This window comes from Hylobates moloch, unplaced genomic scaffold (genome assembly GCF_009828535.3).
Source record: "Hylobates moloch isolate HMO894 unplaced genomic scaffold, HMol_V3 SCAFFOLD_3, whole genome shotgun sequence".
In the NCBI taxonomy this organism is placed as follows: Eukaryota; Metazoa; Chordata; class Mammalia; order Primates; family Hylobatidae; genus Hylobates; species Hylobates moloch.
In genome coordinates this window covers 154,237,263-154,381,441 of record NW_026652278.1, presented here as the reverse complement: position 1 = coordinate 154,381,441, position 144,179 = coordinate 154,237,263, and the positions used below count along the sequence as shown (strand labels likewise).

The 144,179-nt window shown below is 36.9% G+C and overlaps 2 long non-coding RNA genes and 1 pseudogene across 3 annotated transcripts; 1 reads left to right on the top strand and 2 right to left on the bottom strand.

The window, feature by feature from the left end:
• Nucleotides 1-27,791: 27,791 nt before the first annotated feature.
• Nucleotides 27,792-105,897, bottom strand: LOC116465992 (uncharacterized). The gene is made up of 6 exons (XR_004247312.1): nt 105,785-105,897; nt 104,685-104,768; nt 98,216-98,385; nt 57,552-57,637; nt 35,582-35,767; nt 27,792-29,311 (listed from the first exon to the last, which is right to left on the bottom strand). It is a non-coding gene; the product is annotated as an uncharacterized LOC116465992 (long non-coding RNA).
• LOC116465986 (uncharacterized) lies at nt 32,899-54,426 on the top strand. 2 transcript variants are annotated; one of them, XR_009212942.1, is made up of 5 exons: nt 32,899-32,988; nt 37,949-38,078; nt 38,772-38,983; nt 47,604-47,740; nt 52,049-54,426. It is a non-coding gene; the product is annotated as an uncharacterized LOC116465986 (long non-coding RNA). The 2 variants fall into 2 exon arrangements; XR_004247308.2 differs by lacking the exon at nt 52,049-54,426 and having other exon boundaries at nt 47,604-50,274.
• A 19,093-nt stretch (nt 105,898-124,990) lies between the features above and the next one.
• LOC116481384 (E3 ubiquitin-protein ligase TRIM38-like) lies at nt 124,991-126,456 on the bottom strand (annotated as a pseudogene).
• Nucleotides 126,457-144,179: the final 17,723 nt, after the last annotated feature.

The window sequence follows — 144,179 nt, the reverse complement described above, 5'->3', positions numbered from 1 at the left end:
TATAGATTATTACTCTTGGAGGGGCCCGGTGGCTCAGGCCTGTAATCCCACACTTTGGGAGGCCAAGGCAGGAGGATTGCTTGAGCCCAGGATTTCAAGACCAGCCTGGGCAACACAGTGAGACCTCATCTCTATAAAAAAACATAAAAATTAGCTGGGCCCATGTAGTTATAAATTAGTGGTAACATCCTAGTTGTTAAATTGAGTGATAGGCCCCCATATAGTCATTATAGAATCTTAAACTTGTTAAGTAAAAGATGGATTCCTACATGGACCAATGATTATAATGTGCTGTTAACTGAGGATTTGCCTAAATTTTATAAAGTTATAAAAGGAGTAGTTTGTTTAGTTAAAAATGTTCTCATAATTTTGAAATAAACATATGGAAGACTTCTTTCCCTATTATGAGAGATGCCAAACCATAAAAAGATATTCATCGATATTACTTAGAACATGACCTTTGATGCCACTAAATTCTGTAGTGAGGAGGCAAGGGGTAGAGAAACAGTTTAAAGCTTGGGCTCAGAAATTGGGCTTCCCGCATTTCAATTTCTGATGTCTGTCTCTACATGCTGTATGACTTTAGACACGTTATTCAGTTCTCTGTGAGATAAGAATGACAATGATCATGGGGTTGTGTTAGGGCTTAAAATGTGTAAAGTGCACCAAAAAATGTTAATCACCAATATTAGCAGTGAAAGTTACTTGGAAGGGCCTAGCTGCCTGGCCAACAGCTGAATGCTGTCACCTCCTCCTTGCCACTCTTGGACTGGACAGTCAGGACCCCCATCCTGCTTTCCTGGTATCCAAATTAAGCATGTTAGGGAGTGTCTTGATGGCGTTTTGGGGGTTCCTAGATGAGGGTGGTGTCTGAGGCCGCTGATCTAAGACTTCTGCTTATTAAGGGGAACAAAATGGCCTCCCCTTAAAAGGTATGCTCTTCTCCAAAACTGAAGTCTCTTCATCTGTGGAAGGCAGCTTGGAATACCACTCTTCTCTTTTCAATCGTTAGTGTCAGAACACAAAAGGCTAAGCATCAACAAATACCCACAAATTATCATAGCACTTTATCAATGTAGGAATAAAAATAACCTGTTTGGGGCAAGAGGTACCAGGATGCAATGGCAACACATGGCAACTAGGTCATGCCTCAGTCAGTCTGAGACTTGACTTGTTGGGGTTCCTAGATGAGGGTTGTGTCTGACAAGTCAAGTTTTGACTCTTCTGAGACTCAGTGCCTTTTGCTGCAAGAAATTCTCCAAGAAGTCAGAATTGTTTTTCCAAGGTCCTTCTGAGCTCCAGAATTTTGAGTCTTTACAAGCAGTAGAAGGTCTTCCCCAGTGGGTATATTTTCACCATAGACATAATCAATTAGCCTTGCACATTTGCCATTGTCCTCACCGAAAGCTCTGGAAGAGTAATAGCTGGTGACAGAGAGAGGGAGTTGAGTGGGTTTCACAGATAGCCAACTGGAGAATATCTTCATTGCACCAGGCTATAGCTGGGTTACCCGACAAGATTAGCTGTCCGAGTGTCCAGATTAAATTATTTCTTTTTCCGTTAGTTATCTGAATACAACTTGTTTCTGTGAGTGAATAAAATCACACATTAGTGAAGATATGACATTTTAAAAGAAGCTTAGGTACTTCCTTAATAAGCACCCTAAAAATAAACAGAAGAACAGAATGAAGGAAGTCACCCTAATACATTTATAAATGTGTGGTATTTCTCATCGTGAGAGTGAAGAGTAAATTCTGTATCTACTTTGCACACAGCCAAATGTGCTATGAAATATTATTGATGTACTTGACAAATTCCCAAGTATAGCATCAGCCTTGCTAAAATACTTGCTGGAACGACATTGCACTTCCAAATTTAGCATTATGGCTGACAGCATTTTTCTTGGTCTCTCAAAAATGACCAGCCAAAATTGTACTGCATACATTTCCAAAGGATCTGATACTTAATTCTCTCTTTTTAGAAACTAAATTCCCTGAGTGTAAAACACGTAAACCTTCAGATACAACTGTTAACCTTTTCAGGTTTAGGAGAGGAAAAATATGGCTATGGGAGTATTATCCAGTAAGGTATTAAAATAATTATGCCACTTGGAGGGATTAAGCTGAGATGAAGTTTAACTTCAGAAAAATCAAATATGGATATCAAGACTGTAACAGCAAATTAGAAATTAAAATATTTTCTTGAATTTTATGTAATAACAGCTACCATCCTCTTATCCAATAAAAGGTTTTACAATCTCTCCTGTTCTTAAGTGTTTTATGAAGAGGAAAGATGAGTGGAGCTAAGTACTTGAACAGCATAAAATAAAAGATACTTTCAAGAATAAAATCATTAGGAGGCAACTGAAATTAAAATAAAAGCACTTGTTAATATTCGCTGTGATAGAAATTAAATTGATATTGCTTAATGTGATAGCAACCCAGACTTTAAAGTAAATCTTAAAATGCAAATAAATAAATAAACAAGCACATGAAAGATGAGTTAGGGGATTCCATTGACATTTGAATGTCAACCTCTTGGTTCTTCCAGTTGAATCCAAACTTTGTTTTGCCTCTACGTTTCCATTTCAGTATCTACACTGTCATGCTCATCTTTAAAAATAGTAACATACTGCTGTGCCAAGAAGCAAAGGCCATGCCAAACCTAGAAAAATCTATAAAATCAGGTTTAGGAAAGAACTGAATTGCTTATAAATGTCAAAAGCTCTGTAAAGAGTAGTAATTTAAAAAATAATCACAACAAAATCTTTTACTGCTTTGCTCATAAGGCCCAAAATACACTGAAGACAGTGTGGCCAAGAAATGGAAGGTTTATATCTGAAAACGAAACTTACATCTTCACTCATATTTACAAGCAAATACTGTTTTGTGGTTTGAGGTAGTATTTTCGACCTAAGAATGATACTCATGCCCCTGGTGTATAACCAAGATGATATAAGGTATCATAATCAAAGACCCATCAAAATCACTTGCTCTGTGGTAAGTACTGACTAGTACTTTTTTCTCAAGAAGACACCTGGGACTATGTGGGGAATGTGCCCTTTGCCTGTCTCTGTGCCTGAGGCAAGTTACTAAGCTCTTTGAGAGCTTTGGTTATCACCAGAGAGAAAAACATTGACATTGAATTATAACCCCAATGCAGACCAGGAAAATTTCTACTTGGAAGTATGAAGAACACAAAACACTTAATGTACCATAGAATTCTGACAAATGTCCGCTTGCTAATGAAGTTAGTTCAATTTTGATATTTACATTGGCATAATAGAAATGATAATTCATGATAATAATTTCCATTTACTGAGTGTATAATGTATGTCAGGCACTGAACACTTAATATAAAGTACTTTATTTCAATCCTTAACTAACCCATAAAGAAGATCTGGGGTTCAAAATGGTTAAGCTATTTGCCCAAGTCCTTATAGCTAATGAGTGGCAGAACTGGGATTTCAGACTAATCTATCTGGCTCTAAAAAAATACTGTAAAGTGTCTCCTGTTTTATTTGCCTATGGCATAAAATGAGATGTTTTCTGCTAAGTTTCAATTGGCTTATTTTATTAATTCAGTTAATCTACACAATTATTAGCTAGTATTAGTAATTTAATTGGACAATATGAGTGCCTTGTGCATATACCTGATTAATAATTACTAATCAATATTTATCATTTGCTTTGGGTTGAATTGTGTCCCCCCAAAATCCATATTTTGAAGCTCTAACCTTCAGTGAAACTATTTGGAAATAGGGCCTTTTAAAACTTTCATTTTGCTTTTGAGATGGGGTCTTGCTTATTGCCCAGGCCAGTCTCAAATTCCTAGGCTTAAGCAATTTTTCTGCCTCAGCCTCTGGGATTATAGGTGTGCACTACCACAGCCAGGTTAGAGATAAGAACTTTGAAGAGATCATCAAGAGTAAATTAAGTCATAAGAATGGGACTCTGATCCAACAGGATTGATGTCCTTCTAAGAAAAAGAAGAGACACCAGATATCTCTCTTTCAGAGACCACAGAGACAAGAAGGCAGCCATCTGCAAGCCAAGAAGAGAGAGCTTACAAGAACCCCGTCGTACTGACACCTTCATCTTGGACTTTTAGCTTCCTGAACTTCGAGAAGGTAAATTTCTGTCATTAAAGCCACCCAGTTTGGGTGGCTTTTATTTTGTTATGGCAACCCCAGCTGATTACTACATCCCCATCAAGCTAATGGGGACTTGATGACTTCTGAGGACAATGATGTTACATGTGCAGAACCGGGAAAACAAAGCATTGTGTTCATAGGGCAGAGCTTAGAGCCCTCTCAGATGACCTACATCTACCATGCAAATCCCTGATATATGACTGGAAAAGGCTAGTTTCTCTTTGGGATCAGTTCAGACCTATTTCTTTCTGGCTTATTCCTCATTTGCCTTGCCTGAGAGTGTCAATAAGATATTTCTGATAAGAAAATATTTCTGGTAGACTCATTCTTAGAATGGGGAACTGAGTCATAGAAAAACCAGCTGCTGAAAGACTCCGGCCAACAGTATATGCTCATGTTTTGTGCTTCTAGCTGTATGTTGCCTTCTATCTTCAACTCTAGCTCTTCGCTTCCTTGAGGGCTTGAAAAATTAGGATCCTACGGCAGCAGTTGGGCCGAGAGGAATGCACTATGGGTGAATGTCACTGGCCAGAGCTGTCTTAGCAGGACTCGGAGGACTCAGGCACAGGATTAACTTGGCTTCTTAGAGTAACTGTTTTCACGAGTGGAGTTTTTATGAGAGTCTGAGTATGTTTCGTTGGGACTGTAATTCTGCTTGTTTCTCTATCTTGTACCCTACAGTAATGCGAAGGTTCTTAAAAAGAGATGAAGCTGGGTGATTTGCGTTTTGAAATATCAGGAGGTTTTTGTTATCTTCTGCACTTCTAAAACATTTGGGATCTCTAAAGTGACCACTTTATTGTTTCCAATGCGTCACAAAGTGTGAGAGAAACATTTCTCTTTCCCCATCTTCCATTTCTGGACGTCCATCCCTTCAACATCTCTACTTTCTGAAATATTTTTTTCCCTCTGTCTGCCAACTGTAGAAGTCAAAGATAGTACAAAAACATTCAGATTGGGAAGCTGCCAGTGGATTCTGCTGCTAGGGATGTTCTGCCACTAGGGCTGTTTATGGAGTATCACTGTGCCCAGGAGCTGTCACCCCCTTCAGAGGGTGGGGAGAATATTTTGTTATTGTTCACCCGCATGATTCTAGTTGCACAAACATAGGGTTCCAAGGTCAGGGACCTTTTTTTCCCTCTGTTCTAATAGCAACAATAAAAAAGAATTTGTATGTTAGCATCCTGATTCTTTGTAGGGGAAAAAAATTGTGCTCTATTTTGTCACTGATGTTTATCTTTAAAATTAATTTTGTATGCTATAGACCACACCTAATAATCAACAGCTACAGGGCTAATTCAATTTATAGAAATCTTAGATAGATCGATGAATTTACATAAATTCTTCCTCAGAAATCCCATGCTTTACAAAGCAGTGTACACAGCAGTCTTTCTAAAAAGAAATTGGTTTTTAGAAGCACATAATGTAAATCCAGGTATAGCGTAGCCCTTTGACTCATTTATTAATGCATGTTAATAGAAGATATTCAATAAATATTTGTTGATTACAAGGCTAATTTTGAATGAGTCCTGTGGCAAAGAAATCCCAGTGAAGTGTGGATATTTCCCAAGACACTACCCATCTGGCTTCAGTTTGAAATAAGCAGTGGTTAGCTTTATTGAAGGGACTAGACAGAGGTCACTAGAGGAGTCAGCCAGAATTTGGAAGTGGAATACTGCTGGCTCCCAGCCCTGTTTCTAGTAACTACTCCACCCTACTGTTCCCAAGAGAACAAATGTGCACTTGATAGCTGAGCAGGTGGCATGGACTGCACTAATAAACAGCTCCTTTCCTGTAAGGGAGCACTGGACTAGGTTTATGGATCCATGAACTTTCCTGTGGGGAAGCCATTATGTCTACTTAAAATTGTAACTGAAAACATCCGTCTCTATCAACTTCTCAGTAATTCTACTCTGGATTAGTCTAAAGCCCCTCAACACTGCTCCCCTCATCGATTCAGTTGAGGGTATGTACAACCTGCTCCCAGGCTCAAAGATAGCATGAGAGACAACTGGAAATTATTCAGTTCATCTGTTTGTCATGAGGAGCAACTGTGGATTTAGTCCACCTGCAAATTAATGCTGGGAAAAGGAAACCACTTGGGGTTCAACAGGTCTCTTTCCCTGTTTTTTTTTTTAATATGTGTACTTCCTCTGCTTCCCTCACAAACTCTATAGCTTAGGAATTCCAAGCCATTAAATGAAATTAAGACACAGGCTTATTATTTATTTAGAGCCAAAAGGTTACAATCAACTCCCCTCCAACAATCAACCAATATCCTTTTGTTTACTGGAAATATAACAGGAAAACACTACCTTATATCTAAATGACTTGGGTGGGGGGGGTGGTATTTTCATAAACGCTTGTTGAATTTTCCTAATTAATCAGAAGTCTTTGGCACAAATCGTCAAACTGTTGAGTCTTGAGACCCAGGGCTGGCAGAAAACTTGTCAGCAGAAACTGTCTTTTGCGCAATCTATGTGCTACCTGGCACAAAAAGTACTTAGTAAATCTTGATTATGATTACATTACAATGGTTAATTAGCAGAGCTTTTCTTTGTCCTTACAAACTTCTTTAGACTCTTTGTCATTAATGAATTGAGGAATGAGAGTTTCCCTGGGTTTGTAGGCAAAAGAAAAAAAAAGTGAGAGAGTAGTTTTTGTTATTTTCCAAAGGATATCCCTTGTGCTGACAGTATTGCATGGCGTGAGCCCCACAGTCCCAAAGCCAACCACCCAAGCTGGCCAAAGAAAACGCTGACCCTACTGGACTTGAGTAGGTCAAGGAGTTTTATGGTGAATGGAGAGTGACTGTAAAGTTAATCTCTTATTTATGTTACACTGTGATAATCCTGCCTAAGAGTAACAACAGCCACAAAAGTCAGGAAGTTAAAAAGAATTAACAGCACAAAAAGAGTCTTAGGCCATCTTTTTGTTTTGACAGTTATTGGTGTAAACTTGACAGGAGGTTCAGTTGTTAAAAAAGCATTTTTCAAGTCTAATTAAATGCTTATAGTAGTGTATATTCTATTTAAAACAATATTGAATACTCTGAACTACAAAACGGTAAAAAGAAAAATAAATTTGTATAATGCAAAATTTTTTTAATTTTATTATTATTATATTTTAAGTTTTAGGGTACATGTGCATAACGTGCAGGTTTGTTACAAAATTTTTAAAATTAAAGATAAAATGGGCACCTTATTTGGAAAGCATTCAGAGTATCTCAGAAATGATTTAAGACTTTTTTTCTTCAAGACTTGAGTTGGATTAAAGAAAGTGGGCAAGGAGTAATTTTTTAAATGGGTTTCCAGTTTACATTTATTTTATAGACATTTTCAGCAAGGACATAGTAAAAGGAAACATTTAAGCATATTGTGAAATATTGAGGTTAGATGAAAAATAATTTCCTGAAGGGATTTAGTCATTGGAATAAGTCACCAAAAATAAGCTCTGAAATCTTTTTCTCTAGAGGTCTTTAAAAGCATGATACATTTCATCTCTCAAGGACAGAGTTGTATGTGAAGATGGATAATCACAATAAATAATTTCAATGAGAATATGAATTCTTCTGACTGTAAGTAAAGACGTTATTTCTTCAAAAATGCTTAAAATGGAAAAAACCATTAATTAGGTTCCAATAGAGTAACTGGGAAAAGGCAGTTTTATAGGAGCTTTCATTGCTTCACTCAAAAGAAATATCTCTCAGCATATGTGTTGTTGTTGTGGCCCCTATAAAATCATTAGCTTCAATTTTGGCTCTCTTTCTACGTGGATATAACAGTCCATGAATTGATATTTGGAATCCCAAGCAGTTACATAACTTATTATATCTTGCCAAGATCGGTAATGTTTCTTATTTTTGAGTAATTTGTTTATAAGAAATAGCAATTGTATATCATAGGTGAAAAGAACCCAGAAAATAAGATTAGATATTAAAACTGTCATGGGATCATTTTTAGAATAATTTCACCCATGAGAAGATTGTTCGCTAGTGAATGAAGACTGATTTAATTCCAGTGGTGTAATGTTATACTAATCTTAGAGATGCAATACAGCCTTCTGAGGGATTTATGTACCAATAGCTATGCCACTGTTTCCCAGTAAAATAGATGAAAGCAACTCACAAATACATGGCTCATTCCTCTATACATCTCTGAAATGAATGGATAAGTGTGGCAAAGAAGCTATTGTCAGAAAAAGAAAAGAAAAGAAGGAGAAAGAAAAAAGCTAAAAGCACACATGAGTGTAAGGGAAGCGAAAATAAGGAAATGCCAAGTGAACAGACAAAGAAGTGTGGTCCCAGCAACATAGGAAGAGACAAAATATCATGGTGCCACATGGACCCAGTGAGGAAAATTTCAGTAAAAACAGGGTGCACACCTGACTCAAGGGCTAAAAGAAGCCAAAGAGATGAGGACTAAGTATGACCGTTTGACCTGACAGGTCATTATCAAAAACCTTTGATGGTTAGACACTAAAGTGGGTAGAAGAGGAGAAGGAGGGATGCCAATTGAGGAAGTAAATATAGAAGTTATCTAAGTACTTTGCTGGATTCTCTATAATTGATTGTGGACAGTGGAAGCATTCACAAGGAAGAGCGGAACCAGATGAATCAAGGACGCTAATCCCAAAAAGAAAACTCCAGCACTGCACAGTAAAAGTGTGCAAAGGGGCTTAGAACAAGTCCTCTTCCTTTTTCTCTACCTGAGCTCCAGAGGGCACCGCATATTCATGTTCCTCTTCCTGAAAATGTTTATGATGTGATTTTTAAATAAAATTGATTTGCATGGTGTGATATTTATATTATTTATTATTTTTCTGAATTGAACACAAAAGTTTATAAATTTCCTTATTACGCAACTCTTGCTAGGTTATGCAGAGGTAAGAAATAGCCAATGGCTTCTAACAACCATGGTTTATTTCTTGTCTACATTGCATGTGATCTCCATGTGTGTTGTTAATTCAGGGGTCCATAGTCATGAATGACCCCTTTCTGGACACACTGAGTTCATAGCAGTTAGAAGAGAAGCAAGAACAGAGCCTCAGGGTGGTACTTGAGCTCTTACTCAGACATGGCAGAAATCACTTCACTCACAGTTGAGCAAAGCAAGTCACCTACCTCAGGGATAGAGTGCAAAAGTACAATTATGTGACATGGAGGGCAGAGAACACATGGTAACAATATAATCTATCACAACTGTTAAAATTTTAGAAGCCATACCATGCATAGAGAAAAAAATTAAAATTTTTTGCATCTTTCTAATTAGTTTACTGATGAGATCATAATATGAGTTTTCTTTTGATCCTGCTTTTTAATTAATACTACATTGTACATTTTCCTCTATGCCATTTGGTATTCTTTAAAATGTGATTTTAAAGGCTGTACTTTATTGCATTGTCTGGAAGTATATAGGTAATGTGTTTGTATATATACACATACATTATTCCATTATCTGGATATATATATTTACTTTCCCTTGACTTTTCTGCTTTCCTGTTGTTGTTGTTGTTGTTAATATATTGTCATCCAGAAGATTAGGACACATTTTCTAAACTATTTTCTAATGCAAGCTTTGAAGAATGTTAATGACCTGAAATAACTGTGGCCACACCTTTAATAATGGCTGCCTTATCTCTCCTTCTGAAGCATTAATACTCTATTTACAAAATAAGGTTTTTAGTTTCGGTTGAACACTTGCCTGGAAAGTGAAAGCAATGCTCAGAAGTGCTAATATATTTTTGGTGTTTCACTCCCATGATTTGATTTATTGTGAAATTCTTTGTGTGACCAATAATGCTTTCTTTAAGTCCTAAAACTCCTTTCCAATCATATAACAAGAAAGTTAGCAGTTCAGGTACTGTCCATCTCAAAATATGTATTAAGAATATACATTAGAAGTTTTAATTTTGAGATTATATGTGTTCCCTATAACAATCTGGTGTCTAAAGAAATAAATCAAATATTTTAATGATGTAGTTGACACTTGTTTGCCTACCCATTATCAATTCCTCCCTTTCTTTACCTAATAGAATCTTCCCACAGTCATCTGCGTGCTTCCGTGGAGACCGACCACACTCCCTGCTCTAAGAGCAGGACTGACTGTTCTAAGAATGACCCCGACCTCATTGCCAATGATTGATTCAGGAGTAGGCAGTTTGCTCCATTCTGCCAATGAGACAAGAAGAATATCTGACTCCTGAGAAACATTCTTTCTCTGTTAGAAGAGAGTCATATTAAAAGTCATTCCTTTCCTTCCTGCTGACATTTTCATGTGCATAAGTGATACCTGGAACAGATACAGACAGCTTCCCGGCACGTTAGGAGGAGCTAAAAGTGAGGGTGTCACACACAAGCAGTGGAAAGAACTTGGGTCTTTAATGACCTTGGGGAGCACTGAATCAACCTGGAAAGGTGCCTGGCCTTTTGAAGTCCTGTTATATAAAAGTTAGTGCATTTCCTTATTGTTTAGCCAGTTTAAGTGGACTTCAGGATACTTCTAGGAGAAAGTATTCTAGCTGATGCAAGGCAGGCAGAGATGCGAGAATATGCTCAAAACAATCAATGAATCAAAAGCAACACTGGATATCTAAAACATAATTCCATCTGATACACTGATACTGACATGTACACACAACACAAATCTATATATATATTTTGTCTCCGACTTAGTTACTGAAAGGTCTGTCATGTTTGCATGTACTGTGATGAATAAAATAGGAGACAAGTTAAATTGTATATGTAATCTTAAAATGAAGGAAGATGGACAGGATGATTTAATTCCAAAACTGTAAATTCATGTACTTTAAAACAAATAACATAAATTCTAGCCCAAACTCTTGCAAATGATATCCCAGAGGTGCCCACGATTTGCGTTCTCCACAGATCATAGCCTAAATAACAAGGATGGTGCAGAGAACTTTAATGTATTTCCCACAGGGCAATTAAATAGAGCTACACATAACAGCCATACAATCAGTTGATATGACATATAAATAATTCCGCTGTGGCTCACGCCTGTAATCCCAACACTTTGAGAGGCTGAGGCGGGCAGATCACTTGAGGCTGGGAGTTTGAGACCCACCTGGCCAATATGGCAAAACCCCGTCTCTACTAAAAATACAAAAATTAGCCGGGTGTAGTGGCACATGTCTGTAGTCCCGGCTACCTGGGAGGCTGAGGCAGGAGAATCGCTTGAACCTGGGAGGCGAAGGTTGCAGAGAGCACTCCAGCCTGGGCAACAGAGTGAGACTCTGTCTGAAAAAAAAAAAAAAGAAAGAAAGAAATACAAAGAATTCTACATTGTTTGTGAAGAAAAAGATGTATGTTGGACTTGGATTGGTGAAAGATACAAGTAATATAAAATCAGATTTCCATCACTGGCTTTCAAGTCTTACCTTCCAAGTCTTTCACCCAAGTTTATGATGGCAAAACTTACTGAATCGTATTCAGTTTCATGTTTTTGCTTTCCATTCTGTAAATCCCATGGAGGTACAAATAAAAAGAACTGGCAAAATTTAAATAAACAGATGTCTATAATTTAGATAACCAAATCCTATAGAATTAAGCCCTGACTAGAAAGATTTATAAGCAAATATGAGCTCCCTCAATCAGTTATACAAACAGTCAAAATTTTCTGCTTTCTAACTCATTCAAGCTTTTGTTTTGGCATATGAAACACAAAGAATGCAATCCAGAATCTCATTTGCATGCACATTTCAATTTAAAAATATAAAGGTTTTTATTGTAGTTTTTACCTCTGAACATTACAATGTGGAAATCAGGAGCAGGAATTGAAGAATAAAAAGTATTTTTCCCCAAATTACGTAACTGTATTATTTTTCCTTTAAATTAAAAAAGATAGCTGTATCTGCATATAAAAGTAAATTATTCAGAGAATTAGATCCATTTTCAGGGTTTTATTGCTCCTGTGGCCTAAGAGGAAAACATCCTCAATAAAGTCTTACAAAAGTCCTACAAGTTAAGATCAAGAAAAATATAAGTTCAAAATGTTATCACTTATCTGTGGAAGAAAAAAAAAAGATGATATCATAGAAATACAAAGTAAAATAGAGGATACCAGAGGCTGGGAAGGGAATGAGGTAGGGGGATAGGGCAAGATTTGTTAAAGTATACAAAATTATAGCTAGATAGAAGGAATGCATTCTGGTGCTCTGTAGCACTGTAGGATGACCATAGTAAGCAGTAATATACAGTTTTAAAAAGCATGAAGGAGGTTGTTGAATACTCTGAACACGAGGAAATGATGTTTGAGATGAGAGATATGCTAATTACCCTGATCTGATCACTATATATGTATTCCAATATCATTATGCCTTGTATACACCACATCTATAATTACTATGTGTCAATTAAAAACTTTTTAAAATAGTATTACCAAGCATAAGTAAGTCATAAGAGCAATAGCCAGAAGACCCTTAAAGACTGCAGATATTAACATAGTCAGATACAAAATATATAGTATCTATGCATTCATTTTTATTGCCGCTGTAACTAATTACCACAAACCTAGTGGTTTGAAACAACACAAATTTATTATCTTAGAGTTATTGGGGTCACATATCTTAAAATCAGGGCCATGTTCCTTTCTAGAACTTAAGGAATGGGTCTGTTTCCTTGCCTTTTCCAGCTTTTTGAGGACACATGTTCCTTGGATCTGACCCCCTTTACTGGTCTTCAAATCTAGCAGTGCTGTATCTCCCTGACCATGCCTTTTTGTTTTTTGGTCATATCTCTTTCTCTAACCCACTTCTTCTGTCTCCCTTTCGCACTTTTAATGATTCCTGTGATCATATTGGGGCCCACATGGAAAATCTAGAATAATCTTCTTATCTGCTGATTAAAATCATAATTCCATCTGCAAGCCTAATGCCCCTTTGCCATGTATGCCAACATATGCACAAGTTGTGGGAATTAGGACAGAGATGCCTTTGTGGAGAGCATTATTCTGCCTACTACAAGCTGTATCCTAAATGCTTAAGAAAATAAAATACGGAACCACAAATATGAATAAGTAATACACAACCATTGGTAATGATCAGAAAGACTTTAAAATAAACAGGATGGAATTTCTTGAAATAAAATATACAACTTTTGAAATAAAAGGTCTCCATAAATGAGGTAGATTTTTAGATATAGTTGAAGAAATAATTAGTGAACTGAATATGCATCTGATGAAATTGTCTAGAATGTAATGCAGAGGGACAAAAAGAAATAAGTAGAAAATATAGAACAGAAGTTAAAACATGTAGAAGATAATGAGTAGCTCTAGGATATGTGTAGTTGAAAGCCAAAAGGAGAAAATAGAGATAATGGAAGGAAGAAAATACGTGAAAAGACAGTGGCTGAAAAGTTTAACTTGAATTCACAGATCCAGGAAGCATAATGAATCTTATGCAGTATAATTTTTTTAAAATAAAGTCCACACTTGGATGTGTTTTGGTAAAATTGGAGAACACCAAAATCAAAGAGAAACTATTAAAAGCACCAAAAAAACCCCACAAAAAACCATCATCTGATGAATAAGACCAATTGAAGAATTATCAACAGCAAGTGCTGGGCCGATATAACTATAATTGAACTTTTTTTAACCTGGAAAAATTATTTTTCAAAAATCAGAGTGAAATGGAGTCATTTTCGGATAAACAAAAATGGAGTTTACCACCAACAATTCTTTACTTCAGGAACTTCTAAAAGATGTATTTCAACAAGCTGGAAAATAATCACAGAGGTATAAACTGAGATACAAAATATAGTGAAAAACAAAATGGTAAATGTACATTTTAATCTAAACAAATATGTGCCTGCATAAAAAATTGTCTATAGTTTTATTTTAAAAGGCAACTCTAAAATACTGTACAAAATAGGATGTAAGTCAGAAAGAGAGTTCTGTATTCTAATATTTAGGATACAGATATCTTTAGACATTATAAAGACCAGATTATGATATAATAACCACTGAATGAAAAGTAATATAGTATAAATGTTAACATCATAGAAGGAAAAAATGAAATAAACACACAAACCAATTAAATAAAATGGCAAAAAAGAGAAAAGGAGCATCAAAAATAGACCAATTTTAAAAATAAGATGGTAGAGATAAATCAAAATATATCAATAATTTCAGTAAACCAATAAAGTCCCCAATTAATAGATGGATTATTGGATTACATACTTACCTTAAAATAAGATCTATATCTATTTATTGCTGGGTAACAGATTAGTTCAAAACTTTGTCTTAAAACGAACATGCATTATGTTTATGAATTGACATAATGTGAATTGAAAATTTCATTTTCTGTGAATCAGGAATTAGGAAGAGGCTTAATTGAATGATTCTGACTCAGGGTCTCCCAAGAGATGCCCATGATCTCAAGGCTTGACTGAAGAATCTGTCTACAACCTTGGTATCCTCAGAACATGGCATCTGCCTTTCCTCAAAGTCAAAAAGCCGAGTTGTCTTATTACCTGAGCCCAAACATCCGTGCTGCCATTTGTGCAATGTTCTATTGATTAGGCAGTCAGCCCTATTCATTGTGGAAGAGGACTATGTAAGGATATGATCACCAGAAGTTGGGGATCACTGCGGGCCATCTTGAAGACTGGCTATGACAAAATACACCAAGGTAATACTATCAAAAGAAAGTTGGGGTAGCTAGGTTAATACCAGGCAAAATTTATTTTAAGACAAAATAATTGTTAAAGATTAGAAAAAAATCATTAAATAATGATAATAGCTTGAATTCATTAAAAAACTAACAAATCTAAACTCAGATCTCTGTGGAAAAAATTAGTCTTAAAATATAAGAACCAAAAGTATATTGAACACGAAAGGGAAAAATCGACAATCCATCATCCATGGGATAAATTTAAACATATTTTACTCAATTACTGGCATGTCAAACAACAAAAATTAATAAAGATAAAGAAGATTTGAACAAGAGGATTAGTAAGTTTGGTTTCCATGTGCAACAATTAGAGAATATACAATGTCTAATGGATACATGGGCGTTTAAAAGAATTAACCAAATGTCAGACCAACATCAGGTCTCAGGCAGTATAAAAATCATTTTCTGAGGCCATGTTCTCCAAGTACTGTGCAATTAAAATGCAACAACTAAAACAACAACAATACATTTCGTAATCTTAAAACACAGTTTTAAATAATTTATGGATTAAAAAGACAATAATGAGAATTTTAAAATGCTTAGAACTGAATAATTATACAAATACTACAAATTAAATCCTGTGAATTGCTGTGAAAGCAGTACTTTGGAGTATATCTGTATATAGCTGAAAAGGTCATATTCAGAAGAAAATAAAATTAATGAGTTAATTATCTAACATAATAACAGAAGAACAACAGAATAAAACCAAAGAATGTAAAAGTTAGGAGATAATTTTTTTTAATGACAGAAATAAGTTACCTACAGAGGATCAACCAAGCCAGAAGACAAACCTCTGAAGAGAGTAGAGAAGAAAAGGCACAACCAGCTATCAAATCATAGACATTAAAGACAACACAAAAATATAACTATAATAAAAAGAAATTTTAAAAATAACAAGAAGGTCTTTATGTTATTCACAATATATATAAAATCAGCAAATTCTTAGAAAAATCAGCACTTACAAAACTGATCCAAAAGAGAAGAAATACACTAAATATAAACTAGTAAGGGAATCAGTAGTTAAAATATGCATATAATAAACATTAGGCCAAACTAGTTTCACAGACAAATTGGACAAAATTTTCAAAGTACCAATTATTTTGGTCTTGTACACCTGTTTAAAGATAGTTGAAAAGGAGAAAATACTCCCCAACTTTTTCTTTGAAGTTAAGAAAACCTCGATACTAGAAGCAGACAAGGATTATACAAAAAAAAGGAAAATTATAATCCTGTCTCAGTCCTGAATAAATGCAATAGGCCCCAAATGAAAACATCAGGGAATTAAAAGCAAAATTAATGAATGACCAAGAGTTTATCCCAGGAATGCAAGAGTAGTTTAACATTTAAACAACTATAAATGTCATTCACCACATTAAAAGATTAAGTACATGCAAAACAAGAATTTGATAAAATTCAGCACTGTCAATGATAAAATTTTTTAGCAAAAAAGTAATAAAAGGAAACTCTTTTAACCTGATAAGGTTTTCACCAAAATTCTAAAGAAAACATCATTGTTAATAATAAAATATTAGAAAAATTCATTTTTAAATCATGAGCACATTGACACATCATATAACTTCTCCATTAAACATGGTACTGGAAGTCCTAGCCAGCATAGTAAAGCCAGAAGAAGACATAAAAGTCACATAAACTGAGAAGAAAAAAACAAAATTGTCATTAGTCTCAAATGTTATAATTTGTTTACACACGCACACACACAAAAATTCCCATACAAATTGACAGACTATTATAAGAATTTAGTGAAGTGGCTAGTGATGTGATTAGCAATAAAATACTCTTTATTTTCTCTATGTTAATATCAGATATCTAATTTTTTAAAAACAGATTTTTAAAATGTTACCATTTATAATAAAAACAAAATATATTGTTTCCTAAGACTTATTCTAGCAAACATTGTGGAAATCTTTCATGGAGAAAATTATAAAACTTTTTTGAGAGGTTTTAAAGTTGATCTACACAAGTGCGGGAGATAAATTTTATTTTATGGGAACATGGTATCACAGTTTTAATTCTCACTCAAATTTATCTATCCATTTAATGTAATTCTCATCAAAGTCCCCAGAGCTTTTTGTAGACTATAACAAGTGATTCTATAATTTATGTGAAAAGCAAATAGCCAAGAAAACAAAAAAACATTCCTGAAAGAAGAATAAGGTGGGAGGACCTGCGTTTAACTATTCTGTTTTACTTAAAGCTCTAGTAAGTTGGAAGCTGTGGGGTGGCACAGTGATAGATAAATTGGTCAGTGAAACAATAGATGACCCAGAATCAGATCCATGATGATTTGGACATGTATTATATGGGATAAGGATACTAATTAATAACTGTGGAAAGAGAGGCTATTCAATAAACAGGGGCAGTTGAGTGTCCATGTGGAAAAAATAAAATTGGATCCCAATCTCACCACACATGTGCAAATCATTTCCTGATAGATTAAGAATTTGTGAAAATCAAACTTACAACTTTTAGAGAAAAAAAAAGGAAGGGAAACATGGTCGTGGGAAAATCCAGTCTTCTCAGAGTAGTGAAGAATTTCTCAAGAACACAAAAAACCTTACTACAAAAGTAAAGACTGATAATCTACACTATGTTAAAACTTTGTATTCACTGAAAGCTTAAGTAAAATGAAAAAACAAGCCACAATCCATAAGAATTTATTTACAACACACTACCAATAAACAGTATACAGAATATACGAGTAATATATAAATGTACTGATTTTCTATAAATCAGTAAAATGCAGATAGTGCCATAGAAAAAAAAGGAAGAAAATAACTACAGGCATTTCTCCAAAGAGGAAACAAGAATAGTGAAAAGGTATCTAACATCATTAATAATCAGGAAAATGCAAATTAATAGCAGAATGATATTTTATTTTATTTCCCTAGACAGACAAAAATCAGTAAGTTTAATAATACCAAGTATTGGTGAAGATGTAAAAGCAACAGATTTAGGAAAAAAAGAAGATTTCCCACTAAAATTGAAAGTGTTCAGGCCTGGCACGGTGGCTCATGCCGGTAATCCAGCACTTTGGGAGGCCGAGGTGGGTGGATTACTTGAGGTCAGCAGTTCAAGACCAGTCTGGACAACAAGCTGGGCATGGTGGCACAGGCCCGTACTCCCAGCTACTCGGGAGGCTGAGGCAGGAGAATCGCTTGAACCCTGGTGGCAGAGGCTGCAGTGAGCTGAGACCACGCCACTGCGCTCCAGCCTGGGTGACGGAGCCAGAAGCCATCTCAAAAGAAAAAAAAGTGTTGATAAACTATAACTCCACGATTCTTCCAGGGACTGACTTTAGAGAAAGTTTTCTATATGTGTATCAGAAATAAAAGAATATTCACATAATCAGTTCAAGTGTCAAAAACCTGGGTGATCTCAAATATCTATCAGTAGCAGAATGGATAAATAAATTGTAGTATATGCATACAACAAATCATTGTAAGTCAGTTACATACAACAACAATGACTCTCAAAGATATGATGTTGAGTGAAAAAAGTAAATTCCAGAAGGCTGTGTAATAACATTTTTAAAGAATGGAAGAATACACAATATGGTATTCAGGAGTGTACACATATGTAATACAACTAAAATTGGTAGGAAGGATGTCAAACATTCAGAATAGTGGCTATACCTAGAAGGTGGGGCAGGGAAAATGGATAGGAACAGAGTGTAGAGTATTGGATATGTGCTCGTTCATTTTGTCAATATGCCTTGTAAATCAAATCTATTTCACATGTACTTTTCGTACTACAAAATATTGTGAAACAAATGAAAAAGAAGAAGGCTGAGCATGGTAGGTAGCTCATGCCTATAATCCCAGTACTTTGGGAGGCCTAGGCTAGAAGATTGCTTGAGACTAGGAGTTGGAGACCAGCCTGGGCAACAGAGAGAGATCCTATTTCTCCATTAAAAAATTTAAAAATTAGCCAGGTATGATGGGGCACACCTGTAGTCCTGGCTACTCTGGAGGCTGAGGTGAGGGGATTGCTCAAGGCTATGGGTTTGAGTCTAGTGAGCCGTGATCACACCACTGCACTCCAGCTTGGGAAACAGGGCAAGACCCTATTTCAAAAAAGAAAGAAAAAAGTTAAAAGACAAAAGTGGCAAGAGCTGATTAAATGGAGCCTAAAGAAGAATTTTAAACTGAGGGAATAAAAATAATGTTGAGTCCCTATTTCTCTTTTTTGGGTTTCATGAATACTTTGTGGAATGATAGGGAAGGCAAATCAGATGTCATTATTTCTCCACATTACAACCCAGAATTCCAAAGATTAGATACTTTAAAGTTAAGTTACATACAAATTGTATTTGTTGTTCATACTGATAACCATTTTTCTTTACTTTATTTATTTATAAACATTAGAAGAAGGCTTTTTTTGTGAAAAAATGCAAATAAAGAGTACCTGCAAATTAAAAATCTACAAATGTGCATACACACACACACAAATTATAAAATATTTATACAAAATATTTTAGAAAACTTACCTCTTAAAATAATATGATTTTTTCTAAAGAGCTTACGTTTTTAAAGGTGATTTTAGCGTGGAAGATTTGAGGTTTAATTATTAGATAACTTAGTCTGGGAGTTGATTCTACAGCTGCAGAATCAGTGAATCTTAGTGATCGCTTGTGCAGGGCCAATTCTCATACCACGCCTCTCCTTCATCAGAAAATTGTTTGGGTTTCTGGAGTCTGATAGCTGACTTATTTCTGTAGATGGATACAAATACCACCAAATCCTTTCCCCATTCTTGCTTTCCTTATTACCCATCCACCCTGTTGCTTTCCTTATGACCCATCCACCCTGTTCCTATATATACACAAAACCACCCAGTGAAGATCCTGAGAAGTATTTGCAAGCAATTTGCAGGATTTTTGGTGTTTTGTTGTTGTTGTCCCTGTACATTGTGACTCCTGTGAAAAAAAATTTTTTCCAGTTTTATTGAAGTATAGTTGACAAATAAAAATGTGTATTTCAAATGTACAGGGCCAGGTGTGGTGGCTCACGCCTGTAATCCCAGCACTTTGGGAGGCCAAGGCAGGTGAATCACTTGAGGTCAGGCGTTCTAGACCAGCCTGGCCAACATGGTGAAATCTCATCTCCACAAAAAATACAAAAATTAGCCGAGTGTGGTGGTTCACGCCTGTAACCCCAGCTACTCTGGAGGCTGAAGCAAGAGAATCTCTTGAATCCAGGAGACAGAGGTTGCTGCGAGCCAAGATCGTGCCACTGCACTCCAGCCTGGGAGACAGAGTGACACTCTGTCTCAAAAATGAATAAATAAATAAATGTGTACAATGTAATGATTTGATCTCCATATACATATATATAGACAGAAATGATTACCACAATAAGTTTTATCACATCCATCACCTCACAGTTACCTTTTGCGTGTGTGAGAATGCTTAAGATCTACTCTCTTAGAAATTTCAAATACTCAAGATAATAAGTGTAGTTACCATGCTGTAAATAAGATTCCCAGAACTTGTATTTCTTATAACTGAAAGCTTAAGACAACCGTATCACCTGCCCAATACTTCCTAAGTATTTGTTCTGAGGGTCTGGGGCAGGTTATCATTGCAGGATGCTTGCAATATTGCCCCCCCCTAAATTCCATGATGAACAGTCATTTATACTGAATTTTCAAGGATATGGTTTATAAATTTTGTGGTACAAAATGATACTAAGGATGATACAATTTAAGTTACCAGCCACCATCTTTTCCATGCCACTTAAGAACCAGCTCAGAGAATGAGGCCTTTTGGCTTGACATAGACCTAGAGGACCAGGGCCAGATGGAAGGGACAAGTCTAGGAATGGCAGCAAGGTCAAGTTTCACCTATGTGGCAATTCTGTGAAAGTTCTCAGTGTTTTTATTCCAAGATGAATTATTTCATCTCCTACTGTTATAACTGGAAAACAGAAAGGAGTGTATTCAAAAACTACCTCCAAAAGTTAGATTTGTAGATTTGGATGAAAAGTATAAGGTTTCTGAAAGAAAAATTCCAAGAATTTCATAGGAGGGTCTAGGAGTCTTAGAGGGAAAAGTACTAGAATCAGAATAATAGTACCTTGTTGAGAACTTCCCAAATCAATTAATTGGTTCTAATTACTTCTAAAAATTAGGGGGAACTCCTGCACTACCTTATCTTAACTACTGTGAAGAAAAACAATATAAATGTTTTAAAGGGCACAGTTATTTAAAACGTTATCTTTCTGGTAACAAAAAATAATTGTGATAAGAGACCTAAGTTGCAAACTCAGAGGTTAAGGCCATTTATTTTTTAATGCATCAATATTCATTATTTTTATTTGTATTCTCTAAATGAATTCCTAAATATATTTCTAAGTATATGAGGTGATCATAGTCAGACTAAGGTTTTTTTCTTTTTCACTTTTATCTCCAGGAAAAGTCAAATTGTAATTTGAAATAACCATTCAACAGCTTGCTTTTTTTTTTTTTTAAACTTTCTAGCTACAGTACTTGCTTCCAAGTACTGTTGGTAGAGAGAGGAAAAGTTGAAAAAATAAAAAAATCCAAACAAGGGGTCTACGTAAAATGTCCTCTCTCTATATTTTGTTCTGATTTTAATGAGGCAGTCACGAATCTGGGAACTTGAGGGGAATGCTGGGAACTTTCTGTAACAAACCAAGGTTAAGAAAATTCTGAGTAGACAAATCAACATTATGATATAGGCAATTAGAATTTCTCAGCATGAAGTCTTAAAATACAATACATGAACATGAATCAGAGGAGAAATGCATATTTTCAGAAAAACAGCAACTCCTCTGAAGGGGTAAGGAAATTATGGTAATAGTAAGAGAAAATAAAATGACCATTCATTCATTCACACATTTAATAAATACTAACGAACACATGTTGTCCCAGACAGGAGATATAAAAATGTCTAAGGCATGACACCTGATTTTGATCTCTAATCTAATATGTGTGGAAATAGGATCACTTGAAATATATGTGGAAATAGAACTAACAAATTGTGGGTGAAATCTATGTGCCTTGTGTATGAATCTAAGTCCTTATGTATTCATGATCGGTAAATATCCTTGCAAAGAATGTTACAGAGACAGGGTACTTTTTTCTTCATGCCGAAAGTGTAAAATGATCAAAATTGCACATTTTAAATTTCATAAAGGACAATATTACTTGACCAGAAAATATAAGCGGATCCTCCTAACCAAAACAAAGGGAGATGTTTACCCCAAGTCCGTCCTTTGATGAAATAATTGGTAATTGGGAATGGGGCAGTGAGTGGTGGCATACATCCCAGCTCTGAGGATTTAGAAACATAGCTTGATTTCATGCAAGCTTCCTGGATCTGCCCTTATTTTTTGTCATAGGCCAATAAGGTAGAGAAAACCAACGGTGAAAAGATGACCCTCATGTGATCCAGGAACAGGAAATGTCCCTCCTCCGCTCTTCTTTCTCCTCACCGCAACCTCAACCTCAGTTGAAAATAAAACTTACAATTTGAAAACGTTATTTATTCATCTATTAGACGAATATTCATGAAGCACTTAGCAATGGACTTGCCCTCGTGAAGATTACAGTCCAGTGTTGAATGTAATTTATCAAATATTTATTTAATTCTCTTGTGCTTTTTGTTATTTGGAGGTTCTGAAAGAAGCATGACACTGTCTCTGTCTTCCAGGAGTTGACAGTTTGCAGAGACATATACATCAAATTTTAAAATATAAGGCAAATTAAAAAATATAAGTGATTAAAGGCAAAACTAAATAAAATTAGGTGCCTGAATGTACAATTATATAACAACTGAGCCTTTCTCAGTGATGGCTGCTCTACTCAGCATGACACTCAGAGCACCAGCCAGGTAATGTCTTTTGTCAGACAGGTGGTGTCTTCCTCTGCCATCTGTCCCTGGAGTGCATGTAACAGAGAGTCAGGGACCCTGGAACTTCCAAAGAGAAAGAAAAATCACACTAGTGTGGACAATTGCAAGAGAATCAGAAATTTCCATCTAGAAGCCAAAAATAGTTTGACTGGCATTCAATCAGTGAAGAAATAGAATGACTTGCTCCGCTTAAAACATCAGCCAACCAAACATTAAATAAACAAAAAAGACAAAATAATCATATTAAAACTAATTTGAGGACAACAGTTCAACTGATCAATTTTCTCTCCTATCTTAGGCCTGCTCAGGGGCTTATTCTGAACTCAAACGGAAAGTAGGAGATGTTTTCTTCAGACCTCCACTGAGTGTGAGTTGTTCTCTTTTCTTTTTATATTATAGTACAGTTTCCCTGGGTTAGGCTTGTTCAGAGACCCCAGCCCAGGCACTCACTTTCTGTGGAGAGCCCTTTCTTGCACCTGTCAAAATTATGTTAACCTACCTGTGTTCAAATCCAGTACTGTGATTTTGCCTATTGCCAATTAATTTGGAGCTGTTGATTAAGGATATTCTTTACTATGTGACTGCATAAAATGACTGGATCCTTTTTCTAGATTTTGTTTTTTTAATTTTTTGCTGCTATCAGTTGATTTCCTTGCTCATGAGAACAGTTTTCTCCTAATGGAGCAGGAAACATGGTCTGGAGCTTACTTAAGTGGTAGCAATGACAACACCACAACAACAAAGCTTTTCAGAAATAAGCGGTTACTTATTTCTGCTACTGCCTACTTCATCCCATTTCCCCCCATGTCTAAGAAGCTTCTACTTCCTTCTGTCATTCCAATCAAAACAGGTTGTATACTGCTAATTACTGAGAGCTGGTTATCCTAATCCTTCACACCTTGGCCATTATAATTCTAATAATGTGATGAGCCTGAAGGGTGAGGACGATCATCACACTTCCAAGCAGCTGTGCTAACTGTTCTCTTCCCGACCTGGGACAGTTAATGTCTTCCTTTCTTGATATTTATGTCTTGGGATTTGTTTACCTTCTTTTATTTATTGATATGCTTATTTTCTCCCAATGTGCTCAAAATAATGACTCCGTTATGTAGTCAAAAATAAAAGACAAATAAGAAAGAAAAAAAAACTTGTGAACACGAAGTCTAAAAGATATTGCATTATAGTTCTAATAAATACACTTTGGACTTAAAAAAATTAGTCAGTTTCCATTAACTAATCATCACACATAAATTAGTAGCTTTTCATGAGTTATCATATTACGAGGCTCACATTCAAATTTTAGTTGCCCCTACTCTGTGCAGCTTCAAAGACTGTGTGCTGCACAGAGCATGCAAATTCTTGAATAAGGCATAAAGTGCACAGTAAGAAGTTAATTTTTTTATTGGTAAATCTTTAGACAATGCTATATACTGCTTAAAATGTACCTTGCTGATTTTTAACAAGAAACAAATCACAGAAAAATCTAATGTTGGGTTTTAAAAAAAAGAAAAAATAATATTTTGAAACAAAACAAAATAAAAATGACTTTATCTTCCAAAGCCAGAGTGGAGCGTTAGCGGCTGAGTGGCTGACCCTAGTTTTCAGTATATTCTCTGTTCTAAGGACATTGACAGGAAACGGTCAGCCTGGAGATACAATGAAAGGAAACCCAGCAGTGAAGGTTTCACTGATAACATGTGATTTGAAGTCAGTGAACAGACCTAGCGGTCATTCACTCGCTTAGGCCAAAGTGTATAATAATCCAAAGGCTCCATTAAGATCTTGTCACAAAAGCGCACGGAAGATGGCATTTGACTCAGGGGGCAGGGCAGAACATTTTCCTACTAATAAGTGTGTTGCAATAGCTGCTATCAATATGCAGGCATTATTTTACAGCACTGTGTTAATCTAACATATGGTTGTCCTAAAAATGCATATGTTGTACAATAAAAGAGGCCTAATTTTTCAAGGGAGCTCCTTTAGTAATAAAGCCTTGACTAACCAGAGCAAAACCCTCTTCTTATCTGCTGTTACCTCTCTCCATCTATCCCTATTTTCCCCTTTACCTTGGGAGAATAAGCTACTCTTAGTAAACAAAATTACTGAATTGCAATATTTTATGTTCACCACTTTGGATAGAACTCTTCCTATGATATAATGTCACTATCCTGTTTTTTTAAATGGAGTATGTCCTATGATCAATCACTTAACTCTTTCTAACATCAATGACTATTCTGAACTACATTCGAAAACCCTCTTGTTCCTGAACCATGCACACCACACAGCCCCCAACAGCTTAGATTTGTTGTTCTATCTTTCCATAGTATTTGTATTACCTTGTTATCAAGGTAGCCATCTAATAAGATGTGAAGGATTAAGAGTCTGAATCCTCAGATAGATGTGTACAAGCTATTGGTCACCTTTCTCAACATTTCTCGTTTCTTTCTTTGACCTTAGAAAGTTAATAAATGAATGTGTTAAATTATGGGTAGAAATAAGAGAAAATGAATGCTGGGGAGACTTGAGGACTTTCATTGAGTAAGTTTTCATACTCAGATTCTTGTAAACAGATTGTTGTTACTCAAATATCTCTTTGGCAGCTTTCCCAGCTTTCAATAGGTGAGTGTGGTGTAAAACAAATTGTAACAAAGTAGAGGGTTTTCCGTCTGAGTTAGACCAAAGAGCTGCATTACCCAATGGAAATATAATGTGAGTCAAATATTAACTGTAAATTTTCTCCCAGAAACAATAAAAAGGTCAAAAGAAACAGGTGGAATTAATCTTAATGATATACTTTATTTAACTCAATAAATCCAAAATAGGGCCGGGCGTGGTGGCTCACACCTGTAATCCCAGCACTTTGGGAGGCTGAGGCGGGCAGATCAGGGGGTCAGGAGATTGAGACCATCCTGGCTAACACAGTGAAACCCCATCTCTACTAAAAATACAAAAAAATTAGCGTGGTGTGGTGGCGGGTGCCTGTAGTCCCAGCTACTTGGGAGGCTGAGGCAGGAGAATGGCATGAACCAGGGAGGCAGAGCTTACAGCGAGCCGAGATGGCACCACTGCACTCCAGCTGGGGTGATAGAGCGAGACTCTGTCTCCAAAACAAAAAATAAATCCAAAATAGTATTATTTAAATATATATATTTTAAAATATTGAGAAATTATTCTTTTTTTCATAATCTTTGAAATCTGGTGTATAAGTACAGCATATCTCAGTTTGGACTAACAACTTTTCAACTGCCCAATAGTCACAGTTGCTAGTGGCTATTGTATTGGACTGCACAGGTACACAGGATTTTTTCTTTTAATCTTTATGTCCCTATGGATCAAACCAATGGCATTTTAAAAAGTTACATAATGAGGGATTTAATGGAAAGGTCTATTTAAACCAACCTTGTTTGCAGAGAATTTTAGGTGGAAAAATGTATTCTGTTCACTTGGGGCAATAGAGTGTTTATTTTGCTGTTAAATTATGATCTCCTGAGTTTAGATTTTTCTGTGTAATAGTATCTGAAGTGACTCTTTAAATTAGCACTTCATGATAAGGTCAAAAGTATTCATGTAGAATGACTGAACTCACTCTTTTTGGATATTAATTATAATTAAAGTGCATTTTCACATACAATTTATCTAACGAATCTTTGTCATTCATTTCCTTTGTGGCAGGCTGAGAGAGGAAGAGTTGCAAAAACAGACAGTTTCTGCCCTCAGGGAGAATCCATTCAAATAAATGAGAGCGGTATGAATCAAAGAATCAGGTAAATAAATGTAAAATCACAACGGTGAGAAGTACTGCAAAAAAACTACACTGTCTCAGAAACATAAAAAGGAGGTTTGACCTAGTAGGCAAGATCAGGAAAACTTCCTTGAGGAAATGGTGCTTGAGCTGAGATCTAAGGGATGAATAAGCCTAACCAGGCAGAGAGGAACTGGGAAGGATACACTGTGAAGTTTGATATTAATCTTTAGTTTTGTTTCATGAAGAAACTATGGTTAGGAGAAAACTTTTCACTGTGCCCAAGAGAATAGTTCTCGCCCAGATTGAATTCTTGGCATTTCTTCCTGAGAGTCTCTCATGAGCCCAGCACTGTCTTTTCCTGTAACGTTGGTGCCAAGTTACCCTTGTCTCTGCTTAGACATTGAGTCCACTCCAGCACTGGATATGTCTTTGATTTCTCCTTTAAAATGTAATGCGTGGAATAAACATGAATAGGAATTTCAATATAATTAATTCATCAGCTGGTGTGAAAGCTTTTGAAACATATTAAAAATATTTGAAGATAAAGAACTCTTACAAATCAGGGTTTTTTTGTTTTTGTTTTTGTTTTGAGACTGAGTCTCACTCTGTCACCAGGCTGGAGTGCAGTGGCGTGATCTCAGCTCACTGCAACATCTGCCTCCCTGGTTCAAGTGATTCTCCTTCCTCAGCCTCCTGAGTAGCTGGGACTACAGGTGTGCATCACCACACCCAGCTAATTTTTGTATTTTTAGTAGAGACGGGATTTCACCACGCTGGCCAGAATGGTCTCGATCTCTTGACCTCGTGATCCATCCACCTTGGAGCCCCAAAGTGCTGGGATTACAGGCGTGAACAGATCAGTTTTTTAAAAAGCAATTCAATAAATAAAATGGGCAAAAGACAAAAACAGGCAATTCACAGAAGACGCACAAATGATAAGTGCACATGAAGCGGTTATCAAAGAAATAAACAATAAAGCTTAAATATTTGTTTAGCTTGACTTACCGACAAAGACAATAAAGAACACTGCATGTCTCTAAGAAAACAGTAACTCTAAGACACTGCTGGTAGAAGAATAATTTGCAGCAACTTTACTGGAGGACAATTAGTCAATACACATTTAAAAACTTTGTGACCTAGAAATTCCACTCTTGGAATTTACCCTGAGAGACTAATAAGAGAAGTGAGAAACAAATGTATAAATTTAGAGCTATGATAGCTGTCAAGTGGAACCCACCTAAATATCCAATAAGAAGGGAATGGTTAAAAATTATAATATGTTAATAACAGTAAATATATTGCAAAATGTAACATACATGTGCATTTATTCATAGTGAAGTATATTCACAGTATTCTTGTAAGTGAAAAGCACAACAGAATAGAAAGCAACATGAAGAATATGATTCCATCTTTTATACAGACTCACACAATTTATGAGTATCCTTACATTATACAAATTTAGAAAATATAGCAGATTTTTAACATGCAATGGTGTAATTAATTGTGTATAATTGATTTTATTTTTACTTATCTAAAGTTTCTACTTTTTGTAGAAATGTTTTCTTATACTTAAGAAATACATTGTTTTTATAACAATTCTTCCTCTTAAGAAAAATTTTGAATAAAAGACTTTTAAAAAAGAAAAAGAAAAAATATTACCTATTATGTTACCATCCAACGACAACTGCATTAATGGGAAGTATTTCCCTTCAGTATTTTTATGGATAACCAATTTTTTAAAACATACTTAACTGGGCTTCTGAGACCAGTATTAAGCCTTGCCTGAGGGACAAGCTTTTACAGAGAATTTTCTAGTATCCAATTACAGGGTTTTTCCATAATAGGAGAATAACAGTTTATAATTAGATTGACACTTTAAGCTCTGTCCAGATACCCTTGTGAAAGGAGACACCATCTCTCCTCATTCTTGGCGTGCTCAATTCAATCAGATGTGGTTTTTCTAAGTCAATGATTCTCCTTAGGAATTTTGGCTGAATTGGGTAAAGTGCCTATTAATAATTACACAAGACAGTCCTGTAAATACCCAGGAGACTTATAGAATAGTTAGCAATAAGAATACAGTTATTAGTAGTCCTATTAAAGAATCACTGTACCAGTGGCTAAGACTCTGGAGCCAGATTGCTTGGGTTCAAACCCTAGCTCTGACACTTTCTAGCTATGTAATATAAGGTTTTTTTTTCTTTTAACTTTCTCTGCCTTAATTTGCTCTTTGGTAAAATTGGAAAAATAAAAGCATTTACCTCATAAATTCTTGGGAGAATTAATTGACTTAATATGGGTAAAGCACTTACAGTGGTGCTTGGCACAAAATAGAAATACCCAAGAAGTGTTAGTTTCTATTATGGTTCAGAAATCATACCTACTTGGAAATGATGTTGGATGCACAGTGGTTGAAGGGTGAGGAAATGTGATTTGTGATCTCAACAGTACAATTCATTGAACAAATGTGTGCCCTCCATGAATATAAGATATTCTGTACATATTATCACACTAATCTTTACAATCACGCTCTAAAGTAAATGCTATTTTCAGCCGAACGCAGTGGCTCACGCCTGAAATCCCAGCACTTTAGGAGGCCAAGGTGGGTGGATCACCTGAGGTCAGGAGTTTGAGACCAGCCCGGCCAACATGGAGAAACCCCGTCTCTACTAAAAATACAAAAATTAGCCAGGCATGGTGGCAGCTGCCTGTAGTTCCAGCTTCTCAGGAGGCTGAGACAGGAGGATTGCTTGAACCTGGGCGGCGGAGGTTGCAGTGAGCTGAGATCACGCCACTCCACTCCAGCCTGGGCGACATAGTGAGACTCCATCTCAAAAGAGAAAAAAAAAAAAGTAAATGCTATTTCTATCTTCAGGACTATAAAACCGGGATTCCTACAGTTAAGTAACTTGTTAAAGTCACACATAGTTAAGAAAAAGTAGAACAGGAAAGAGGGGAGGCGTTCTCTTGGTTTGCACCTTTCATTTGTTAGAGGAATTTCTGAATTAGGAAAACTCCAAAGGCAGAAATAAAGATGCCATAACTTTTTTTCACAATTTACCCCTTCCTTCAATAACAGAGAGTTTCTTTTCATTAATTCAACAATACCTACAGAGCACCTGGCATGGGCCAGGCACTGCTCTAAGAACTGGAGCTACTGTATCCCTAAAGAGTCAATTTTCTAGCTAGAGACAGGCAATAAGTAAGGCTGTGCCAGTGAAGTTATTGTCTCTCACCTATAAAACAAGCCTTCTATACTCAGTTTTGCTGTGGTGGCTCTGGGACTCTGCAGACCACTGGATCCAGCACAGTTAAAAGTGAGAAAGCCCATTGTTGATGGTGACGATGAGCAGGAGGCTCCCATGGTGGGCAGTGTCTTGTCCAGCCTGCAGCAGGCAGTGGCACATGTGGGCAAAGCCCCATAGGCCCTGTGGAGGGCTAGAAACATTCTCCCCCATCCCTACCAGTCCTGGGTACCTGTTCTGTAGGGCACCTTAGCCAAGGTGGCCCTTGCCCACTGAGCAAAGCATAGGCTGCTATTCAGCCCTGCAGAAGCAGGGAGCTCCCCGTCACCCCTAACCCGCTCTTGATTTTCCAGAAGCCCTAGGAGCTGCCGAAGGAGAAGGCACCCAGATGGGCCAAGCACAGCCTGAAAAGACCTGCTGTTAAGAGTGCAGGGAGGGGCCAGGAGTTTCTGCTGTGATAGCTGGTTCCCTGTTAGGCTCTGCCTAGAGGGGATGCTTCAGGGATAGTGGAGCTCTACAGGAAAAGGGAGTGACTGAACTCCTTCCTTTGTGCTTTCTATCTGCTTTTTATGTAGCATCCAGAGATGCTTCTTTCACCCTACAAATGGCAGCGCCCTGCCAGAGCAGTGGGTGGATGCAGTTTGCAGTTGTTCCCACGCTTAACAGAACCAGCTTCAGCACAAAACACCTCAGAAACATCAGCCTCAGCCAGGGGGCTGACTTTTCAGAGGTCTGGGCTACGGGTCCACAGGGATCCTCCACGACGACGAAGGTGCTAAGTTTCAACTTCAATCTCTTCCTTTTTCTCCCCCAGCCCCAGGAGCTCCCTGCAGTCGGTACCTCTGTGATACCTTAGAGTTCTCTTGTGACCTTTTCTTACCTGTTCAGTTACTTGATTAACAATACTATTTTCAGTAAGTGAACATATTACCAGTTACCTAAGTTATTATCCTGTTGTTGAACAGCTAGCTATTTTAAATTTTTTACTTCTAAATCCTGCTGCTGTAAAGATTGTGCATCAAACCTTTTTTTCAGGATTTAGGATCCATCTTTTTCAAAAAGAGATTCCCAGAAGTAGAATTACCAGGTTAGAGAATGTGGCTGCTCTATTACTTTTTCTGTATATTTATATACCACACACATATGCCTAAAATGCATTATTTAGCTTTTCTAAATGTTTTTGCCACTCATTTTCTCCAAGTAGTGTGAGGGAATGTTTATATGAGTTTTCACAATCAGTCGATTCTTAATAAAATTGTATTTTAAATCCTATCTTGCTTTTGTTTAATTTACTAGCACTGAATTGCTAACGTGCTCTAGCACATTTTTATGTTTATAATGTAAATTTTGAGATTAGGAGTTAATTTTATTTTCAAAAATTCACTGTTATTCTAATGTTCGATGTCAATAGTATAATGATTTTAGACTTTAAGTCATGTTCATGATGGGGATGTGTAAGGCTCTGGATGTTTTCATTCCTTCTAGCTCTCAGAACCCCATACAGCAATAGTCATAATTTAAGCATGCTTCCTTAACAGTCTCAAGATACTTAGAGGAAGTGATTCCTATAGAGGAATAACATAGATTTTTACTAAATTCTAGTTCATTTTTCACTGCCATTATATGGTCTCTGATCTGGGGTGGATACTTTTCGATTTTCAACTGACACCTTCACTTTATCTTAATTTTGTTTTCTCTGATTACATTTTTATTCAACCAAGGATACTCTTTAAACCATTAGTGGGACTTTTTTAAAAAAATATGTGGGGTAATAGTTTGGAGGATTCAATAGATTCTGTTCTTAAAAGTAGAGAAACCCTTTAAGGATGAGTGACAAAAACAGCAAGTTGTGTTGCCCAATCCATTCGTCCTTTCTTCTTTAATAACAAATCCCCAGTCTCAGCCCTGCAATGATGAGCCATCCCGGAGTCTACTGTTGCCCTGTCCCCTGGAACTAGGATGTCCAGTGAAATGTAGATAGAACAATTATTGGGTGGGACTTCTGAAAAAATCTTTTTTTGCTTTTGTTTCCCTTTCTTCTGCATCCTAATAGAAAATGACGTCACGATGGCTGGAGCTCTGAAAACCACCCTGGGCCCTGAAAATGGAAACCATGTGTGTGCTGGGAATGGCAGAACAGAAAGGAATGTGTAGTTCCCTAAGAAATAGTATGTACACAATATCTGTAATACACATAGCGTGGTTTCCTCAACCTGAGCTGCCTGCTTTCAGATTTCTTTAACATGAGGCAAAGCTACATGTCTCTTGTTTAGGCTATAACTACTGGTAGCCAAATATAATTCTTAATAACATCTCTTCAATGATGAAAGAGTATTGTCACATGTTTAGGCATAAACTAGATTTATTATCATTTTGTCACTTCACTTTAATTGGTTTACAAAAATACAGTGGAATAAATTTACCATAAACAAATGTCTGACACTTCATAAAAGAGACCAATTAGATAGACTAAGCTTTTTGAATTTTTAGAGTTTGCCGTAACATCTTTGGGTAACATCTGCAAAAGCAATCACCAAATGTTTGTGAAATGGGGATAAGAGAAATACCTACTTTGCCAGATAATATTTATGTAAGCACTCAGTAAACCTGAGAGGAACATATAAGTATTGGCTCTTATCCAACCAGATGGATCACATGAAGCCAAAGTTAAATCGTAAGGGCTAAAAATAATTACATTAAAGATAAACCAGTGAAAGTCATTCTGAGATTAAAGAGTAAGTATATTCTTACATGTCTCGGCAGCATGGTATTTCAAACAAGTTGCCTTGTGCTGTATTTTTTTTTACAACCCTGCTATTAGAAGTGGAGGATTTATTTTCTTCATGAGAGTCATATTTTGTAAAGATTACACTATCAATACTGACCCATGTTAAGAAAAGTTTGTGTGAAAATAAAGCATATTCAGCCTCATAGGGCTGCATGCTGTGCTGTGAGAACAGCAGGGAAGTTTTATAAAAAGTAACTTCACTCACATTTCTGAATATATTTTTAAAAAAGGTTTGGTTTCACTAACGTCAACCTGTACTCCAGCTGTTTGTGCATATTTTTGTGTGTCTCTACATTTTCCTTGGAGATTAAGATGGCTTCAAAAGGAAATCACCCTTTCCAAAACAGGCAATTTGCTTTTCAATACGTTGCATAACAGATGCTCCAAAGGAAGAAAGGTAGAGAAGCCTGAGCTGGAGGAAAACACAGTCGTGCAATGTTTTCGGACCCCAGACCTGCAAGGGAGAAGCTGAAGGTAGGAAATGAACATGCATGCATTTATATCCAAATGTATTATTTGAAGCAAGACAGTAATTTCTATGTTGTAAAAAAAAAAAAAAAAATCCAGCCTTGTTTTAAGAATTATCAAAACCCTTCCCTTCAACTTAGCTTGAAACATTACACACATACACACACTCAAATGTCTATGACTATCAGCCCAATTCATTGTATAGAACACCAAATTTGACATAATTGATAAATCTGGCTGTTCTGGGTGTTCATTCTTTGCATTGAATCTGAAGACTTGCATTTAGCTTTAAAATTTCCATTGATGTGTTAAGGAGTTGCTTCATATACTTTTTTCTGTGTCCAATTTTTAAGCTAATTATAACAAATAATTTCAGTACCTACCCCGTGCAAAGCCTTCTGTGGGGCACAAAGTAAGTAAAACCTTGACCTCCAGCCTGTTACAATTCACTAAGAGAAGGCACACACATCCAACCACTAGCTTGGCATAAGCAAAGCTCAAGCGATACGGTAGTTCAGAGTAAAGAAAAACAACCAGGCAGGCAGGCTCAATTGTTGCCCGGATTCCTGCTGCATCTTATTGTTCCATCAGACTAGATCAATCTGTTCATTTCTACAAGTATACAGCTTTTACAGGGAGCAAAGAAATAGGCTTTGGACAGACAAAAAAGGGGACATATTATTCTATTTTGGAGGTGAGACAAGGGTTGATGGAAATTTTGTTAAACAATGATCCCCTTTAGGCTTTTAATCTACTGTGCAAAATATAAAATATACATCTATATTTTACAATTTAAGCAACTTTTGTTTTCACAAATGCTTAAGTGAGATTTTATTATGTCTTATTCCTAAAGAATTTTCCAAAAGAATGAATATTCAATTTATTATAAACTTTGAAATAAAAACTTAGACTTTAACATATATATCGATTCACAGGCAACATTTTAAAAGCATAACTTTTGTGTTAAGATAGGCATATTTTCATCTTGTGTCTACATACAAAAGATCAGATTTTAAATGATCCACTTGATTTTTATAGTATCAAAGCCAAATTAGGTAAAAGAGAGACTTTGCAAAGATTTCTTTGAAAGATCACTAAAAACACAAGTCAAATGAAAGACTGTTGAAAAACTGTCATAGGTAGAAATCCTCACTATTAAATGATCAAGGAAACCCTGAATGAATAGAGTTTACTTAAATAAGTCAATATTAGCTATAGAGCCATGACCGAGGTGAAGAGGCAGGGATAGAATGTAGTCTAATGTATAATTATTTTATTTAAATCACTATAGCAGCAGCATTGAAAATGGATAGGCAGAGACAAGAATGAATGAAGGGAGAGCAGTTAGTAGACTCCTGGATGTGCCCAGGTGAGAGTTGTCTAGGATGAGGGTTATGTTAGTATATTCACTAATTCAAAAAATATTTGTTGAATTTCAAATATTTGCCAGGCACTGTTCTGTCACTGGAATTCCGCCATGAGCAAAACAAATAAAAGTTTCTATCTTGTGGACCTCACATTCTACTGGAGAAGACATACAATAAGATCAATATATAAAATATATAGTATATTGGAGCAGTGCGATGGCTCATGCCTGTAATCACAGAACTTTGGTAGGCCGAGGTGGGCAGATCACCTGAGGCCAGGAGTTCGAGACCAGCCTGGCCAACATGGCGAAACCCCGTCTCTACTAAAAATACAAAAATTAGGGCAAGCACGGTGGCTCACGCCTGTAATCCCAGCACTTTGGGAAGCCGAGGCGGGCAGATTACCTGAGGTCAGGAGTTCAAGACAAACCTGATCAATATGGTGAAATTCCATCTCTACTAAAAATACAAAAATTAGCTGGCCATGGTGGCAGGCACCTGTAGTCCCAGCTGCTCGGGAGGCTGAGACAGGAGAATCGCTTGAAACCAGGAGGTGGAGGTTGCAGTGAGCCGAGATCACACCATCGCACTCCCGCCTGGGCAACAGAGCAAGACTCTGTCTTAAAAAAAGAAAAAAATATATATATATAAAAAATAAAAATAATAAAATAAAATAAATATAAATATAAATATATGCATATATATAGTATATTATAGGGTGATAAGTACATATGGAAAAAAGAAAGCAGGGAAAAGGGAAATAAAATGCCACTGTTGAGGTGAAATTGTAGGAGGAAAATCGAAGGAAGGCCTCACTGAGAAAGTAATGTTTGAATGGAAGGAAATGAGGGAATGAGCCATGAAGATCTCAGGGAAGAACGTTTCAGGCAGAATGAACAGTGAGTGTGAAGGGTGTGAGATGAGAACATGCGTAGTGTGTTCAAGAAGAATCAAGGCAAGATTCTCTATGGCAAGAGCAGGAGGAGTGAGATGAAATTGAGAGGGACAAGGGACTGGGTTATGTAGCAACTATAGATCACTGTAGGATTTTAGCTTTTATTCTGGGTGAGATGGGGAGTCTGTGCCAGCTACTGACCTATTAGCTCTTGGTTCCAAAGCACCCTTCAGTACTCTTCTTTATGATGACTCTGTAAAGTACATTTTCCTGTTAGTCAAATGGTTTCCTGTTAAGTTTTGCCGATAGAAGGCAAAGAAAAGAGAAAGGGACTTACGCATTTCTGTTTTTCCTGTATTGGTCAGTAGCAGCTAAAAGCTTCAACCTTCCTTGAGAGCTTCCAGAACCAGTTCTCTGGTGAGATGCCAGGTAGCAGCAGTAGCCGTTTAGGATCTGTTCTCAGAGGTCTGTATACCAACTCCATGGTGCTTCTTTGTCAGCCCTCTGGGTTCTGTCCTTGGTCCTAAAGATGTAGAGATGCCAGCTTCTTTAGTTTTTAATATCCAGGTTACTGAAATATTCCATTTTTGTCCTTTAGCCCTCAAACACCTATGTTACCAATTCTCTGCTTAAATGCCCACTGTTCCAAATCCTTAAGGTGGTTTCTATTTTCCAGATGGTTACAGTGTCAGGTACTGGAAATGATGCCAGAAAACCCTCAAAGATGGGATTATGGAAATGTTTAAGATATGTCCTTGACCTTGAACTTAATGCTAAGTTCTTTATCAGTAGAAAATGAGGATGCTGACATGGCATGCAATATTTAATTAAATTATCACCTGGGATGGCTTGGGATAAAATGCTTACGTAAATGAGTATCTTGGGGGATAAAATGACTGCTGCAGGTGATGGATATGGTGGTAATAATGACTGTGATGACTTTGGGGTAGAATGGTTATTTCTGACAGTGCTGGAGATGATATAAAAGGAAAATGACTCAAGAATTTAATAATCTCAAAGCTTCTCTTGTGATCCTAGAAGAATCTTTTATTTTGTACAAGTGTATTTATTTTAGTTTGTATATAGCAGGGCAAATATGTCTGAAAACCAAATGGAACATTTAACTATTTAGGTCAGTTATGGAATTACAATGAAAGGGGCATTCACAGACTTTGCAAGTGTCTTAAGTGAAAATTAAGACGGATTGGAAAGAAATAGGGATATCTGATGGAACATAAAGTTGAAAACCTTTAATCCACTCTGAGCATTCCTTTCAATGAGATGCTTATTCTCCTCAAGACTTACCACCTCTACTGTGTCTAGGCCTATAGGGCTAAAGCAATCTAAGTAACAGGGCCAAGTGAGAAATCCAGTGTAAGAAGAAATAAGTTATACTCCAAAAGAATTGCTGTATTTTTCTAAGTTATATTGACATGAACCTAGGGGATATATGTGATTATAGCATATGTATAATAATATCATGTTAGACCAAGGAGGATGGAATGTGACATTGTATCCCATAAAATTTCTCAACATAGGTATACTTCTTTCAGATTTAATATGATAGGTTGAGCAGACTAAAATTGTTCTAACAATTGTTTAATTTATTGGATTCAATGGTGGCCTTCTTGCAGGAAGGTTGGATGAGAATTTTCCTGGCCTGGTGTCAAAAATGGCTTAGGGATGTAGGAATGTTAGAGTGGACTTTACTTGTGAAACTTGCACACCCACCACCCCTCTCTATTTGTTTAGAGGGCCCAGAAGACATCCCGTTTTCTAGGGCGTGTGCCAGTATCTTTGTAAAGCTCAATGGCAGTCATCCTCTGAAGGGTAAAGATGGCAAGGGCAGATGCTATTATTGAAAAAGGATCCCTAATTTCAATGTATATCATGGGATCGCGGAGTAGTGAAGTCAAGAAGCAATACTCACTTCAAGAAGTAAGAGTTATGTAATTTCTATGAAGACAGCTAGGAAGAATTAGAAATCAGAATTGACCTGCAGAGACCTTTGTCTATGCTTACTTAATTCCTTAGGAATGAAATGACTTAGGAGGAAAATAGATAAGCAGATTTCTAAAGTGTTACTTAATCAGCATAATAGGAGAACTCTGTGTTTGATGGGCAGAAATCCGACTTGAGTATTCACAATTTCTCATCTACTTCCCGAACCTAAAGGCGTTCACAGACTTGGAGTTCTTTGATCAAAAGGAAGACTGGGTCCTTTTGAGAAAGTACTCTTCAACACTGCCACAACTGAACACAGTAAAAGTTTTCTAGATCTTCCTGAGACATGCCTGCCTGCATTTGATAGGTGACTGTACACTAGATGAAATCAATGCTTCTTGGGACTCAAAAATCATTTTGGATCACTGCTCAAAAAGTGGGTACCTATAGAATGAAGTAAAAATCCATCACAGTGGTCAATTGAAGGGTAAAATGTAGTGGAAAAAGGAAAGCTATGTATGTCTTCTTTCTTGCTTATATATACATGTAGCATATTGCAAAATAGCAATCTTTGCAGTGCCTCCCTTCAAGAGGTGTAATCTATTTTTCAGTGTCTTGAATTTGGATGCCTTTGTGATTTGTGATTTGCTTTAGCCAGTAGAATATAAGTGACATCGTGTGAGTTCTAAGCTTGCTTCTCAAAAGACTTTGTATCCTCCTTCTCTCTCTCTTGGAACCCTGCAACTTCCATGGAGAAAAGCCTGTGCCCACCATCTGGAGAAGGAAAAACCATGTGGAATAGAGACAAGCTGTTACAGCCAAGGCTCTAGACACGTGAGAGGACCCAAAGACCAGCACAGTCAGCCCAGCAGCTGACCATGGACTCACCAGTGAGTCTAAGTGAAACCGTGGGAATCACAGATTTTTTTTCATCCTTTATTTCATCCCTATTACTTCATGTAAGGATTGTTGGTGTGATTGCAACTGAATAAGAGGATTTATCACCACTCCCAGACAGGGCATAGTAAATGTTAGGACTTTGAGTCTCTTATATATGGAATAAAGTACGAATGACTTCATTTATTTAAAAGAGAGTTGGATCCTGCTAGGTGGAAGCATGAAGTTGTTAACTGTTGTTGCATGGAAGTTAAAATACATGGAGAGGAGTGATTAGGAGTGCTGAGAAACCAAAGAAGGTGACTCTGATGCTGGAAGGACTCTGAAAATTACATTTTCCAGTTACCCTTGCCAGCAGGCTTCCTTTTAGGTTCCATCTGCAGGATGCATAGAGAGAAGAGCAGAAGGAACTTCCTTCCTGTTTTTCCTGTCTTTGACGGCATTGCTAGATCCAGCCTCCCATGAGTTGTGGCATTTCCAGCACAGTGCTGTGGCACACTCTTGGAGGAATCAGCAGCTCTGGGGCAGTGGCTATTTTCCTAGAAGTATAGAACCAGCTCTGCAGAGCCCCTCTTCTAAGCTCCTAGATTCTGGTAACCCCACCCCTTCCCTTTTGTTTCAACAACTAGCAGTATCAGCTGTTGCCTGGGTTTTAAAATCTCTGTGTTACCCTTTTTCTCTTTCAGGCACCCAACATCTATGGAAAATGCCTCTTAGATTGAGATATCCAGTGTGGCTCCCATTTTCCCGGCTAGACTCTAACTGATACGAAGTCATGGAGGGTTTTGAGATCTCAAAAGATTTGTCTTCCATTCTGATAGCATCACCCTGGCTGTCGTGTTGGAATTGACTGAGGGACCGACCAGCTAGGAGGCTATTTCAATCAAAATAGATGGGGGTAAAGAAGTGGTTACGTTCTGTATATATTTTGAAGGTATTAATGATGGGATTTGTAGACATTCAGGTGTGAGTTTCAAGGAAAGAGTAAAAAGTATGAACTATTATCTAGGAGAGTAGGAGACTGATTAGAAGACTCTAGTGTTCATGCTGGGAAACAATTAAGATCAGTGATTATGAATTTAAAAGTTAGACCAACTAGCAGCTGAGTGTGCATAGCTCTACAGCGGTTTTGTTAAGGTAATGCTAGCTGCTGTGACAGATAAATCCTGAAATCTTAGTAACCTAATACAACAGAAATTTCTATTCTAGTAACATAAAGCCTAATAGGTAATGGGACATAGTGAGGATGAACTCCTTGATTATACAACTGAGTCTTTCAGTGGTCTTGGCCAATAGAAACTCAACACGTGTTTTTCAAGTTTGTCCTGAGAATTGACACCTAGCTGGAAAATTGAGGATGGGAGAAAATGCAAGATTTCCATAAATTTTATTTATGCCAGTCCTAGAAGTAGTATGCATCATTTCTACTCACATTGTCTTGGCTAAAATTCAATGTCATGGCTGCACCTTAGGTGAACAGAAGCCAGGAAACATCATTTAGCCTTGTACCAAAAAGGAAAGGAAAATAGGTTTGGTGAACTGTTTTAGCCAATCTCTGTGAAAAGGAGAGATAATCTGTGTTGATGCAAGCAGAGACTAGGCAAATAATTTAAAAAGGTTGTTGCTTTGCCAAAAGTACCACAAAAGTGAGAGAAAGGCAAAGGGGTTCAGCGCAGGTTCAAAGAATAATTAGAAGGACTGGCCATGAATTTAAGCTGGGTAAGGAGAAAGGAGAGGACACGACGAGAGAAAAGAGTTATTAGGATTGATGTGCTGGGGCGCCAGATTGGTGAAATAATTGTTAGAGTTCCATTCTAGTAAGCATTGGCAGGCAAAGGAGGAGGTGTTAATTGGAGAATGTGATGCTTGAAATTGAAAATTTGGAGGAACTTCAGGGCTGCCATTGACAAAGATGACAGCATGACCCTGAATGCTAGCATCTGGGATAGGGTACAAGAAAGATCACTGGGAGACAGACTGCCAAGGAATTTAGAGTCCAAGATATCGACAGATAATCTACACAGATATCACATGTTGAAAAGAGTGATAGTGTTTCAGGTGCTGAAATCTTTGAGGAATGAGGAAATGTGAAAATAAGAACAGTGAATGACTTAGAAAGCTGTTAGTGGGTAAAACAGCAAGACTTGGTGATTGGTTATTGGCAGTGAAGATGAAGGAAGTGACAAGAGTCAATCCCAGTTTTCTCACTTACGTGAATGGGTGGACAGTCTAGGCATTTGTAGGAGAGGAGCACTCTAGGGTGTCCATCTTTAGGAGAGGAATGATGAGTTTATTTTTGGATATATGGATTTTAAAATTTCTCTCTCTCAAATATCCAAATGGAGATTTTGAGAAGATTCTTTGAAATCTAAAGGTCTGGGACCCAGAGAAAAAAACAGCAGTGGGATATATATATTTGAGGTTATCGGAAAATAAATAGTATATAAAACCAAGTATTGGTAATATTGTCTAGGGTGCTAATAGGAAGCAGGGCTGGACCTTAAGACATATAGAAAGAAAGAAGTCACAAAGAGAACACTCTTATCTGTCCAACCTACCATATTAAATCTGGAATAAGTGCACCTGCGTTGATTAATTTGGCCTGATCCAATGTTGTGTTTTATGCTCCTTGGTTTAACACCTTACTAATTTATTCCGATGTAGCTCCCCTAGGTTTATGCCAGTATAATTTAGAATAATATTGCTAGATTATTCACTTGTCTCTCTTGAAATGGACTCAGATTTCTCTAGCTATAGGTCTAGACACAATAAGGGTGACAGGAATAGGCCTTAAAGAAAATAAGCAGCCCATTGAAAGAATGCTTAAAGTAGGTTCACAATTTTCACTTTTATGCATGTGTACCTAAATATTTCTATCTCTTCATAATCAATGCCCTAATTTTCCACTTCGGAAACTTGGAAAGTCTGTGAATACCTCTTACACGGTAATTCTATACTAACCCAGATACTTAAGTGTTCAGTTTAATTTTTAGCCATATCTACCCTGGTACATACAAACAAAAATAAATTCATATGTACAAAAGCAAGAGATTTTTTAGGATCATGGAGAGGCTTTCTATTTCAGTTGACATTGTTAAACCCCTGAGCATATCATTTTCCTTTTGTATGGTCTCCAGTGCAGTCATAAATAGTCATTCTACCAAAACGAACAGAGTGTGAAGTTTGGGAAACTAAGAATAGAGTTATTCAAGAAAGAGGGAGTGTCAATAAAATTAAAGTGACATTATTGAGAACGTAGTAGGTATCAGGCTATGTTCAAAGAACTTCACAAATATTTATTGTATTCTTATGCCTGTCCTAGGAAAAGGTACTATTATTACAGATATTTCTCTTTTACATGGAAGAAAACAGAGGAACAAAGAAATTTTAATTAATTGCTTGAGATCTCAGCTAGTACTTGGCAGATCCAGCAAGCCATCCCAGGCCATCTGACTCCAGAGTCCAGTTTTAACTACTACTTTATATTAACTTCTAACCTAAAGGGATCAGCACTACTCTGAGAAAACCAGGCCAAGGAATAGAAAACTGCTCTTTGGATTGAGTGGCAGGGAGGTCATTGTTGATGGTAGTAAGAGATTTGTCAGTGGAGCATGTAAGTACATAGTACTTAAGTTCATAAGGCAGATTAGAGTCTGATGAGGAGAGAATGCGGAGTTAAAAAGAGGACAGATGTACTTTGGATACTCAAGAAATTTGACTGTCACAGTCAAGAAACAGAAGATGATGGGGTAAAATTGGGTTCAAGGAAAGTTGTATTATTGTTTTGTTTTAAAAATGAAACGAAGTTTTTAAATGTTCACAGAAAGGAACCATTTGAAAAAGAAGGGGATTAATTACACAGGAGAGAAAAGGGACAATTGACTTTGCATGCTCCCTGGGAGGGTGGGAGGGTATTGAATTTAGGACAGTTGTGAAAGGACTGATCTTAAACAGGAGAGAGGACAATGTTTCTCCTCTTTGAACAAGAGAATAATAGGATGAGTGCAAATGCTATCCAATTAAGGGAATTAAGAGTATATCCATATGATACCTTCTATTTCTCTCTTTTAGAAAGTGAATTCATCTGGGTCTGAAAAATGACGGGTCTGGCATGGTGTAAATTGAGGGTGAGAAAAAGTTGAGAAAAGTGTGAATAATTGAGGCTAGTGAGTGAGAAATATACTGGGCTATGCAGGCACTGCTAATGACCTAGACGATAATGATAAATTTATAGTGTTACTTTGTCCTACTATTACTTCCTTAAGTGTCTTTCTAAAATACAGAAAATTGATTCCTTTAGGGTTTAGTTTTGCTAAATAAAGGCAATGAAAAGGCAGAGGAAATTGGAGTTCAGAAGAAAGAAAAGAGTAATTGAAAAAACAGACCGTGGAATCCAAGCTGAAGAGGAGGGCATAAAGATAAGCGTTATGGTTATGGTCATGGTTATGGTCATGGTTATGGTTATGGTTATGGTTATGGTTATGGTCATGGTTATGGTCATGGTTAAGGTTATGGTCATGGTTATCGTATTGGTTATGATCATGGTTATGGTTATGGTTATGGTCATGGTTAAGGTTATGGTCATGGTCATGGTTATGGTTATGGTTATGGTCATGGTCATGGTCATGGTCGTGGTTATGGTTATGGTTATCGTCATGGTTAAGGTTATGGTCATGGTTATCGTATTGGTTATGATCATGGTTATGGTTATGGTTTTGGTTATAGTCAATCATAGTTATGGTCTTGATTATGGTCATGGTCATGTAGGTTTATTGCAGCACTATTTACAATAGCAAAGACTTGGAACCAAACCAAATGCCCATCAATGATAGGCTGGATAAAGAAAATGTGGCACATAGATTATACTAATACTGTTTTTTTAAAAAGGAGGTCACTGAGACTTTGGATATTGGCTGGATTAAACAGGAATTACAGGCCTGAGAATTCAGGAATTTAGTCCAACCAGTAGTCTCTTTGAAGGAGGCGGGACTGAAGGACTGGAATGGTAGACGGCTTTTGGCTGACCCAACTTAAGATGATTTGATTTAGTCACAGAAGTTGCAGAGCAGAACACAAGGCTTTGAGTAGCGTAATGGCCCGGTCTCTGCAGGCCAGCCTGTTTATTATTTGTCTAAATGTTTATTACTTTGGCTACAGTCTGTTATTACACGTATTGTTCTGTGCTATATTTGTGTATTTATATATCTCCCCTACTAGACTCTGGGTTCCCAAAGGCAAAGCCTGGGTATCATTTTTTTAACCTTGGCACTTGTTTTAGTGCTTGCCCAATAAATATTTGATCTAATGACTTTAAACACACTATTTCTATTCCATTGCACTGTCTACTATTTAACATAGCTTATCAATGCTGTGCATTGCTTTGTTAGTTCATGATTTCTTCCAAAAAATGTTAACGTCTAGATATATAGAAAGGTTGGATACAAACAGGAGGAAGAATGTGGAAGCATTACTTACTGTGTACGGATCAGTGATAAGAGAGAGAGGAAACCAATTAGCATTCTTTTCATTATCAGTTGTTTTCAATTGTGTTATGATGACCTGGATAGAATTTCCCATAAGAACTAAGTAGTAAAAAAACAAATAAATAAAAGAAGAATAAGTTGATTGCTTTATTGCATTTGATACTTAAGTAATCAGTCTGAAAGAATGATTTCAAGAATAAACAGCTTAATGGATTCTGGTTGATTGTTTACAGTTAATGTTTTTGCAATAAAACACCTTCTTCCCTGGTTTGCCTCATCAGATAATATAGCCAAGCTTTCATAAAATGAGTCTAATTTCATTCACTTTGTCAAAATTGAATCAGAGCTTCAATTTTCGAGTGTCACTGGTTACAGTTTACATCTTTCCTATTGAATGAATTTTTTTCTCCTGTAATTTTTTTCTTCTATAATTCTGAGCTTTCTTTACACTAGTTGGATTGTGATTCCTGACCATGGGTTTTGTAAGGGATGTTGTAAGTCAGTTGGTCATGTGTGGTTTCATCAAACACTATCAAACATATCTCTTGCCAAATTCCAGTGGTGGAAATTTGTAATAGTTTTATAGGTAGAAGTGAGTAACATTTTCATAAGATTAAGTTCAAGCCAGTCTCTAACACAATTATATACTTCTCTTTTTAACCATAGATTTCTCTGTTAAAGTTTATTAATACTAAAATAAACTCACTATAATTACCACTTATTAAGTGCCTACTCTGCATTGAATGCTTGACAGTATCTTAGGAAATCTTAAAAACAATTCTAAAAAGTTTCATTTACAGGTCGCAATTATAGTTGATAAAACTTAGGTTCAGAACAGCTGAATTATTTGCAGTCATAGGTTTTTAAGAGAGAACTTAGAATCTGAGACTAACCCCCATCTTTATGCTCTTTGTACTGTATCACATTACCTCCATTTTATACCATGTCTATCGGAGTTTCCTTAGGACATGGAGGCAGATGTCCATACACACACCTGTGCCTATAAGCACGGCCAGAACATAGAAGTTATCAGGCCCGGTTGAATAAGAACTAAGCAATGATTCAAGTGAAACATGTAATATTTAAGACTAAAATTTAGTCTTCAGTTCCATGTTAAACTTTATGATTTTTCATTTTAATGGGAAAACTGTATTTTGTATAGAGATCCATCATTTCTTATAGTTTTGTGTTATGGGCATACATTTTAAAATGAAAATAAAAGTAAGAGGATGTTTCATTCAAGTAAAAGAAATGTTACTTTATCCTCATTGTAAGTCCACTGAAACCAAAAACTCTGTCTTTGTCTGGGATTAAATTTCCCCACTCAAAGAATAATGCCATGAATTTAGTATGAGCCAAGATTCCTATACTTGACAACAGTTCCTGTTCATCACAACCATGTATATAACCTTGGAACATGGCAAGCATGTTCTCTATGGAGCTGTTTTAATAATCAATGATAAATTGATTATTTAAAACAGGTCCACAGTTCCTTACTTGCAATTCCCAAATCCAAACTGAAGATTTGGGTAACTGTGCAATTAGAACTTATTTGGCTGAAAAACATGCTCTGAACTAACATGAGGCTATAAATAGTCTTAATTTAAGTTACCTTGTATGAATTTCCAAGTGTTTCACAACAAAAATATTAATATATTAATTAAGGGTTGCTACAGATGGGGTATAATACGTGCACCACATTATTATTCTAAAATCCAAACAATTCTGAATACCAGAGCACATCTAGCCCCAAGAATTTTGGGAAATGAATTTTAGAATGTCTCTCTTTCATTTTCTGCTGTGTTGCAATTAAAGAAAAGCTACCATGAGTGAATTTTCAGTATGATTCACTTTGAAACGATTGTGATAGTTCACTAAGTCGATATATTTCAATTAGTTTGAAATAATAGTATATATTCCATAGTTAATCTATTACTGTAAAAATAAGTAGCCTTCCAGGGAAGGGGGACATTCACCCTTTGTAGAGGTAAATACAATCTTTTCTCTTTTACACTGTGCAGTCATAAGAGTTGAATGATCAGGATACAGCACACCCCCATCACACCAAAAGCTTCTTGAAGCCTTTTTGCAGATAATCCCCTTTCCATCCTCAACATGGGAACCATTTCTGCCACTATGGAATGGAATTGTGCACTGTGGATTTCTTTCAGCCTGGCTTCTTTCACTCAGTACAATTTGGAGATTCATTCATCCTGTTGCACGTATAGTAGTAATTTGTTTTTATTGTTGAGTAGTACTTTGCTATTTGGTATTTCACAATTTATCATTTACCTAAGAGCATTTCAGCTGTTTCCAGGTCGAGTTAGTTTGCTATAAGCATTCATGTATGAATCTTTTTGTAAGTATATGTTTTCATATTTTCTTGGGTAAATACCTAGAAGTGAGCTACTGGGTCCATTTTTAAAAGTACATATTTAACTATAAGAAATTGCCTAACCTGTTTTCCAAAGTGGCTTACTATTTTACACCCCACTAATAGTGTATAAGAGCCCTATTTGCTCTGTGTATTCAATACAGATGATGCTGTCAAGTTGTTACAAGTTTAGCTAGTCTAGTGGATATGTAGTAGTATCTTATGGTGGTTTTAATTTGCATTTCCCTGATGACTAATGAAGTTCAGCATCTGTTTCTAATCTTATTAGCTATTTGTATGTCTTTTTGTGGGGTATTTGTTCAAATATTTTTCTTTTTTTTGCCTTTTTATTGTTGAATTATGAGATTTCTTTCTATATTCTAGATTCAATGCCTTTATCAAATATACATATTGTGAATTATTTTTTATATGACTTGACTTTTCATTTTCTTAGTAGTGCCTTTCGTAGAGCCAAACTTTTTACTTTTAATTAAGTCCAACTAAAAAAAAATTTTTATGTGGTTTGTGCTTTTATTGTCCTAAGAAATCTTGGCTTATTCTAATGCATCAAAGATTTTCTTCAATTATAATTGTTTAAAAATGAAACCTACTCTCTCATAAAATATTGAGCTCTTTTTGTTTCTTTCTTTATTGAGTGACAAGTTAGGCCAAGAAAATGTTAAATTCCTTCTTAACTAGCATTTTAAAAATTAGTTCCTGAGATTTTCTATTAGAAAGCTGTACTGCTATTTTTCTAAATTTTATGGTTTATCTGAGGTTGATATTCCTAGTTCTCAATGAACATACACTATACTAGAAAAAAAATAGAAGTATAGTTAAGGGGCAAATGTGTTAAGTGCCTACAAACCAATATAGCCTTATTTCCAAAGCTGTTCTGGGCATGGGAAGATTACTCCTGATTGGGCAAGAAAGGCTTTATGACAAAGGCAGCCCTCAAGCTGGGCTATGGATGATGGTAGAATTTTGATAGACAAGAATGAAGAGAAGGCATACCACATGTCACAAACAGGAGAACAGAGGCAAATTTTTAAAAAATGGTGTGTCAGGCAATAGTGGGCTGTGCTGTTTGGCTGGAGATCACTTCCATTTTAGGTGGCTAATGAGACCTAACCCTAGGAAAAGATTTGGAGGAAGGGTGGAAGGAGAGCTCATATTGTATTAAGTGCTGACTAGATTTTTTTTCTGATATGGCCACCCATTGATGATTTCAAGTAGGAAAAGAGTAGAGTCAAAGAGGTGTTCTAGAAAGGTTATTCATGAAGCCTTGATCAAAGTGGTTCAAGGGGCAAAGATATTAGCTCAAGAGACTCCTATTAGGACTCCGCTGCATGGCACCAGACTTCACTGTCAAGTATTGAATTTCTCCTTTTCTTTTATTTTATGTGTGCATGTCTTATCTCTCCTTCATGATTGTGAGTCTTTTTTAAAATTTTTATTTATTTTTATTTTTATTTTTATTTTTATGTTTTTTTTGAGATGGAGTCTCACCCTGCTGCGCAGGTTGGAGTGCAGTGGCGCGATCTCAGCTCACTGCAAGCTCCGCCTCCCTGGTTCACGCCATTCTCGTGTGTCAGCCTCCAGAGTAGCTGGGACTACAGGCTCCTGCCACCACGCCTGGCTAATTTTTTTTGTATTTTTAGTAGAGACAGGGTTTCACCGTGTTAGCCAGGATGGTCCCGATCTCCTGACCTCGTGATCCGCCAGCCTCAGCCTCCCAAAGTGCTGGGATTACAGGCGTGAGCCACTGCGCCCGGCCGATTGTAAGTCTTTTATAAAGGTAGGTGTTGGGTCTTATTCCTCTTCTCACAGTCTCCAGCCTCTAGTGTAAACCACACAGCAATGTTGATTGGTACACATGCCATCCAAAGAGAATGTATGAGGAGACAGAGGGAGAGAGCAGAAATTGCAAATTCCAGGGACTTTAATTAATCCAAGGCTCATGATTAGAATTGGCTTTCAGAACATAAAACATGTTCTATCAGATTCTCGTTGATTAGAGACCAGTTTTATTTTTGACTCTGTGGATGTAGGCAAGTCGCATTGGCCCCAAGTTCTCTCAAGTTCACTTTCATTGGCTCTAAAATCAGAAGTTTAAATGAAATAATTCTAAGGTCCTTCTCATTTTGAATTGCTATACCTTGTTACAGGATCAATATATTATTTCTTTCTTACATATCTTTTAATGTGAGATTGTTTATGTGGGAGTTTTATAAGTGCTCCTAAGGCTAGGCTGTAATCCCAGCATTTTGGGAGGCCTAGACCGGAGGATCACCTGAGGTCAGGACTTTGAGACCAGCCTAACCAACAGGGAGAAACCCCGCCTAGTAAAAATACAAAAAAAATAGCTGGGCATGGTGGCACATGTCTGTAATCCCAGCTACTCAGGAGGCTGAGGCAGGAGAATTGCTTGAACCCAGGATGGGGAGGTTGCAGTTAGTAGAGATCGTGCCACTGCACTCCAGCCTGGGGGACAAGGGAGAAATTCTGCCTCAAAAAATAAATTAATTAAAATTAAAATGAAATTTTTAAAAAAGTGCTCCTAAAAAATGTTATCCCAAGATTAGCATTTAGAATAAGCAACATAAGTCATGAAATGTAGCATTTATAGGGTACTGATTCTGTCTTTGGTGGTGCAGTCCTCAGCTTTTGATTCCTGCAAGTGTTTCTCAGGCTCAATTATATGTTTGCTTCTATGATATTATTTATTGATGTAATATAATATGGTGATATTGTGACATGGTTTCAAATTCTTTATTTTTCTTTTCCTTTAAGTGCTTAAATCCATGCATCTTGCTTGTGGGTTTAGAAGACAGGGCTTATCACCTATTACTTTTCCTCTGCAATCTCTTACCCACAGACATGAAGGAAGGAAGGGAAAAAGGGACAGAAGAAGGAAAGAGAATAGACCACTGGTTCATAGGGTGTTTTGGGGTTAGAAGGAGAAATGACGAAAGAGAAGAAAACTTGAATGGGCCCTATGAAAATTAAAAGTGAACTATGATTTCATTCACTGTCCTCAGTTTGGTTAATAAAATTCGTTTTCTAGAAATTTACATTTCATTTATGATATACATATATGGTGAGATAATTGAAATATATTATCTCATTTGCAAGTTTTTGAATACCATTTCTCAAGGAATTATATTGAAATGTATTAATTTAATGAAAAATCGATAATACATTATATAAAATAATAGGCAAACTAGTTGTTTAATGACTTTAAAAATTAACTTTTATCTTAAACTTGAAAAAATCCTAAACTTTCAATATTTCAAGCAATTTACTTTGCATTTTAGGTAGCAATAGAAGTTAGAGGTTCTTCAGAAAAAATTTTTGTGTAAGCAAAAATGTGTTCCAAAAAGGCTGTGAAACTCAATTGATATTGTTATCTGCTAAGACAGTAAATGGAATTATCATTTCATAAAGCCCAGAGAAAATCTGATGGTCCCAGGTAAAATGAGTGATCTTCGCAAAGGAAAAGTACTTCACAGAAGCCGGAAGCTGGGATACCAAAGAGAGGAAACTGGTACTAGAATATTTCACTTAATGACTGCATGACAAGTCCATCAGAGGTCATTATTTATAGGTCATTTTCCTGTCAATTGTAGGAATCCTGGCCTTAATCATTTGTGTCAACACACACTTCCGTATAAAAACTTCCAACATGATACAGATAATTCTGAGAAACACGATATGCGTTCTGACAATTTTGTGCTTTCCTTTTGACTCTGAATTTGCCAAGATATTTCCTGTTAACTCCTTGGCATGAGTATTTTTAAGCGTCTGATATTGATGCCAGCACTGGGTGTCATGCTGGGAAAATCCAGTTTTCGTAAGGAAAATTACAAAGCATTGTGGTCAGCATTAAATTTAAAGGAACAATGTTACTTTTAAAAACATTTCTACAGTTAGATATTTCATTATTTAACATAGGTTTTCTCCTTGCTTTTTTTTTCCTTTGTTAGGATGCCTTTTCCCACTCTGCAATTATTTTATGAGTGAAAGTAATAAAATTATTGGACTGTTATGTGCCATGCACTTTCACTATAGGAAGAATAGAGATTTCTCTTTCTCAGTGCAAAAAAAAAAATAATTCTGTATCATCAAAATAGTTAATATTCTAAAAAGTAAATGCATTCTCAGAAATTATTAGCTGTGATCAATATTCAAAAATACTCTTTAGCTGGTAATAAAGGAAATCCCTTTTTTCAAGGCATTGATTTGCCCTACCTCAAAGTTACCTACTTTCAGACAAAACTTAGTCTATAAAGAATGCACAAAATTTAATTTTTTAAAATTATGACCACTTGAATTAAAAATCCAATGGGGTAGTAACCTTTACCAATGAAGCTTTTGATTTTTATTTTTGATATATATAAGGAAGAAATTAAGAGCTCTTTCTGGGCCAGGCACGGTGGCTCACACCTGTAATCCCAGCACTTTGGGAGGCCAAGGCAGGCAGATCACAAGGTTAGGAGATCGAGACCATCCTGGCTAACATGGTGAAACCCCGTCTCTACTAAAAATACTAAAAATTAGCCAGGCATGGTGGCGGGTGCCTGTAGTCCCAGCTACTCGGGAGACTGAGGCAGGAGAATGGCATGAACCCAGGAGGCAGAGCTTGCAGTGAGCCAAGATCACGCCACTGCACTCCAGCCTGGGTGACAGAGAGAGACTCTGTCTCAAAAAAAAAATAAGAACTCTTTCTGGCCCCTGTTCTAGCTGAACAGGGACATTGAGGGATAGGAGTTGTGGTAGCTAAAGTTAGTAACTCAGAGAAATTTACAATTCCAGGATGAATTAGAGTGAAACTCTCAGATCAAAATAATATTTTCTGAAGGAGATATTGGTAACACTGTAAGTGATTATGTCGCTTAAAAGATTCTAGGCTTCAGATTAACATAATAGTTTACAGATATAATAAGACATAAGTACATTATAGAAAAGAGCCAGCTACAAATCAAGATGGCGGGAGAATCCCCACTTGGATGAGGCAAAAGAAAAAAATAGGGAGCAAAGATGTGAAAGAATAAGGGAAGAAATAGTTTCATAATTTAATTTGTTGACTTCTGAAGGCCAGAATGGAAAAAAGCCCTGAGAGGTCAACCAACAAAATAAAACTTAATCTTATGTAACTTAACTATTTCAAAAGGCTCTGTCATTAACATTCTAGAAAAAATAATTTTTAAATAAAACAATCAATGAAGATTTATTAAATAATTGGGAGATAAAAATTGGACACAGGATACAAGTGTGTAGTTTTTAATAGAGCCAAACAATTATTTATTGATCGGCAGTACCAAATGCTTTCATTGGCATCTGCATGGTAAAAATTATACAATATTTGGCAAAGGATCTTAAAATTATAGATATTCAGCAAAAGATCCTAGAATCCCAGAATAAGAATTCAAATTTATTAAACACATATTGAGCACAAACTAAATCATTATCCCTGTGCTAAGTGTGAATTACATAAATGATTAAGGCATGATCCTGATCACAGAGGAATCAATGACGTAGTTAAGGAGCTAAATAAATGTAATACAATCGGAAACTGTCATAATGATAGTGAAGAGGAAAAATAAAGTATAGAAAGAATTTCCCAGGAAACGTAGACAAGTCTCAGTGCCTCTAAGTCAGCGTTTCTCAATCTTAAATCTCATGATCTGATTTCATTTCATTTGAAACGAAGCCATGCCTTACTCAAACTATACATATAATCCTTGAGATTTTTTCTATGCTTTCATTAGAATTATGCCTTTTGCTCAGAGTCACTGCACTGGATTTAGACTAGATTTGCGTAGATACATTAAAAATTTTAAGATATAAAGTATGCTTAAGCTTTAACTAAACTTACATGCTGAAGAGGATCTGTACTCCCTTGTATCACTTTGCCTCAAAACCACCATCTGAAGAGCTTTTCTTATGCCCAAACGTATAGAGTGAGCTTCGGGCAAATATTTAACTAGTGTCTTCACCTGAAATTGTGGTCAAGGTAATGTAGGTGTATTCATTTTCTATTGCTGTTGTAATAAATCATCACAATCCTAGTGACTTTAACAACACAAATTCATTCTCTTACCAGCTCTGGAGATAAGGCCAAAATGAGTCCTATGGAGTATTTGCACAGCCAGTTTCTTCTGGAAGCTTCAAGAGAGAGTCTGTTCCTTGCCTATTCTAGCTTCTAGAGGCAGCCAACACTCCTTGGCTCATGGCCACATAACTCTGACCTGTATCTATTGTCACATCACTGGCTCTTCTGACCTCCTACCAGGACCCTTGTGATTACATTGGGCCTACTTGGATAACCCAGGATAAGTTCTCCATCTTAAGGTTGTTAATCACATCTGCAGAGTGCCTTTTGCCACATAAGTTAACATATTCACACGTTCTAGGAAGAAGGACATGGACATCTTCCAGGAAGCATTATTCTGTCTACCGCAGTAGGTGAATGCATGTTGTCCCAAGTAGACTATCTTGAGATAAAATTTAACCAGATACTTCTGTGTCTCAGAGAGGATTTTACCTTTGAGGGAGGGAGGAAGCAGATAAGCCATGCTGTGATTTGGTCCAGGTAACTTCAGTTCTCTTAAAGATAGCACCTCATTTTTCTTTAAAGAGATGGCTCACTATGCCCAAAGATCCCTAACCAAGGGCCATGCAAGCTAATTTCCAAATTAATTTTTCTAATTATCTCTATTTCTGAATGTTCCTAAGAGATGTCATTTAACATCTAAATTGTAATTTTGTAAGAAGTCAAGCTTGACTTCTTACAAAACAAAAATAAAAGAGTTTTCAGGTTGGCTAGCTGAACATTTCATCAAATCCTTTTGTTTTTTAAAAAAATATAAATCAGTAAGTTCTCCATAAAATGGCAGGACAGTGTCTATAATTACCTGAAAGGTTAACTTGAAAACATTAGGCTTGAATACTTATGCACCTTACTGTAACAATAGACAAGGGTTTACTTTCTGAAGTGTTTTTGTTTGTACCATTGAGAAAGAGAACAATGACATCAGTATCCACAAAGAAAAGTTATCCAGTAGGCTCTGAATTATATTTTAATGGCTGACTTCAATTTAGAAAGTCACAATTATGTGTTTCAAATAAAAGGAAACGTTCAAAAGAACTCATTTAAACTTGTTAATAATAAGAACAAAACTTAAGTTCTGCCTTTCTTGGTATTATCAGAATTTAGATTAACCTCCCCAGAGGAAGTGGTGGAAACAGGTAGGATAAATGTTCCCAAAGAAAGAATGACTCATTTGGAAGTTTGTAACTAAAATCTGGCTCAGGCATATTAAATGCTCTTACCAAAGTAAGCTGGAGAGCGGAAGTTTTTTCAGGGTAATATACTATATACCTTAGTCATGTAATAACCATAGTTTTAAAAAATATGATAAATATACAGATTTTTCATTCATAATATTCTTAAGAGTGGTCTCTAGTTTGGGCTTATTCTTTAAAAGGAAAAGCAACCAAATCCACTGCAAATGATGGCAACAAATTCACTGAAGGCACTCATTGGTCAATCTTTAATAAATATTATATATGCATCATTCATTAATTCAATAAATAATTACTGAGGAATTAGCACATGGCAGGCATTATTCTTGGTGCTAGAGATATAAAGATAAACATGTAGCTTACACTAAATGAGGGATTCTCACAGTAATACCTAAATAATATTTAATACCTAAATCACATGTTAATAATGAAATAATCTCATTAGAAATTGTTACATGTACAATGGAAAAAAATAAAGCCAACTAATCAGTTAGGTTGTAGATTACATAGGGTATTTTAGATATAGTGTCTAGAAAGACCCCTCTGAGGAAGTGACATCTGGGCAGAGACATAAAGGAAGTGACACCACCAGCCGTGTGAAGGATCAGGAGAAAGTACATCCCAGACACAGAAGGGTAGAGCAAGCTCCTGATATGAAAGGAGTTTGGCATACTCATGAGAGAGTGAAGCCAATATGGCTGGCCCACGTGAGCATGAGGGAGAGTGGTAGGAGAGGATGTCTGTGGAGCAGCATGGGGCTGTGAAGTTCAAGTTGATTTTAAGGGCAATGGAAAACCATTGGGGGTGTTTTTAACAGAAAAATAACATGGTCTGACTTCTGTTGCTGACAGTTCCCTCTAGCTGTGATGTGGTGGATAATGGCGGGCCTATGAGACAAGACACTGTTTCAGGTGAAAGATGTTAGTTACTTGGAATAGCAGGTGGCATTGGAGCCTGAGGAGGGATTGAAGTTCTGGGAGCAGTTCCTCCATGATTCTGATGGAACTCTTTTCCTGAGGAAAACTGATAAAAGGAAAAGGATGGGACAAACTATAGCCCACATTACTGGTCTCAAGGCCACCACCAATACTCATTGTCTTCTTCAGTCCATTCCAGACACTGCTCAACTGTTCACCCTCAACTCTCACTTCTGCTGTTCTGGGCAGTTTACCTGGTGGCATGACCTAGACTTTTTTTTTTTTGAGATGGAGTCTCGCTCTGTCACCCAGGCTGGAGTGCAGTGGCGCGATCTCAGCTCACTGCAAGCTCTGCCTCCCGGGTTCACGCCATTCTCCTGCCTCAGCCTCCCGAGTAGCTGGAACTATAGGCGCCCCCCACTACGCCAGACTAATTTTTAGTATTTTTAGTAGAGACGGGGTTTCACCATGTTAGCCAGGATGGTCTTGATCTCCTGACCTTGTGATCCTCCCACCTCGTCCTCCCAAAGTGCTGGGATTACAGGGGTGAGCCACCACACCCGGCTGGCATGAGCTAGACTTTCATCCCTGAGTTATGTGAACCTCTTGTCATCATGTTCTTCTCAGGTGGCAGCACACATCCATTTGCCATCAAAATTGGGCAAGGGATGACCAAATGGATCACCTGCTTGCCAGGCACATTCTTCCCTGCCCCTGTCATATGTCATCAGCTGAGCCTCCCTCTGATGATCATGGTCAGTTAGGTCTGCCGTGATGGTAATTCTTCATCCTGCCTGCTGGCACATTGGCCTGAGGATTCTGAAGTGTGTAGGTAGCAGTGTAGCTTTAGGTTTAGTGGGATGCATACTGGGCCACCTGCTAGAAACACTCCCTTTTTGGGAACCAAGACATTTAAATGCACAGAACCCCAGAGATTTGGGGAAGGGAAGCAAAATTTCTCCAAGAGGACAAAAGAATGATGGTTCTTAAGCCCATTCATTCTATCCACTAGGGGCACAATATCATAAAGCTATCCATTTAGAGAGTACGCAGCATCCTAAATGATTAGTTTGGTCAGCCCTGCAGCTTCTGGGGCTGTGGTATGGGACACTAGCCCTAGATTCCATGGACCTCTGCCCACTGCCTCATTTCCTTCGCTATAAAGTGAGTGTCCTTGATATTATAACAGGAATAAGTGGAGAAAGAGGCACTGGGGCATCAATGATAGGTATCATGGGGTTTCTAAGATCTGGACTACCTGCAGCTTATTTGTGTGTCCCAGCCTTATGTGTGTCTGATTCTGGATGTACCACTCCACAGCCTTGTAATACCTGAGAGCTGTCAGTCAGCAGCACTTCCAGTAATTAGGAAAACTAGTCCCTCATTCAAACAGGGGAACTGGGAACAGCACATCATTCCCTACATGTTCTAAAGATTTTAGATGCTAAGTAGATGTTTCCTCATTGTTTCTGGCCCAAGGATTAATAAAATTATCCTCTTTCAGAGTAGGAAACTGAGATGCAGAAGAAAGCATCCCCTTTTATGGAACTGTCTAACACATCTCTTCTCTGTATTTTCACAAATGAAGCCATGGAACCCTACAGAATAATGAATCTCTTTTCCATCTGATAACTACTTACTCTAAATGCTTTCTCCATATTCAGTTCTTTCAACTGTATGTTTCCCAGACCATTCATCCTTCCCTGCACAAAGTCAAGTTCATCAACGTTCCTACTAAAATGTGATGTTGTTTATCATGAATATATATAAAGCAAAGACTCTCTAATCCTGTACTTTGCATCTGGTATTTCAAAATGAAGTGTAAAAGTGTACAATTTCTACTCCTATGCAAGTTTCCTCTTCTTAGATTTGACCTCCTATTCTGGACTATGAAGGTATGTAAAAGTCTGTTTTTGTGATCCAACCTATTATTTAGGTGAATGGACCATTAAGAGCACTGTGCTAGTTTGAGAAATGCTTCTAGTCTTGACTTTTACCATTTTATTAGCTCCTGTACAAGAGGAGCTGTATAATATTGTTCAATCACTGGAAATCTATTAGGAATATGGAATTAAAGTCTTTAGCAAACCTAAATATCATGCTAATTTTAGTTTATGCATACCAAATGTTAGCAACTATCAACAATGCACTTCAGTTTTACTGAGTGACCTCCAATGATACAAGAACGTAGAAGTGGTCCAAGAACATTCAGACCACCCACATGTAGGAATGAAGGAAAGGACTTGCATGTCAAGATCCATTTTGAGCCTCCACGGATGAGCCTCACAACTCACTGGTCAGCCTTGAAGTATGTTTTGGGAGATGTCACTTAGCATCTACTTCAATCTATTCATTTGCATGTTTTGAATCTGCTTGACTTGTCATGGAGTCCACGTTTTTTATTTCATTCAAAACGGTATCATAAGACTCTCCTCGCTTCCTTCCACTTCTCTAAGTGGAAAGGGTTGTTCTTAGTTCATGTATGTATCTGAGAGGCAACTGGAATAGTTGAAGAGAAAGAGAAGACCTAACCTGGGCACCCTAGGAACTTACTGACATCTATAACACCACTGTGTGCTCCCTGCCTGTCTGTCTTAGTAGATCCGATGAATGCCCTAAATTCTGAATATTTACTGTCTCAACCACTATCTCTAAAAAATTATGGTAATACTTACACAATAGGCATTATTCCATAAATGTTTTAATGATGCCAAGTATCTGAACAGATTGTACAACAGCAGATTTCTGCTGTAGTCAGTCAACTTATCTATCTCTCTACATGTTTCTATGCCACCATTTCTCCATAAATCACAGTCTAGTCCATGTTACTTCCTAAATGAGCATTGCCTCAATATAAGCCTTAGTTAGAATGCTTTTTATTGTTGGTCTTGGAGGTATATAGGTGAACCACTTATCCTGAGCCTACAGATTCATTTAATGACATTTGCTCGTTCTATAGATTTAAATAGGCTTGGAAATCTCACGAAAATTAGCAGCCTCTATAAGCTAAGGTGGATTTTACTGCCCAGAGAACACATCTAAATATGGCAAGGGCTAGACTATGTGTGTGTGTGTATGTATGTGTGTGTGTGTATGTTTTGCACATGTGTGTACAGAAAAAGATATACATAAAATATTTCATACATCTATAAAATATTTCAAAGTCCAGACTATTTTGTTTAGACTTCCTTATTTCAGAAGAGGAAATTGATACAAAGGAAAGCAAAAGAAGACAGATTTTTCTTGGCCCCTTCACCGCTGATGATAAAATTCCATAAAGAAGGAGGGTGTCAAGGGTTCCCACTGCCCTCTTTTGCTTCCTTGCTCTTCCCTTGAAACAAATCTCAACATACCACCGTGATCTTTGCAATTAAATTACTTTACCCAAAGCAGATGTTCGCTAGGAGCATTTTCCTTCTGCAGCTTGGAGAGTCATAGTTTCTCTGCTCATTTGTCTTGTTAACTCATATCTGAGAGAACACATGGAAGTGGCATGGTCAGAAAGAAATCGGATACACAGAGAGAAAGTTTAATTTTTGCTTGTAATACTATGCTAAATTATTAAACTGAAAGTCATATAAAATAGCCAAAAGACTAAAAAAGACATAAATCAGCCACCACCTATGTATTTTATTTCATTACTTTTTTTTTACTGTTCTAGTATTTTTCCCAGTTTGAATAATGAAACAAAATTAATTGGTTTCACTTTTAAAGCAATATTATTATAGACATGTATTTAACGTTCTGAAAAAATATTTTATATATCAAAATATGTATTTTTAAGGCAGCTCTTAATTTAATCCAGGCAGTGAAATCTACTTTCCTGTACAGCTTAATGGTTTTAGTCCACTTTAACTTTCATTAAAATTCTCAGAAATCTTTCTATTAGGTTTTAAAAATGTTTTTCTTTTTAAATTTTAAGGGAGCCAAATTGTGACCTAAAATATAATAATATTTTTAAATTAAATATCAATTAGTTTAGCATGAGAGCTATATGGAAAAACTAATAATATACATAACCTTAACATATTGTAAAGTTTGAGATATCTGAAATTAATATACTTTGCTCTTAACATTTTGCGAGAAATATTGTTTGAATATGTAGATTCAAAAATATGCCTCAGTCATTTAGTTTTACGTAGAAATTTAAACTAAAGGCAATACATAATAAAAATATATATAAATTTTAAGAACTTACATAAATTAAGACCATCTTACATTCCTATGCAACTTCCATTAATTGAAGAGAGAGCAGCCTATATTTTGATTCAAACACCACTGAAAGTTTTATGAGTCCCTTGGACTTACTAATGGTGAAAATAGCTTTATTTTTCCTTTGAATCACTTCCAAGTTACTGTTAACTAATATATATATTTTAAAATTATTGATTTTTATGACAAAGACTTTCTCCATCTGGAAAATAAGCTATACATTACTGTCATATTCAAGGACAAATGTACAGGATTTGAGTTTTGCAAAGCAATAACACGTGGGATTTTCAGAGGGCTTTGGCACAGGGGTTGGAAGAGAAGAGGAAGGAGTTTACCTAACTGTGGGAACAATGTACAAGGTCACACATGATCCGCTTTAAGATGGACTCCTGTGTCCAAACAAATTTTTAATACTACTCTATGCACATGATGCACTAGAAGAAAAAGAACCAACTGTCTAATGCCCCGTGAGTGAGAGGAACCTCAACACACCTCAGAGAGAGGGTGGAACCGAATAGTCTATTCTTTGGAGAGCTTACTCTATAATTCTTTTCCTTACTTATTGACAAAAGTTTATTTGCTTTTTTTAAAATGTATCTAACATTAGCCATCAAGTGATTTTTCCTTAGAAGGTTAAGGTTTTCATCAAAATATGTATGTTTTTCTGGACAGATGGAGACTCCATAGAGAGAAATTGAAGTAACTGAGAAAACAACACATTGCCAATTGTTGTGTTCTAAGCTAGACTCTCATTTAAGGCTGTATATGCATACTGGATAGTGGGTTTTGAATGTGTATCATTCAAAAGTGGAGTGTTCTGCAATGATACCTATATTTTTACTACTACAGAAGATGTTGAATGGTATAATGCACACAGTGCTGGAATAAAGAGCAGGAGTCCTAGGGAGGAGTTTTAGCTTTGCCATTACCTAGATGTATAATCTTGTAAAAGTGATTGGACCTTTGCAGGCCTCAGTTCCCTCATTTATAAAATGAAGAACACAGACTAGATTATTTCTAATGTCTTTCCCAACTCCAAGAATTAAGGCCCCCTCATTCCACCGTGATTCTTTTTCTTAATTAATTAATTTATTTTTATTTTATTATAAGTACCGGGATACATGTGCAGAATGTGCAGGTTTGTTACATAGGTATACATGCACCATGGTGGTTTGCTGCACCTATCAACCCATCATCTAGGTTTTAAACCCCGCATGCATTAGGTATTTACCCTAATGTTCTCTCTCCCCTGGCCCCCCACCCGCCAACAGGCCCCGGTGTGTGATGTTCCCCTCCCTGTCTCCATGTGTTCTCATTGTTGAACTCCCACTTACGAGTGAGAACATGTGGTGTTTGGTTTTCTGTTCCTGTGTTAGTTTGCTGAGCTTCCAGCTTCACCCATGTCCCTGCAAAAGACATGATCTCATTCTTTTTTCTGGCTGCATAGTATTCCATGGTGTATAAGTGCCACATTTTCTTTATCTAGTCGACCATTAATGGGTTATTGTGAATAGTGCTGCAATAAACATACGTGTGCTTGTGTCTTTAGAGTAGAATGATTTATAATCCTTTGAGTATATACCCAGTAATGGGATTGCTGGGTCAAATGGCATTTCTGGTTCTAGATCCTTGAGGAAAGCCAAAATTGACAAATGGGATCCAAATAAACTAAAGAGCTTCTGCATAGCAAAAGAAACTAGCATCAGGGTAAACAGGCAACCTACAGAATGGGAGAAAATTTTTGCAATCTATTCACCTGACAAAGGGCTAATATCCAGAATCTACAATGAACTTAAAAAAAAATTACAAGAAAAAAACAAACACCCCATCAAAAAGTGGGCAAAGGATATAAACAGACACGTTTCAGAAGAAGACATTCATGCGGCCAATAAACAAAAAAAAGTTCAGCATCACTGGTCATTAGAGAAATGCAAATCAAAACCATGAGATACCATCTCACACAAGTTAGAATGGCGATTATTAATAAAAAGTCAGGAAACAACAGATGCTGGTGAGGCTGTGGAGAAACAGGAATGCTTTTACACTGTTGGTGGAGTGTAAATTAGTCCACTGTGATTCTTAAAGATAGGCTATAAAAATTGTTTTATAATCCATTACACAATGGTTTTGAAATAGGGAATAGATTGACCAGCAACTATCCTCATTTTTTATGTGGAAGCTTGTTTGGTAATTACTTCCCAAATATCTTTCTCAGATGATGCTCTCTTTATATGGTGAAAAATAAAATTATAGTACCTTAATACAGGAATTTATTTGGCCCATCCAACTATTTTTATGTTGCATCTTTAAGAATCTATTAGATCGTCAATACTCTGAGTTATTAAAAGAAACAGTATTTTAAAGGGAGCGTCTAATAAAGATTTTGAAGAGAGAGGGAAAAAAGAGACTTGAAAAACTATAGAAAATTGGAGAAAACATTTGATAAAGCACAAACTGTATTTGAGAAAACCAGGTCCACAAATAAGATCTGATTATCCTACCACCTGCTTCTTTAACCCTCAGGGTAAAGACTTCACAGGGCTTCACGACTTTACTGGATGCCCTATGTCTTTATTTATCTTTTGTCTTACTACAAACTTACTATGGAAGATTGAAATTCATGAGACTAGTGGTACGAAGACAGGATTTATCCCAGGGCAAAGCAATTTTGGATGTATATGTTTGAACCCTGACACTTATTTGTATTGAAGGCTTTTTGACTATGTTAAGACGGACTACTGTCTTTCTGAGCTTCACCATAATTATTTGTTGGGCCTAGCTGGTAGTTGCTAATAAAACCTTCACAAGATCTCTATCTCCCAATTTGGTCAAAACAATCTCACCTTGTTTATTTATGGTTTTAGTTGTCTAATAAAATTCAGTTTCCTGTCATGTATTGAAGCATAATTCTACAGAAAAATTATCTGCAATATGTTCTTACAAATGTATTACATAAGATTTTTTAAAATTATTTATTCACTTGATTATATCAAAACTTCAGAGAGAGCTTAAGAACACATAATCAGGTTATGAGAGCTCTTTGAATATATTTCATCCTTTCATAATTTGTCTATTTTTCCCCTTTCAAAACTCAAAATGAAAGGGAGGATTTATCTGCAAGGTAAATAATAACACATTGTAGTATAGAAAATTATACCTGTACAAAATGCATCAGAAGTGTCCATGACTAACAGCTTTATTTCTTCTCTCTTTGTCTCAAGTATTTTTCTGAGGTATTCTTTCATGTTTTTGTCTTCGTGTGACCAAACACTACAAGTTTAATTGAGGATTTGTAAATATTCCCCACCCCTGATAAACTCTGGTAATTTGTTTTTCCCATGCTATTTGAAACATACTTCTGCAATGCCAAATTTGTACAGAAAACCTTTTAACAATACAACAAAAGCAACTGTAAGAGAGATAAATGAGATGTTTTAACGGGTTTATATTAAATCAGAATGAAATGTATTTTCACAAAAGGATCCCTATGTACAATTAGTTTCTTTCACAGTGTATTCCAGAGTCTCATGAAAACATATCCACAATAAAAAACTTTTAAAAATTTCTATCAGGAATGTTTTTTCATGGACAATAAATATAACTTAAGGCACTTTATGTCATATGCTTTTCCAAAGGGTTTGGTTCAACACACACTTGAGAATTATATTCAAAATATTTTCATCCAGACATTGCCAGCCAGAATGTGCCCAATTAGAACTGATGGCCAGTGAGGGCGCCAGGCCCTTGTTCTTCAGTGAGTAGACCTTGGGAGGTGGGATAATGAGGGAGGGACTGAGCAGTGAGGGCAGGGCTGCTGGTGGTGGGGAATTGTTTTCCAACTTCTTTAAAATTACAGTAATTTAACAACTATTCGGCTAACAACAATTTAGCTGGACCATGCGTTCTTCACCCTGTACAACTTGAGTACCTTTCAATATTATTCATCTAGTACACACAATGGAAATTTTTAAAGTTGGGTATTTTGTTTATTAATCCAACAAATATTTATTGAGACCTACTAGGTGCTAGGCACTACACCAGACCCAGGAGAAAAGAAGACTAACAGGGCAATCTTCTGCAGAAGGAATCGCAGTCATAGGAGAACTCTTATATAGTGTATATTAGATAAATTTTCTACCCAACTTTCTTCTGCTCATACTGTGTTTATATTACTCTGCATTTGATTGGAATAAAAAGAGGACTGATCCAACACTGTCAATCTTCTCTATTTAAAATAAAGCCAGTTAAACTCATTTGCATAACTAGAAAAATTGATTTTTCAAGTCTACTACATTGATTCCAGACAGATCTGCTGAGTTTTAGAAAGTGTGACCCATAGTCCTTAGATTCTTGTTCTGTTGTCTCTGTCCTATGGAAGGGTATTCTTTAAAATATTCAGCTTATTTGCTGATGCTCTGTAGACTGCCTTCTAATGCAGATGGTGTGGGCTGGGGTCAGGTTGTGGGATAAGTTGCAGAAAGCCCTAATGATCTGTCTGGAGCAAATCTTAGCACCTTGGGGAAAATGTGTGGCCCTTTAAATTTATGAAAAATTCTTCTCTGGGAGGGAGTGGGAGTGGGGAGGTGGAATAGAGTAGAGAAACAAAGATAGCCATCTACTTGGAGAAAGGAAGAAATTTGAAGGAATCTGAATTGCAATCAATGAAAAAGAGTCTGAACTTATCTGAAATATACATTTTAAAATCATAAAGATAAATTACAGAGGACTTAGGAAATAATTTTGTTTTAGAGAACTATGTGACTGTGATGGTTAATATTGAGTGTCAACTTGACTGGACTGAAGGATGCAAAGTATTGCTCCTGAGTGTGCCTGTGAGGGTGTTGCCAAAGGAGATTAACATTTGAGTCAGTGGACTGGGAGAAGCAGACCCACCCTCAGTCTGGGTGGGCACCATCTAATCAGCTACCAGGGCAGCTAGAATAAAAGCAGGCAGAGGAACGTGGAAGGACTACATTGGCTAAGTCTTCTGGCCTCCATCTTTCTCCCATGCTGGATGCTTCCTGCCCTGGAACATCAGATTCCAAGTTCTTCAGCTTTTGGACTCTTGGACCTACACCAGTGACTTGCTAGTGACTCTGGGGCCTTTGGCCACAAACTGAAAGCTGCACTATTGGCTTCCCTACTTTTGAGGTTCTGGGCCTCAGACTGGCTTCCCAGCTCCTCAGCTTGCAGATGCCTATTGTGGGACTTCACCTTGTGATCATGTGAGTCAATTCTCCTAAGAAATTCCCCTTTACATATTCATCTATTCTATTAGCTCTGTTCCTTTAGAGAACCCTGACTCATACAGCGGCTCAAAGGAATCTCAGTAAATCTGAGAAAGAAAAACCACCTCACCAGGCCCTCTGTTTAAGCCTGGTAGCCACTGGTGAAAGTGATCATTAAACACTTGGAATGTAGCTGGTCCAAATAGAAATATGCTGTAAGTGTATGAATTTCAAATATTTAGTACAAAAACATGTAACATATTACATGAATAAGTTTTATGTTGATTACGTGTTGAAATGATCATGCTTTGGATGTACTGGGATAAATAAATTGTATTATTAAAATTAATTTCACCTGTGGGAGGTTGTTTTTCTGCTTTTTCCTTTGTTTTCAATGTGGCTAGTAGAAAATTTAACATTATATGTGTAGTTCACATTTGTGACTCACATTATATGTCAATTAGACAACACCAATCTACATTATTAGCTCATTATGGCCCAGAAGGAGTTAACTGACAGCTTTTTACTGAAGAGTAAGTTGTAGTTAACACAATACCTACCAGACTATGTCAAGAGTTTCTAAACAGGCCATAATTTCTTTCTAAATAATAGAAACATTTTCTTTAAATCTTTAGAATTCACGCTGGCTTTCGACCAGACATCAGGGTTAAAAATCAGCACATCTAACTTCTACTAGTCTCTCAGGGCAATCTGAGCTGACAGGTATGGATAGAGTTGATGGAAGAGATCAAAATCATTCTAACTACTATTCTCGTGAAGAACCAATGCTGATTCTTTAAGAATGAAGGTTCCAAACTTAAACTGTATTTGAGACCACCAGCAGAGAAAGCTAACATTTCAAGGGAATGAGGAGGGTAGAAGAGACGATTGGATTCTAACCAGTTGTCAAAGAGAAGCAACTCCTTCTCTAAAGGCTGCCAGCCTCACCTGGAGGGGATCAGGGGAGGCTGAACTTGGTGAGTGGGGTGGGGCTTTGGGACTGGTTTAACACTAGGCCAGGAGTGGTTGCTAGTCCCACAACTTTTTCATTCTCCATTTGCTCTCTGATTCCCATTCTGCATCCTTATGAAAGTTTCTTTATAACGAAAGAGAGATTCTTGGCTATTGGCCATAAAGCACAGAGATACATTGCCTCCTAGACTGGAAATAAATTGACTTAAGTGAGGAATTCAAGAATGATACTAAGTTCGTGCTTCTTTTTTTTTTTTTTGAATTGTTATAAAGAACAGTGACTTTTCCCTGACCCTGTCCACACGCTCCTCCAGTTGTTTTTAGATAGCATCACCTGTACTCCTATTGTCAACTTCTACTGGAGTTGACAATAACCAGGGAGAATGAGGAAAGGAAGTTGAGGTTAGGAAAACTAATTGTTCCAAGCCCTTTCTCAACTTTGATGCTGCATCCGTGTTCTTCAGTTGTGTTGCTTGCCCTAGCTCTCCCCTTTCCCATAGATGCCATGATTAGAAACCGCTTGCAGGGACTTTGGACCTTTGATCTTGCTCCACACTCTTCATGACTTCTCAGACTTCGTCATTTACCAGGCCATTGCAGCATGACTGTTCCGATGCTTGTATTTGGTCTGCCCTGCTTTTCTTGGCCTGCCTCTTGACTTTTTCCCCTCAAATCATTGTGACAGACACCACTACACAGTGAGATTAAATTGTTCAACTGATAAAAAATAGCCCCCTTTTCTATTCTGCTAACAGAAAAATCAGCCTGCATGTTGAAAATTCAATTTTCACTTCTCCTTGTCAAATAAGTAACATAGATCTTCTACACACCTGTCGTATCTGTACAAACATGTAGCTTATTATTAATTATAGAGCTTAAGACTTTAGCTCATGCTCCAGGACTTCAAAACCAGGATTCCTGCTTCATCTGAAGTTATAAATATTTAAACGTTGGCAATGAATCTTAAAGAAAACATAGAATGATTTATTCTCTAAGAAGGGGCCACTGTTAAGAAGTTTGGCATGAAGCATTTTTCTTAGCATTTGTAAGACAAGCCAACTTTTCAGCTCATGCACATTACTAGGATGAATGACATAGGGCTATTGTGATTCTGCATAAAGATATTACTAACCTCATAGAACTTAGAGAAGCAGGCCTGTGATGGAGCAAAAGAAATATACTAGCAACGTCCAAAATTAAAGACAGAGCCTAGAGAAATGTTTCTGCCAACGTGTCCTATGATTTGTTACTGAAAATCATTTCCAAATCTGAAAAAAACATTTTAAATTTGCACTTGGGGTAAACGGAGGGCCTATTTAAATTGCATAGTTATCATTAGAGTAAATCCATGACATTTTCCTATTTTGAGACTACAATTATAGTGTTACATATATACACTACCATAAAATACAGACTTAAAAATAAAAACGAGGCAACAACACCACATGGAGATGTGTGTGTGCAGTCTGTGACCCTCACTAACTAGTGAAGTCATTAATGTTCTAACTACCAGTCTCCCACCATGCTTGATCCAATACTTGACCCAGCACAATTATAAATTACTGTATTCCAAGGATCTTTAGAATGACTCACAAACAATGCTAAAATGTTAACCACGCAATTAAAATTAACATAAAGATAATTTGGCCATTTTTGAAGAATTGCCTCAATATGGGACACAGAAGCAGGCAAAGACTTGGTGTGGATCAGGATGGCAGAGAGTCATGTCATCCAGCGCTCTCATCGTGTCTTACCAATATCCTTCATGATATCAGTTGGGACCAAGGACCAGGATCTTCTAAGCTAGGGATGTTAGAAGGTGGGCCCCCAGGGCTTATCACACGATGTGGAATTATTCATTGGCTCTTCTATTATCATGAGGGCCATTTACTAGATGCTCTTGAATGACAGTCCAGTTAACTGTTGGAAATGGATGTCCTAGTAGGACCTTGAGAGACACATGGAACTCCTGATGGAGTTCTAGCAATTTCCAGAAATGGATAGAACACGAAAGTAGAAATTTAATTCACAGCAAATTTTCTGCAGAGTTTCAAAATTGCCAAAAAATATTCAACATATCCTGGTTAATCTTAAGTCTTAAGCCTCTATAATGGGGGGATGGGGAGGAAAAGAGGTTACAAATTAAAATATCTAAGGGTCCAAAGTAAAACAATACAAGTTAAGGGAAACATGACACAGGAGAACTGAGATTATAAGAAAGCAGCCCCTCATCAGCTCCAAAGGATTATTGCCAAGAGTTGCTCAACCTCCTGAAATCCAGAGAAGTTGGAACTCTAGATAGTTTTAATGCAAAATTCCCTATTATAAAAATATTTTGTTTTCAACAAAACATATATTTTATCTGTGCATTATCTCAAGCCGTATAGCCTCAAATTCCTGGTCTGGGGTCTAAAGAGTCTTAGAATTACCAATCATCTACTGACTTCCTCTCCTTAGTGTATTAAAGCATTGAAAGACAGCACTCTCTGAGTCACTGGGAACTCAGACCATGAACAATTGATTCATGAAGAAAACTCACTTTTATATTGTTCCACAAAGGTTACATGCACTCTCATCTGTAGCATTTAAACTTGCAAATTGTGTACTTGAGTGAGTTACAAAACAAGGGGTGGCAAAACCTCATTTAATTAAGAAGGTGTTAATGGAATACTTTCTATGTGCCAGGCATGAAGCAAGTCTGTATGGAAATAGTGGAAACCGTAATTTGGTTTGCATCTTGAAAGAGCTCACAGTTCATCAAATCATGAAGGAGTTAAAATGTTAGCAGTGTTGTGAAATACATACACTGTAATGCAATTTGTTACAGAAATAGCCAGGTAAACACTGGGTGTTTCCCCACTGACTTGGCAAGCATCCTGACAATTTTATTGAATTTGTGCCTTTTTCCCTCTCAGTTGCCCATTATCGGATAGACATTACACATGAACAGTGGAAAAACCCAAAACCTTTACTGAAAAGTTGAAGAGGAGAGTAACAGCTTGGGAGAGGTCGGGGGACTGACTACCTCATTTATACACAGAGACTCATTAAGGTCTCATTGCCTTTACTGAAAAATAAAAACAAAGATGTGATTCATTCAGATGTTAAATTTTGCTAATTATTACAGATTAGTATTCAGCACTGAAATAACCAACTCTTCAACTCTATGCTTTGCTTTGAATAAAAGTACCTGCTTTCTTCATTACTTCTTCTGAATAACTCCTGGGAAAATGCTGAAATCAAGTCCCTGTTAGCTAATATTTGTCTTAACTATTGGAAACAAAAGCAAAGTTCATACTTAATGGACATTTACCTCTTCAGCTGACTGATGTGTTCTCAGATTAAGACCTAATATAGAAGCTCCCAGATGACTGAGAAATTCATTCGACATTTGTCTATAATAACAAGGCACTCTCTGAAACATTATCAGTGTGTTTAGGTATTTTCCTCATCTGTCTCTAGTAGATACCTTAAAGAAATAAGACCTGCAGTGTTCCACAGCTCAACATGCTTGGTAATTATTTCCTATTATAATGATGATCATGTAGGGAACTGTTTGGCTTTGATTCAGACAGGGATTTTTAACGTATTCATTACCTCATTAGCATTTTTCTTAAGAATTTTGACAAGAGGCTAAAGAGGTAAGAGGTACAAAGTTATCTTCTATCAAGACTGTATTCATCCTTCTATTGAAAGAAAATTTAAGTACAACAGTTAGTGGAATGCAAATCCTATGAGAATTTCAAAAAGGAAAAAACAATAAATTAAGTAAAATTGTTTCAAAGAAACTTCTCATTTAGTAAAAATGAGACTTTTCAGTTATTTGATATAGTAAAATCAATTGTTTTAGAACTAACATTGGGACATTAATGACAGAGAGAGTTTTCACCAAGACATATAGATATTCAATTTATTGCTTTTCCTTCAATGTTAAGACTGAAAGACCTTCACACCATGGGTCAAGTAGTTAGAGTGTTTCACACATCAGTTAGGGAGCAGGGGCAGGGAAGAGGGAAAGGAGGACCTTGGAGCATCTGCTGGTGCTTCTAGTCGTCCCCAGGAGGGCACTGGGCTTGGAGAGGACTCAGGCACTGTGGCATGCAGAAGAGGAGAGTGGGGCAAAGCAGCTGTCACTTAAAGAACGCTGGGCCGAATGATTAACCTGGTGACAGTTAGCAAGATTTCCTCTGTGTCTACATAGTTCCAGTCTCCAGGTTTCTTTAACTAAAAAGCCCCATTAGAATTGTTGGCAGTTCCTAAAAAGGTTTCTAAAGCTGGGCCTCTTACACAAGTTTTGCTTGGCCAGACTGGTTTTCCTCTTTTCTATCATTTGTCTACAATGATATATGGAAGGACCTGGAGACCTTCTTAAGTTATTTCTTAGTCCCCTCTGCAAAGGGAGATCAGGGAAAACAAGAGGGCTTAATAATGCCCCAAACTCTCAAATTTTGCCTTGAGAACTCTGTGTGAGGTGATAGCAACAAATTCCAAAATGAAGGTGAAAGAAATGTAAAACAATCTCCCACATTTTGGTGTGATCATCCACAAATGTATGCTATAGACCAAGCCAATTTTCCTCCTCAAATTTTGGTTGCTGTCATTGAAGAGCATCCTAATTATGCTCTTTAAAATATCAGTTTCCTCTTTTAAACAGTAGTTGTCCTTTGACATAGAAATACATGTAACCTGACAGGAACATGAGTCTGCTTTTTTGTTGACAGTCATATAGAGAGCATCCCACACTAAAGTGGTGGTCCTTCAACCTCGGTGTGGATAATATTCAGTCATGAACTTGAAAAATGCTGATTATTAGGCCCATCCATAGAAATTGTGACTCCGTAGGTTTGGGCTGCACCTCAGAAATCTTTTTAACAGTGAAACCCAAGTTATTATAAAGTAGGTGGGCCATGGATCTTACAGAAACACTGGAGTAGAGAATGTATCTTCAGAGGGGACATGAGCAATTGGAGATCTATCAGTGTATAGCCTTGAAAGATTTTATATGTGTGTGTGTGTGCATATATGTGTGTGTGTGTATATATACATATAATGCACATTTATCTATTAAAAATGTGAGTGCTTTGCTTATAAGTCCTCACAGAGTAACTCCAGTGAGCAAGGAATGGGACCGGAAATAATAATCTATTGGCAACGTTAAGTAATTTACTCAAGGCAAGTTAACAAATCTGTTTGAACAGCTGTTGGAACTAGAGCCTCCAGATTCTTGAGTCCTATACTCTCTGTATATGAGATATGCATTTTCACAGTTACGAAACACATGCTGCCTTCCACGCTATCAGTTTCTCTGAAATATTACATGATACTTCCACTATATCTATTATATGGATATACATATCGCATGCCAAATATCTCAAACGATAGTAGAATTTGGAAATGTTCCTATTGTCCAGGCCATTGTCCATACCTGCTACAGTGGCTTCAACATCTACTACTTACTCTTCAACTCGCTAAAATTTACATTCTTTCCACCAATCCATTAAACCTGCTATCGCCAAGGTCACTCACAATTTACCCTTTGCAAAATCCAGAAGGTGCCATTTGGATCAATGTTATGGGGCAAACATAATTTTGGATCTCACTTTCTGCAACATAATTCTTGAGATGATGTAAAGATTTTTAATAAAGGATAAATCTACAACTAAGAAATGAGGAAGGCTAAAATCAATATAGCAGAAAATTTGAAAAATTACTAAAATATTAATAGCAAACTGATAGATTGAAAAAGAATAAGAATGGAGAAACTGGGGACCACAATACCACACGGAAGAAAACGACCAAAGTTTTCAGTGATACGTCAAAGTAAAGAATTAAAGATGTTCCTAACAGTTTTGTCTCTATTGCTACTTTCCACTCTCCCACTGAGCTGAACAGCACTATTTTCAAATAGGTCAGTAACCTTAAAATTGCTCTCTAAAAAGAGGAGGTAATCCTCTTAGGGAAGTCTTCTTTTAAGAATGCTGAGTTCTGGCCTTGCGCCGTGGCTCACGCCTATAATCCCTACAACTTGGGAGGCAGAGGCTGGTGGATTATGAGGTCAAGAGATTGAGACCATCCTGGCCAACATGGTGAAACCCCATCTCTACCAAAAATACAAAAATCAGCTGGGCACAGTGGTGCATGCCTGTAGTCCCAGCTACTTGGGAGGCTGAGGCAGGAGAATCATTTGAACCCTGGAGGCAGAGGTTGCAGTGAGCCGAGATTGTGCCATTGCACTCCAGCCTGGCAACAGAGTGAGAATCTGTCAAAAAAAAAAAAAGAAGAAAAAAGAAAAAAGAATGCTGAGTTCTAATTTATGCTATTATGAACATAAAAACATAGATTACCAGTAGTACTAATACTTATAAAGCAGCTATTATGTGTTGGGCCCTGTTTCAAGCAGTTTCCAAGCACTGATTTATTTAATCTTCATGATAACCCTATAGTGTGGATTCTGCTACTTTCCCCATTTTAACGAGAAACAGAGATGTCAAGTGACTTGCCCAAGGTCACACAGCTAATGCACAGTGTAGCTGCGATATATGCTCAGGGAGCTGTGTAGGTCTGTGTTTTTAGCCAGTATGCCACTTAGATCTCAGTAGTAATCATAGAAAGATGGGGAAAGAAACACAACTGGACCCAGGAGGAAAGTGAATGAAATGCTGTACTGCATGGACCTTTTTATTTTGGAAATTGGATGAGGTAATGTTTAGTCCAGTCCTATATTCCAACAACTGGAAAAATCCATAGTCACTACCTATCCCAGTCAGGCTAGCTTTTCATACAAAAGAACAACAGGTATTTGAGAAAAATCAATCCGGAAGGGGCAAAAAACAAGATTAACAAACAATATGTGATGATGAGAAAAATAAATTATATAAAGAACATAAGAGAACTTTTAAAATATTCTGAATAGTACCCTTAGGAATAGAGAGAATATTTAATCCATAAAACAAGAAAAGTTTGCAATCAGAGTAGGAGAAAGAGTTATCTGAAATGAAATGTATAATTACTGAAATAAAAACATCCAAAGATGGACCAAATTCTCGAAAGGACATAGCTGAGGATTAGATTCGTAATTTGGAAAATGAAATTAAGAAAGTCTTCTAAAACAGAACAAAACCACAAAAAGCTTGAAAAACTGAGACATGAAGTGTTAGCATAAGAAGTTCAACATCTGCGCTGGGCACAGTGGCTCACTCCTGCAATCTCAGCACTTTGCGAGGTTGAGGCAGGCAGTATGACTCGAGGTCAGGAGTTCAAGATCAGCCTGCCCAACATGGTGAAACCCCTGTCTCTAACAAAAATACAAAATTAGCCAGGCACGGTGGCTCGTGCCTGTAGTCCCAGCTATTTGGGAAGCCGAGGCAAGAGAATTGCTTGAACACGGGAGGCGGAGGTTGCAGTGAGCAGAGATCTTGCCACTGCACTCCAGCCCGGACCACAGAGCGAGACTCTGTCTCAGAAAAAAAAAAAAAAAGGAATTTCAACATCTGTCTAAAAGAAATTTCCAAAAGAGAGAACCAAGACAAAAAAAATAAGGAATAATAAAATAAAATTTCTCTAAATTGAAGAATGACACAAGGCTCAGATTGAAAGGATTCATTGAATTCTGAGCAGTGAAATAAATTCCGGTGATGGGGAAAGAGACAAGAACTTTGAGGTACATAAGAATAAATCCACAAACTACTGTGCAAGATATAATAAAATAATATTGAAATATACAAAAGAAGCCCCACATACATAGGAAATTCCACTATTTGAAGGTATTCAGTCTCCTAAAATTGATCTATAGTTCACCGAAATTCCAATAAAAATCTTAGTAAGAAATCTGTAAAACTTCAAAAGAGATGATAAAATTCATATGGAAGAATAAAGAACCAAGAATAATTAAGAGAGTGCTGAAGAAGAATAAGCTACCTATAATATATTCAATCTTGTTATACAATCAGAGTAATTAACGCCACGTGGTATTTGTACAGAATCAGATGAATAGTGGAAAAGAATAGGGAACTCAGAAATCTGGAAATTTAGTACACAGCAGGAGTGGAGTAAAATCAGTGGGAAAAGGATGAGCTAGTCAATCAGCTTTGTTAGGACAAATGATTTTGCATGTTACTAATGATTCTTACCTCACACAAAACAGAAAATTAATTTTAGATGGATTAAAACTTTAACTGTGCAAGGTTGACTTTGAAGCTTTTGGAAGACAACACACTGTAAGATCATGAGAGTAAAGCTGACCTGACAACGATGAGCCTTGACCAAGCAATTTCATTTTTAGGTAAAAAAAAAAAAAAAACAAAAAAAACTAGAGGAATTTCCACTGTATGTACCAAAAAGTCTCATTTTACAATTTCTATGACAGTAAAAAACTAGGAAAAAAGCTAAAATAAAGAAATTGAGGTATATACATACTTATAGTGAAAAGAAAAAAATAAAATTGAATTATATAAAATTATATACTGTACATATAAATGTTTTTAAAAGCATCATGGGGCTGGGTGTGGTGGCTCATGCCTGTAATCCCAACACTTTGGGAGGCCGACCGAGGCGGGCGGATCATGAGGTCAAGAGAACAATACCATCTGGCCAACATGGCGAAACCCCGTCTCTACTAAAAAATATACAAAAATTAGCTGGGTGTAGTGGCATGCACTTGTAATCCCAGCTACTCGGGAGGCTGAGGCAGGAGAATTGCTTGAACCCAGGAGGCGGAGGTTGCAGTGAGCCAAGATCAGGACACTGCACTCCAGCCTGGGCGACAGGGTGAGACCCTGTCTCAAAAAAAAAAAAAAAGCATCATGGAAAAAGTGCAGACTGACACATATTTTAAAAGTGCAGATTCCTCATATATGAAATTTCAAAACATGCATCTTTTCATATTATTTATGGAAATACATGCATATAGTAAAAATATAAATTCATGCATAACAAAGAAACAGTCCAACTTGAGAGGAATGGCTCCTTCTGAGAGAGTGAGAAGTAAACAGGACTGAGAAGAGCTATCCAGGCCTTTCAATTAAATCTGAAATGCATTATTGTATCTGTAACATTTTATTGTATCTGTAGCACAGTGGATGGTAGTTATGTTATATTATATTATCTGTGATTTTCTGTATGTTCTTAACACTTCATGAGAAATTTAGCTTGACAAAAGGCACTGGGCTTATTAAAGTGAGTAATGTGTTTTCTCATAGCAAATAAGTCAACTTCTCTAGCACCTGGGAATGTCTCAGCAGGAAATGTCTAATAGTAATTGCTCACACAAATGCTTTAATATGCCCTGAACAAGAATATAACCTCCTATAATGATTTTGAGTGCACACTTTATATTCCAAGGGCCTCATGGGAGTAACAAAGGAAATTCAAGTGGAAAGCCCCATCCAACTGGCAGCTCCTGGTCCCCTGAGGCAATCTGCTACTCTGAGCAGTAGTGGAGGAACAATTCTCACACTCTCAGGAAGGATTTAGACCATCTTTGGTCCTGTATTTGGATTCATTATTGGGACTGCCTACTGGAAAGCCTACTCTAGGGACCAGGGATAATTGAAAAGAGTGGGAGTGGGAGAAGGCAGTGCACTTCTTCAAAATTTGAAACATTTCTCTTCCAATAATAGTAAATTTGAGGGAGTTGTTATCATCCACAGACACAGACAACAGTGAGAACACACACAACTAAGGTCCTACATGATGGGTGGACATCACAGGTGAGGTCCTAACACCTAGAAAAGCCCAGGACTGCCTAGGACTGAACCTTGACATTTAGTTACAGTGGTGGAGTTCTGTGCAGCCATGGAAAAAGAATCCCAAGGACCTCATGGTTAGTCATCTTCAGAGCTGACTTTCCCACAGAACAGCTAGCTCTGCTCTTGCCAAACAACGAATGATCACACTGTGGGTCCCAGAGAATGCTGAGCCTGGAACTCAGAGATACACTTCTATGGGAGGACATTGGCTGCTGTTCTTTTATATCAGTTTGGGATTAAAATAGGGCTTTGTTCTCTTAATATGTAAACTAGAACCCTTAACTTTTATAAAGCACTTTCAAATACACGCTTCATTAGATGCTTACAACCTCCTAGTTTCGCTGATTTTGGATTGTTGGGGAAAGTCACAAAAGTTGATAAGAGGCAGAAATAGGGGCATTCTTAGCCTATTTTTGCTGCTATAACAGAATACCTGAGACTGGGTAATTTAAAAGGAACAGAATTTCATTTTCTCATAGTTCTGTAGGCTGGGAAGTCCGAGATCAAAACGCTAGCTCCTGGTGTGGTTCTTCCCGCGGTCTCATAGGGTGGAAGGAGGAAGGGCAAGAGAGGATATGCTGCATCATCACATGGCAGAAGAGCAGAAGAGAGAGAAGTCATTCCTGTAAGCCCTTTTAATAACAGCATTAATTCATTCATGAAGGTGCTGTCCTCATGACCCAGACACTTCTCCAAAGGCTCCACCTCCCAACACTGTTGCTTGGGGATTAAGTTTCCAACACATGAATTTTGGGGGACACATTTAGTCCATAGCAGAGGCTCTAGGATAAGGTAGAGAAACAGAATTTTTAGGGGCTGGAAAGCTTCACAGGCACATTCCTTGGCTTCAGGTCAAGATCTCAGGCACTACCATTCTTTCCCCACAGTCATCCCAGAAAATGGCTTGTCTTGTTTCTTTGTCCACAATCAAGTGTTGCTTCAAAACTTAACTCAGGAACTAATTATTCATCTAGTACAGAAAAAACAGTCTCACAAATTTTTTCCAGCTCTCTAGTAAAAAAAAAAAGCACAAAACCAGCCCACTGAGGTTTTCTAATTGTTTCACATTGAAAGAGTGAGAAAAGGCTTCTATCTCAATTCCTATTCTCAATTCAGCCTTATAGAGCAGTATCTTCCAGGACAGCAGAAGTGCTAGGCTGGCTGTCTCAGGATCATCTATGATGCTTGTTAAAATAAACATGGATGGGTCCTATTGCTAGGGTTTCTTTTTTTTGTTTTTGAGACCAAGTTTTGCTCTTGCCCTTGTTGCCCAGGCTGGAGTAAAATGACGCGATCTCGGCTCACCACAATCTCCACCTCCCAGGTTCAAGTGATTCTCCTGCCTCAGCCTCCTGAGTAGCTGGGATTACAGGCACACGCCACCACGCCCAGCTAATTTAGTATTTTCGGTAGAGACGGGGTTTCGACATGTTGCTCAGGCTGGTCTCAAACTCCCTACCTCAGGTGACCCGCCTGCTTCAGACTTCCAAAGTGTTGGAATTATAGGCATGAGCCACTGCGCCCGGCTGGGATTCTTATTTAATAGGTATGAGGTAGTCCCTAACATCTGCGTTTTTTCCCAAAGTTTCATATGTAATTCTTAGGAATAGCTAATTTGAGAAATCGTGACAGAAGGAAAAGACAAGATCATTGTGAATACTTTAAGTAGAAGTTTAGGGTGCACAGTGGACCGAAGATTTATCTATATTTCAAAGAAGTTCTCATAAAATTTTAGCAAGGGCTTTCAAACGAAGGAACTTGAAAATAATGTAGCCTTCACATATTTTTATTTCGACATTCAATATTACATGATATAATAAGTAATGCACTGTTTCTGGCTTGTAGAGATTGTGAGAGCCAGTTGTTAAGTTTTTGGAGATTTTGTCATTCAGTTGTTAAACTATTGGTAGCTTGAAATCAGCTAGGGTGAAAGTATTCACATTATGGAAATCAGGAAATGCTACAAATTAGGGCATTAACCCCCTGGGGAGCTTGTTGTAAATTTACCCTCCATCCCACTGGGTGTAGAGGATGTAAGGAACAGTGTATTATAAACATGAACATTTTAGTTTATACTATTCTGTCAGTCCTTTAAATGTATTCAATTGAAACTAATACCAAAAATATTTGACATCCACCAACCATTATCCACTTGAAAAATGCAGAACAATCTCTCCTTTCATAGATCCAAATTTTACATTATCCCGCTTTCTTTCTGAGTTCATATTTCCTTTTGACAATCCATCATAGGATTTTATTCAGATATAACATTTTAAGCTTGAAAGTCTGCTTTTGTTCATCTAATTACATTTCTCTGTAATAGAATAGGTAAAAAATTGAAATTAGAGAATTTTAAAATTTTCTATGATCATAGTGGTCTAAGTTTTAAAAAAAATTTTTCTGGATTGAGTTATTAGTACTGTTATTAGACAACTGATCCAACAACATAAATATATTAGTAAGGTAAAAATGATTATTCATTATAAAAAGCATGTTTTAGAAATGCATCTTTGAATACAATGAATGGCCTATTAAAATTAGTTATATATTCAAGGATAAATATTATCTATTGCTAGCATGAGACAGGTGCTACTGAAAAAAAGTTGTTAATAAATAGAAATGAAAATAATTCAGTTATATGAATGTCCCTCAAATCTCGAAAGTCCTTCTTAGTTACAGGCCAAAAAATCACATGTTGATTTGGATCTCAAAAACAGTCCTTGATGTGTGAAATGTGTGGAAGCTGCTGCAGATGAAAAGCAGGACCTGGGGTCAAACACTACAATTTTAATCACTCAGTATCCTGCCTCTGTGACCTTGGATCATTTATGAAGTTTCTGATTCTTTCACGTTACTTATCTGCTAGATAAGTGGATAATATCCCCATCATGTAGGGCTGATAAGAGGATGAAATGAAGTAATAAAAAGAAAATGTCCTTGCCTCATTTCACATAACATAACGTCCTCTAGGTTCATCTATGCTGTCACAAATAGCAGGAACTTCATTCATTTTTATGTCTGAATAATATTTCACTGTGTGTATGTACCACATTTTCTGTCGAGTCCATATCTTGGCTATTGCGAATAGTGCTGCAAGAAACGTGGGCGTGCAGATATCTCTTTTAACAAATTGATTTCAACTTCCTTGGAGATAAACCCAATAGTGAGGTTGTTGAAACATTTGGTTGTTCAATTTTTAGTTTTTTGAGGAAACTCCGTACTGTTTTTCACACAGGCTAATATTGCCTGATCTCATGCATATGTGGAATCTACAGAAGCTGATCAAATGGAAGGAGAGAGTTGAATGGTAGTTAGCAGGGGCTGAAATGATTAAGGCTTAGGGAGGATGGGGAGACGTTGGTCAAAGGATACACAACTACAGTTAGATGGGAGGAATAAATTTCAAGAGAAATGTATTTACAGCAAGGTAAAATTTATACCTTACAGCAAGGTGACTATAGTTAATGATAATGTAGTACATTCTTGAAAAATTTAGAGTGGATGTTACATACCCTTACAACAAAAATGATAACTATGTGAGGTAATGCATTTGCTAATTAGCTAGATTTAATGACTCCACAGTGTATATGTACTTTCAAACATCATGTTGTATGTGATGAAAACATACAATATTATTTCTCCATTTAAAATAAGTAAACTTAAAATTTTAATTTTTTTAAGTGCAGTGAGAATGTGAGTGTTCAATACATGGTAGCTCTCATTTTCAAAAATTTAATTATTTTAGGAACTTTTTTATTTCATAATGTGAGATACACGAGTAGGCTATTCTTATAAAAGGTCATAAGGAAATAAAAGATCTGGGTGGTAAAAAAACAAAAAGGAGGATTTTTGGAGGCTTCCAGGAGGCCCAGGAACTCCTTGGTAGGCCTAGATATTTAGAATGTAGGCTGCTTTTTTTAAAGGATCTTACATTCTTTTTGTGGAACTAAAGCCACAATGGTGAATTTTGCTGGAGATGAACACATGAGGACTCTTACACTCTCATGCAGTGAGATGTCTCTGCCAAATTCCTATAGTATTTAATGGAAAATGTTGATATGAATCTTTTTTCAGGTCCATGAGAACAGTTGGCCTCCTAAAAGTCCTGGTCCTTAGGCAATGAGGAGTGGATCTGTTGTCAATTTAGGGTTGTGTAGTCAAGATTATAAACAGGACTATATTAGAAAATGCTTATTCAGCAGAGCGCAGAGTGGCTTTGGTAGAAAAACCTTTTAAGAAAACTTACAAGAGACTTTGGGTCACTGCTCATCCCCTCCAAGTGACACAATGACTAAATGTTTGTGAACTTAATAACTTGAATCACTCAAGACTAGGATGAAACATGAAGTCTCAGTAAATCTTCTTTCTTTTTTTTTCTGAAACCAGTGGAAAAAAATATATTCACTAAACAATATTTCTGAAAGTTTGGACCAGTCAAGATTTTAATTAAAAAGCCAAATGTCTCTGTTGATGAATTTTAAGCCAATAGGAAATTGAAGATCAAACTTCAAACCTCTCAGGAAAACAGTTGTGAAAGGAAATGCTCATGGACCCACCGCTGGGTGCTGCTATGATAAACCGATGAACCCTTCCATATGTGCCTAGATTCCAGTTACACCCATTGGCCAGAGCCATTATTGGCCAAATCCTGCTGCTAAAACCGCTAGGCACTGATGAGAGAGGTGCCAGAAATAATAAGCTGGAGCTTAGGCAAAACCCAAGAGGAAACACTTGATGTCAGATATGAGTTTGCCATTGTTTTGAGGGAACATGGATGGAGGAAAGACTATATGCCTGTGTGTTCGAGAATCAACGTATATACCTTGACTATCAGAATGGATCTTATTTTCCTTGGCCGTTCAAAACTGACACGAGATCATCTTTTGCTGATATTTACTTTAATGGTGACCTTCATTTCCAGGCTGCTATCCAGAGTTATTCTAGTATTAAGAATGCTTTTAAAAATAATAAATATATGCAATAATAAAACATCAAGCAGATGTTTATAAACATTAGCCAAGCTCAATTAGTGTAATTGTGACACTATATCCACTCAGGGGAACTGATTTTGCTAAAGGGGACAAATAATCTCCTAGGCCTCCCATGCTTACACTGAGTTTTTATCATTGCTAGTATGTGGCAGGGAAGCTGCAGCGGGAAAATCTCACAAAACACATGCATACTCTCTTTCCTGATATGCTCCCATGGCTGTTTCTATCAAGACGCCCCAGAAAAACCATAACTGAATCCTAGATGGACAAACCAGTAGTTCCTTTAAACAACCAAAAGCCACATAGACTTTGAAAAGCCGATAAATGTTAAGCTGACCCAGAATCATGTAGTTCCTGGACTTGGCTCTCCTATTTAGCAAGCCACAAGGCAATTTAACTGGCCACTTAGAAGAGTTCAGTGAAGCCACTTCCATCTGAATTGTATAATAATATTTATAATCCCCATAGTACCACTAAGAATCATAGAATTTTAGAGCCAAAAGGGACCTGGGAAATGATAATATCCAACAGATAAAATTCAATAATATCTGAAAGTTACTTAGTATATATTATGTGCCGGAATTGTATTGTATTATTTTATGTCTACTGAGTCTCAGATCTTGAAACTACAAAAGTTGACATAATTGGCCCTACCCTTACAAAGCTCACAGTATAGAAGGAAGAAAAATTCATACAGAACAAAATGAAACTACAATATGACCAAGCTCACCAACAGAGATACAGACACAGGAGCATGAAGGAGTTAATAATTAATGTTTTAAAAGTTAGTGACAGTCTCCTGGAAAATGTAAATTTTTGTTCTATTGGGATGGAGAAGGTATATGTCATCCAGCAGAAAGGTGGGGGAGAATGATAGAGGGAAGAAGGCCAGAAGGCCAGAAGGTAAATAAACAAACAAACACAGAAGTGTTAGCCTGTGTGCTGGTATTTGTGTATTTGTGTATTTGTGTAACATGAGTAAAGTCTGGAGTGACTGAAGTGTAGGTGAGTGGCAGAAAAATGCTGTTTGACTGCTTTACTAAGAAGCCTAAGCTGATCTTAAATAGGGAGGAAGCTCAGACGAGTTTTAGCAACTTAGGGTAGCATAAAGGGTGATTGAAAGGAGAAGATTGAGGAAGAGGCTCTGAACATAGTCGGGGACAAGCAAACTATGCTAGTACTGTTGAGTTCTGAATTGGAGCACTGAATGAAATCAGTTAATGAGAGGCCAGTGAAGTCTTAAGTTTCCTTTTCGTTAGTCCCAAGATTTTTGTTTTCTGTCTGATTCTACATACTGAGAAAACACTGGGTGAAAAGTTACCCGAGGTTCAAGTAAAAGTGCAGCATGGCACCCTATTTAAGAGCAGAGGTTACCTCCTTTGACATCCTGGCACTATAGTTATCTGCAGGGTTCATGTTCAAAGCCTGGCGTCAATTGCAATGTGGGGGATTTAAGGGAAAAATCAATCATGGAAAACCATAGGAAGATATGATCCTCAGCTGCTTGTGAAAAACTATCCTCAGCAGGACTTTGGTATTGTGAAATATTTTAATAATAATGCAGGCCTATGAATTTCTGTTATTAAACAATGTGCCAAATACCTGGCAGCCAGCACAGCTGGAGCAGTGGTGGGACTGGAGCCCCAGGGTTGCCGCCGCCCTGCTCTTGCGCTCCCTCCTTCCACTTGTAGGTCCCAGCAGAAATGCTCTTCACTGAGGCAAAGGATTGCTTTGTGGCTTGGGGACATCGAGGCGATCTCCTTGTACTAGTCTCCGATAGTTTTGCTTAGCCTCTGCTTGCCTGCCTGACTTCTGCATAGTTCTGAGCACATTTAACCAAGACCCCTGCTTTGTTCACATCTGGCTCTGTCGCCTGTAATTTCTTAGCCAACACCCCAAATCTAGAGCTCTTCAAGGATCTGGTACAAATAACTAAAAAGGCTCTGAGATAAAAAATATACTTGAACAAAGTAAATTTTTAATGGTACAATTTGAATTATGACCACTTAAAGACAGAAATATGGTTGGCTTTCACCTTCTTTTTCCTACTCATACTTAGAAATGATTCCAGTTGTTTTGGAATGCTCTGCCAAATATTCTCTGCCTCTATTTTAATGATATCTGCCTAGATTTTTTTTCTGTCTTTAAGCTTAATAAAATTAATGAAAAATATTTTCTGAAGTTAATAATAAAGATAAAACTATTTAAAAATCTAATAGAATACTAGAATTAGGAGAATGGGGGCTACAAAATATGACCTGTCTTCCAATTTATGAACACCTTCTATGAAATCATGGACAATTTTCACCAGGACTCTCTCACTGACAGCTAAAGTATAAAAAAAAAAAGAACAAACAAAAAAATTTTTTATCACCTTTTATCCATTTATCACCTTTGACATGTAGATAACCTTAGCTACAGTTGACCCTTGAACAATGCAGGAGTTAAAGGAATTGACTCCCTGCAATGTTAGAAATACAAGTATAACTTTTGACTCCCTAAAAACTTAACTACTTAATTGCCTTCTGTTAACTGGAAGCCTTGCGGATGACATAAAATCAATTAACACATATTCTGTAGGTTGCATATATATTATATACTGTATTCTTACAATAAAGGAAGCTAGAGAAAATAAAATGAAGGCCATTATCTTTAGCAGACTAATGCAGGAACAGAAACTCAAATATCACAGATTCTCACTTGTAAGTGGGAGACAAATGGTGAGAACACATGGACACAAAGAGGGGAACAACAGACACTGGGGCCTATCAGAGGGTGGGAGGAGGGAGAGGATCAGGAAAAATACTAATAGGTACCAGGTGATGAAATAATCTGTACAACAAACCCCCATGCCACAAGTTCACCTATATAACAAACCTGCAGTTAAAAGTTAAATTTGTATCGCTGAATTTAAAAGTTAAATTTAAAAAATCATAAAGAACAGAACATGTATTAATGAATATGTTCATTAAGTGAAAATGGATCATTGGAGAGATCTTCATCCTCTTCATCTTCACATTGAGTAGGATGAGGAAGAGGAGGAGGAAGAAGAGAGTTGGTCTTGCTGTCTCAGGAGTGGCAGAGGCAGAAGCAAATCTGCATATAAGTGGACCCTCACAGTTAAACCCTTATTCAAAGGTCAACCCTTATTCAAAGGTCAACCGTATATAAAGTTGGAATCCGCTTACCTGTCTTCCAACCATTGGTCATATTTTGCCTATTGAGACCACATAAAGTAAATCTATGCTCTCATTCATAAGATAGAGAGAGATGAAGAAAGAAACTACAATCACCTAGATTTATATTTTCCTGAGCTCTGTATTCCCAGGTCTATCAATCATTACTTGTGTGAGTTTTACAAATCCCTCACCCTTTTGGTCACCGCTCCTGTGGAAACTCATTATTTTGTCAAGGTTATTTTTCTATTTCCAGAGTATTGTCAGAACATCTGGAGATGATACTTCTGTTAATGCTATGTAAGATTCCATTTTTTTCAACATCTGTGTCACTGTTGATTCATTTTAAGCTTAGAGCCAAATGAAATACTTAGATCAATTATTTACCAAACTACTTGCTTTTAAACCAAATGCTATTTCTTCTGCTAGCAAACCAATAGGGAAGGAGGTGTAAGGACTGAGAAGGAATTAGCTAGCCTAGGCAAGACTCAGAAAATTTTGGAGAAACACATTTCCATTTGAAATTCTCTGTTTGTAAGGCAATTTATTTATTTTTTTCATTTGAAAACATCATAAAGCTGAGTGATATGGTATTCTCTGGGGTAATTTGAATTCTGTCTGATATTACAGTATGTATGATAAATCGATTGCTAATAGTGCTAGAAATATTTACTTTCTAAATAATCCGTATCAATAATTTTATTTAAAATTACACGAATTTTTACTAAGAGAACTGACATATATGTGAAGCACTTTGGTATCTTCCATTTACCAATTCAGTGTTTATTTTGCTTGGTTCAACACTGCTATACCAGGACCAGGGCCAAGAATGGACAAGTTGTTGAATAAATCTAAGCGAGTACTTTCTGTCTACTGTGTATTAAAATTCCATTAGCAATTTCTAATTTCTTTCTTTTTCTTTTTTTTTTTTTTGAGATAAAGTTTCACTCTGTCGCCCAGGCTGGAGTGCAATGGTGCGATCTTGGCTTGCTGCAAACTCCACCTCCCAGGTTAAAGCAATTTTTCTGCCTCAGCCTCCTGAGTAGCTGGGATTACAGGTGCGTGCCACCACGCCCAGCTAATTTTTGTGTTTTTAGCAGAGACGAGGTTTCACCATGTTAGCCAGGCTGGTCTCGAACTCCTGACCTCATGATCCACCTGCCTCGGCCTCCCAAAGTGCTGGGATTACAGGTGGGAGCCACCGCGCCTGGCCTCAATCTCTAATTTCTTTTCACTTCATTCCATGTTTGGAGAGTTCTCATTGTGGGCAATTACACATTTTACCTGTGTTCTGTTTTGTAAATGCAAACACTTCGATAATATGCATGGGAAAAGAATCTTTTTTATATAATTGGGCCAAAATATTATCTTTTCACAAAGGAGATTGCATATTACACCTATAAACATAAAAGTATTAGCTCTAAAAGACAGTGCTGTGGTGTCGGAAAATGTCAGTTTCCCAATTTCAGTTTCAAAAATTGTATTGCGTCATTATACATGAAAGACCTATAGCTACTAAGTGCTGTGGTCTCCATCACAGCAAAGTATCCCACAGCAAAGTATCTCCATCACAGCAAAGTATCCCACAGCAAAGTATTCCCACCTTCATGTAGGTATTGAGAAAATATTAAGATTTACTATTTGGCTTCATAATCTTACGCAGTTTGTTAAAACATTTGGCCTGTTTTTGAAACAAAGTTTCTTTGAAAAATCTACTTGCTTTCTCCAGGAGAAAAAAAAAAAAAAAACAAAAAATCCCCTCCCAATATTACATTGCTTTTATTGAAAAAAGTCTTTCCTTTGAGAACTTGAGATCTCTGATGCTCTCATGCCCTTAGTAAGTTCCCTGTCCAATTACCTATCATCGCCCAGCTGTGATTCACACCCTGTACTTAGATTTAATGGCTAAAAAAAAAATTTACATCCATACCAGTTCACATGAAACAGGTCAAAGGGACATAGCATGGATAATTCTCAGCACACAGATGTTCAACAGAGACAACGCAGAGACCAGCATGAAAATATTACTGCATTTGTAATCCCAGTGTGCTGTGGCCATTAACAAAGAGAAGCAGTGCAACAATATGTGTTCACCTGTCTACTCTGGCCTGCAACATTTCAATTCACCATGTCATTGTTTTTCTAACTACACCACAGCTTCCCCAAATCATAACTGCTACAGATTGCTTTTTAGACGCTGAAGATTCAGTCTGGAAAGAAAGTCACTGAAGATTGAATAATAAAGAGAATACAACAGTGTTTCCTCTGATAAGTCCTAGTGGTCACTGCTAGCTTACTGTAACACTTTGTAAAAATATGAATTAAAAGACAACGGCCCTTGCAACAAAAGTGATTTGCTTTAGAAGCCAAAGACTCATCACAGTGCTGTGAGTATTATAGGCAAAATGGCAAAAAGAGGAAGTAGAACAAAGTAAAGGAAATATTCAAGCTGGTCACAGTGGAAGGCCGTGTCAAATGAGTATGAAGTCAGAGTTCACCAAAGCCACTTGTGGATAGAAATCAAAGGTAACCTTTCCAGGCTGAGGCCATGCATTTTATCTGAGCTCTGGCCACACAGTGGAGACTTTGGGAGACCTCCAAATGATGATTGCCTTTAGAATGTTCACCTCCATAGGAAGACAGACATTTCATGCATCCAGCCAGTATTTATCGTTTAAGCTACTACACTAGGTGCTCTGAGGAATGCCCAAATCAGCCAGGCTTCTGTTCTGAATTCTACCCTCCAAGTGTCTAGAAAAAGATAAGCCAAGTACACAAATAACAGTAATACAGGGTAGAATTTGACAAGAACTATGAGAGTGGCATAAACTGCCATGGGATTGAGAAAAAGAAAGAGATCCCCACAGGAGGCCCAGGGGAGGGAATTCTGGAAGGGTGAGCAGTGGCTTCATGGAGGAGATGGCACTTTTTAAACTGGGTAATTCACTAATTGACCTATTCATAAACCTTTTCACTTTCCTTTCCAGGACCTTCTGGAGGTTTCCTCATGGCAAGACGGATGAAAACAGAACGTGGCCTCCATCAATATAGTGCAGTGTTAGGTAACAGAATCAACGCTACTTGATGGGGATTGAGTTATGCTTAAGCAGGAAAGCACATGAATCCTTCCTAATCATCCCACTGCGATGTCCGATATGGCAGCCACTAGCAGCATATGGCTGCTTGTATTCTAAGTAATTAAAATGAAAATAAGTTAAAAATTCAGTGTTTCAGTTGCACTAGCTAAATTTCAAGTGCTCAATAGCCATATATGGCCAATGGCTACCATATTGGACAGAGCAGGTATAGAACATTTATGTCATTGCAGAAAGTTCTACAGGCCAGCACCAAAGGAATTAATATCAAAATTAAGAAGACTGTACTTTGCCACTGTGATTTCCAGGTACTTCCACATGAGTAATTGTGAACTGCCACAAATTATATTGAAATTAGATATAAATGCCACTCAGAAGATGACGGAGGACTAGAAAAATCTATAATGTGACACTGCTCACGTTATAGATATAATTTTAGTTAAAAATGAAATTATTTGAATTAAAAAATGCCTTAGGGTATTTACCTTTGAAAACATTTGGAGAGAGGAAAATCAATTAAACACAGCATTAGTCAAGAAGGAGGAGTCACGAGAAGAGATCAGAAATGCTGGAGGCCGGGCGCAGTGACTCACACCTGTAATCCCAGCACTTTGGGAGGCAGAGGCAGGCAGATCACCTGAGGTCAGGAGTTCATCTGAGGTCAGGAGTTCCAGACCCGCTTGGCCAACGTGGTGAAACTTCGTCTCTACTAAAAATACAAAAAATTAGCCAGGTGAGGTGGCTGGCACCTGTAATCCCAGCTACTCGAGAGGCTGACGCAGGAGAATCACTTGAACCTGGGGGTCAGAGATTGCAGTGAGCAATCAAAATTTCACTCAAAGAAATTTTGCTCCACTGCACTCCAGCCTGGGTGACAAAGCAAGATTTCAAAAATTTCATTTCAAAAAAAAAGAATGGAAAAAGCAAAATGGTTAAGATGGGTAATCTGATTTAGAAATTAGGGAGAAAAGAGGCAATGAAAAAATGCACTTCAGTAAAGCATCAGGAGTGATTTTTTTTTAAGTGAAAATGATAGAAAAGGAGAAATACTCTGAGGATATAGAAGACATCTTTTCTGAAGCCATTATCCACATAATCTAATTCTCTGGATTTATCTAAATCATCTACAAGAAGCCCATTTCCCTTACCTAATTTCTCTTGTATGACAAAGTGCATGTTATAAAGTTGTCTACTTATTTTTTTAATTAAAAGAACATTTATGTGTAATTTTAATGCCTTATTTGAAATCAGTCTTTCAACCTCAACATTATAAATCAAGTTATAAAGCCCCAGGAGATTAAAATATTATGTCACAGATCAGTGGAAATTTTCTTAATGATTCACAGCGAAATACAACTGCCTGAAACTGAGCAAAAGTTTCCTACTGAGAATTCAAAGAAGACATAATAGTTTGCCTCATTTATATCTCTATCATAATTAAAATAAACTTTGAAGGAACAATCTAAGATTTATATATATGTTAGGTAAACAATACTTACATTTTGCATTTTGACATTTGTGGCACTGAGGAATGTATACTTTAAGTATCTTAAGGAAACCAGCAAAATATCTTTCTAAAAAAATGTACTAACTTTCTTCTTATTGTGAAATTGGGATTAAATAAGGAATGTGTGCAGTTAGAAAAGGTAAACCAGCACACAAAAACTCTAATGATGTAGTTAATGCTTTTTAATTAATGGAAGTGAGCCTCTTTAATAACGCATGTTTATGAAGAAGGTCACAATTTCTAAGCTGCTTGAGTGGGAAGCAAAAACATATTTGATGTAAGACATCATAAGTAATGAAGAAATTTTACGGCTTTAAATATTATTTAAGGTCATTTGTTACTTAATGTATCTTCTTATTAACAGGATGTTTTTACATGTTAAAGTAGCACCATACGAATAATCAATCAAAAAATAGTGTTTCATGAGAAATTGGAGGTTGGGGAATGAAAAAACCCAAATATTAACATTATTACCGATTTTATATTTGAATAGTGTTTTCAAGTTGCATTTAATCCTTACAACAGTAATATCTGAGAGGCATGATTACCTCCTTCCTACAGGTGGAGGAACAGGGCTTAGAGAATCCACATAGACTAGAGGTGTTATGCCACTTTCAAATCAAAGCAAAACTTTCCCAGTGAGGAGCCCAGTGGATTGAGAGCTAAGAAGTGGAAAATTTGGTATTATGACCTAGTGTTCCAGGTTTTCTGTTCATAATTCAATTGTGACAGACATTCGTGCCACTAATGGCTATCTCCTTCAGGGACATGGAAAGTTTATACTTCCCATCGCTTTCAAAGCTTGGCATGGCCATGTAACTTGTTTCAGCAACTAGATGTCCATGGAAGTGATGTCACATCTTAGCAAAAGCGTTTAATTGACGGCGCAAGACTCTCTAGCCTTCCCTTCTCCAGCATATGTTGATATGCATCTGTCCTGGACCCACAGAAAGAACTAAATGTTTGTTTTCTTGAGTCTCTGAGACATTGTAATTGTATATTATGGAGCCAGATATAACCTATCGTGGCCAAAACATTTTGCACAGTCATGCTGCATAATGACTTTTCAGTCAATGACAGACCACATATATGACAGTGGTCCCAAAAGCTTATAATACTGTGTTTTTACTGTACCTTTTCTATGTGTAGATATGTTTAGAACACAGCTTCTTATGATTGTGTTACAATTGCCTACAGTATTCAGTGTAGTAACATGCTGAACAGGTTTGCAGCTTAGGAGCACTAGGCTATACCAGTTAGCACAGGTGTGTATTACTTACACAAACCTATCTAGGTTTGTGTAAGTACGCTCTATGATGTTTGCATGATGAAACTGTCTAATGCAACGCAGTTCTCAGAAAGTATCCCCATTGTTAAGGGATGCATGACTGTATTTTAAACCTAACTGGGCCCCAATTCTATCACACACTTAAAATGCAGCCTTTTTTTTTAATTACTATAATATTAAAAATGTTTGATGGGTGCTTTGGTGCACTCAAAACAAATTCCCTGAAATTCGTTCTCTAATTACATTCCCTGCTACTTTTTATAACAAATCCATTTACCTCCATTTATTTTTAAGAGCCTTCCTCTTAGCACCAAACCTCAAAATAGCAATCTTTTGTCTTTGTGCTGGCAGTCAATGACTGTGAATTTTCATTCTTTCTCTCTTACTATAATCTTTTTTCTCTTCTCCAGAACTCACACTCGGATGTTCTGTAGCTACCAGATACTAACATTAAAAAGTTGCCTCTGCCACTATTCTGTCTAATAGTAGGTATTTTTTAAAGAGAGTACGACTGCAGCTGAGATCATACTGGTCCTTTATTCATCAGGATTCAAACTCAAACTGAAACTCATTTAGGCCAAGGGAGAGACTTTACTGGATCACTGAGTTCAAGAAAGAGCTAAAGAATGAGAAGGTGTTTCGCCATGTTGGCCAGGCTGGTCTCAAATTCCTGACCTCAAGTGATCTGCCCGCCTCAACCTTCCAAAGTGCTGGGATTACAGGCATGAGCCACTGCACCCCAGAGGCAGAGGTTACAGTGAGCCAAGATTGTGCCACTGCACTCCAGCCTGGATGACAGAGTGAAACTCTGTCTCAAAAAAAAAAAAAATTAATGAGAAAGTGGCATGGACAGAGGGACAACTGTTCGTCAGAAAACCTGGAACCAGTGAGAAAATCCTGTTTTATGCTCCCTCCAGTTTGAGTCTATTTCTTTCTGTGTTCTAGCTTCATTCTTGAGGCCTATAGACAATTGCTGTCACATGACAGTGGCAGCTCATACATTTCATATCTCATAGTCTCTCCACGTGATAGATACTAATTCTTTTTCAATTACAGTATGAGGAATCCCAAAGGAGGTCTTAGGTCGGCTCAGTTTGGGTCAGATGTCTGTACTTCAACCAACCAGTTAGGACAGAAAGGAGGATATCTTGCTGGCACTTGGGGCGGGTCTTCCTCTAGCATCCAGGTGGCAGGGCTGGTCCCACAGATGGAAGGACAGCAAGGTGAATAGACAAAACTATAGATGTCCACTATAGACCTACCTCAAAATACTGATGTAGTTTAATCTGGTTTTAGTTCTTATAATTAAGATGTTGAGTATAGTAACTGTAGTATAGTTTAATCAAGTAAGTTAGATTGCAGTGGGTTTTATACGGTTATACTTCTGCTGTAACTGAAAATCTACTTTTTAAAATTATTATTATTTTTAGAGATAGGGTCTCTTTCTCTGTTGCCCAGGATGGAGTGCAGTGGCATGATTATAGTTCACTGTAACCTCAAACTACTGCTCAAGCGATTCTCTCACCTCAGCCTCCCAAGTAGCTAGGACTGCAGGAGCATGCCACAACACCCAAGTGTGTTTTGTGTTTTTTCTTTGTTTTGTTTTGTTTTTAGTTTTTATTTTTGAAGAGACAGGGCTTCACTATGGTGCCCAGGTCTTGATCGCCTGGCCTAAAGCAATCCTTATGCCTTGGCCTCCCAAAGCACTGGGATTACAGGCATGAATGATGCTCGACCTTCTACTTGTATTTGAAGGTAAAACTGGCTTACAATTACTTTTAAACTAAAAACCAACAGTGAAATCTGGAAACCATAATCCCAACTTTGCATGAAGATTAAAGGAAAAAAGCACAGATCTGAAACAAAAATGCTACTGATCCCACCTGCAGGTCAGCTCTATAGTCAGAGTGCTCTTAATCTCACCTCTTCTTCTGATCATCCTTCCTCTTCTACTTTAACCACTTCTGTGTTTCAGTAGGTTGAAATGACCTCTTACTGCACATTGCAAATCACGTTTTCAAGATGCTCCTCAATTCATATATGGATAAAAAAGATACAGAAAAGGGAAATTCACTTGTCCTGCTCTTGTAGGAAAAAAATAAGCATTCTCATTGAAATAATTTAAGAATAAAATATGAGAACACAAGAATTTCCTTGGTAGAATCTTTATTTCATAAATTAGTTCCTAAAACTATAGAAGTGTCTGGGTGAGCTTTTCTAGGGTACTGAGGATGATTTTCATTTGGTAGGAAGAGTTTCAAAAAGCAAATTTCTACACCTTTTAAAATCCTAACCTGTTTTCGGTATGCTACCATTTAAAAATATTATGCCTACCTGAAAAATCAAAAGTTATCTATATATGTAAAAATAGGAAGATCTTAGAATTTGTTGCCTAAGCTTGAACACTTTTGAGATTGAAAGGGGGGCATTATTAAAAATATGGCTGGACAGCAGAGTAAATTGAAACAGTTCTTCCCAAATCAAATTTTGAAACCACTCTACTTAGAAACAACAATTGATCAGTTTGGCTTCCCATTATGCTCCATTTCCTACTCACATTGTAAAAGAAAAGAAAATCCTTTGCTTTTTGGAAAAATGGGGAATGCTACAATTGACTTATCTTCCATGAAACATTCATATGTAACTGGCAAATTTTAAAAAAGAAAGCTGATTATGGATACTGTCTTAAATCACAGAGACGCCACTTAGAATCTATAGTTTCCTAGCCCAGCTAGAGTCAGTAAGTCAGGCCTTAACACACTGTTACCATTTGGACTTGGCCAAAAGAAAACGAGGCCTTGAAAATCCTCGACTGTGGTGGACCACAGCCTCGCCCTTCTCCCACGGCTCTGGAGATTTCCAATGGGCTGAGGCCTCTGTCCAACAGCAGAGATGAAGCCATAAATCAGACTTTCCTTGGAATCACGGGGAGAGGACTGGGGCAGTTACTGGCTATGTTTATTCTCCACAAAGGCCATTGTATCCCGACTTGTTCAGAGCGGTTACTTTCAGATTAAAACTGAAAGGAATGCATCGATTGAGTACTGCACACACTTAAAGTGTAAAAAGAAAAAAGCAGAAATTATTTTGAAGTAATTCTGTTTGCCAGAATTACTTAGGCTTTGAGCTTTTCTTTCAACCCATTTCCAATTTCTAGCATTATGTTGTCATTATTCAGTTATGATACAAAACAATATAGATACTGATGCAAGGCATTACTGCAATGCACATTCTGACTGCTGTGTTCTGCCCATTAATTCCTGTACTTCTCTTACTCTCTGAAAAGTATGAAATCTCTTAGTATTGGTCATCATTTAAATCCCTCATCGATACTGGAAAATCTCTCCTCTTTCTAAGTGTGCTTTCGTTCTGTGTTTCTCTCATAAGATTTTCCCACTGTTTATTCGTGGAAATACACTTTTCATTTACACAACTATGAAGCACATTTTTTTAACTCTATGGCCTGCTTCCCATAATTCTAAGGCACTCAAATAGATATGTCAGATAGACATCTCATTCTTTTCCTAAATGGAAGGTAAGGAAAAGCAGGTGACATTCCAGGAGCCACATCAAAAAAAAAAAAAAGTCTCTGGTAACTGTGTGTTGAGATATTAAGGCCAATGGTCCAATTATACACTATTAAATTCCATGAGTGAGTAGGGATTAGTTCCTTTATTTACAAGGACCACCACAGTGCTGGATGAAGCCACTTAAAAGTGAATTCTGTCAACTTGTGAAGAGCAATTCTCTAGTACCAAAAGTCTTTCAAAGTATGATTTATTACCTCCAATAACACTTAAATATAGGCTGAAATCATTCAATCATTTTTTCACAGATTCAAATAAATTTGTCAGAAAGTTATAAATCATAGCCCAAGGAGAGACAGGGAAGCCTATAATATTCTGCACATTATCCATTTGGGGTATGAATCAACCAATTGTGCTCATGATAAATTGAACAACTTATGTGCCTCACACTATTAAACATAATTTTAGTGAAGGAGTCACATAATTTTCTTAGTGGTATGCAATAGTCTTTTTTAAGCTTGTGAAATACGTTAAATGTTAAAAGAAGGAAAGAAACACATACCCACCTGTATATATAGATATATATGTACACATCTTTATGTGTGGATACATGCATAAGCTACACATACATGTGTTCACACATATAGATATAAATTATGATAGAGAGATAGAGGGGGAGAATAGATATATGTGTATAGAATAAATTAATCACAGACAGCAAACAGAGAGGTTTAGAGTTAAAATAATTATTTACCAATGTGGTGTAGTGTTTGGTGCATGCCAACTGAGTAAATGATCCTTTCTCTTCCACGAGCGCAGATCTCCACAGTGCTAAGTTTACGAATTCAGTTTTCTACAGCTGTAAAGACTAAATAGGATATTTCCAGTTCATCATTATGAACTCCTAATTTTATGAAATGTAAAAGACTCATAGATACCCAAAGTATGCAATGGAAGTTATCTCTTCAAAAATAATAGGCATTAGGATTTAATTTTAGTTTTAAGGCCTTAGGGCTTTTAAGTGTTTAGAAAACTATTCAAATGATAATAAAACTGAGAGAACAGCTGCTTTTGACAGTTTATGTTTCTTCTAAGCGTCACGACTAACTGTGACTAATCCCTCCAAATTAACTTAATTTTGTAGAATGAAGCATATCAAAATATTGAACAAAATCCTTCTTGCGAAGATGAGCCAGATTTGCACATTCACCCTTCTTGACTGTTGCAGAGTCACCTGGGGACGCTTAACATTCCATAGTTCAACAACCCTGGCCATTTTTTATTTCTAGGGAGTAGTAAACTTTTACTTTCTTATTGGAATGTTTTATACCTGAATATAGTTTATGTCCCAGTTTTTACTTTCTTATCTTACTAATAACTCACTTTTAGACAGAAATAAAGGAAGGGGACTTCAGTTGACAATAAGAAAAATGACTTAAGTGAACAACAAAGAAATAGATGCCAAAAAAGCCCTCCTCTTATTTTTCTGTTTTAAGTATTTATAATTTTTTCATTCTAATAATACCTTTGTAGAAGTTGGCGTGTTGGCTAGATGATTTTAAAACGGATGATAATTTATATTCTGAAGCATCCCATGCCCACATAGCAATGGGATTGGAAAATACTTTCGGGCCACTCTCAGCAATGATTGTGATTCTCTGATTCTCAACAATTTACTCTGAGCAGGTGAAATAAATTCTGAGTAGCAAAGAAGAAGGTCATAAATTTTCCATAATGTAATTATTATAATTGGGTTACCTACCTATGGAAAAATGCAAGTTCAAATGCACAACGTTCCAGACGCTGGATTGATAAAAGCCTGAAAATTAGTTTTTAATAAAAACTGTTTGTAATCTAGCCCAAGGTATGTCAATGAACCAAATGTGCATGATTGAAATTTGCAGAAAAATCTCTTGGAAAATAATAACTCAATTTTTCTAAGTACTTTGCAAACATTTTATCCAAAAGTTTTATAATTTGACTCATTACAGAGGCCCCTCAACTGCCCCCCTGCAAAATTATAGCCAAAACCCAAGGACAAAAATTAACTTTTTTTAGTTGCCAATGTTGAAATTACTTTTTCTGTTCCAACCTCCTTGTTGTCTAAGTGGCTCCCCGAGACCAACGTCTGAATGAATGCAGGGAAGTTTCCTTTGAATGTGAGATTACACTGGCCCAAAATAAAAGCTTAATTTTTCCCTAGATCTTTTCCTAGGAATGATATTATTTCTTTGTATAATATGTTCAAGCTCTGATGGTGTCTATTTCTGCAGTCACATCACGGCGTCCTAACCCCTTACTTCCCTGAGGTTCACAATTAAGCTGCCCAGCAATTTGAGAATAGAGCCCATCTATAATCCACTGGATAACGAGCAACCCTCTGCTGAACACTGTGAAACTCCCACCAGTAATGAAATGCATGTTTTGCTAGCAAGTACTATCCAGCTTTAGAGAACATTTTCTTTTTTCAGTTTCCCATGCCATAAAAAAAAAGGAGAAAAATATTTCTTTTTTTCTTTATTTTCCCCTTAGCTCAGAAACATAAGTAGTGTTTCTAGATCTCTTGGATGTGCAGAAGGAAATTTGGCCCCACTATTTAAAGATGGTGATCATGGTGTACTTAGGACTTTATTATTCAAATTATTTTATTTCTTGGCAGAAAATTAGGTCAAAAAATAACCAGAGGCTTTAAGGAATAGGAACAAACAGCTGTTGAGGACTGTTTTCTGGTTTTTACCATCCTTACAAACATATCAAAAACCCTATATGGATCTTATAGAAATAAGCAAGAGTATTTCGAGTAAGCGTTTAAAGAACAATACGCTACAGACTGTTCTGTAAAGCAAAGGGGAAAAACGTGTGAATGTTTTTGCATGTGTTTATTAAGAAGGCTGGGCAAATGTACCCATTCAATTAAGAGTCCCAGATATGCAAAAGCCTAGGAATCAAGGCACGTCAGGATGGGTTAACAAGCACCATGGTTGAACATCCCCAGTTTTGGGTTTAGCATACCTGTTGTCATGATTTGGGGCACATAAAGGGCACAAAAAATAAAAGCTGATAGGAGAACTATTCTGAAAGAGAATTATCTTTTAGAAGCAAATCAACTTGACCGCTGACTTTGGTTGTAAAAAGAAAACCCTCAGCACATTGATAGGGTAGTTGACAATTGAGAAATTAATTAAATTTTACATCCTAACATAAATTTGGGTTTCCAACAGCGGCCCAAGAGGAAAGGTATTAGAGCAGGAATAGAGAGGACAGAGGGGTGCAGAGGAAGAAAGTTGGGGAGAAGCCAGCCCAGGCAGAGCACAAGGGCAGGGACCTGGGACCTAAGAAAAAAGAACATTCTGAGAGCAGTGCCTGGAAGAAGGAATGACTGGTGGAATCTTAGGAACCAAATGTTTAGTATTTAGTGTAAGACTTTTTTAAATAAGTTTCTTTTTTTCTTCTTAATGTTGGGCTAGGCTGTATGACTTAAACATCTAAGGAGATGATAACTGTTCTTCAATGTAGCTCCCCCAACCTTGTCGAATGAGCTACAGATCATTCCTAATAAACCTGTCACTAAAGTATATGAGTGGCATTTGAGGAAATAAAAAAGTGGCTGGATTCCATCGACCTGGAGAAGAAAGGAGTCCCCAGCTGGTAGTGGAAAGGCTAAAGAAAAATAGAAACTTGAATGGAAAAAGGAATTTAGAAGAAAAAGCAACCAGGAGAAAGTGCCACCTATTTTGTGCGGACACATTGGAACCTCAAGCCATTTTTATTTAAAGATCAAAGAACCATATGCCCTCAACAGGCTGAGACTAGAAGAAGTCCAGGCAGTTGGCAGAGGGCCTACATATAAAGTAATCAGCTTGGGTGGTGAGTCTGGTTAGCATTCAGTAAAGTCAAAGGAGAGCCATAGAGTGGGTGCATGGAGCCATTTTTCTGGAGCTACTTTAGTAATGTTCACCTTAAGAGTACAGTCACGTGTCACTTAATGGCGGTGATACTTTTCTGTAAATGTGTTGTTAGGTGATTTCATCATAGAGTGCACATGCACAAACCTAGATGGTATAGCTTACTACATACTCAGGCTGTATGGTGTAGCCTATTGCTCCCAGGCTACAAACCTGTGCAGCATGGTACTGTTTTGAATACTGTGGGTAACTGTAACACAATGGTATTTGTGTACCTAAATACATCTAAACATAGAAAAGGCACAGTGAAAATATAGTGAAACTCTACCTCTACTAAAAATACAAACAAATTAGCCAGGTGTGGTGGCGGGCACCTGTAATCCCAGCTACTTGGGAGTCTGAGGCAGGAGAATCGCTTGAACCCAGAAGGCAGAGGTTGCAGTGAGCCAAGATCATGCCACTGCACTCCAGCCTGGGCAACAAGAGCGAAACTCCATCTCAAAAAATGTATATATAGTATAAACGATAAAAAATGCTACACCTATATAGGGCTCTAACCATGAACAGAGCTTGCAGGATGGGAAGTTGCTTTGGGTGAGTCAGTGAGTGAGTGATGAGTGAATGTGAAGGCCTAGGACATTGCTGTATACTACTGCAGACTTTATAAACTCTGCACACTTAGGATACACTAAAATTATTTTTAAAAACTTATCTTTCCTCGTTAATAAATTAACTGTAGCTTACCATAAACTTTATTTCATAAGCTTTTTAATTTCTTAAAACTTTTTGCATCTTTTGTAATATCAATTAGCTTAAAACACAAACACATTGTATAGCTGTACAAAAATAATTTCTTTTTTTACATTCTTATTCTATAAGCTTTTTTCCTATTTTTAATTTTCTAATTTTTTTTACTTTTTAAATGTGCTTTGTTAAAAACAAAGACACAAATGCACGCATTAGCCTAGGCCTACACAGGGTGAGGATCATCAGTATCACTGTCTTCCACCTCCACTTCTTGTCCCACTGGAAGGCTTTAGGGACAATAACATGCATGGTGCTATCATCTCCTATGATAATGATGCCTTCTTCTGGAATACTTCCTGAAGGACCTGTCTGAGGCTGTTTTACAGTTAGTTTTTTTTTAATTTTATTTTTATTATACTTTAAGTTTTAGGGTACATGTGCACAACGTGCAGGTTTGTTACATATGTATCCATGTGCCATGCTGGTGTGCTACACCCATTAACTTGTCATTTAGCATTAGGTATATCTCCTAATGCTATCCCTCCCCCTCCCCCCACCCCACAACAGGCCCCGGTGTGTGATGTTCCCCTTCCTGTGTCCATGTGTTCTCACTGTTCAATTCCCACCTATGAGTAGGAACATGCGGTGTTTGGTTTTTTGTCCTTGCGATAGTTTGCTGAGAATGATGGTTTCCGGCTTCATCCATGTCCCTATAAAGGACGTGAACTCATCATTTTTATGGCTGCATAGTATTCCATGGTGTATATGTGCCACATTTTCTTAATCCAGTCTATCATTGTTGGACATTTGGGTTGGTTCCAAGTCTTTGCTATTGTGAATAGTGCCTATAAGTAGGAGGAGTACACTCTAAAAGAACAATGAAAGTGTAGAATAGTAAATACATAAACCAGTAACATATTCATTTATTATCAAGTATTATGTACTGTACATAATTGTATATGCTACCCTTTTATATGACTGGCAGCATAGTAGGTTTGTTTACACCAGTGTCACCACAAACACATGAGTAATAAGTTGCACTAAGATACAACAATGGCTTTGCTGTCATTAGGTGATAGGAATTTTTCAGCTCCCTTATAAGAGATGGGACCACTGTTGTATATGTGCTCTGTTGTTGACCAAAATGTCATTATGCAGGGCGTGACTGTATACAGCTACCTCTTCTCTCAGCCCACTTCCAGATAAAAATTAAAAGAGCAGCAGGGTCATCTCTAGGAAAATAGAAAATGAATGATCATCTAGGACCCCCACACCCTGAAATCACCTAATTTTGACAAATAATCTAGAAGGCAACATCTCTAAAACCCTTCAGGATACTAGACCGATAATAAACCAGACCCATCAGTTAATTAATAGAGAAGCAATGTTTCTGGCTTATATTTTTAAAAATTGGATATAGCAAAATATGTTATTTACTATAGATATACACCTTCTGCCTACAAGAACTTGAAAATGAGAGAAATAATCATGTCCTATAGACAGTAAGTGTTGAATTTAAACCATCATGATTTAAAGTGAAAATAGTGTAAAAATCATATTTAAATGCAATAACATATCTAAAGAAAGAAAATAGCCATAAAGCAAAAAAAGAAAAAAAAAGAGATTTTGAAAGACAAAAATAGTGAGTACCTACTGAAGCATTATGCAATGGAACGCTGCATTTCCTTAAGGTCTCGACCTGTTGAGTCAATGGGCATGAGGTGCATTTGGTTGAGGTGCCCTTAATTGACATCTTGAAACACTCAGATCATGAGCCTCACTCCACCATTACTCACCAAGCAAACTCCTTTTTATGTAGCTTATCTATAAAGAGATAAATACTGATCAGATGTAAACAATATATTGTACATTTGATGTTTTTATGTGCTGCTGTAGGTTAATAAATTGGCCATTCTGATTTACATATCAAGGTTTTGAGCTTGCAGTTTAAATCTTTTTCTGAGAGGAAAAAACACTTTTAGAGTGTTAGAAAACCAGGCCACTGAGCCTAGAAGGCTGGAGGTGAAGGTCTGGATCATTACAAATTACCCAGGTAATCCCACCCCACAAGGCATCTATGGAATAGTCAGAGTGGCTTTTTTGGTGCTACCCTGACTGTGCAAATGTCTACCTTGAAATTCGACAGAAAAATATCTCACTAATGTTCATTATTCTCTTAATATATAATGACTCAAAGTACTACTATCAAATACACTTGGCCTAAAATAAAGAATAGGAAAATAATGAACCAACTGTATTGAGTTTCACTCAATAAGTGTGTTATTAAAGACAACAGAAACTGAGTAGCTAGATTAAGAACTAAAATATACTTTAAAAGAATGAAACACCCTACAACTCTTAATTTACCGCTTTAGTCTGAAAACTAATATATCTACATCTGTTATTAAGGTAGAATTTGGCTAATTGTAATCTAATATATTAACTTTAGGTTCTCTTTTATTTTTTTAAATATGTTATGCTCAAAGATCTAGGTGGCATCATTGCGATTTTTTTTTATTACTTCCCATGTACAGAAAAACTTTGCTATCTGGGAATAACATTATTTTTGGCTTGGACCTTATGTGGAGAATTGCAATGACACATGCAGCTGTTGAAATGTAAATGAGAAATAGGTTAACCACATATGGAAACTACACTTTTTATTCCACCTCTCTGCTCCTTTCTCTTAGTTTAATAAACCATACTCAACTTCTGCTTAACAGAGAACACTACTAAGTACTGTCTAGAAATTTAGCTTAATTTTTTAGATTTCATATTAATTATACCATTTTCACAGAGACAGAATTTGAAAAGATCAAATAATTAAGCTAAAATGTACATTAAATGTATATTAAATGAAAAGATCAAATAATTAAGCTAAAATGTATATTAACTGATAGTCCTTTGAAGCATATCTAAAACATCTTTTATTTCCCTGTCTGGAGAAGTAAAGGTTTTTCTGTGTGTAAAGTGATGTGATGTGTATTCATAAGTAGAGCCTATGTTACATACTGACTCTCAGAATCAAGACAATAGTGATATGGCTTTGAGATCAGAACCCACAGAATCCAGCATATCAAAGTAAAAAGCAGCTTATAAAGTTTTCTTTTTTAATTTTGAAAGTATTTATTAATTCACCTGTTTAATAAATATGTATTGAACGTCTTCAGTGTGTTAGGCCTTATTTTGGTGCTGCGATACATAAACTCTGTGTTGCCGTAGATTACATTCTAGTGTGAGAGATAGACTCTCAGCAAGATCAATTAAAATGAGTTGTCTATTAGACAGTGATAAATGCTGGGGGAAGGGGGAGAAAAAAACAAAAAACATAAAAACAAAGCAGGGAAGAGCTGTTTTGCTGGTGGATTTTGTAATTTTAGATAGTGCAGCCAAGAAAAACTTTACTTGACTCAAAGCCTGAAGGACATTGGTTAAAAACCAGCAAAGAAGTGGAGAAGAAACCACATGGATTTGGGGAACATCACTGTCACAGAGAACAAGGCCAGAGGTGCTGAGTGAGGAGGAAGCATGTAAAGGATGACACACGCCGGGTGCAATGACTCACGCCTATAATCCTAGCACTTTGGGAGGCTGAGGTGGTTGGATCACGAGGTCAGGAGTTTGAGACCAGACAAGCCTGGCCAATATGGTGAAACCCCGTCTCCACTAAAAAAAAAAAAAAAAAAATACAAAAATTGGCCGGCTGTGGTGGTGCCCACTTATAGTCCCAGCTACGTGGGAGGCTGAGGCAGAGAATCTCTTGAACCCGGGAGGCAGAGCTTTCAGTGAGCCAAGATCGCGCCACTGCACTCCAGCTTGGGTGACAGAGCGAGACTCCATCTCAAAAAAAAAATAAAAAGTATGACACACAAGTCCATGTGGCTGGAGCAGGGTGGAGAAAGGGAGATTAGGAGGAGTTGTGGTAAGAGAAGAAACAGGCCAGGGTGGGAAGAAGGTTCTGTAGGGCCTTGTGGGTCATAAAAAGGACTTGCAGCTTTTACTCTGAGTGACATGAGAGCCATTGATGAGTTTTGAGCGCAGGCATGCCACGATCTGAATCGCATTTTAAGAGGATTACTCTGAGGCTGGGCGTGATGGCTCACGCCTGTCATCTCAGCACTTTGGGAGGCCGAGGCGGGTGGATCACGAGGTCAGGAGATCGAGACCATCCTGGCTAACACGGTGAAACTCCGTCTCCACTAAAAATACAAAAAATTAGCCGGGCATGGTGGCGGGTGCCTGTAGTCCCAGCTACTTGGGAGGCTGAGGCAGGAGAATGGTGGGAACCCAGGAGGTGGAGCTTGCAGTGAGCCGAGATCACGCCACTGCACTCCAGCCTGGGCGACAGAGTGAGACTCCATCTCAAAAAAAAAAAAAAAAAAAAAAAAGAGGATTACTCTGGCTGCTGTGTCAGGAAGAAAACGAAGAATCAAGAGAGTCACTGATTGAAAAATGCTGCTATTTGGAAAGCAGTTCATAAAATAGCTGTTAACCAATTGAAGAAAAGGAATTGTTTTTGAGTACCAAGAAGTTTCAATGATAAACAAAAAAAAGATAATCAAACATTTCTCCCTCATACACATGCCGCATATAGAGCAAACAAGGATTCTTAATCTGCATTTTAATGATTGTGTCCAATTTAAATACCTACTTTCATGCACATATAGTAGTACTTTCTCTTTCAGAGCATGACCTTATGAGATAAAATAATATTTAAAATGTTTATTATTCCTTCTTTCCAAGTATGATATTATCATTAATTCTGAGAATGATTTCATAAACCTTTTGGCTAGAATGTAACTTGTATGTGGCTTTAATATAAGAACTAAAAATTTGTATCTATCTTTAGTCTTCATTTTGGTGACAATACTCTTTTTTTGTTACTTTTTTTTCTCATTATGAAAACAACTGATTTGTCAGATTTTACTGCGTAATTATGAGAACAACATAAAACCTTCTATGGTTTCCTTTCACTATTTGAAAAAGTTCTGTAACACACAACACACTAAGGACAAGGTTTAAATGGCCCACAGGGCTGATAAAATTTGGTTTTTAAACGTTCATCAACCTGTCTGACTCAAGCTTTTGCTTTCTGATTATTCTCATAAATTCATCATACTTACATTTCCACTTGTCACTACAGCAAAAGATTCATATTGCACAATCAAACTGAAATCTTCTTTATTCTTAGTACTTAAAAAACTATTTTGTATTTAGCATTTTTACTAATATTTTACTATTATTTTAATGTTTTGCTGAACTGTATTTTGAGTCCTTGATCCACTTTGCGAATTTGGGATATATACAGCACTATGATCACAGCAATAACAAAAATAGGATTACCAGTAAGCAAAAACAATAATACACAAATATGCGAACATAAATTATTTAGACAAATTAATGAATAAGAGCTTGTAGCACATATACAATCCTTGAAAACATAATTATTCAGAACATAAAGATATTTCTGCAAAAAATCATTATTATTCTTATACTTCAAATTTAAGAAATGTATGTGAGAAAACATTTCAGTCTAAAATGAATAAAACACCTATGAACCACCCATAGATCATCAGGGGCCACCAGTGTTCCACGGACTATGCTTTGAGAAACTGCCCTAGGGGGTTATTGCCCTAGGTTATTGCCAGAGCTTAGGGATGGAGAAGCTCTCAGAACAGTAAGGCATCTCGTTTCAACAAGGGGATTTGGCTTTCATCTAATTTACATATTGGGCTTCTGAGGAAAATTTTTTCTTCAAAAAATGTTTCTGCTGATTTGAAAAAAAGAAACTTTAAGAAGCATAACCACTAAGTTTGTCTAGAAGCAGAAATGTGAAACAATCAAAGACAAGTTACTTGAAGAGAACGATATCATACCAGCAGCTAGAGGCACAGTTAGAATAAGAACCTAAGGCCCCTAACACAAGACAGTGGTTTTTTCACTGTATCATATTCTCCTCTTTATACAAAAGGAAGGAAATCAGGATAGGAACCTCTTAAAGCAAAAAACTATTAAAACTGTGCAAAGAAGGCCTAAAGGAAATGCCTAAAGTAAATAACATATCCAGTAAAACTTCTGGCGTAGGCAAGATAAAGAGAAGAGAAATATACAGAATAATCTTTATGCTACTTCATGCTCTAAGAAAACAAAAGAAAATTAATATTAACAAAATTTCTCATGTTATACTGTTACAGGACTTAAAACCAAAAATGGATCGGCAGATTTTGGCATACCAGATTGATTGTTCAGTAAATTTAGTAGATCTACCATCTCGTCTGCCCAAATTTTTTGCTATTATTGAAGTTCTTTCTGTGGAAGACTTAGAATTCACTTGTCAGAGTTCCATTCTCTGATCATACCATTTCCCAGCCAGAACTACACTAAAAAACAAGCATCAACTGCTGACCTTTCAAATTCATCACTCTTTGAAACTCCAATCACAGAAAAATACTTAGGAAAATGTGCCTCTTTCATCTCTGTGTGGTGGATACTTAGTTCTTCCTACAGAAGCTGGCAACCCCGGTTCCTTTTCTCACTTGTGAGAAATGCTTTGAAAAACCCATGTCCAGCCAAAGTTCTCAGCCTTCTATTTCCTTCTTTACTTAAAATGAGGAAATGATTTGTAGAAAGGGGAAAAAAAACAATAATAGGATTCATTTATTGTCTACTTAGCTGGTCTGAATTATCTCCTAATCCACATCTTTGCTGACTCTAGGAACTCAAGTCCGTTCTCAGCACTTGAAAAAGGCACCGATTTTGCAAAATTTTGTTCTCATAACTAACCTGGGAGTTGGTAAAACATAAATGCTAAACTTTCTTCAACTTACACTAGATGCCTAGGTTAAAGTTACTATATATATAATAGACGGCCAAGGAATAGACAAAAATCAACATTGTGTATGTGTGCACACACGTGGGTAAGCTCAAATATATACATTCAAGTCTTTGCAATGCTTCACATTATTTGTTTTCACATCAAATTACTTCTGTATGCATAGTTATTTGAGCTAACACTGAAGTGCCTTTGCACTCCCCAAGTAACCACAGATTAGTAAAAGCTAACATTTATCGAGCACTCACCAGGTACCAGTGGTTTTGCTGGGCATTTCATGTGCATTGTCTCATTTAATCCTCACCTCATATGAGGTGGACACACTTTATAAATGCTCAAACTGGGACTTCATAAGTTATATTAATTTCCTGAGGTCACAGAGCCAATGATGACAGTACAGAGCCTGTTCAAATCTAGGTCTAACTAGGTAGCTCCTAAGCTGGACCACACTCTCTCCATAAAATGTAAGGATGCTACAAGGATATTACTCATTAAATTGCAGTTTCCCCTTCAGGAGGACTCATGGGAGAGGCCACTGTCAGTTTCAGTACCGAAAATAATTGGGCTTCTCCTGAGCAAATGATTCCTTTTATCCTTATATTGCTTACTAAAAGTGCAAATGAAATTCATGACCCCCTTTCAGCAGGGAAGAAACCTTAAGCATTTACCTAGCAGCATATTCCTGACTTCACGATTTTGTTCCTATTCTCATTCTGTGAGCCCATTTTCTTTATTCATGTAATTTGGTTTTCGTTTAATCTTGTCTTATATTCTGTATCCATATAAGCCATCTTAACGGTTCTCTAGGGCTAAAAGGAGATAAATGTACGAAAGAATAAGCAAAACTGGACGATAAGAGTTTAGAAATGTGAAAGATATTCCAGAAAAGACATCACCCTATGGTGAAAAATTGTTTCAGATAACTCGAATGGTGGATCAATCACAAGTGTCAAAGTGATAACTTATTCCAAGAGACTGACCTATGACATTGCTGATGTGATGCTTTTCTCAGACAGTAGGATTTTGGTTTTTCACTAAAGAGCTTCATCATATCAGCAACAAGTTGGAAACATCAACTTTAACTTTTCTTCCAAAGTTGTCTGGAAAGCATAAAAATAGAGATCGGTGGTGGGGATTTGGGTTGCTGATAAGAGAACATGTTGCTGCTACTATTTTCTGATTTTTTTCTTTCAGTTCATAAAACAGATAATGTATGTTTCTTTTTTCTCTTCTAAAACTTTACATTAGAGTGTATTTTTTAGCTAGACATGTACTTGAATACATGCATTACCTTTCTCTTAAAAAAAAATTGCAGAAAACCCCAGAATAAAGACGAAAGAAACTCTATTTTCTTTCCTTTTTCCTTCAGTAGTCCCTGGCAAATGAGAAGAAAGAAGGATTTCTCCTGTGTAAAAACAACTGATGTACTGGTGTATTCAATAAAAATATATATAATAATTCGATATTTTAAATATTCAATATAATATGAACTTAGTCAATGTTTATATTACAAGACAACACAAATTACCAATGATTATAGGCTTGTCTTCCATATACACTACAGTACTGTTATTAAAATCGTGAAAGGATAATACGTCTGTATGAACCAGTACAGAAATAAACTCCATAATTTACCAGATTTTTCCCTCTTTACTGTATTTATTATATTTCTAAAAATAGGTGAAATCACAAAATTGTAATGTTCCATCTTTTTGACAATCACAATTAATATCTTCTCTGTAATTTTAATTTATAAAAAGTTGGCATTTTAATGTAGACTTGAACAATATATTGTGTCCATCACAACAGTGGGGTTTCTCGCTCTATATCCCCTATAAAGAACTCATCCTACTTGTGTTAAAGAATATGAAAGTAATTTTTATTTTTTTATTATAAACTTTTCTATGGTTGGATTATGACATGCCCATAGAAAACTTTATAGTTAAAACACGTTTACAAGGACAATAGAAGAGTCCTGAGGTGTGCTATCAGCCATTGGTTCAGTACAGTGCTTTCCTTGGGTAGTTTACATCTGGATTCTCCACCTTAATTCCCATCAAATTAAATGTTTTAGCTGAGGCTATTTTGAGAAAATGTAAAACAAACAAAACATGTGTAAGGATTCCCTGACAGTTTAATCATCCACATTCTCCCAAATCCTTGAAATGAAAGTTAATTGCCATACACCTTACCATCATTTCACTTTTTCTGTCAGGACTAATCGATCCCAAGATCCCTGTAAAAAGGAGAAAACTTAGCCCAGATTAAATCAGTCCACTGCAGTATATATTGAAGAGCCATGTCGAAATTCAGCCTCTTAAAACACACCCTCTTAAAACCCACTGTGTAGTCATTCGTTTCTAAACTCTCCTTTCTTGAAGATTGACTTACTTTTTTACAGGGGATCTTGGACGAGGAACTTCTCTGGAGAGAATTCAAGTCTGGCAGTATGGCTGGCATGGGCCTGCGGAGAGATCACTTCAGTGACCACTGAAACAAACACCACCTGTGAGCTAGCACATGGCAGTTGTTTAATGAAGCACAGCATCACATGCAGAGCAACTTCTGATGGGAAACGAAGATCCCACTGGAAACTGCTAGGGGCATTAGACAAGCAAAATGTAATTATCTGAACTGAAATCCAGCTGACATCTCTGACAACAAATACCAGGGGATCTTTAAGGATCAGATGCTCCATTTTAAGTCAGTGCCTCTGGCTTCAGTGTTCTCTGCTCCGCCTTGGTCCCCCCAAGGTGGAGAGAACACCTCACACTGAGTCACCAGCATGTACTTTGTCTGCCAATTCTTTCTGCGAGCAGAGAGGAGGTTGGGCTTACACTAACAGAGTAATTGAGACACGTATCCAAATATTTTAGGCCAAATGAATTTTGATTCTTTCCAAATTAAAAGAATCATATAATATTTATAGAAGCTAGAATTCTGCCTTGCCCACTTCCCTATCCCAGACAGAGCCAGTTTCCCTTGCCTTTTTAAAGTAGACATTTGGAGACAGGGTATCTCGGATTGGCCGTCTGTGGTGCCCAATGAAGACATTCATTTAAATTGTGTCTTATGTAAATGAAACTTTAAGAAAGAACTCTTGGACCTTTCAGCCATGGACTTTGTTGTTGCTGTTGTTGTTGTTGTTTTTAAGGCAGAAACTAAGTGAACAGATTAAAACCAGGATATGATCTGAGCTGTGCCAATGTTTGGTCTTGGGATTTTAAGTACCTCGAGTGAGATGAGAGACCGCAATCACAAAGAAGGGCTCTTTGCCGTAAGAAAAAAAAAAATGAAAACTTTGAAAGTTTTCAAGAATATTAAGAATTAGAGCTAGAAAAGATGTCTTTGTTCAATTATCTTTTAACGGTGAAGGCGTAGTTCTTCTAGTATATATACCATGGATGTTCTCCATTTTAATTTGTAATATTTCAGCTCACATTAGCTGAAGTGCCTTCCCTTGAGAGGATTTTTATAATCTGTCTTAGCTGTTAGAAAATTGTTGCTGGTACTTTACTTAGCTCAATTTTTCCTCTGTTTAGGTTCATGCTATTAGTCTTAATTACATTCTATTGGACTTCTCTAAATAGTTCTTTCCTTTACTCCTTGATTTATTTACCTCATCATAGGAAAAATACTGTTTACTTCCTGAACAAATGTATCGTTGTCTCTGTCATCATTTTATTTGCTTTGAGTCCTCTCCTCATTGCCCGTTTAAAGAGAGTGAGTTTTGGTCCTGTTTTATGCCATTATCTGGCATAATGATTAACACCAGTGAACTGGTTTGAATGATGATGTATATAGTTACCGTAAGTGTAAAATACTGATGGGGTTGGTAACTTCCTTTAAAAAAAATTACAATCTCAGATAATGTACATGAGGAACTCACTCTCACCATTACGTAGAAAGGTCATGAAACTGAATATAGGGATTGCCTTTTTCGTGCTCTACTTCTCCACGTGCTAACATATTCAGTCTTAATTGTGTAATTATTTGTTTAATATCTGCTCTCCTCTTTAGACTGAAGCTTCATGAGAGCAGGGCCATATTTCTCTACTTTTTTTCAGGATCTTTAAAACCCTGCACAGTGACCATTACGTCATAACATGATTAACAAGCATTTGTTGAGCAAAGAAATAAATGAAGTTGGATCTCAGAAACTCACAGAGCCTTGTGTAGCCTGTCATCTCCTTTATCTTCTCTATATTACTCCAGTCCTTTCACCACCTCTACCTTTTAGTTTGGTTTTATAAGATTATTTGTTCTCTGACTCATATTTATGGAAATATAGCTAATTATCAACAAATACTATTTCTACTTCCCTGAGCTCCTGAAATTAAGCACAAAGGAATTTGTGATTTTGGATTAATATTTGTCAACTATTCAAAATAATGAACTCACCTAAAAAAAACCTAGGTCCTCTTAGCAAAATTGACCTTATTTAAAATGATTAAGCCACCCATTCACATTACAGAATTCTAGATTTTATTCTTTGCCAAATTCCAAAAGGCCTTCCACTTAGATTTTTTTTTTTTTTTTTTTTTTTTTTTTAGTTAGAGTCTTGCTCTGTCACCCAGCCCAGGGTATGATTTGAGCTCACTGCAAACTCCGACTCCCAGGTTCAAGTGATTCTCATGCCTCAGCCTCCAGAGTAGCTGGGACTACAGGCCTGCACCACCACGTCTGGCTAATTTTTTGTATTTCTAGTAAAGATGGGATTTCACCATGTTGGCCAGGATTGTCTTGAACTCCTGACCTCAAATGATCCAACCGCCTCAGCCTTCCAAAGTGTAGGGATTACAGGCGTGAGCCACTGCGCCCAGCCATACATTTATCCACCTCTAATAGCGCCTCTAAGTCCTTTTCATGACCCTCTACTGCATCCACCCCAACCTGAGAAGTGTGATGCTACTGTCTTGTCTAGGTACCACGTGCCTTCTTTCCTTTCATTGTCAGGATCTTTGAACAGGTAACATAACTTTTTAAAATATATTTTTTATTTCAATAGCTTTTGAGGTACAAGTAGTTTTTGATTACAAGGATGGATTGTTTATTGGTGAAGTCGGAGATTTTAGTATGTCCATCACCTGAGTAGTGTACATTGGACCCAATATGTAGTTTTTCATCCCTCACTGCCACTGCCCACTGTCTGAGTCTACAAAGTCCATTATATTGCTCTGTCTGCCTCCACATACCCCTAACTTAGCTCCCACTTATAAGTGAGAACATACGGTATTTGGTTTTCCATTCCTGAGTTACTTCACTTAGAATAATGGCCTCCAGTTCCACCCAAGTTACTGAAAAGGACATTATTTCATTCTTTTTTAATGGCTGAGTAGAATTCCATGTAGCATATATACCACATTTTCTTTATCTACTTGTTGGTCGATGGGCACTTAGATTGGTTCCATATCTTTGCAATTGTGCTGCTATAAACAGATGCATACAGGTGTCTTTTTGATATAATGACTTATTTCCCTTTGAGTAGATATCCAGTAGTGGGGTTGCTGGATTGAATAGTAGATCTACTTTTAGTTCTTTAAGAAATCTCATGCTGTTTTCCATAGAGGTTAAACTAATTTTCATTTCCACCAGCAGTGTATAAGTGTTCCCTTTTCACCACGTAACAGGACTAACTTTTAATTGGAAATTTCCCAGGAATTGCTGCCACCAGCTTATGCCAATCATATCCATGCTCATACTCAATATTCTAGTTGTCTTCCTAGCTTTCTTCTCTTGGTTAGTGGTACCATGACAGAATTCTCCCAATCACTAAGACTTGAGACTTTAGGATGGTCTTTGGATTAGCCCTCTCCTTCATCCTCTAGGTCCAGCTTTCCAAGCCCTTCGTTCTTTTTCTGAATAGTTTCTGATCCATTACTTTGTCTTCATTCTCACTGATGGCACCCCAGGCCTGACCTTCATCATCTGACATCTGGATACTATGTCATGAGAGTTCCCAAAGAGAAGCCTCACAGACTTCAGTCCAATGTCTCTTCATCATATACAATGCATCATTTTCTGCTTCAATTTCTGTCCCTAGCCTTATTTTCCCTTTTCTTTCTCAGCCGCCCCAGGCTGCCCCTTTGAACTCCTTTCCTCCACACTCCCAGCCTTGTGCCCCACTCCAGTCATTCCGGTGGAATCCTGCCTTGGCGCTTGTGGACTTCCTTTTCCCTCTGCCTGGAATGCACATCCCTTCATCTTCTCTAGCTCACTCCTACAACTTTCAGGTTTCTGCTCACTTAATTAAAAAGACCTCTGTCCTGTCCCATCCTTCATCACTATCCCCTGACACTGCACGTACTACTTGCCTATGACGTAGTTATTTATTTTCTGTTACTCTCTTGCTAGAATGTAAATCTGTGAAAAATAGATTTTCTTTTATTTTTCTTTTCCAGAGCATCTCCAGGAACTACAACAGATAGGAACTCAATAAATATTTGCTGAATGAATAGCTAAATTATGTTTCATTTTTGTTATTCTGTATCATGCATAATATCTAATAATAAATTAGACTGGGCGTGGTGGCTCACGCCTGTAATCCCAGCACTCTGGGAGCCAAGGCAGGTGGATTTCGTGAGATCAGGAGTTCAAGACCAGCCTGGCCAACATAGTGAAACCTCATCGCTACAAAAATACAAAAATTAGCCGAGCATAATGGCGGGTTCTTGTAATCCCAGCTACTTGGGAGGCTGATGCGGGAAAATGTCTTGAACCCAGAAGGCGGAGGTTGCACTGAGCTGAGATGGCTCCATTGCACTCCAGCCTGGGTGACAGAGGAGACTCCATTTCAAAATAATAGTAATAATAATAATATCAATGATAAATTATAATATTCACATGTTCTCCAGTATTCTGGGATTATCATTTTCTTTCCCTCACTGCAGTATAAATATGAGTATCAATGGGTATTTTATTTTATTTTTATTTTTATTTTTTTTTTTTTGAGATGGAGTCTCACTCTATCGCCCAGGCTGGAGTGCAGTGGCGCAATCTCGGCTCACTGCAAGCTCCGCCTCCCGGGTCCAAGCCATTCTCCTGCCTCAGCCTCTCCGAGTAGCTGGGACTACAGGCGCCTGCCACCACGCCCGGCTAATTTTTTGTATTTTTAGTAGAGACGTATTTTAATAAAATCCAGAAGGTGAAGGAATGTGAGGAGGAAGGAATTACTTGGCCTCTTTTGTGTTGTTTCTTCATCTTACACGAACCTGCTGCTCCAGGCTTTCCTTCAGTAATGCCTATAGGCCACGGCTCCTGGGCATTCTCATTCTCTGAAATCTGCTTCCTCACCAAAGGTGGACGAGCATCATAGATTTCCTTTGCATGAACAAATTAATATGGCACCCAAATTAGCAAATGAACCTTGCTACCATCTCTGTATATTTTGTGTGTGTGTTTTGTTGTTGTTGTTTTAGAGACAGGGTCTTGCTCTCTCCGCCACGTTGGAGTGCCGTGAAGCAGCCATGGCACACTATAACCTCAAACTCCAGGGTTCAAGTGATCCTCTTGCCTCAGCCTCCAGAGTAGCTAGGATGACAGTGTAGGCCACCACGCCCTGTTAATTTTTTATTTTTGTAGGGACTGAGTCCTGCTATGTTGTCCAGAGTGGTCTCAAACTCTTGGCCTAAAGTGATCCCCTCACCTTGTCCTCCCAAAATGCTGGGATTACAGGCGTGAGCCACCACGTACAGACCCTGTATATTGTTAAGGTCTGGCATTTTTTCTTTCTGCTACAGTAAATTATTAAAAACTATTAAATCATAATAGTGGTTAACATGAATTATTTACTAATTTCCCAACATGCATTCAATCCTCACAATCACTCAATGAAATCAGTACTGTTATTAAAATCTCCATTAACAGGTGAGGAAAATTTGGCTTAGAAATATAACCAACTAGCTTTATGTCATAAAACAAGTTTGTGAGTCAGGAATCAAGCCCAGGTCTGTCTGACTCCAAAGCCCGCGATCCTTTACCATTTCCAGCATAAAGTATATTAAATCTCCTTTGGAACCAGGTGAAAGAGTGAATGAATGAACAGATGAATGATTAATTGCACCCTTTTTTTTACTTATTAATGGTGTTTAATAACCTAATTTCAAACTAATTCAAAGAAGGGCTGGTTTTCGTCCAGGGAGAGCATTCTGCAAATAGGGGCCATTAAGCAGACAGCCTGAAGGACCACCTGCCAAAGATTGAGCAGAGGATGTTTCTGAGCTGCGTGGGAGGCAGAACTCCATAACTCCAAGGTCTCTTCAAGGTCAAGTGATGCATTCTATGACTCCAAGAGGTTTTTGAAAAATGGAAAATTTAGAATATATACAGTCTATCAAATAGAAATAAAATTAATCTAACTTCATCTTTCTTTTATGCTTTTCCAAAAAAGAAACAATTATTTTAGGGTGAACCCAGGAGATAATAATCAGAATATCAACATTTTGAACTCTATCAGCTTTAATTCATTTTTCCCTTTGAGTTTATACTTTTGTAGCACTGACTTTTCTCTAGAGTCAAGAAAATAACAATGGTAAATAACGAGCTCTTCGTGTTCCTGGCACAAACTACTCAATGCTAGAAATGTCGGCTTCAGCATGTGCTGAGAAAGCATCCAGATGTTAGCCAGCTGAAACAATATATCCTAGCACATCTAAATAAAAAATTCATCTTCCTTTAAAAATTGAAGTCAAAATGGGGTTTAGGATTCCCAATAAGGGTCAAGAAACTGCAAGTATTTATGAATCTCTGAACTTGCCTATTGCCAGAAGGTATCTGTACAGTTCCTAGAACACTGAGAATTAAAAAGTAAATGAAATGCTAGATATAATAGCTAACCTTTCTGATTACCGTAAACTGAGCTAATAATAGCAAAAGTGCCTAGTGTCTATTTCGTTATTACTTGTGAGTTTCACATACCATGGTGATGGGTTGCTCAGAAGAACGAGCTGTAGGAAATGCAAGAGAGAGGAAAGGTGACAGAGGAGTTGGGAGTTGTGCAGATCATTGGGAGATCTAGGGACAGGGAGGGGCATTCTCCACCCACTCCCCCTAAACTCTTTAAAAGGGCAGATGAGTAAAACTGTCAAGCAAATAGAACAAAAGGCTAAGGAACCTTGAAAACTAGAAATCAACATTGCTTTTCAGAGTCACAGAAGAAGAAAGGTTCGTTCCTATAGAAATGAAATTGAAGAAAAAGTGAATTAGAAATTAAGACATAAAACGTGGATGCTTTGATTTTTCCTTAGCACTCCTCTCATCAGTTGAGCCAGGATGGACTAAAGTGTGTTTCCCAAAGTGCAACCCATCCCCACCCAGCATTAGAATCATGGAGTTGATTAAAAAAAAAAAAAAAAAAAACAGAGTGAAAAAAAAACAATTTTTGAGCCTCACATTAGACTCAGTGAATAAATATTCCTGGATAGTGGGCTCAAACAATTCACATTTTATAATAACACCCAAGTAATTCTTATTTACAACATAATTTGAAATCTTTGGGATGTGAATAGCATTTTGTGGTAACTAATATTTTAGAGAAATGTGAAGTGCAAGGCCATGATTTATTTTGAGCACAAGAATAAAGGAAGAATCAGCTTAACTTTTAGAAAACAGAAGGCAAATTTAGCAAACAAACAAACAAAACCTGTTGAAAAATAAGGAAGCTAGAACGAAGTTTCTCTTTTCTAATGTCCCTTTCTTCATTCTATCTTAGAACAAAAAGGAGAGGCAGAAGGTAAAAGAGGTTGACTCTTTTGTTAACAGAACATTATCTCAGTTTACCAAGATTCTTCCACAGCCACAGTCACTTTGCTTATCTGTTCTTTTTCATGTTGGGACAGCTTTAAAACTAACAATAACCCAGAGCTACTTTTAGGCAAAACTGTGAACTAACAAGTTTTCCTAAATAAGTAATGGAGAGGTTGCGTTAGTGTCCTGTGCCTGCCGTAACAAATCAATGCAAACTGGGTGGCTTAAGACAACAGAACTTCATCATCTCACAGTTCTGAGGCCAGGAGTCCAAAAATCACAATGTCGACAGGGCGGTGCCCTCTCCAGAGGCTCTGGGGAAGAATACGTTCCATGGCTCTCGCTAGTTCCTGCTGGTTGCCAGTCATTGTTGGTGTTCTCTGGCTTGACGACGCACCACTCAATCTCTGCCTCCCTCTTCATGTGGCACTCTCCTGGGTGTGTCTCATCTTCACATGTCATCCTCCTCTCTCTGTCCAAATTTCCTCCTTCTTATAAGAACATTAGTCACTGGGCCAGGCACAGTGGTGCACACTTGTAATCCCAGCGATTCAGGAGGCTGAGGTGGGAGGATCACTTGAACCCTGGAGGCGGAGGTTGCAGTGAGCCAAGATTGAGCCACTGCACTCCAGCTTGGATGACAGAGCAAGACTCGGTCTCAAAAAAAAAAAAGGAACATTAGACATTGGATTAAGGCCTACCCCAATGCAGTGTGACCTCATCTTAACTTGATGACATCTGTAAAAATCCTATCCTATTTCCACATAAGCATAATGTCACATTTACAGGGACTAGGAGTTAGGAATTAAACACATCTTTTTGGAGTATCCAATTCTACCCAGTACACTGAGTGAATGTTAAACGGATGCTGGAGACAGAACTGAAGCTGTGTTGTTTTTATTTCATATTGCCTTCTTCTCTGTGTGTCTATACCGTTTCCTAGTCTGTCTCTTACAAGGATACTTGTCATGGGATTTAGGCCCACCCAGATAACCTGGGATAATGACCTCATCTGGAGGTCCTTAATAAGTTTATCTGAAAAGGTTCTTTTTTCAAGTAAGTTAACAGTAACACATTTCAGGGATTAGGATGTGGACATATCCTTTTGAGGGTCACCATTTAACCCACTACAAGGTGATAAAAACTTTTATTTTTTTATTTTTTTATTTTTGTACAGATGAGGTCCCCCTATCCTGCACAGGCTCATCTCAAACTTCTGGCCTCAGATAATCCTACTGCCTTGGCCTCCCAATTTGCTGGAATTAAGAGCTGATGGAATTTAAAAACAGACTGTATCTTCACCTTTTCTGAAAGGGTTTGAGTATATTCTTGCCTAAAGCGGATAAAATTACTCTGCAAGGTCATTCCTAACTTATATAATTCTCTAATTTTATAATCTTATGAGAATTTGGGTTATCAAGACCTTAGTTAAAGCAGAGAAAAAAAATTCTAGGCAAATCTATTATGAGTAAGCCAGACACACAGTATTCTATTTTCAATAAGTTTAAATTCACAGAAATGATTTCTTCAGAAGGACAATGCATGTTCACACTTAACTCTGAACAAGGAAGATTTTTTTTAACATTTAGGAACTTATAAAATGATGTAAATCTGAAAGACATGCCAAGCTATAGCTTGAATAGATATTTATTCAGCATTAATCTCTCAAATCATTTGTGACATATAGGTCAGACCTGGGCAGCAAGAAGATTTAAAAGACACAATATGTGCTAAAACCAAGTCTTGAGGGGGATATTTTGTCCTTCCTGTGTCTGTACAAACTCCCTCCCTTATCCCTAACCCAAAGTTTGAAAACTTCTCACGTGTTCCAAATGACTTAATTCTAGTGAAGATTTAAGGAAAAATAAAAGATGATTGCGATGAAATATATCAATTCCCATCATCATTGTTTTTAAATCTTGAAGTTACTCAGGCATTCTAGGTTTTTTTTTTTAACTATAACATAACCTGGAAGCTAAGCTGTGTTTCCAAAATACTCTAGTAGGCAGCCAACTGATTGAAGGACTCAGCGGTAGTGAGTTTCAGACGGGAAATGCCTAAGAGAAGAGGGCTGCCGACATGAAAGAGAATGAAGTCAATTTCTTCAGACTTCTTAGGACCCAGCCTTAGAACTTGCTTTCTAATATTTGGAGTATTCAGAAATGTTTCTGAGGGTGAGGTACTCAAAATTTTCCTATAGAATTCACAATTTCAGGATTAAAATCAGGAAAACCAAGAAAAAAAGCACAAACTCATGTAGATACACACAGAGTCATGCCCTGTATTGACAAGTCTTTGAAGGCTAATTTCATGAAGTAATCACACTGAGCCCAGAAACCAAGTCAGCCCATCAAAATCTATAATTTTCCTGCCAAACAAAGTAAATTTACCATGTTGCCAAAATTCACGTGAAAGTATATAGCGTCTATTTCTCTTCTTATTTCATAGTTGTTCAAATCAGTGGTGTCTAAAACAGAGTATGCATGATCATCTACAAGGGTGAAAAAGAACATCTGCTTGTATTTATTTTTAATCTTAAAACGTAAGAATCAAGCTTTACTTATACTTAAAATATGTCTTTCTATAATTCATAAATTTTAAAATGATTATATTGAGATACATAGCCATAATGTTTTTACTCATTTAGATATGCAATATTTTTACTTACATAGATACATGATTAAAATGAATTGGAGGCTCCTGATTTAACCAATTTGGAAATAATTTAGTCACTTTTTTCTTTCCCTGTAAAGCATGGATCTTCATCGTTTTTTGGATTTCTGAATTTTATGAGGATATAAATTATATAATATAAATTATACTCACTTCAATATAAGTATAAATTATATGTAAGGTCTTGAAAATGTTTTTGAGTCATTGTGGGCTAAACTGGTCCACATGCTTGTACAAACAGTTCCATAGGATAACATTTACATAAAAGCATCCAACATATTACATCTCTAGGAAAATCTCTTCCAAAAACATGAAGAAGAACATTAAGAAATTATACCCCAGTCATTCTTGTAGTTTAGATAGTACAGAGAAAAGAAAAAACAGTGAGGTCAAGTTAGTGATTTCTTCAGTCTTCACAAGAAAAATCAGTATTTGCTAAAGCTACATATGAGACATCCTGCAATTTAAATGTTGCAGTCTAAATCTCAGGGATTTTTGGATTCCATTTACCATCTAAATTCTTTTTCCCTCCCTGACATTTTTAAGTCAACGAAGAAGCATATGAACTACTAGAGATTTGTTCTAAGATATTGACCAATGACCTTTATGGGCAGGGACTGTCTTGCCCTTGTTTTAAAGCTCACTAAAATAACTATGCCCAGCTGTCATGTCAAGACAAACTGACGTGCCACGGTCACTTACGAGAGATGCCATGAAGATTTTATTTCTAACAGTAGTTCGAGTACAAAAATTGAAGAAATAATCTGTGCTTTCTGCCTGCCACCATCCCTCTCTGCTCTTCTAGTGCAAAATCCTTTTCATCTTGTAAACTCCTCCTGTTTTTTTGAGTCTGCTGTCAATAAAAGGACTTGTCCTCTGCACCTACAGGGGTGGGCATGTGATGGACTACTTCAGACCCTTAGGCACATTCATCAGTCCAAGGGTGAGAAATTGGCTACACAAGGTCAATTAGAGTCACTTTCAGTATTAAACTAAATGCTGTGATTGGGGGAGTGGGAGGGACTTCTTTTCCTTTTAGATTATTGGTACCAAAGACTGTACAAGCCTGGTGCTACCAGAGCCATTTTTTGCCACCAAGTAGAAAAAGCATACTTGAAAATAAAACCAACACGGAGGAAAGAAGAGTTGACAGAGGACGGGAAATAGAAGGTACTCAGTTTTACGTCTGTGCTTTTCTATTAGGTTGATGCAAAAGTAATTGCAGTTTGTCCATTTTGATGGGGAAACCGCAATTACTTTTGCACCAACTTAATATTATATGGGGGCAATAAAGTTTCTCTTGGCATTAGATTTCTACCAGGTGCAACTGAGAAAAGTCCTCTTACCACAGGGATGATATGCTAGAATACATCCAGGCTACTATTATAATAAAGTCACTCTTACTTTCTAGATATATTTCCTTGAGTGGGATAAAGGTAAATCTCCAAATAGCCTAAAATCATGGCTGTGGCCATAGTCACTGAGTGTGTCAAACATGTGAACAATACACATTATATGTCTCTTAATTCACACATACATATACGTACACACACACACACACACACACACCTCTCTGAATATTGCTCTAACATAGCTAACAGAGTACTATGCAGAGTTGTTTATTCAACAAGCATAACTGATTAACAACAACATAATGTTTGAATTTTCTCTAGTAATACCTATCCACCAAATAACTATTTATTCCTATTTTGGCAGCATTCTTTTATTTTCTTGCCTTCTAATTTCTTATTGTCTCATATAGTTTCTTTTAGGCCACACAATGTTAAAAAAAAAAAGCTAAGTCTGGATTTTTATAATATTTTATGACTTGACAGTTTTTACATGCTGAAGATCACTGAATGGAAATTATCATTGACACCCCCCGCCCCCACAAAAAAAAATTAAACATTTGTTCAAGAGCTTAGTTAATTGAAAATATTTTGCTAAGTCAACTAAATAAGCACTATTCTTTGAAGAAGGCCAATAAATGATTTCACCTTTTCTTAGATTATTATTACTTGTATGTCTTAAAGAATAGGGCCCAAGGGGAGAACTCCATTAAAACAGAAATAGAAGGAGTAAAATCACTTTCAGATCTTTCTCACTAGGAGAAGTTGATTCTTCTACTAGCTTCTTTCTCTGCTATGATGTATTATTAAAAATGGGAAGACAGTGTTGATGGCATGTGTTGTATAATAGCTTTGTGGGGTACCATTTATTTTACTTTAAGGAGAGTTTATTTCATCTTGGGCCAACTGGGAAAGCTTTTCAGAGGCCATCAGCACACTGGCTTTCTTCATATTAGATAAAAGCAAGGACATTGCTCATACATTGATCTGAAGTTATTCAAAGCCTGAGTTGGGGAAGAGAGAATTTCCCTCCTTGGTACAGAGTAGCTTTCACATCATATCGATGCATTCAAAATCTGAAAACTCTTTTTAAATTGAGAATGTCGGAGGAAAATTTTCACCTTTTTTGAAGTGTAAACTGAAAATGCAGAAATTTTATTAGATCAAAAAAGGAATAAAATTAAAATAAAGTTTAATATCAACTTTAAATGTCAATGTATTCTAAAAGAGTAGTGAAAAACTGGATTTAAACCATACCAGTTACCTGGATATCTTAAATTACTGCTTCGTGATTCATAAGTTGTAGGTTATCATAAACTCTTTGCTTGTAGAGTGCTGAGCACATGGCTCCCAGGAAATATTTTTCTGGCAAACTTTTTGTTTGAATTGCCAGAAAATAAATATTTTAGGCTCTGTGGGGTATCTAATCTCTCCTAAACTCTGCCTTTGTAGCATGAAAGCATCCATAAATGTTACATAAATAAATGTGCATGTTCTGATATAACTTTATTGACAAAATCAAGTGGAGGGTTGGGTTTGGCCTGCTGTTACAGTTTGTCAACCTCTGCTCTATGCCTAACTCTGAATTATCACTTGAGTTGCTAAGAATGGGATGCTGTATGCATTTAATAAATGGAACATTTTCCTGAAAATCAAAAGATGAGTTCTCATTCTAAATTTACCAATATCATGTTAATCAATTCATTCTAAAGGTCTTCCCTAAGGCCTAGCTTTGTTAGGTGAAGGAGAGAGATTTTTGGAAAAGAAAATGAGGGGGATTGTCAGTGAGGGAGGCTTTAGGCTCATGCTCTGATTGGAGGCAGGCCAAATTTGCATTTGTCTACTTTGTAAGTTTGAGCTGTACAAAATCTCATTTAAAAAATATTCAACTTGGAAAGATTGGGTAACTTCCGTAAGTTATTGCCATAAGTCACATCTAGCCCTAGTTGTCAATTAAGATCCAATTACAGAAAGGCATGCCTCAAATGTAACATGAGTCTTGTGTAAAGGAAATTCAAGGAGAAAAAATATATATTTTAAATGAAATAAATGTCTTTGTAGAGAATTCTAGAGAGCTGAGGAATGACAACTGGATACGGATATTAGCAATGTCAAGACAAGAACACAGTTACACCAGTGCTTGCAATCGCTGGCTTGTGGGGAGCATCCCACCTTGAGGTTTTCAGAAGCTGCTCCCCACTGACACAGACTTAATAGGCGTCATGAAGAAAAGGATGCAGCTTTTCAGCAGTGCTCAGATCACATGTGACAGCCATAATTGAGTAAGCAAACAGGGTGCTGAGAAGAGGGTAATGGGCCATGCAGATAGAAGAAGAGCTGCGCAAATCTTAGAGGTGATTCTCATTGACAGCAATGTGAAACTGGTAGGTGTACATTGAGCTCCAAACATTCTCCCAATCCAGAGATGGAAGTTATTATCATCTTGACAGGTCTGCAAACCATGGCCACTGTCCAAGTACCATCACACACAAAGAAATAGAAATTAGGTTATAAATTTCCCCTTTTAGGCACGCCAAAGGAATTGGAATAGTTGGTAGAATTGGGAGCAAACAAGATACTTTAATTAGATTACAACATGTGAAATTGTTAACTCACTGGCCAGCGCTACGACTCAGAAATTTTGGAAAAGAATTAAAAAATTGATACTCTGAATAAACACAATTTTGTGATCTCCCTAAATTTCATCCTGTAAGCTCTCTCTTCGTCTTTGGTTTTTAGCCCGTTAACTTAACTCTTGTCTACTTCACAGAGGCAATATAGATACAAGATCCCAAGGTAGAGTAGCCCTCAATGGGGCTTACTGAAAACAGAGCATTCTATTCAAATGGGCAAATTTAAGCTTCTTTTAATCTCAAGAACTGGGTGAGAAAATCAGAGGAATGCAGATATGGTCTCACTTCTGAGCCATGATGCTGAGAAATGCTCTACATCCAAAGCACTGGATATAGTGTGTACTTTGGCTAAGCTGCCACCAGGTGAATGGTATTACTTATTTAAATTCTTGTAATCTAATCAGAATGACTTCCTATGAACATAATTTATAGATTTAAGGAAAATACAGTCTAATATCCCAAATTACCAATAATGTTTCTATAAAACTATGTATTAGAATAAATACATAAATATTAATTACCACTAACAAAATATGTTTGCATACACACATATACACACACAGAGTAAAAGCAAAAGTTCCCAACTTTTTGGTCTATGGTACTCTTATTGTTTCAGTAATTTTTTCATAGCACTCCTAGACTAAAAGAAATGTCTAATAATTATATTTATTAACTAGTTAGAAATCACCAAAAACTCAGCTCTATAAAGATACGATATCAGCAAAAAGAATGTAGCATGATCAGTGAGGAAACTGTGAACTATGTCAAGCTTCATTATGACCAAAAGGTATCGAGGGTTGCTGTCTTTCGCTGGAAAATGTAAAACGTTCCGCAGCCCTCCTGTGAGTTTGCTGCAGCACCCCGGGGTGCCTTGGCACACTGTTCAGAAACCACTGGATTAAGACAAATCTGGGAATTATTCTGTGTCTACTCTCCCATCCCAGTTAAGTTACACAATAGCTAGTATTTTAATGTTCTCATTCTTAGCTCAGTCTAAAATTGATCGTTCTCTTAACTTTAATGAACAAAACAAAACTTGAAATTGATTTTACTTTGAGGCTTCAAAGAGAATCAATGGTTCTCAGTACTATCTGTTTAAGCCTCTTTCTTCTTCAGCGGGAAGGTCTCAATGGCCTTCACGCAACTTATCTAGGAAAATGTGCACTTGTCCTTTGTAAGGTCACAATTAATAGTCTTCATTTTTCCCCAGAAGCAAAACTGAAAAAAAACAGATGCAGAATATTTCTTACATTCTGACTAGATTTCTTGACTGAAAAAATCTAATTGACCATCCTTGATTAATCAGGATATTTCTAAATTAATAATCTCTCACCACACAGAAGCTTGTCATTCACCTGTAGTTTCATCATAGGTTTTAACACATGCTGTAAGATTTCAACTGTCACTTATAGGCGGAGATAATGGTTTCTTGATAGCCTTATGTTCTTCATCAAGTTAGGTCCTTGAAAAAATAATTTAATTAGAATATTTTTATAGAACTATGGTTCTTCACAAACATACATGAAGTGTCATCTAACTAGAGAAGAATCTTGGATGCCTCGGAAGAAAAGCTAAGAGTGTGTGTGTGTGTGTGTGTGTGTGTGTGTGTGTGTGCCTGTATGTCTGTCTCCATCGTGCACTCATGACAGAGAGAGAGATAAAGAGGAGGAAGATAAAGATTCACATTCCTTAAAGGTATGTGAACATGAACATGTGACAATGTGAATTTGATAGAATGAGTGTAGACAGGCAGGGAGGAAGTGAGTAGGAGTCTACACTGAAAGGGTGGGCTAACCAACTGTGGTAGGCCATAGGGTTTTCTCAGATCACTGGCAGTTTTCAGATAGATCTAAAGCAATTCTATCAAAACATGTTAAATACCAACGATAACCAAGGACAAATTGCCACATTCCAAAAGCAATCAGAGTTGGCCTGCATTATCCTTCCTCCCCACATTCTTTGGAGGCTTATCACAACAGCAACCGCATGCATTATAAACAGTGTTACCCTTCAACTAGGCAACTGGCTTCTTCCCCTGCAGTAGTTTAAAACCACCCTCTGCTCCCACAGTCAGTAAGACGTTCTGCATTAACTTTGCACTGTTCTCCTCTGAAGGCAAAAACAAGATCCTTTTGCATTAATGATTAGCAAAAATGCCAAAGGCAACAACTTTGACAAGGACCACACTACAAGAATAAGTTTGTGTTGATAGTTTCTCTTCAATGTAGTTACGAGTGCTCTGCCATCATCTATGAAACCTATCAGTGCACATAGACCACCAAATCATGCAACAAATCCTAAGAGTTTATTGGAAATAAATTACTGGATTATGTTTATTTAACTACAAACTTTAAAATCTGAAAAAAAAACCTGGGTAAAACTGTTAAATATGGTATTCATTACAAGTAGAAAGATGTTTAAAATTGATGTGAAAACATGACTACATTGCAATTTAAACGTAAATTTCAATAAGTACCTAAATTTAAAAGCCCGTAATAATTATAGGATGTGTAGCCTTAAATTAAACAAGACTACTCTTGAATTAAGTAAATGCTAATGTTGTACTACCCGCTAAGTAAATACTAATTAGTTGTCACAGCAATTTTTCTGAATCTTCTCACAGTATAGTAAGATATGTGTAATGTATATTATGTGAAGTCACCAAGGGTGGGGTCTGGAAGATGTAACAAGCAAAAATAAAGCCAGATGTCAGTAAAATGCTCCCTGTTACTATGTTTTGGAGCTCCATATGGGAGGGAATAATTACACTTTGGCAGTAAGAACCACCCAAAAAAACATATTTCTAAGTTTTTATCATAATACATTTGGAACTTTCTAGAAATAGTAGCAGAAATATTATAATAAATTCCAGAAGTTTTAACATGCAAGTAGTCATGGCGATCCCCTTTTCCCTCTGGTGAATCTGAAAGATGACTTGAAGACTGGTGATATATCAAAACTTTCTTAAAAATTTTTTTTCAAGGAATTTTCTAACCAGAGGATTGCAGACTTTAAAACAGTCATTATTGGTAAATATTCCTTTCCTAACCTCTCTGTTTCAATTGTTTCTCTGTAAAATAGAGATAATAATAGTGCCAACCTCATAAGGTCCTCGCAAAGGCTAAATGAGTTAGTACACAGCTACAAACTCACATAGACAGAAATGTCTCAGAATGTGAAGTTATTTCTCTTTTAGAGAGATAATACAGTACATCATCATATTACATCCATTAAGGATAGTTTTTGCTACCAAGTGAGTTCAGGTCATGTCTGGTCTTGCTGCTAATTGAGCTTAAAACAAACTTTCCTTGAATTTTAGAATCATGGATGAGGAATTCTAGTCCTGTATATGTAGAACACTTAGCACTATATCTGGAATACAGTAAGAATTAAGCTTGTATTTTCTTTTTTTTTTGAGATGGAGTCTCACTCTGTTGCCCAGGCCAGAATGCAGTAGTGTGATCTCGGCTTACTGCAACCTCCACCACCCAAGTTCAAGCGATTCTCCTGCCTCAGCCTCCCTAGTAGCTGGGATTACAAGGCATGAGCCACCACGCTGGGCTAATTTTTGTATTGTTTAATAGAGACAGGGTTTCACCATGTTAGTGAGGCTGGCCACGCACTCCTGACCTCAAGTGATCTACCCGCCTAGGCCTCCCAAAGTGCCAGGATTATAGATGTGAGCCACCATACCTGGCCAGCGTGTATTTTCAATCATTATATTACAGTATTATTATTACCCAATTCGAAATTTGAGAGGATATTTTTCTTCTTTCCTTCCTTCTTTCCTTCCTTCCTTCCTTCCTTCCTTCCTTCCTTCCTTCCTGTCTTCCTCCTGCCCTTCCTCCCTCTCTTCCTTCCTCCCTTCTCTTTCTTTCAACAAATAACTAACAAGGGCATTTTATTTATAAAGCACAATTCTATGTGACAAGATAACTTGGGTAGCGCTCACGTAAAATACAATTCCTTTTCCTGGTCCAAGGATCAGTAAGATTTCTAAAATTATAACTTTTTTGTTGCTACATAAATTGTTTATCACCCCAAGCTATACTTTCTATAGCCATACTTAGCAGCTATCACACATACATTTAAAAAGGCAATAATTGAATTAAATTAGCAAGTAAATGTCAGCCAGTCTAATTGTGTCACTATAATTGTGGCCATAATTTTGACTACCAAGGTTTTCTCTTATTACCACTTATAATAGGAAAAATGAAAAAACTTTAACAAATCTTTTATAATCCACTCTTAAAATGAATAACTAAACAATACACAGTTAAATCTCACTTTGACGTTTTCCAAGAATCCCCTCCCCAAGAAAATGAGATTTCCAATGTAATTTCTAATTTAATACAAGGACTGATAAAAGAATAAAATAAACTGGGGTAATACCCTATCCTTATTCAAAGAGTAGTGATCAAAGCCAAATTCTTGTTAAATAATGTTTAAATAAAGAGATGAAACTCTTCAAAGCGTTCCCCATGAATTCCCTGAGAAAGTAACTTATGCTTGGTCCAAATCGTACAGGGGAAAAAAAAAAAAACTCTTGGAGCAAAATGCTGAGTATTCCTTTCAACATAATGACAATCAATCGTATCCCAGGGTCTCTCTAAATCCAATTCTAATGTCTAAATGGGACAGACTCTTCTACTGAAGGTGTTTTCACCATTTTCCCAGTTGTTCAACTGCTGTATCTACATTCTTGGAATCTAACTAAAAGATGAAACTGAGACTTTTGTGCATTTCTAACTAACTTTGCCTACTTTGGATATAATACCATAGAAAGCAGAGATAATACCTCTTACCTCCTAGAGTTATTGTATGAATCAAATTTAATTTCAACAAACATTTACTTTCAACTTACTACTTGCCCAATAAAGATATATAGATATATGAAAGGTTGTTGAACCTATGAAATGACATAAAATTATAACACTATTTACTCTTAATCTATTGCAAATCAAGAGAGAATACAAGAAGTTGATCTAGAGAATCACATTTATACATTTCCTTTAAGTAATGAACTTTGGTAGATTCACCTTTAAATTCTTTAATGAAAAACTCACAAGAGCCATTTATTAGTCATACTCTAAAAAGCCAGATGCAGGCTATTTTGCATGCAATACATATATTGGCCCTTATGGGATTTACATTATATTCTCTGTGACAGTTAAACCAATGAGACTTTTCTCTTTTCCTTAACCATCTGGGGGAGGCAGGAACAAAGGAGAATATTGATAAATCTGGAAATAGGGCTGGAGAGTATCAGAGACGGAAGCCTTTGGGAAGGTGAAGATATGGTAGCCAGTACTCACGTTGTAAAAGGATACAACTCCAGCCTCAGAGTCCAGAAACACTCCCACAACCAAGGGCTGCTCACACAGATGAAGGGAAATTAAGGGAGATGTAAGGGCTACATAGCCTTTCTTTTGGCATAGTCTGAGGGTCCAGAAACCAGACTGAGGCTCTTGCTTCATGTCAGGGAACCTCTGCACTTTGCCATACAAACTCCTAAATCCCACCTGACTCATTCTCCAACATCCATTTCGAAGGAGCATCTTCCTGAGAGGCGAAGCCCTCACAACCCAGGACACAGGGGAAGGCACTAAATCTCCTAGAAGAAGTGCTGTGACAGTCCTGGGGATATCCACAAGTCACTTTTCTCCGATCCTCCGAAAGAATTAGTTCACTGTGAGCTCTATCTGGATCCAGAGTCACATTGACTGTAATCCCAGTACTGTAGGAGGCTAAGGCAGGTGGATCACTTAAGTGCAAGAGTTTGAAACCAGCCTGGGCAACATGGCAAAACCCCATCTCTTGATGGCTCCTTAACATTTTCTTCACATTACAGGAAATAAAGCTCAAACATGTTGCACATAATATGAAACTCCAAGGAGAAGGCCTCTGATGTTTCCAGCTTCACAGCCCAACTCCTGCCCACAGTATCATTCACATTCTGCAGCAATTTTGGGGCTGAGCCCTGACATTTTTCCTCCAGTTCCAGCATGTGGCTCTTGAATTCAGCCTGAGACCGGTCCCATGGTCCCTCGGTCTACTCAGACTCTATTGCTCTTCCTTCTCCTGTCTCCAGGGATGAGACTTCTCCTCCTCATGTAGGAAACTCTGGAGATTCTTAAAGTCAAACTTGAGTTTTTTGTCTCTGAATTTGTATCTTCTCATGAGGAGATATAAAACTGCAATTTCCATTATTGCTGTCTAAATTCATGCAGTGAGAGTGTATAATCTGGGCAACTTAAGTCTATGCTTTTGAGTTGCAGTCCTCAAACTTGGCCCAAATAAACTCTGTACTTATTGTCCATTTAGTTATATGCATTGCTGTGAACACCTTCTGCTCTGTACACTCCTCTTCAAGTTGCCTCAATTTTGTCACAGCTTTTTGGAGCTTTTCCTTGTAGCCCTGGCATACGTCTTCAACAAGAGTTGTGGTGTGCCCTTTGTGCTGCGGTGCCCGCTCACAGTGCCAGCAGATGAGCTGCCCCTCGTCTTCACAGAACAGGTGGAGCTGTTCCTGGTATTCCAAGGCATCACTGAAGCAAGCCACTGTGTTTAGTTCATTACTGAGTTGAATCAGATTTTGTCCTTGGGTTAGACTAGAATCATCCACTCCACTTAGTCTTCCTATTGCACTATTACTGCGACACATTCATACAATGGCATACTATGCTGCAATAGAAATGCACAAAACAGAACAACATGATATGGCACATGTGATAAATCCAACAAAAAATGTTAAACAAAATGGGAAGTTGTAAAATATATACAGTATATTACATATATGTAGTTTAAAATATGCAGAATAAAGTCTTATGTTTTATATAGAAATACACATGTATAGTAAAAGTAAAAATATATAAATAAGAATGATCAAGAGCAAATTCAGCATGGTTGCATCTCTGGAAAGGGAGAGAGATAAATGACATTAGGGAAGAGACACAGAAGGTTTTAACCAAATCTAAAATAGTTTATTTCTTTAACATAAACATCTGATATGATTATGACAGAATGCTAAGGGTTGTTCAAGCTATGTGTGGATGATCATAGACATATATTGTTTTAATTGTTATACTTCATGTTTGAATATTTCATAATTTTAATGCCAAAAAAAAAACCAAATAGATGTGTGCCTGATAGGTGGAAAAAAGACAAGGAAGAGACCATGCAATATAAGGCTTTTCTCTTGGAAACTGTTCATGTACTACACACTACTCTGATCTTCTGGCAATCTCTTTAGCAGCAAAACAATGCCAAAATTATCTGAAGACTAAAAAAAAATTTATAACACTGAACACTCAATAAGACTCACAGTCTATGCTCTAATGCTCTCTTTTAATCATTTCTAAAATATTGTGTAAAATTACTGCCATTTTACAGTTAAGGGAATCCAGATGCAAAGTAATCTGCACATGATCATGCAGCTGTGACAGAACTGAGACTTGAATCCATACAGGTGTGGACCCAAAGCCCATTCTCTTTTGTCAATACTGTATTGGGAAACCATAAAAACCAGACAGAAGAGGAAGGAAGCCACGCAAAGTTCTGTCAGAGAAGCAGTTAGGGACATAGCTGAGGTAGAGTCTGCTAGAAGCCAGTATAGGTAGAGAAATTCTTTTAAAATATGAGATCTGAGCCTTGCATCAAATAATATCTTATTACTGACTTAAAAGCAGAAAGTGGAATATGGGTGAGGAAAGCTTAAAAAGGAGTGCGAAATCATGACAGAAAAAGTCCATTTCCTTGGAGCATGAATGGAGAGTGAGAATTATAAAAAAGAGAAAACAGACAAAAGAGAGAATAGCCCTCATGGAAAATGAAAGGAAAGAGATCCAAATCAGAAATTAAGTGATAGAAAACAGATGAAGACTATTACAATATAAAAATAAGGAAAGCAGAAGAATCAAGCATTAGCTTCTGAAATTTGAATTATTCCAAAGTGTTAAGGCAGAAAGAGGAGCTGAATCATCTGATTTCAAAGGTAGGAAAACTGGAACAAATGATTAAATTGAGGGAGAAATGGGGAGCAGAATTGTGGTTTGTTTATTTTTGGAGGTTAAATGGAAGCCTCTTTTGAAATGTATTAAAAGCATCTGATTCCACATAAGGAACTTTGAAAAGTAGAACAGGGAAAAGAATTCTGCTTCTGTTTTCCCTGAGCCTTCTGCAAGTACTTAGGTGGGTGTGTTTGGGTGGAAACATGAGCTTTTTGTTGAACACCCTCTGATTCTCCCCCTCCCACCTGAAGTCCTAAAGCTCTGTTTATGACAACACAATCATTTCTACAGTAACTAAAAAGCTGTCAGCAAAAGAGGATTATTGCTTAAGTTGAGAAATAAGCAACTAAAAAACTCTTAAACCACAAAGCACAGGCTCCCATGCCAATATTCAAGTGACAAAGCCAAAGTAATGCAAATACAGAAAATGTTATGTGCTGGACAACCCCAACTGACCTTCTAGAAACTGGTCTTTAAACTTCATGGAAAGATTTCAACGAGTAACCCAATAGTGTCAGACTTTGATATATTTTGCTGACTCCTCAAACACTAATTTATCAGTGGGCATCTAAACTCAATATATGGCCTCTGGTTTGTAAACCATTCCCACCTCTGTGCCATATTCAGAATTCAAACTGAGCCGTTTGGATTCTGTGGTAAGAATTATGAATTCCTGGTTGGGCGCAGTGGCTCACGCCTGTAATCCCAGCACTTTGGGAGGCCGAGGTGGGTGGATCACCTGATGTCGGGAGTTCAAAAACAGCCTGGCCAACATGATGAAACCCCACGTCTACTAAAAATATAAAAATTAGCTGGGTGTGGTGGCACGTGCATGTAATGCTAGCTGTTCGGGAGGCCATGGCACGAGAATCGCTTGAACCCGGGAGGTGGAGGTTTCAGTGAGCCAAGATCGTGTCACTGCACTCCAGCCTGGGCACAACAGAGTGAGACTCCGTCTCAAAAAAAAAGAAAAGAAAACAAAAAAAATTATGAATTCCTTGTGAAGGTTTGAAATGGTCCAAACTCCATCAAAAAATACATCTTTATTTTTTGAAAAGTAAACTATCTGTTCAATGAATGTTGCCTAAGAGCTCCAGGAAAAACCATCATGTATTGGCATTGTAGGAAAGATATGAGACCATCTACCAATGCAGTAGCAGAAAGGCTACCACATGGTCTCCTGCAGTGAGCTCACTTTCCTTCCCTTTGCTAATTTGATTTCAGAGTGCTTCACCCTTCTCTTTTTCCCATGTGTTGCTACCAACAGAGAAGAGTTTTAATATTGTTGACAACAAATTATTTATATGCTTAACAGGTTATAGTATAAGAAAAATATCTTTTCAGTAAGTATGCTAGTACATGTTAAGGAAAAATGTAATTGGAAAAGAAATGTTATCTACCTTAAGCAAATATTCCTTCTAAATAAAAGGAAACTATACATTTCCTCCTTTGCATTTTTTGCTGCTAAAGCATGTCTTAGACCCTGTATTTCAATCAGCCAGAGAGCAAGTCATAAGTTGATATGGAACAGGACTGGTATCATGAAAGGAACTTACTTTCAACAACTATGTTTCTGGAGAATTAAAATTGTCAAGGAACTGTTAAAAGAATTCTTGTGTCATTATTTACATAATTATAAAATAAATATGAAATTTAGAATTTTTCTAATGCTGAATAGATGCAATCACAGTAAAACCCGCAAAATGTTGGCATTTCCCATTCTTCAAGTTTTGGTAACTTAGAGAACTTTAAGTCTGTTGAGTCACTAGTGTGCATTTCATGAAGGAGAAGGCTCCTTACTCGTATTAATGAGTTAAGGGGCTTCTTTTGATGCTTCCTTTGAAAGTAGCTACAGAAAGAGGTAGTGTGATTGTTTTAAGAAAAGCTAGAATCTGTTCTAACCCTAGCTATTTTTACAAGCCAGGTGACCTTGGCTAAATGAATCAGTCCTCAGAGTCTTCATCAGCAAAGCAGGAACAACTGTGGAAATCCAGTGAAAGCCTCAGGCATACCTATCTGCATATGTGTGTATACCTCACCTCCAAAGCATTTGTGTGTATATGTATGTGTGGAAAATAAATCTAGAAATTGTGACAATGTGACATGCCAAGTCAGAAAAAGTCAGAAGGTCAGCATGTGGAAATTTATGCTAAAATGTATGCAAAACAATGGATAGAAGGGGCAAACAGTAAGATGGTAAGATTCCAAGAAACCAAAGCCGAGACAGAAACAGGAAAAATTGTATATTTGTGGTATCTATAAAAACAAATCACTTACTAAGCAGAGACCTAATATTTTCTGATTCTGAAATTTCAGAGAAATTTCTCTAGTGGGAGCTCGGAAAAGTGTACTCTGTGTAAATAAAAATTACAATGTCCTTCCAACTATTTCTTTACATCCATAACACAATGCATTACACATGGCTGTTTACTGTCATGAATCTATCATCTTACATAAGGATTACAATGCCAAGTCATAGTTTGACAGAAGCAACTTTTTGTTGTATCAGAAAAAAAGTGGCTGGGCACGGTGGCTCACGTCTGTAATCCCAGCACTTTGGGAGGCTGAGGTGGGTGGATCACAAGGTCAGGAGTTCGAGACCAGCCTGGCCAATATGGTGAAACCTGGTCTGTACTAAAAATACAAAAATTATCTGGGCTTGGTGGTGCATGCCTGTAATCCAGCTGCTCAGGAGGCTGAGGCAGAAGAATCACTTGAATCCGGGAGGCAAGGTTGCAGTGAGCCGAGATCGTGCCACTGCACTCCAGCCTGGGAAACAGAGTGAGACTCAAAAAAAAAAAGACACAAGACACGAGCATGGTGGCTCACGCCTGTAATCCCAGCACTTTGGGAGGCCGAGGCGGGTGTATCACAAGGTCAAGAGATGGAGACCAGCCTGGCAAACATGGTGAAACCCCGTCTCTACTAAAAATACAAAAATTAGCTGGGCGTGGTGGCTGGCACCTGTATTCCCAGCTACTCGGGAGGCTGAGGCAGGAGAATCCCTTGAACCCAGGAGGCAGAAGTTGCAATGCGCCGAGATCGCACCACTGCACTCCAGCCTGGCGACAGAGTAAGACTCTGTCTCAAAAAAAAAAAAAAAGAAAAAAATTAAGGGTCAGATACACAGCTCACTACTGGCTGCAGTGGGCTTATTATAAAGGTGTTTATCTAGAGCAGCAATTCCCACATGTTTTAGTCTCTGGATCCCTTCACAATCTTAAGACTTGTTGTGGACCCAGCGGGCCTTTCTCTAGCTGGAATCTGGGTCCCCTTGACCACATTGTCCCAATTTATGCTACTGGGACCAGTCAGCTGTACCAGTGTACCAGTTAGCTGTACCAGTGTACCAGTATGCAACTGTACGCCAGTCAGCTTTAAGGTTCAATGCAGGTCTTTTTTTTTTTTTTTTTTTGAGACAAAGTCTCGCTCTGTCACCCAGGCTGGAGGGCAGTAGCGCGATTTTGGCTCACTACAACCTCTGCCTCCCGGGTTCAAGTGATTATCCTGTCTCAGCCTCCTGAGTAGCTGGGATTTCAGGCGTGTGCCACCACGCCTGGCTAATTTTTTGTATTTTTAGTAGAGATGGGGTTTCACCATGTTGGCCAGGCTGGTCTTGAACTCCTGATCTCAAGTGATCCACCCCCCCGAGCCTCCCAAAGTGCTAGGATTACAGGCATGAGCCAGCACGCCAGCCCAGGTTTTCTTACTCAAAGTTATTATTCATAATTTTTCCAGGGTAATAAGGATTTTGTAATAAGTCTGAATTTGATTGGAACCTGAGTGGCCGCTTTCAAATTTCTATTTCCTAAGACTCAAAACCAGCAGCCGTCATGTTATCAATCATTAGGAAAATGAGCTCTACACTTGCCAAATCCAAAGTTGGTAATACTGTATTGGTTTAAATCTGAGAGCAAGTCATTGGTAAAAAGTCAGGGGAGACTATTTTTGCCAAACATTGGAGACAGAGTTCTGAGCTATCGTCACATTGCAATAGATTGCCATTGGGATTCAACTCACCTTTCTTAAGATTCATTCTTTTAACCATCATATTAGCAAATGTACAGAAGTTATTATAGTTAAGTTATAAATAATTTTTTAACAAAATAAATGCTCATTGGTTATATTAATAGATAATAAAAAATTTAGAAAACATATACAAAAATAAAAATTCTACTGTTTACCTTCAACATTTGATATACAGTTGAACCTTGAACAACACAGGTTAGAACTGCTTGGGTCGACTTATACATGGAGTTGTTTAAATAAAAGTTACACTGAGTGTGCCTGCCTCTCCTGCCTCCCTTCCTCCTCCTCCACCTCTTCCTCCTCTGCCACCCCTGAGACAGCAAGAGCAGCACCTCCTCTCCCTCGTCTTAATCTACTTAACCTGAAGACTACAAGGGTGAAGACCTTTATGATGATCCACTTCCACTTAATGAATAGTAAATATATTTTCTTTTCCTTGTAATCTTCTTAAGCTTTTCTCTAGCTTAAGTTATTGAAAGAATACAGTACCTAGTATATACCACATACAGAATATATGTTAATTGACTGTTTAAGTCATTGCTAAGGCTTCGGGTCAACAGGAGGCTATTAGTAGTTAAGTTTCTGGGAAGTCAAAAGTTATGTGTGGATTTTTTACTGTACTGGGGCCAGTGCTCCTGACCCCTGTGTTATACAAGGGTCAACTGTATAACTTTCTAGACTATATAGATGTATTTATAGGTAGAGAAATAGATATATATATATAAAAACTAAAACAAGATAGTAATAGATATATATACACATATATAATTAGCATCATGTTGCATTTAGAGTTGTGTACTTATTTTTAATCATAATTTTATGAAAAGCATTTTTCTATCAATTAACATTCTTTGAAAATATTTAACTTCATGCATTATAATTTTAAAATTTTTCCCTTGTTGTTAGCTAGTTGTGTTATTTGATAATGCTTTGAAAACCATATATTAGATACAAATATAGAAATGGAAATTATCATGATAACCACTGTAACAGTAACAGGCAGATTATAATGCAACTTGGATATCATCCTTTGCTCTAAAAAGATGGCCATATTTTATATTGACATACGAGTAAGTTTCACTGAGTGGAGAGAATAATTTGTTTAAAAATAAATGCTTTGACACTTAACAAGTCAGTTGTTTTCTTAAAAGCCTACTATAGGATAACAGAATGATTATAGAATAATTACTCGTTTCTTTTCTTACTCAGTGTTATTTCCTAATGAATTTTTCTAAGTGGTTTGTCCTGTCTAATTTTATCAGTCTAATAAGAATCCATGCTTCAACTTTCTCACTGCTCTAGGCAGAAATTCCTGTGAACATGTCAAATCCATGGGTGAATGGACAAATTGGCATAGTGGGAGAGCACACACACAAAAGTGAGATGATGGCTGACCGATTTCCCTAATTACTGGAGTTTTAATAAGACAATAAAGCCCTTGCTAAGGATTTCCTAAGTTTTATTAGAAGTCAAGACTCTCCATTTGCAAAATAAGAGGAGCCCAAAGTGATTCACAAAAGGGCAGTGTTACATTCCGTTTACAGTTGAGGGTCACTGTTAGTGCCAAATGAAGCCATAATGCCCAGCATTGCTGAACATGCAAACAAAGCAAAGCTAAACAAAACAAAAAAAAATTTAAAAGGGGAAGTGATCTCAGATGGTAAGCATGGCAAAATAGTGAGGCCAAAATGATTGAATCTCACCCGTCCTTTAAAATTGTAGCCCCAAGTCTCCACTCCTCTGGGCATCTGAACCCATAAAAACAATTGAATCATGTCAATTCTCTTCTTACTCTGCACAGCCCATCTTTCCAACCAGCAAAGATCTTAAGAATATGTTCTTTTCTCACCTAAACTACTAGGGCTTTACTTAAATTAATCCTGCAGCATGCCCTGTTCATCATGCCCATCCTCCACCCTTCTTATTAGTTACTTAAATGTCTACATATTATCTCTAAACCCTAATTCCTATTAGTTCTTTTTTGAAGGTCGCTCTTAGAGAGTTTCACAACCGTGAATAGGTTTCAACTTTTTCTGACATCCTCTATTTTTTTTTTCAGATCAATGAAACAAGAACAAAGAGGAGAATCAGGAAGTCAGCAGTATGTCTCCTTTATTCCCCCATGCTTTAGAATAAGTCTTTCTTTGGTAACCCAGGGTATTTACTAGCTTCTTATTAGGTTCAAAAGCCATACAGCAAGGGATTGCAGTCTGCCCTGCAGACAAAGTGTAGACAAATGTACCAGCTTAAGAAAAGTCCATAGCTCCAGCCTTGTGTGACTAGAATTTATGATCCTTAGTTTTCTGTTGCTTTTATCTACATTTGACAATCAGACCCTAGAAGGCAGGGTCATTTGACATGTAGATGTAGTAAGTGGTTTATATAGTCATTATGCCCAAGGAAAGGAAGCATTATCTTTATCTTCTTAATAAAGAAATAAATACACAAAGATTGATTATTCATTTTACTGTATAAATTTTTTTTTAACTTTTATAAGAGCATGGTAATTTCCTGTACTTTATAAAAGGTTTAAAGCTTGCCAATACAGATAATATGGTATTTACTGTATCTAATTTTAAAAAGGTATGAAATGCATATTTTACTTTTTAGAACTAACTACCGAAGTATATTGATGTCCATGTAATGCTGATTTGTAGGGTAGGCTCACTCAATGAGTGTTGTTTCTTTCAGAAAAAAAATCTTTGGAAGTGGCATTGGTGGTCATGTTTGTTCAGATAGCACTAATTGGTCCCCAGAGCTGTAGAAAATTAAGACAGGTATAAATACCTGACCTCGGTTTGATCACTTAGATTCTTTTTCATAGGAGTTTGGAATTGAAATTAAGAGAAAATAATTTCTTTAGCTTATACTGCAACTGAATCTTTAAACTTGGATGATGTGGGACAACCAGGTTTGCAGAGAAAATCATGCTACAGGGAGAGAGAGAGTTTGAAACACATATAGAGATGAAAACAGAGACACAAAGCCCTGTGGTCAGTTAGAGGGACTGAGAGAATAGCTACCTTAACTTCTGTCTGTTTTCTTGCTTTTGATTTCAAGGACTTAGTGTTATGAATAACACCTAAATTTTCATATTTACTTTTCATTTCTATGCTCACTTAGAAGGGATTATGTAATTGTTTATTTATAACCAAAGGGACACCAAGGTTTACAGCTGTAGAAGTAATAGTATTTTTCATTTTGTATTTTGTATTTTTCAATTCAAGGATTTCCGTTTGGTTCTTTTATATGGTTTCCTTTCCTCTGCTGAGATTACCTTTTTGTTCCCTTATTATACTCATTTTGCCTTTAATTCTTTGAACATACTTACAATAGCTATTCTCTAGTCCTTGTGTGCTAAATCCATCATTTCCATAATGCTGAATCTCTGTTTTTTTACTACTTTTTCTCCTGGCTATGGACCACTTTTTTTTTCTTTTTCTTCCTCCTCTCCTTCATATATCTAGTAATTTCTATTGTGTGCTGGACATTATGAGTACTGCCTTGTTGCATGTCTGAATTTTGTTGTCTTCCTTAACTTTTGTTTTGTTCTGATAGGCAGTTCATTCTTGTGTAGCTCTGCTCAATCCTTTCAAGGCTTGTTTTCAAACATTGTTAGCATGATCTAGAGTTGCCTTTGCTCTAGGAATACATTAGCCCTATTCCTAAGTGACGGCCTGCCTGAAACTTCTACTGAAATCCCAAGTGTCTCCTGATATTCCTCCATCCAGTTGGTTGAAATTAAAGCTTGCAATAGCTTCCAGCCCTTTGCAAGCTATTGAAGTTGCTGTGTTCTTAGCTCCCTGGTAGGTTTTCTTTCTCTTTATTTATTTATTGCCTATTCCTGTAGAGTCTTGCCCTGAGAATGTATAATTTAGATTTTATGAATTCCTTCTTTTTGCAGTGTTCTCCTCACTGATAACTTTCTTCATACATCCCAGCTGTTTCACTAGCCCAAACTCTGATCTCTGCACTTCAACTCAGCGAACACTCTGTGCTTTATTTGAGTTCTGCATGCTTGCACAGTAGATTAGAAAGTATCTCCAAACAGAAAGTCAGGGACACCATACAGCTTGCCTCCTATGCTGCCCACCACTGGGAATCACTCTCTTACGCCTTTAATCACAAGGCTGAAAGCAATAATTTTATATATTTTGTCCCATTTTATAGTTACTTAAGCTGGGTGGCTAGTTTAGGACCAGTTGGCCTATTGCAGAGAGCATCTAAATATACATATTATAAACTTGTTTCTTAAAATTAATTTTATCTACAATGAGTTTATGTGCTTACTACATAATTTGTTTATTATCTTGCTTATTATTAAGTTTCTTCATGAATTTTAGAATTCTGTTTATGGGCTTAGTTTGGATCAGAGAATTTCTATAACTTTGATCTTATGCATGTTTCGTCTATGCTTCTTCCATCCAATCCAAGGGATGTCTCTCTAGTAGCAGGTCTTGTAGTGGTATTTTGGGTCACCTATCCTACAGCCATTTGTGAGATCTGGACACACAGCATGTGGGCATCTTGGTTTATTCATGATCAAGTGTCTCTGTGGGTCCTCTAAGTCTATGGCTTACTAAAATCTCTAGCCACAGAAGCTATCAGAAACCATGGTTGTTTTCAAAGCCTTCTTTCATGCATGTAGAGCCTCCTATTTGCAGAATTCAAATAGCATATAAAGTCCTCATCCCTGTTCACTTTACCTTGTGGGAACAGAGTTCAAAACTACTCCTACAGGTTTGTGTATCCAAAGCCCAATAGGTCAGCCCTCCTATCATTGGTCAATAATAAGATTTATCTGTTTAGTTTTGGGTTAATGCTTTTTAAATTTATCTATCATTGCTGTGTGTTTAGAGCAATGCATGAAATTACTGAGCTGTCTTGACCAGAATACATCTCTAACTACAAATCAGATGTCTTTCCCTGAAGTTTCCACGATTTGAATATAAGACAGACGAAATAGTTCTGATTTTATGGAGTAAAAGCATTGTATAAGGATGTCAGAAAAAAATAATAAATCATCAGATAGCATACCCTCATCAGAAAGTAATACCCTGTATTATAGAAGGAACAGAATCACCATATGAATTGTAACTAAAATGTTTTTAAAACTCCAACTTGTTTCCTTTTATTATGTACAGATAATGGACTAATATCAGTTTTAAAATAAAGTGTTAGAATTACTGTTATATTACATATGCTTCAGACATGATTAGCCACAAATTTTTAAATCCCTCCTTGGTTATATATTCCTATGGTATAAAATACTAGAATTGAAGTAGGTATTCTCTAATGTTCCTTCCATCTCTCTTTTATTCTCTGTGTAAACTTATTGTCTCAATAGAAAATTGACACGATATTATAGCCTCTTAGTTTATTACTATTAGACAAACCATTCGAGAAAGATTCACCAAACAAGTTAAGATACTCAAATCACACAGCTTATTGAATCAACTTAAAGCACTTAGGACATCGTGCAAGTGGAGTAGAATGGCCACACTACCTGAGTCCTTGGTCAGGCAATGTTTATGTATCCTGTCTTCTCTCTTTTTCTCTCTCTCTTCCCAACCTCTTGCCTCCCTGCAACCTCAGCACACAGCCAGTGTGATTATAAAGGCCATAACTGAGACTGAACAAGTTGGCTTAGCAGATAAGAGATGCCTGGAGTAAACACTCTTTTTCTATTCAAAAGACACAAGAGCAAGTATACTTGCTCTTGTGTCTTTTGAATAGAAAAAGACACAAGAGCAAGTATACTTGCCATAGCTCAAACTCACCAATAACTAGCTGAGCAGCCATAACTTTGATCCATTTGTTTTGGGAAAGTATATACGGGGCCAGAATGGATGCCACCAACAGATGCACAAAGTGATAAAACCTGAAAATCATAAATATTCAGTGACTTTATTGGTTCTTCCCTTCCTTGTACCTATCTTCAACACATATGCTCTCTTTACTAATTCCATTCATTTAATCTATGTCTAGCATGCCTCAGAGACTATTTTTACTTACAGTCAATACTGAGTGTTTTAGTCCATTTGAGCTGCTATAACAGAATGCCATAGATTAGGTAGCCTATGAAAAACAGAAATTTATTTCCCACAGTTCTGTATGATGGGAAGTCTAAGATCAAGTCACCAGCAGATTTGGCCTGTGGTGAGGGACTTCTTCCTAGTCCATAGAAGGCCATGTCCTCACTATAACCTCACATGGCACACAGGGTGATTGAGCTCCCGCATGCCTCCTTTATAAGGTCCCTCTTCCCATTCATGAGGACTCTGTCCTAATCACCCATGACCTAATCACGTCCAAAGACCCGACCTTCTAATAGCATCACCTTCCGGTTAGGATTTCAACACATGAATATGGGGGAGGATGAAAATATTCAAATCATATCGCTAAATTTTATTTATGTTTATCTTATTGTTTACAGCAAATTTGAATTTTTTAAATATTCATTAAACATGCTTTCTAAAGTTGTAAAGATATCTAGTAATTATCTCATGCTGATTATGTCAGGCACTTGACTAGAGTATCACATACCAATAGAAACCCTTTGTTGCCTATCTGAGAAGCCATCTTCTTCCATTGAAACAGAATGTGTTTGAGTATTGGCCCACCATGTACCTTCTGGTGCTGGACTCTGCTCCAGGTATGGGGACAGTATCATGACTAGTTCCAGCTCATTGAGATAATCTCATTCCCTTGCCAGGGATTGGCATTTGACACAGTCCTGGACAATGAGACCAGTGGGGACATCTGTTGTGGGGATTCTGGGGATGGTTTTCCTCGCCAATAACAGGAGCTTAGTAAGAAACACTTCCTTTTCAGGACATTTTTCACCTTCATATGCATCTGAGATCTGCAGTAACCTCTTGGTGACAGTCAGCTTTTGAAGAAAGAAAAAAAAAGCCAAAACAATGAGAATGGCAGAGGAGAAAGAGGGAAAGAAGCAGAGGATTTGGTGACGCAGTGAAGCCGCTGAATTAATCAACTCTGAAATGACCCTATGTCCAATATTCTTGTTATTAAGAGTTTCCTTGATGTTTCAGGCACTCATGGCTGAATTTTCATAATATATTGGTTAAAAAAACTTGACTGATACAGAAAAAGATTGAATTTTAATCCTCTCAATACCCCTAGCATACGAAATTGTAAGTTGTAGAGCTGTGATTCAAATATAGCTTTGTCTGACTCCAACGCCCATTAAAATATCACACTAAGTGAGTGGTTAATGATACATTGATATATACAGTTAAAATGTTTTCATCTTTCTTGATTTCTATACAAGGTTTCCTTGACAAGCCCTGGGAGGCCATGCTGTCACCTTTATTTGTGTTTCCCACCATCCCAATGTCTTGACCCAGCTCAGGATCTTGTCACCCTTTTTTCCTTTATCTGCCTTGTGTGCCTTCAAATTTTTTTATATTAATGACAGTAGGTAAAATCAGTTAAACTGATAAGTTATACAATATGCAACCATTCTCTATTTTTCCTTATTCCCTAATATTTTTCATTTCTTTTTGTCTTAAACCACGTCACTGATCCTTAATGACCTCATTAACTAGTAGTTACTGGAAAACAGCTGCAGCTTTTTATTCAACTAAAACTTTTTTATATGCTAAACATAGCCCAGGAAAAAAAATGTCTCCATAGGAAGGCACTCCCTTAGGAGAAACCGTCTGTGACATTCTTTGCATTGGCACTAGAATCTTTTCTAAGTGACCTTGAGTTTCACTACTTTCTTTTTCCAGGTAAAGCTATCTCATAATAGCTATTCTTTTTTTTTTTTTTTTTGAGCCTTATATAAAATTTCTTCAACTTTAAATGTGATACTCATGATTTTTATCCAGAAGATGAACAATATTTTTTGTGAACAGTTAGTTGAGCCACGTTGAGACATCATGTGAACTTCTGGAAGCCCCAGCATGTTTCATAGGGCTCAGAACCCTTGCTCCCTGAGAAACACTCATCTTCAAGATTTCACCAAGACTGTCAGAATGAATTAGCATTAAATGTTATATTCATCACCTCTTCAACTTCAGAGAAGTGAGAGGGAAGGTTCAGTTTCTACGCCAAAATTCCTCTTTTTATGCAGTGAAATCAACAGAGTAGTCATGTATAGGCCTAAGAGGATACATTTGGAAAATATTACAGCAACACTACATTTATCTGGATATCCCAATCACCTAAGACATAATAAACAATAGGTAAATAACCAAAAAGTTCCCTGAACGAAAGCACCAAGTATCACAATATCAATTTGCTAAAAGTGACATACACCCTTTTCAGAGCAGGCCTTCAAGTTCTTCTCAGAACCCATATACTCATATTTTAGGCATTATTGCAATAAATTTGACTACCTTGTTACTAGAAATGTCTGTTCAGAAATGTCTGTGAATAATATATTATTCATATTGACTGAACATGAACAAGTTTATTATTCATCTGGTTGCACAAAAGAAAGACATTCTTAGGTTTCACAAAGCTTTGAAAAATGTATTAAACAAGTAACTTGTACAAAAATTTTGAATATGCACTCAAGAGAATTAACAATTGAATTTAAGAAAAAAAAACACATGTGAAGACAGTACTATTGAAAAGATGTATAATGATCGTTGAATTGATATCGAGCCTTTGCAGAGACGAGAAAACAGACATCAAGAGGAAAATATCATTAATAAATACCATTATCAAAGTTTTTTGCTAAAATGAAGTCATAAAAGAACAGCTGCAGAATATTAAATTACATTTATATATACAAGAAGAAAAGTCAGGGATAAAATAAATAAATAAAAAGAGGAAAAGCCAAATAAAGTACATAATTTCTTATTTTCTATACAGGGTGGGTATTCCTTATCCAAAATGCTTAGGATCAGAAGTGTTTCAGATTTTGAAATGTTTTCAGACTTTGAAATATTTACATATAGATAATGAGATATCTTGGGGAAGGGGCCCAAGTCTAAACACTAAATTCATTTGTTTCCTACATGCCTTATACATATAGCCTGAAAATGATTTTATACAATACTTTAAAATAATTTTATGTGTGAAACATAGTTTATGTACATCAAACTATCAGAAAGCAAAAATGTCTCTATCTCAGCCACCCATGTGGACAATCTGTGGTTGTTTGGCATAATCATTATTCCTGAATCTGTATTTTTATATGCTATTTTTATGTATGTTTTTATATGCTATTTTTATGTATGTAAAAAAAGCAAGCATATTTTTACACATATTCACACATAAGCACTTAATAGTAAAAAAAAATTGACATACTATTAATTCAGAGAAAAAATAATGTGTTCAGGTTAACTAAACAGCACAGTATTATCACCGGAATGCCTGTCAGCTATTAATCATAAGAATAATAAAATATATGATGCAAAAACAAGGGCAGGCTTCCAGTCTCTATCTACAGTGCTGTATTTTGATTAAAAGGTTACTGTACACTGTATTTTATTTTTTTTTAGGTGAGAAGAAATATCAGAATCCGGAACCAGGAAGTGAGTCCTCTAGGGATGAGGAGGTATTCAGCTGGATGGCTTTTTAAAACATTTCCTCCAGAGTCTTCTGCCTGATTAAAAACAGTTTTTGTCCTAGAAGCCTCTCTTTGATTTTATAAACTGACATGATCTCTGTTATACATGCATGCTGCTCTAGTCCTTCAATAAACCCATCTCACATTTCCACCTTGTCATATGTAGGAACTTTTTCTGCCGTGTTAACAACATCTTCTTTGTCTTCATTAATATGATTACCTTGATTCAGAGCCATTTTGGCTACTTCACCATCCATCAATGAATGAATAACTAGAACCTCGTTTCTTCCAGTTTACTGACAGACTCTGAAGGGATATTTTTTGCACATGTAAGGAGGTCAAACATTTTTTTTCTCACTTGACTTAAGGAATTCTTCAAAGTCATTACCTTGTGCCTCCTCATCTCTGAACACAGTTACAATCACTCTGTGCCAAGCATTGGCAAAAGCATGTGTGGCATCCTTAATGCTAAACTTCTCTTGAAAACCTTACACACCCAGGCCTCTGTTCACTGCTGCTACCGTGCTGGTCAAGAAAGTGTTTTATATTTACCCTTTCTTATTCTAAGAATATTCTGGTCACATGGCTGAGTTAATGAAGTCACATTTGGGGGAAAGTACATGGCATAAACATTATTTTTTATGATGTTTCAGCTGGAAGATGAGCAGAATATTCATCAAGGATTAACAGAATCTTGCAGTTGGCATCTAGTCCAGCTTCCCTGCAGTGAGCACGTACCACTGGTACAAAATGTTTATGAAACCAATCAGAAAAGATATCCCTGGTGATCTATACCTTTTTGTTAGCATAATAATGAACTGGCAAAAAATTCACTCCCTGAAGACAGCAAAGACGCAAACTTTTGCCTATCACAGCAAGTTTACACTTACACATGCCTGCTGCATTAGCACATCCCAGCAGAGCTATTCTGTCCTTGGAATCCTTCATTCCTGTAGGAGCTGTCTCATCAGCTGTAGTTAGTGTCTTTCTGAAGTGACAACACCAAAATAGTGATGTTTTATCAGCATTACAGACTTGTTCTGGTGCCAGATTTTCATCAGTGATGACCTTAGTGAACTCATCAATGAATTTCTCCATTGCTTCATGATCAACAGATGCCTTATCACCACAAATTTTTAAAAATTTAATGCTGTGTTTCTTCTCAAATTTTTGTAACCGGCCTGTTACATATTCACAGTTCCTTTCAATTTTCAGTTTATCATGATAGATCTTTGTTTGTTTCATGATCAACACACCATTAAGTGATGTGTGTTCACTGAGACACTATCAGATGCACTCTGCCCCAGCCTAGAGCATATAGAATCTGTATATATTTTGATAAATTTATACCTAAGTATTTTTGGTGTTATTGAAAGTTTTAATTATTCATTGTCGTCATATTGAAACATAATTTATTTTTGTATATTGACCATGCAATCCTGCAGCCTTCCTAAACTCACTTACTACTTACAGGAGGTTTTTTTTTTTTATTTTTGTAGATTTCTTAGAATTACATAGATAATAACATAGTATATGTAAATAGAGATAATGCTACTTCTCCCTTTCCAATTTGTATGCTACTTGTTTCTTTTTCTTATATCGTTGCACTGCCTAAGACTTTCACTACAATACTAAGTAGGAATAGTGAGAGTCTTTACCTTGTTCCCAATCTTAGTAAGAAAGAAATCCATCTCTCACCTTTAAGTATACTATTAGTTTTAGGTTTTTTGTAAATGCCCTTTATCAGATAAAGTAAGTTTCTATTTCTAGTTTGCTGAGAGGTTTCTCATGAATAGTTGTTAAATTTTGTCAAATATTTTCCTGCATTTAAAAAATGATCTTAAAATTTTTTCTTTTTTCTTTTTTTGATATACATTTTATTGATGGATTTTTTGAATGTTTAAACAATCCTGTATCTCAACATAAACCTATTGGCCATACTGTATTATCATTATTTTATACTGTTAAATTTGATTTGCTAATATTTTGCTGAAGATTTTTGTTTCTGTGATTATGAAAGATACTGGTCTGTAGTTGTATTTTTCTTATAATGTCTTTGTAAGGTTTTATGACCAGGATAATACTGGCCTCATAAAATGAGTTAGTTCTCTTATGTTTTCTAGAAATGGTTGTGTATATGATTGATATTATTTCTTTTTAAATTGTTTGGTAAATTTGCTGTTGAAGCTATCTAGGTCTGAAGCTTTCTTTGTTGGAGATGGTTAGCTATGAATTCAATTTCTTTGGTAGATATAGAATTCTTCCGGTATAACAATGTTTTTTAACTATCATTTTCTACAGAGAGAAGAGAAAGATTATTCAGTTTTTCCTCCAGCACGGTTCACAAAAAAAAAAAAAATTGTTATATTAGAGATAGTTGTGATGCATAAAACATGAACCTTCACATACTGACATATTCACTGTTTGTAGTATATCTACATGTTTTTGTCCTACAACTGAGGAATTCTGATACATTTTGCACAATTTTTGAATAATTCCCATCAAAGAAGAAAATGTATGGTTTTTTAATGCATACTACTTTATTTTTTATGCTTTATTAAAAGTATACCATACATACTTATAAAAATATACCTTATTACAATTTACATTTAATTTTTCTTAGACATCAGTGACACCCTATTTTTCCATTGACGATTCATGTCATGTTCGGAAGATTCCACAGGCTAGCTTCTGCCTCATAAATTGCACTTTTTCTTTCATACACTTGGAGCTCACCTATTGCAAAATGTCACACATTAGGGAACACACGATGGTTATAACTATAAATTTATAAATTCTAAC